This window comes from Elephas maximus, chromosome 12 (assembly GCF_024166365.1).
Source record: "Elephas maximus indicus isolate mEleMax1 chromosome 12, mEleMax1 primary haplotype, whole genome shotgun sequence".
NCBI lineage: Eukaryota > Metazoa > Chordata > Mammalia > Proboscidea > Elephantidae > Elephas > Elephas maximus.
The window spans coordinates 110082203-110225303 of NC_064830.1; the positions used below are offsets into that span (position 1 = coordinate 110082203).

General features: G+C 45.0%; 3 protein-coding genes and 1 long non-coding RNA gene across 6 annotated transcripts in view; 2 read left to right on the top strand and 2 right to left on the bottom strand.

Moving 5' to 3' along the window:
- BCL7B (BAF chromatin remodeling complex subunit BCL7B) overlaps positions 1-11886 on the top strand; it is a 22843-nt gene extending 10957 nt beyond the window's left edge. The window contains exons 3-6 of the mRNA XM_049903689.1: positions 7231-7327; positions 9333-9503; positions 10580-10659; positions 10916-11886. Coding sequence (XP_049759646.1) covers positions 7231-7327; positions 9333-9503; positions 10580-10659; positions 10916-11008 — 441 coding nt within the window. The 3' untranslated portion in view covers positions 11009-11886. The remainder of the gene's footprint in view (positions 1-7230; positions 7328-9332; positions 9504-10579; positions 10660-10915) is intronic.
- Positions 11887-28170: 16284 nt separating this feature from the next.
- On the top strand, positions 28171-110755 carry BAZ1B (bromodomain adjacent to zinc finger domain 1B). 2 transcript variants are annotated; one of them, XM_049902722.1, is made up of 19 exons: positions 28171-28612; positions 44767-44883; positions 46272-46416; positions 55746-55932; positions 64744-64865; positions 68235-68432; positions 78053-79754; positions 83781-83919; positions 84478-84611; positions 87235-87340; positions 88043-88141; positions 91520-91697; positions 94357-94539; positions 102346-102493; positions 103471-103618; positions 105478-105587; positions 107932-108077; positions 109315-109418; positions 110310-110755. In XM_049902722.1, the coding sequence occupies exons 1-19, from the start codon at positions 28506-28508 to the stop codon at positions 110665-110667; spliced, it is 4431 nt and encodes a 1476-aa protein (XP_049758679.1). In that variant the 5' UTR covers positions 28171-28505; the 3' UTR covers positions 110668-110755. The 2 variants fall into 2 exon arrangements, with proteins under 2 accessions (XP_049758679.1, XP_049758680.1); XM_049902723.1 differs by having other exon boundaries at positions 55746-55926.
- Positions 35325-35835, bottom strand: LOC126086484 (uncharacterized). 2 transcript variants are annotated; one of them, XR_007519540.1, is made up of 3 exons: positions 35794-35835; positions 35440-35509; positions 35325-35368 (listed from the first exon to the last, which is right to left on the bottom strand). It is a non-coding gene; the product is annotated as an uncharacterized LOC126086484 (long non-coding RNA). The 2 variants fall into 2 exon arrangements; XR_007519541.1 differs by having other exon boundaries at positions 35475-35544.
- A 3114-nt stretch (positions 110756-113869) lies between the features above and the next one.
- Positions 113870-118458, bottom strand: FZD9 (frizzled class receptor 9). The gene has a single exon (XM_049903276.1). The coding sequence runs from the start codon at positions 118456-118458 to the stop codon at positions 116689-116691; it is 1770 nt and encodes a 589-aa protein (XP_049759233.1). The 3' UTR covers positions 113870-116688.
- Positions 118459-143101: the final 24643 nt, after the last annotated feature.

Here is a 143101-nt window from a genome sequence, read left to right on the forward strand (position 1 = left end):
GTGTCCCCACAAACTCACCAACATTTGTTATTTTCTGGTTTTTTGATTAATGCCAGTAATGACGGGGTAAGATTGTATCTTGTAGTTTTTTTTGATTTACATTTCTAATGACCAAGAGCATCGCTTCATGTGTCTGTTGGCTGCCTGAGTGTCTTCTTTGGTGAAGTATCTGTTCGTATCATTTGCCTGTTTTTTAAATGGATTGTTTGTCTTTTTATTGTTGAGGCGTTGAAGTTTTCTACAAATTTTAGAGAGTAGACCCTTGTTGGGTATGTCGTAGCCAAGAATTTTTCCCCAATCTGTAGGTTCTCTTTTTATTCTTCTGAAGAAGTCTTTTGTTGAGCATAAGTGTTTCATTTTTAAGAGGTCTCATTTACCTAGTTCATCTTCTGTGTGTGCATTTTTAGTTATCTTTGGTAACCTATTCATGCCATGTATTAGGGCCCCTAGCGTCATCCCTATTTTTTCCTCCATGATCTTTGTAGTTTTAGATTTTATATTTAGGTCTTTGATCAATGGATCAAAGTTAGTTTTTGTGTTTTGCTTGAAGTATGGGTCCTATTACATTTTTCTACGGATAAATATGCAGTTTTGCCAGCACTATTTGTTAAAGAGACTTTTCCTTCTCCATTTAATGGACTTTGGCCCTTCGTCAAAGATTAAGTGTTCATAGGTGGATAAGGTTACGTCTGAGTTCTCAATTCTTTTACTAATAACTTTTGTCTGTGCATTCGTGGGGCTGTAGTTTTGATGTGTATGTTTATGATGTATGGAAACCCTGGTGGCGTAGTGGTTAAGTGCTACGGCTGCTAACCAAAAGGTCAGCAGTTCGAGTCCGTCAGGCGCTCCTTGGAAACGCTATGGGGCAGTTCTGCTCCATTCTGTAGGGTCGCTATGAGTTGGAATCGACTCAATGGCACTGGGTTTGGTTTTTTTTGGTATGCTTATGACATAATTATATCACCATGCCTTGTGGTTGCTTTTGAGGCAGTTTGCAGGTGGCTGCCATCATAAAGAGGGTATGATGTCCCTCTTTATCCCTTAGGTCTAGCACTTTCTCACCTCAAATTTGATTTTGTCTCCTGTTACAATTTCTGCTTTCTTTTAATTCATATTTGACTGGTGTGTCTTGTTTTTGTCTGTACTTTCCCCCGTTTCGCATTTTCTGCTTGTTGAGTGTATTAAGATTAGGTTAAGCTGTGGGTGACAGCTAAACTCAGAATAGAAGTGATTTAAGATAGAAGTTTATTTCACTCTTTTTAGAAAAACAGAATATGTAGTCCAGGGCCAGTAGTTCTGCTCCAGGAGTGCCCAGGGACCTAGGTTCCTTTCCGCTTTCTCCTCCATTTTGTGACCGTGTTACAAGATGGAGCTCCAACCATCATGAATTCAGATTCCAGGCAGCAGGGTGAGGAAGGTGGAAGAATCGGCTGATGGTATTTCCATGGATTTAAGGAGCTTTCTAGAAGTTGCCTCAAGACACATGCACTTACTTTGAAGGTTCGGAATAGCTGGTGTCGTATCCGGCAGCTGGGAGCATGTGACCAGCTGAAAGTTCTGTGCGTGTGGATGAGGGTTTCTACTAAAGCACGCTGTCTTCTTTTCTCTCTTCACATCCCAGTGGGCAGGCAAATTTTTTTCTGGTGATTTGAAAGTTGTACGTTGTATTTATACATTGTATTTGTATTTTTCTATCTGCTATCTTAACTTAATAAGACGTGTAAACCTGTCGCCATCAAGTTGATTCCAACTCATAGCAATCCTGTAGGACAAAGGAGAACTGCCGCATGGGGTTACCAAGGCCGTCCGTCTTCACAGAAGCAGACGGCCACGTCTCTCTCCCAGGGAGTGGCTGGTGGGTTCAAACTGCCGACCTTTCAGTTAGCAGCCGAGAAGCAGACGGCCACCTCTCTCTCCCAGGGAGTGGCTGGTGGGTTCAAACTGCCGACCTTTCAGTTAGCAGCCGAGCACATAACCACTGTGCCACCAGGGCTCCTCTTACTAATTATTTTCCCCTATCAGTGTATAAAGGAGCCTGAGTGGTAGAGGCAGTTTGCAGGTGGCTGCCATCCCAAAGGTTGGCAGTTTGAACCCACCCAGCAGCTCCGTAGAAGTAAGGTCTGGCGAACTGCTTCCGTAAAGATTACAGCCAAGAAAACCCTGTGGATCAGTTCTTCTCTCACACACGGGGTGGCCGTGAGCTGGAGGCTGCCTGGACCTCAGCTAACAGCAACAATAATCAGCGTATGAAGCTTATTAAGTTCTGGGTTTTCCCTCTGAGCATGATGAGATCCCTAACCGACTTGATATACCTCAGGTTTCTACCCTCCCCTCCCCTGTCCCGAGTTCTGACTGGATATTTCAGTTCAGAATTTGTACAGCTGTTTCTTGTGTCAGTGATTGCTTATGTAAACAAAGTAAATATTTAATGATTTACTAATCGTTTGCACCTATTTCCTACTGTTTTCTCCTGGACTCATTTTTCTTGCTAGAATATATCCTTCAAGAGTTATATCAAAGAGGGATTTCGTGGGGGAAATTTTATGAAAATATCTTTTCATTCCTGAAAATACTTTTGTTTTACTTTCATGTTCAATTGATAATGTTACCTGTATATAGAATTACAGGTTCTGAATTGTTTTCTCTCAGCACTTTGAAGCTGGTACTCAATTGTTAGGCTTTCCGTTTTGCTGTTTGGAAATCTGTCAGCCTGATTCTTGGCTCTTTGAGGTGTTCTGCTTTTATTCCTCTGGAAGTGTTTAGAATTTCTTCTCTGCCTTGGATCTCCTAGCACTTCTGTTGGGATGTATTACAATGCTTATATCTAGCTTCTTTCTTTTTAACTTTTCCCTTGTTTGTTCCAGCTCTTTATCCGTTCCTGATCCATTCTGAGAAAGTTTCTCAACCCACTTTTTTGGCCAAGTATCTTTTCTCTAGTTGTATCTATTTCTGCGATTAAACTTATTTACCTAATTTTTAACAATTATATTTTTCATACCAAATTTCTTCAATTAGTTCTTCAAAACAACTTTCCAATGTTATCTTTTATCTTTCTGAGGAGATTTTAAATTCTTCTGTTCTTACTCCTCTGGTGTAGGGGTATTCTGTTTGTTGTTTTTCGTGGTGCTTGTTTTCCTCCAACATCTGGTTAGGCTTTTTTGTACACTCACCTTTTATTCCCCTGGGGTCTTAGCTGCCTTGGCCAGTGATATGTAAGCCTAAACCTTATTTTGCTCTCCTGGTATGAGAATTTAGAGAATGAAGGGGGGGAAATGTACCTCAGGGTTTAACCTTTCCCTTTTCCCTCTCCCATCTGCTCCTGCTTCCCAGGGAACTTCCTTCCCAATACCCGTCCCCCAGGCAGCAGCCATCCTTTATCCTTCCTTGTTATTGCCAAGCCCAGGGAGCTGGGAAGTGGGAGGTGAGGGGGCGCTCTGGAAGTACCCTTTATTCCTCACCCTACCCTGGCTCCACTGATGCCGTTACCCATAGGGGCCAAAGGTCAGGCGGTTAAATCTCTTGGCGTATATGTAGGGGAGGGACACTTGTAGGACCCCCCCACCGCCGATCTCTGACACGTAAGCTCCTGCCCTTTCCTGTTAAATAATCTCCCTCTCTAGGGCTCGGCTGCCTTCTTCCCTCCCAAGAAGCTTCTCAAAGTGTTGGTGTCGGCTGCTGAACTGGACCCTGAGGTCCATCCGTCTGTCTACTCTCCAGCGGTCCTTGATAGTGTGCCGTCCTCTGAGGTACTAGTGTAGACCTGTTAGGTCAGGAAACATGGAAAGTGATGATCAAACTGGTTAATAAAAGATGGAAAGGACACAGAGATACGGGACATAGCTGGTGAGTGATGCGAGTTGGGGGCGTGTGTGTATGTATGTACACACACATAGTGTATACACACCTCAGAGCCTACAGAATATTTATGTGTGTACACATACACAGTGTATACACACCTCAGAGCCTTCAGAATATTTATGTGTGTACATATACATAGTGTATACGCACCTCAGAGCCTTCAGAATATTTGTGTGTACGTATACATAGTGTATACACACCTCAGAGCCTTCAGAATATTTATGCCTTTGATCCAGAAGCTTTATCTCTAGGAATTACCCTTACAAGATGATCGGGTTATGTCCAAGGTGTTTCTGCGGTGGCGTATTACAGGTAGTCCCCAAGTCAGACGGGCTTCTGTTCTAAGTCAGTCCTGATGTAAGTCGAATACCTTATTATTTTTTTGTTTTGTTTTCATTATTATTGCCTTTTAGTATCTTTATAAATCCAATTTTGTCTTTGGGGTTAGAAACATTACGTATAAACTCACAGATATATTTTAATACGTACATACAAAAAAATACACAAATCGTAAAAAATTTACTCCAGAAAGGGCTACATGAACCAGAGACTACATCATCCTGAGACCAGAAAAACTAGATGGTGCCCAGCTACAACCGATGGCCGCCCTGACAGGGAACACAACAGAGAACCCCTGAGGGAGCAGGAGAGTAGTGGGATACAGACCCCAAATTCTCATAAAAAGACCGGACTTAATGGTCTGACTGAGACTAGAAGGACCCCGGTGGTCATGGCCCCCAGACCTTCTGTTGGGCCAGGAGAGGAACCATTCCCAAAGCCAACTCTTCAGACAGGGATTGGACTGGACAATGGGTTGGAGAGGGATGCTGGTGAGGAGTGAGCGTCTTGGATCAGGTGGACACTTGAGACAATGTTGGCATCTCCTCCCTGGAGGGGAGATGAGAGGGTGGAGGGGGGTAGAAGCTGATGAAATGGACACGAAAAGAGAGAGTGGAGGGAGAGAGTGGGCTGTCTCTCATTAGAGGGAGAGTAATTGGGAGTGTGTAGCAAGGTGTATATGGGTTTTTGTGTGAGAGACTGACTGGAGTTGTAAACTTTCACTTAAAGCACAATAAAAATTATTAAAAAAAAAAAAATTTTACTCCAACAATGAAGAAGAATTGGACGAGGTTGGCGTTCTGTCAGTTGTGGTAATAACTCCACTTGTGGAAGACTCTGGGTCACGTGGATTATCCCTGGGAATGGGGTTGGTGTTTCTAGTCAGAAAATTAATGAGAGTTGTCTGTGTGTTCCTTTTCTTTTTTTCGTCATATATTTCGTGGTAACATCTCACCGCTTCCCGAATTTGCCTATCGACTTTAGTAAAACGATCACTGTTTGGGTCCATGTTTTCAAGCAAGGGAGGCCCCTGATTTAGTTTAGAAAACTAAATCTGCACAGCTGTGTTTTGAATAGTAAATCATAAAATTGAACATCTGAGAATAATAATAACAAATCACGCTCTACAACATTGTACACAGTACGTATTAGTAACAGTAGATGTACAAAAAAAAAGCTTGTAACTGCGGTTCGTTGTAACTCAGATATGTATTAAGTTGGGGACTACCTGTATAGTATTGTTTGTAATTTTTAAAAATTGCAGTCAGACTGAAGACCCTGTTACAAATTCATTAGTAGGTTATCATGTACCTCTACCTGGCAAAGCTTTGTAACTGTTACAAAAGATGTTGTAGGAGATTGTCCAATAACATGGGAAAATGTTTATAATATGGTGAATGGGGAGATGGGAAGCAGGTTATAACACTGTATTGTGATCCGTCTTTATGCACACACACGTATATAAATTGCCTCTGATTGTGCAGGTGGTTTTCTTTTTCTCTCTTTTCAAGATTGTCTATAATGAATTCATATTTTATGTGAACATAGAATCATGAAAATAAAGATAAATGAGCAATCAGAACAAAGGTAATGTTAAAGCCAAATTTGACATGGGTGGTTTGAAACTAGTACACAGGTGAGGTCCAGTGGATTCAAGAAAAATGATATGTTTGTCGTCTTGGAATGTAGTTTTGCAAATTTATTTGAAAGAAATAATCCAGATAAAAGTGAAAGTTGAGCATTGTGGCATTATTCTTAGTAGCAATAAATAACCGTAATTCTAAATAAGGTAAAGCCCAATGTCTGATAGTTGAGAAGCGATTAAGTGAATTATGGTGTATGGAACATCGTACCAGAAAAACCAAGCTCATTGCTGTTGAGTTGATTCTGACTCACAGCGACCTACAGGACAGAGTAGAACTGCCTCATAGGGTTTCCAAGGCTGTAATCTTAATGGAAGCAAATTGCCACATCTTTCTCCCACAGAGCAGCTGGTGGGTTCAAACTGCTGACCTTTCGCTTTGCAGCTGAACACTTCAACCATTGCACCACCAGGGTTCCCCTGGAATATTTCACAGCCATTAAAAGTCACTTTTATGTAGCATCCATAGTAAAATGGTAAAATATTTGCAATTACATTAAAATTATGTCTGCATATAAAAAATAAGGAAGGCCACCCATAAATACGTACAGTTGATTTATTGCAGAGATAGGATTGAGAGTTATTAACCATAACTAAAATGTATCACTAGTGAATGTATCTACAATAAATAGATTCACATAAAAAATACAAGTAGGTGAACTTGAGATTAGCTAGATTTAAACTTCTGGCTTTTGGATGTTGTTGTTTGCGTTGCTTGCATTGATTATTTCCTTAGCCCTGGCATGTTTGTGGCAAACCAGTGCTTACCTTCCCACTATGATCCCCGTGTGTGTGTAACCTACATCCCGCTTAAAAGAAATGACGTAGTAAGTGAGGGCAGACGTTTGGGGGCGACCCTTTGAGCCTGTGGAGCTAGTTGTCTGATCAGGAGTAGGGCGGGCGGGGGCCCCTTGTGCTGTTGCCGTCTGCATTACATAGACAGTGACTCCTGCCTTTGTCCCATCAGAGGTCTGTTCTTCTTTCTTTTGTTTTTCTTGCTACGCTCCTAAAACAGGAATCTTCTTCAAATGAATATTTTGTGTTTCTCGCTCATCCATGTAGGGAAGTGTCAGATAGAGCATTTTGATCAGGGCAGAAAGCAGAAGAGTGTCACAGGGAGCTCCAGTCGAGGTGCGTAGATCTGCCTCTCACTTCAGGTCATGAGAGGAGCCCTGGCAGGGTTCCCGTTGCACACAGAGACACTGAGACGTGGAGGGAAGCAGCTTGCCCAGGAGTCTGTTTTTCCTTGCATCCTGGGTTCTCGGCTCACTTTCATTACTGCTTGTTCAGTCCTAACGCAGACTCGGTGGTCTCTCAGGCAGCACCGTTCTCCCTTTCTGTGAGTCTCCCCTGCTTGGCTCTGTCATATTCCTCTTTTTTTCCTTTTCTAGAAAGAAAAGTCAAAATCGAACAGTTCAGCAGCCCGGGAACCTAATGGCTTTCCCTCTGATGCCTCAGCCAATTCCTCTCTCCTTCTTGAATTCCAGGGTGAGTTGGATCCATACCATCCTTGCAGAAAAATGGAAACTTAGACAAACGCATTCATGATAAGAGTCCTGTGCATCATCTCAGTGTCCACTGTTCAGTGGTATTTTGCTGGGCACTCTGCCTCATGTCTTTCCATGTAAACCTCACAGTGATCCTACAAGGTAGATGAGAGGATCTTCACTTTCCTGTTAAGGAAATATGGAGCCTCAGAGAGGTGAAGTATCTAAAGTCACATAACCAGCAAGTGACAGACCCACATAAAGTCCTGGATTCTCGGGGTCAAGAGTGCTTTTCTTTAGATTGTATGTTTTCCGACAGGGCCCAGAACAGGCCACCCAGAGCCAGGGCAGCTGCTGTCCACAGTCGGCAGAAATGCTACCTCCTCCCCCAGCCTTCAGGAAACGCGCAGCCTGTGCCCGCGCTGCACGTGCAGGGCCGCCTCGCACGCCTGCAGGGAAGTTACTGCTCGCAGGCGCTTGGATTCCAGGCCTGTTTTTGTCTTTCTGTCACCCTGTGGTGGAAACCGGGCTGTCACTATTGTTCCTCTTTAAGGAAACTGATGCTCGAAGAAGAAGAGTCTTTGCCTAAAGCTCAGAAGGGCCAGAGCTTCATTTATAACAAAATGCTGCTTCCGTTTTGGTGCTTCTCTGCGAGAGTAACGACTGAAGAGGGCTCGTGGCGTTCTCTTTGGAGTTAGACTGGTTGCTACCCCAGCATGCAGTTCTGCCCACCCCATTCCTCTCCCAGCCTCACCAGGGTCAGCGTAGTTCAGGAATGGGAATACAAGGGAAGGGTTCCCTTTGGTAATGTGTGTTGTGTCAGATGACCGTAAAGCCCTGGGAGAAGTAGGAGGCTCTGTTTCCTCAGTCTGGTCACCATCTCATGCTTTTCATTCAGTAAACATTTAATGAACACCTACTGTGTGCCAGGTACTGTGTGTTACACTGGGGATTCAAGGACAAATAAGCCACGGAGCCTGCCTTCCCAGCATGTAACAGAAGGAAACAGGTGTATAAAATAATAATGCAGGTGTACAGGGGATATAGTGGGAACATAAAAGTGAGGTGGCCGTGTCCACCCAAGGGAACCAGGGAGGCAGGGCTGCATGGAGGAAGTGAAGCTCGAGCTGAATGATGGAATGTGTAGGGGCTTTTGATGAAAACTGGAGAGTCATACCAGCAGAAGGAGCAGATGGGCAAAGGCACCTTTTTACTGGGTGAGGGTCCGGATTGATGGAGTCAAGGGTGCGTGTGGAAGGATGGCAGGCAGTGAGGCTGGAAATCAGGATGGGCTTTGTCGGGTTGTGACAGAGCCCTGAGAAGCACTGGCGTTTGAAATGTGTTCTTCAGGCAGCAGGGAGAGCTCGCTCTGACAGTGGTGTGAAGTACAGTTTGGGGCACTGGGAGCCAGCGGGGGGATCAGTTCCGTGGCTGTTGCAGTAGGCCAGGCACCTAATTTAGGTGGTTACTTTAAACCTTCAGACAGAGCTTTCCTGTTGGGGCACCCCGGTGGAGCCTGGGCAGCAGAGGCCCTGAGCTGACCACCTCCGGCCACCACCAGCCTCCTTCAGATACCCAAGAGAGCCAGACAAATTGTGTCGTTCTCTGCACGCCTTGTGACGTGAGACAGTTTGGGAAGTACTGACCTGAGGCCCAGGTACACCCTGTTTTTCCGTTGGGCAGTGAGGAAATACCAGATCCATGATGTAACTGGTAGACCAGAAAGAAGGGATGAATAAGCATATCCTGACCTTCCTGAAGTATAAATATTCCAAAGACTTAAAGATTCTTGATGAATCTGATGTTTAGAATATGTTGTGAAACAGAAAATGTTTAATCAGCTTGGGCCCTACTGGTGATTCGCAGCACATACTGGCTCTCTGAGTGTCAGCCTCTCAAGGTGTGTCTCCACAGTGACCATGGATCTGCTCGTGTCCAGGCTACCTGAGGAGATGCCAGGCCCTACTCTGAGGAGAATAACCACCTTTGTTGCGTTTGGTTTTCAGATGAAAACAGCAACCAGAGTTCTGTGTCTGACGTCTGTCAGCTCAAGGTGGACAGCAGCACCAACTCAAGCCCCAGCCCCCAGCAGAGTGAGTCCCTGAGCCCAGCACACACGTCCGACTTCCGCACGGATGACTCCCAGCCCCCCACTTTGGGGCAGGAGATCCTTGAGGGTGAGTCTTGGTGACACAGGATGAGCATTCTGGAGGGGCCTTGCTTCTTGCTGTTGCCGTTTCTCCTCTTTAGAGTAAGATCTTAGAGAGTGTGCCTCAGAGCCTCTCGTTAGCAGCCTGGGGTACTCTAGGGACTGAGTGTATTTTACCCTTTCACAGAATGAAGGAAGTAAACAAACCAGTTGGTATTGAGTGCCAGGCTCTGTGTAAGGCACTTTTCATGTTTGATGTCTGGTTGTTGTCCCCATTTTACAGATGGGAAGATAGGGACTCGGAAGCATTAAATTGTTCATACAAGGTGACATAGCATAGTGGAACTGGATGTCACTTTAAGAGCCCTGGTGGCACAGTGGTTAAGCGCTCATGTACTAACCAACAGGTTGGTGGTACGAACCCACCACCTGCTCTGTGGGAGAAAGATGTAGTGGTCTGCTACAGCCTTGGAAACCCTGTGGGGAAGTTCTGCTCTGTCCTGTAGGGCTGCCGTGAGTCAGGATCGACTCGACGGCGGGAACAGATAACTTGAGAGTTCATGCTCTTTGCATTATACCCTGCGGATGTCTGGTTGTAACGCACACAAAGATGTGCGTATGTCTTAGATTTCGTTATCTGTCACCTACTGACAGTAAGGCTACAAAATAGAACTTGTTCCCTTATAGATAGTGCTAATAATAGTCTTTATCGGGTGCTTACTGTTTGTCAGACATTGAATCCTCGTAGCAGCTCCAGCACTGAGCAGCTGGGTTAGAATCGTGGTGTTTGGGCTGGAGCTGCTTCGTAGGCTCTTGATGTTGCAGCACAGACCACGCCCCAGCCCAGTGTCACGGCCTCTGTGACCGGCCACATGGACTCACTCCCACGAGGAGTGTGGCTCACCAATGAGACTCTGCCCCAGCCAGGCCCCGGACATTTCCCTCACTCCTTTCAGATGTTCCGTTCCCAGGCCGGTGTTCTTCCCTCTTCACCAGACCGCTTCTTCGTAACTCTCAGAAAAGCCCCCCAGGCTGAGGCAGAGCTTCCACAGGCGTCCGTCTCAGGGAACCCTGTAGTTAACACTGCACTCGCTGCGTTTTCAGAGCCCTCCCTGCCCGCCTCAGAAGTTGCCGACGAACCTCCCACCCTCACGAAGGAAGAACCAGTTCCACTGGAGACACAGGTCAGGAGGCACCTGGGTTTTTCTAGTTTCTGAGGAAAAAGAACAGACTCTGTGAATGTAAAATTGGATTGACAGCACTGAGTGTACCCTAGTGGGGTGGGGAGGTGCCCAGGGGAACTGGTGTCTCTAGGTTGTAAGGGGAAGAAGTTTGGTTTCTGTGAGAAGGGACAGGGTGGGCTTCAGGGTTGTAACCGGGGTGGGTGGGGTTCTGGCTCAGAGGAATGGACCTGTAATTCCATGCTCTGGCTGCTCCTAGGTTGCTGAGGAAGAGGAAGACTCAGGTGCCCCGCCCCTGAAGCGCGTCTGTGTGGACCAGCCTGCGGTGCCGCGGACAGCATCAGAAAGCTAGCACCCTCGGTGGCCTCGCCTCCTGGCCCCCGCCTCTATTTATTGCATTCTGGTTCTGGCCGTGCTGTGTTGCTGGGATAAGGGCAGGCACTGGGGACTGGAGCCTGCACAGACGAGCCCTCTGTACTGGAAAGCGACGTAGGACTTGAGGCCGTAGCGTCATCTTCCTTCCCTGGCGCCTGTGTCTGCCTGCTCCTGACAAGAGCAACACTCATGTCCTTTTTGTGCCCAGAGTAGGCTGGAGCATCAGCCAGCTCGAGGTTCACCTGTCACCTCCAGAACCTCTGGACCGAGCCACTGTCGCTTCTAGAGAGGAGGACGTGGAAGGCACCCTCTAGTGAAGACAGTGCCTTGCATTACTTGAACTTGAATGGAGACTCGATTTCTGCACTTCCCTGTAGTACTAGGGGCCCTACCCTGCAGACTGCTGTTGGAGAAGGACTCGGGTAGACAGGAGGGGAGGGAAGGGCCTCACCAGATGGGGGCAGAAAGCTCATGTAGGTTTCTTGCCGGTGACTGAAGTCGTCCCACTCTGAGGGGCTCTCTAGCTGCTGACAGCCCTCTGTCCCCGGCTGTGACTCTTCTCCCCAGAACACACACGCACTTTCCCTTTGTCACCTGTACTTTGCATTCCCGTGGCTGCTGCCTCTGCCATGGCCACAGCTGCCCCAGCAAGGGTTTGAGGTTCTGACAACAGTACCCATCCCCCACAGTACTCCTTCAGCTGAGACTTTCTAGAAAGTTCCCTTTTCTTTGAAATCTGCATGTTTAATTGAACTTTGTGATTTTTATTTTTTGTTTCAAAAAAAGTTTAAGAAAATGGAAATGGGTAACAGTGAGTGAAGACATATTTTAGCACTGCATAGAATATTTTTAAAATTAAATGATTTGAAATATGTTTTGTTGGTGTCTGAATACTTCATTCCTAAAGGCTGCAGGGGCACGACTGCTCCTGGGGTCCCTGTGGGCCACAGAGTGCGCTTTCTGGCAAGAATGATTTGAAGACTCCCTTTGAAGGTGTCACGTAGTTCAAGTTATATTTCTGTCCCTGTGAACACAAAATGCAACCAATGGCTGTGTCTTTCACAGCCCCAGGTCCTTTTTTTTACTTTACTTTTTTATTGTGGTAAAATACACGGAAGAGTTACCGTTTTCAAGTGTACAGTTCAGTGGTATTAAGTACATTGAGGATGTTGTGTGAGCATCAGCACTGTCCAGTCCCACAGCTTCTTGTCACCCCACAGGGAAACCCTGCGTCCATTACAGTCACTCCCTACGTGCACGCCCCCCCCGCCCCCCCCCCCCCCGCCGCGGCCCAGGCCCCTGGCGACCCCTGAACTGCTTTCTGGCCATGAGTTGCTTTTTGTTCCTGAGTTCTAAGTAAAATAATAGAGTCACGGTTGAAGAGAATTCTACATTCTATGTGGTCAGAAATTTCATTTCAGTATTAAATATTCCCCAAAGTGATTCCTCTTACGTCTCACAGGAGAGCTGGAGGCTCCAGGTGTCATAGATGAGACTAGACTCCCAAGTCCTGCGACCCTGCTGGGTCATCCCTAGTCTGCTTTTTCTTAAAGACCTAACGTATACTAGCAAGATGTCAAATGAATGTCACAGATACTGGGATTACCATATGTGGTACATAAAATAAGCATGTTTAAATAAAGGCAGGTTTTTTTTTTTTTCAAACCAAAACCCTTGCCAATAAGTTGATTCCGACTCAGCGACCCTGTTGGACAGAGAACTGCCCCATAGAGTTTCCGAGGAGCACCTGGTGGATTCGAGCTGCTGACCTTTTGGTTAGAAGCCATAGCTCTTAACCACTACGCCACCAGGGTTTCCATTGAAGGAATAACAGACCATAAAGAATTACCAGGCAGACCTGAAAAAACCACCCGGAATTTCTGTAAGTCGAAAAACAGAATTATAGAAATAAGTGTCAGAAAAGATAAGCAGAAAAGAAAAATCACAAGGGGACTTAGCAGTGTGGGGATAGAGAGAAGGTCAGGAACCCTACCCTTCAGGAGACTAGCAGACTGGCCTCTGAGACTGGACAGAACACAGTGTGGGAAGTGCTGTCGTCGAGGCCGTGAAGGAACAACTGTGATGACAAAAACGGTCCAACAGCGACCATCCTCTTCCTTCACTGACTTCTACTTAACTGCCACTTGATATTCCCCTAAGACATTCAGGTACCAGCCTCCACCATGAACCTGGAGTCTTGATGGGGTAGGAGTTAGGGCAATGAGAAGAAACAGAAGAGGAAGAGTCAGGGACTGACCACAGGTTATAAATCACGTAAATTGCCTCTGGGTAGTAAGCACATTTGACTTATTAAGGAAAATGCTGCTGAACCCACCTAACTAAATACACTGAATATGGGTTAGCACTGAAGGTCAGAGCGTGACAAATTCTGCACAAGAGAACTCTGGAGAATGGAAAAGGTGAGAGCATGGACTAGATTTCCAAGCCTAAGTTATTTATCACCTAGGAAAATGACATTTGTTTTACAGATATCTTTTGAAAGCATATCCTGGGTTCTCTGTGAGGTAAAGCTGGTAGATATGTGTCTCTGCCTTTAAGGAACTTACAAGTAGAGAAGCTAGAAAGGAGGAGGTATCATGCAGGTGGTGAGTTCAGGGTCCAGACAAGAATCTTAGAGGCTTGAGATAATAGGCCTTATAGGAGAGGTGGCCTCTGAACGGGCCTTGAAAAATGTGCAGATGGAAAGATATGGAAGGAAAGAACACTCGGCAGGGTTAGCATGACCGAATGTACAGAGGCAGTGAAGCTGGGCTGTGTGCTGATAGTGGACAGATAATTAAGTTTTTATTTTCTCCTACTTTTTATTTTGCAGAATTTTAAAGCTACAGGAAGTTGCAAGAACAGGGCAGTGAACACTTGTACACTCTTCACTTACCCCATTGGTGTTGAGTTGATTCTGACTCATAGTGACCCCATAGGACAGAGTAGAACTGCCCCATAGGGTTTCCAAGGAGCACCTGGTGGATTCGAACTGCTGACCTTTTGGTTAGCAGTTGTAGCTCTTAACCACTACGCCACCAGGGTTTCCAACATTTCCCACATTTACATTTTAATTTTTTTTGCTGACGTACTTGAAAATAAGCTGTCATCAACATGACACTTTACCCGTAAATACCCGAACTTGTATTTCCTAAGAACAAAGACATTTCCCAACATAACCAGGGTACCATTATCACACCTAAGAAATTTAATATTCATACAATAATATTTTCTAATATAGACACAGGTCCATGGTTAGCACAAATGGTTTGACTCAGCTGGTAACCCAAAGGTTGGCGATTTGAACCCACCCAGTTACACCATGGAAGAAAAGGCCTGGTGATCTGCTTTTATAAAGATTATAGCGAGGAAAACCCTATGAAGCAGTTCTCTCTAACACACGGAGTAGCCATGAGTGGGAATCCACTGGGCACAAGAGGACAACAACAATATAAAAACATTCAAATTTCCTCAGTTATCCCAATGACGTCTGCTGCCTCCTCTCAAATCCAGGATCTAATCTAGGCTCACACATTGCATTGAGCTCTCGTGTTTCTTGTCTCCTGTAATGTGGAATTTTGGGGAGGCAGGTGGGTGAGTCTTTCATGTCACTGAAAGGCCCAAGCAGCTCTTTGTAGAATGTTCCACAATCTGAATTTGTCTGATTGTTTAATTTTAGGAGATTTAAGTAAATGTTTTTGGCAAGAACACTGCAAAGATACCTCACACCAGGAGGCACATATTATTAGTTTGGCCCATTATTGGTGGGGCCAGGTTTGGCTGATTGGCTGAGGTGGTGTCTGCCGGACTACTCCATTTTAGGGCACTTTTACACCTTTCAATAGGTTTCAGCAGAGTTTAGACTCAGACAGACTAGAAAGAAAGGCCTGGCGATCTACCTACAATATGGAAGTGGTCTTGGAACTGGATAATGGGTAGAGGCTGGAAGAATTTTAAGATGCCTAACAGTAAAAGCCTGATTGGTTTAAAGTCAGGAAAAGTGTGCATCAGGGTTGTATCCTTTTACCATTCCTATTCAGTCTGTATGCTGAGCAAATAATCCGAGAAGCTGGACTATATGAAGAAGAACAGGGCATCAGGATTGGAGGAAGACTCATTAACAACCTGTGTTATGCAGATGACACAACCTTGCTTGCTGAAAGTGAAGAGGACTTGAAGCACTTACTAATGAAGATCAAAGATCACAGCCTTCAGTATGGATTGCACCTCAACATAAAGAAAACAAAAATCCTCACAACTGGACCAATGAGCAGCATCATGATAGACGGAGAAAAGATTGAAGTTGTCAAGGATTTCATTTTACTTGGATCCACAATCGACAGCCATGGAAGCAGCAGTCAAGAAATCAAACGATGCATCGCATTGGGTAAATCTGCTGCGAAGGACCTCTTTAAAGTGTTGAAGAACAAAGATGTCGCCTTGAAGACTAAGGTGCTCCTGACCCAAGCCATGGTACTTTCAATCGCATCATATGCATGTGAAAGCTGGACAATGAATAAGGAAGACTGAAGGAGAATTGATGCCTTTGACTTGTGGTGTTGGCGAAGAATATTGAATATACCATGGACTGCCAAAAGAACGAATAAATCTGTCTTGGAAGAAGTGCGGCCAGAATGCTCCTTAGAAGCAAGGATGGTGAGACTGCATCTTGCATACTTTGGACATGTTCTCAGGAGGGATCAGTCCCTGGAGAAGGACATCATGCTTGGCAGAGTACAGGGTCAGCAGAAAAGAGGAAGTCCCTCAACTAGGTGGATTGACAGACACAGTGGCTGCAACAATGAGCTCAAGTATAACAACGATTGTAAGGATGGCTCAGGACGTGGCAGTGTTTCGTTCTGTTGTGAATGGGGTCACTATGTATCGGAACCAACTCAATGGCACCTAACAACAACAACAACAACAATAGTAAAAACCTAGATTGCCTTGAAGAGACTGTTGGTAGAATTATGGATGTCAAAGGCAATTCTGGTGAAGGCTCAGAAGGAAGTGAGGAGAGCTACAGAGAAAGTCTCTATTGTCTTAGAGAATACGTATGGCGCCAGCAACAGAACGGTGCTAGAAATGTTGGATATCTGGCTTTGGCGATCTCTAAGGAAGATCTTATTAAAGAGGTTGCATGGTTTCTCCTTGCCACTTATAGTAAAATGTGAGAGGGAAGAGATGGACTTAAGAATGAATTGTGCAATATGAAAATAAAACAAAGATTTGGAAAAATCTGTTATACAGACTAAAGACACGTGTTCTAGAATTTTCAGGAAAAGGAGGCTGCACAATCTTTTGGTGTGATTGATGGGTCTCACCAACTACCACAGCAGGAAACCCATCAGTTTAGGCTGAAGAGGATAGAGATAGGATGAATGGAAAGGAAGCTGTCTGCCTCTTGGAATTCTATAGGAAGTAAACAGGCCAAAGGAGCCTACATCTGTTGTCCTCCAGGAAAAAAGGACCATCTCTGGAGAGCTTAGAGATCAGCAGAACTGTTGGAAGGAGCACGGGAAACAAGGCTGCCTCAGTTTCAAAAGGTAGAGCCATGCCTCCTAGGTTTCAGAGAGTCAGATCTTCACCAAGTTCTGGGGTTGCCTTAAAGGTGTGCCAAGAGGATGGGGCCACTGCCCAAAGCTGAGGGGGTGGGGCTGCCATGCCCAAGGGGCAAAAGCCAGGGGCTTGCCAGGCCGAGGGGGTGGGGCCACCACTCAGATGGACTAGGAGAATGGGGCCATCTACAGCCATGGGAGCAGAGGAACAGAGATGCCACCCCAGAGGGCTTGGAAGGCAGAGCTGAAACCAAGGCCAGTGGGCCTCTACCCAGACTCCAGAGAGGCTTCTCCTGATTCACGTAGCCACGGGGGCTGGCGAACCCAAGATTGGCAGGTCAGGGAGTAGGGCCCTTGGTCACAGGCTGCGAAGATCGATGAATCCCAAGATCAGCAGGTAAGACTGCAGGTAAGCTGCTAGCTCAAGTCCCAAGAACTGGAGGTCAGACGAACAGGAGCCAGCTGTAGGATCCAGAGTGAGCAAAAGCCCATGAGCCTTGGCAGAATGTCCACTTATATTCAATGCAGGCCACACGCCCAAGGAAGCTCCCTTTCAACTGATTGTCTACTCACAGCAGATTCCATCATGGAGGTGATCACATTATATCAAATCTCATCATGGAGGTGGTCACATCATTACAGGACTGCCAAACTACATCATAACTGCCAAACCACTGAGAATCTTGGCCCAGCCAAGTTGACACACAACCTTAATAATCACAGTCTACTCCTTGTCAACTTGGCACCTGTATAAGATAAAAAAAAAAAAAATTACCTGATCTTTGACAAGGGACCAAAGTCCATCAAATGGGGAAAAGACAGTCCTTTTAACATGTGGTGCTGGCAAAACTGGATGTCTATTTGCAAAACAATGAAACAGGACCCATATCTCACACCATACACAAAAACTAACTCAAAATGGATCAAAGACATAAATATAAAACCCAAAACTATAAAGGTCATAGAAGAAAAAATAGGATCTACGTTAGAGGTCCTAATACACAGCATTAACAGGATACAAACCATAACTAACAACACACAAACTCCAGAGGATAAGCTAAATAACTGGGATCTTCTAAAAATTAAACACTTACGCTCATCAAAAGACTTCACAAAAGAGTAAAAAGAGAACCTACAGACTGGGGAAAAATTTTTGGCTATTATTAATCTGACAAGGGCCTAATCTCTAAAATCTACAGGAAAATTCAACACCTGTACAACAAAAAGACAAATCCAATTAAAAAATGGGCAAAGGAAATGAACAGACACTTACTCAAAGGAGACATTCAAGCAGCCAACAGACACATGAGGAAATGCTCGTGATCACTAGCCATTAAACCAAAACCAAAACCAAACCCAGCGCCGTAGAGTCAATTCCGACTCACAGCAACCCCATAGGACAGAGTAGAACTGCCCCATAGAGTTTCCAAGGAGCGCCTGGTGGATTCGAACTGCCAACCCTTTGGTTAGCAGCCGTGGCACTTAACCACTACGTCACCAGGGTTTCCACTAGCCATTAACCCAAAACTCACTGCCGTCGAGTCGATTCCGACTCCTGGCAACCCTATAGGACAGAGTAGAACTGCCCCATAGAGTTCCCAAGGAGCACCTGGCGGATTTGAACTGCCGACATCTTGGTTAGCAGCCGTAGCATTTAACCACTATGCCAGCAGGGTTTCCTCCACTAGCCATTAGAGAAATGCAAATCAAAAGCACAGTGAGATACCATCTTACCCTAGCATTACTGGCACAAATCAAAAAAACAGAAAACAACAGATATTGGAGAGGCTGTGGGAAGATTGGACCTCTTACACACTGCTGGTGGGAATGCAAAATGGTACAACCATTTTGGAAAATGATACTGCGCTTCCTTAGAAAGCTAGAAATAGAAATACCATATGATCTAGCAATTCCACTCCTAGGAATATATCCTAGACAAATAAGAGCCATTACACAAATAGACATATGCACACCCATGCTCCTTGCAGCATTGTTCATAACAGCAAAAAATGGAAACAACCTAGATACTCATCAACAGATGAATGGATAATCAAACTATGGTACATACACACAATGGAGTACTATATAACAATAAAGAACAACGATGAACCTTTGAAGCATCTCACAGCACGGATGAATCTGGAGGGCATTATGCTGAGTGAAATAAATCAGTTACAAAAGGACAAATATTGTATGACACCACTACTGTAAAAACTCATGAAAAGGTTTACACACAAAAAGAAACAGTCTTTGATGGGTAGGAAGGGAAAAATACTAAATAGACAACAGATACGTGGTAACTTCGGTGAAGGGTAAGACAGTACATAATACTGGGGAAGCCAGCACAACCTGTACTAGGCAAGGTCATGGAAGCTCCAGAGACATATCCAAACTCCCTGAGGGACCAAATTACTGGGCTGTGGGGACCATGGTCTAGAGGAGCATCTAGCTCAATCGGCATAATACAGTTTATAAAGATCATTTTCTACAATCTACTTTGGTGAGTAGCATCTGGGTTCTTTAAAGCCTGTGAGTGGCTATCTAAGATCCTCCACTTGTCTCACCTCCTCGGGAGCAAGGGAGAATGAAGAAAACTAAAGACACAAGGGAAAGATTATTCCAAAGGACTAATGGACCACAACTACCAAGGCTTCCACTAATCTGAGTCCAGTACAAAGAGGTGGTCCTTGGCTACCACCACTGACTGCTCTGACAGGGATCACAATAGAGGGTCTAGGATAGAGTTGGAGAAAAATGTAGAACAAAATTTTAACTCACAAAAAAAGACCAGACTTACTGGCCTGACAGAGACTGAGAATCCCCAAGAGTATGTCCCCCAGGCACCCTTTTAACTCAGTAATAAAGTCATTCCTGAGGTTCACCCTTCAGCCAAAGATTAGATGGGCCCATAAAACAAAACGAGACTAAAGGGGCACAGCAACCCAGAGGCAAGGAATGGAAGCCAGGAGGGGACAGGAAAGCTGGTAATAGGGAACCCAAGCTCGAGAAGGGAGAGTGTTGACATGTCATGGGGCTGTTAGCCAATATCATAAAACAATATATGTACTAACCGTTTAATAAGAAGATAGTTTGTTCTGTAAACCTTCATTTAAAGTACAATAAAAAAATAAAAACCATTGCCATCAGTTGATTCTGACTCATAGTGACCCTATAGGACAGAGCAGAACTACCCCATAGAGCTTCTGAGGAAAAACTGGTGGATCCAAACTGCTGACTTTTTGGTTAGCATCCGTAGCACTTAACCACTACATCACCAGGGTTTTCTCCTTAAATCATACATAATCTCTGAATAAAGCAATTATAAAGTCATACTTGCACTTACCATGATACAACAAACACACATACAACTGAAAATTCAGTAGCCCCATTTAAATCTTATATTTTATAAGTGAAGAAAACAAAAATATTTGATGCACACATACAAAACAGAAATACTCATAACAATTACAGTCCTCATTTCTGCAACTGGTCACATGGCCGTAACTGGTATTTAGACCTACCTTTTTCTTCCAGCACCCGTTCCGTATTCCCTTTGCCTTCAGCAAGCACCTCATCTGGTTGTGGTTCATTGCCTGGTGGGGTGACCCAAACCTTCATTTCTGAAGGGTCTGGGCCATTAGTAGTCATGTTGGAATCGGGTTGCTGTAGTTTTCGATTGACTTTAATGACAGGGCATGGTAGTACTAAGAGATGGCCCAAGGGATCTCCTGCATTCCAGACATACTCTTCTCTACGTCCATTATGTAATACCAATTCGATTTCCTCTTGGTAATCAGGATGAATCACACCGGCCAGTATAGTAACTCCCTTCTTTGCCTTTTGGTCCAGAGGAATAAGGAGCCCTAAGTGGCCAGGTGGCATTCTTAGCTTCCAGTTTAATGGAATTAGTGATGTGTCTCTAGGTGGGAGCATTCCTCCTTTTGGAACTAAGAGCTCTGACCAGCTGAGCACAAGGTCACCCAGCGAAGTTGATGCACAATCTTAACTATCATATTAGGTAAAACTATTTGTGCTAAAAAGTAAGAAGTTTGAGGGAAGTAGTAGAAAGATGAGGACAGATAGTGGGAGGCCTCTATAGTCAAGCCAAAGGATTTGGTTTTCCTCTGTTGACTTTAGGGAGCCAGTCGCTGGAAGCTGTGGAACAGAGAGTGAGACATGTTAGCAGCAATGTGCAAGTTGCCATGGAGAGGAAAGAGAGGGGAAGTAGGGAGACAAATTAGAAGGACATTGCATACCTGATAAATTGAGACGAAATTTCCATTCTGTTAGTCTGGGGATAGATCAATGATTAAAAATAAAATAACAAACCCATTTACATCAAGTGGATTTTGACTCATAACGACCCTATAGGACTGAATAGAACTGCCCCATAAGGTTTCCAAAGCTATAAATCTTTATGGAAGCAGACTGCCACACCTTTCCCCCATGGAGTGGCTGGTGGGTTCAAACTGCTGACCTTTTGGTTAGCAGATGAGTGCTTAACCACTGTGCCACCAGGGCTTCTTCGATCAGTGTTAGGTACACAGAAAACTAAGAAAACAAACAGACGGAAGCAATCCAGGAAAAACAGAAGGTATATAAGAAAACTAATGTGATTAGTTCCCCACACGGATCATCTGTGACTAATGTGTAATCATGAGTTATACATGAATATTGATTTAACCAAACGCAAGGTAATTATTTTGTGAAGATATTTGTATATGGGTATCTGACAGGATGGGCTAAGTCCTTCTCGTCCATTGAAGAAAGTCAACAGCTAATATTTAACATAGAAACTAAAAGCAATATACACACACACACACGTATGCTATTTAGAAATATGGCAGTAAATACCAAAAGAAACAGTTGAAAATGGATGGCTAGGAAGCAGGAAGTGGGAAAACAGTTCAAGATTTTAGGCAGATGTTATCTGGTCGTTCCCCCGGCTGCTGAGCTCAGGAGAGAGGTCAAGGCTGAGCCTGTGTGGTTGAGAGGAAGGTGGGGCCATTAACAGAAATAAAAAAACACCTAGGCAGATCAGATGGTGGAGGGGAGGGAGATAAGAGACTGTGGGTTACAGCATGTTTTGAGTTTGAAGAACCAATAGGATAGGCAAGGGGGAAAGGCCAGCCAAGAGCTGGAACTGTCTAAGTAAGCCATGTGTGTATCGGCATCAGTGAAGGACGGCTGTGTGGCAGAGCCACTTCACAACACAGGCCACAAAAACATGACCTGCTGACAAGCTCACATCCCAAAACCACCCAGTCAGGATCTGCACGGGAAATGGGCTCCACATCTGTTGTTGTTGTCAGCTGCCGTCAAGTCAGTTCCAACTCATAGCGACCCTGTGCACAACAGAATGAAACACTGCTCGGTTCTGCGCCATCCCCACAACTATTGCTATGCTTGAAGCCCTTATTGCAGCCACGGTTGTCAATTTATCTTGTTGAGGGTCTTCCTCCTTCTCGCTGACCTTCTACCACATCTATAGGTAGTGTTGGAAACCCTAGTGGCGTAGTGATTAAGTGCTACAGCTGTTAACCAAAAGATTGGCAGTTTGAATCCGCCAGGTGCTCCTTGGAAACTCTATGGGGCAGTTCTACTCTGTCCTATAGGGTCGCTATGGGTCGGAATCGACTCGACGGCAGCGGGTTTGGTTTCCTGCAGCTAAGCAGCCACAGGTGACCTTGAGCAGACAGACAATAGATTGATGGTCTTGTGAAGATACCCGGAAACTACAAATTTCATCTTTGCCCTTTATTGTTAATTTGCTCATTCAAATGTTGGGAAAGAAAACACATTAAACAACAAATTATGCTAAAATCGTAATTAAAAAAGCTAAACCTTGAGAGTTCAGTGAAAGGGGATGTGGGCTGGAACAATCAAGAAAGACATTAGGAAGAAAATGTAGGATTCAGATGCACAGAGGAGAAAGAGGTGTGTGTCTGGCAGGGGGTAGGAATGAGCACAATCAGATGTCACTTTGATAACTGATCCAACCCATGGTATTTCCAGTTGCCTCATATGCATTTGAAAGCTAGACAATGAAAAAGGAAGACTAAGGAAGAATTGACACATTTGAATTGTGGCATTGGCAAAGAATACTGAATATACCACAGGCTGCCAGAAGATCAAACAAGTCTGCCCTGGAGGAAGTGCAGCCAGAATGCTCCTTAGAAAGGAGGATGGTGAAACTTCGTCTTGCTTACTTTGGACGTGTTGGGGGGCGGGGGGGGGGGGGGAATCAATCCCTGGAGAAGGACATCATGTTTGGTAAAGTATAGGGTCAGTGAAAAATAGGAAGAACCTCAGTGAGATGGGTCACATACTGGCTGCAAAAATGGGCTCGAGCACAGCAATGATTGCGAGGATGGCTCAGGACTGGGCGACATTTCATTCCGTGATACGTGGGGTTGCTATGAATTCAAGCTGATTGGAAGGCACCTAACAACAAAGTCAGCAAAAGGAGTCCCTGGGTGGCGCAAACCGTTAAATGATCAACTACTAGCCAGAAGGCTGGCAGCTCATGGTGGTTCAGACCCACCCAGAGTGTGCCTGGTGATCTGCTTCTGAAAGTTCACAGCCTTGAAAACCCTGTGGAGCAGTTCTCCTCTCTATACGTGGGGTCTCCAAGAGTTGGAACTAACAATAAGACTCAATGAAAGTTTTAGAGCAGGAAACAGTTGTTGTCTTAGTTAACTAATGCTGCTGTAACAGAAATACCACAAGTGGATGGCTTTAACAAAGAGAAATTTCTTCTTCCACAGTCTTGGAGGCTGGAAGCCTGAATTCAGGATGCTGTGACTGGATGAGGGTTCTCGTCTTGTCCTGTCAGTCGATTGAAATAAGACAGATGCTACACCACCAGTTGCAAGGGAAACAGAAATTGGAAATTTATTGTCTGCGTAGACAAGGGGCAACGCGGGGTCTAGTGACTGTAAGGCCACGTGCTCGCTGTCTGAGGGGGTTGGGGAGCTTGTTATTTCCAGTGGGATCTGGGGGTTGGGTTTGGTGCCCAGAATTCTCTGCCTTGAACCCTCCCATGTCCGCATTTGGAGGTCTGGATATTGAATCATGTCCGTGATGTTCAGGTCCAAGGACAGATTGAGGACACAGCTCTTAGGTTCTGCACATGCGCCAAAATCTTGGTTTATGCATGCGCAGGATTCTGGCACCAAATTCAAACTGTGGTTGGGGCCACCCCGTGGTTGGGCCAAACCGCAGTCAGAAGCTGTGGCTTGGTGGGCTGTGAAGGGGGCAGGGAACCGTGGGGGGTAGGGGGGGAGTCGTGGCGGAGGCTTCAATGCCAGCTCTAGGGGAAGGCTTTCTCTCTTTTGGCTCTGGGGGAAGGTCCTTGTCATCAATCTTCCCCTGGTCTAGGAGCTGGTCAGAGCAGGGACCCCAGGTCTAAAGGATGTGCTCCCCTCCTAGTTATTCATTCTTGGTGGCATGAGGTCTCCCATCTCTCTGATAGCTTTCTTTTTTATATCTTATTTTAGGCTGGGTTCTCTGGAGAAGCAAAACCACTAAAGTGTGTAAGTATATATAGTTGTTTTTGTTGTGGGCCATGGAGTCAATTTCAACTCATAGCGACCCTACAGGACAGGGTAGAACTGCCCCATAGGGTTCCCAAGGAGCGGTTGATAGATTTGAACCATCAACCTTTTGGTTAGCAGCCTGAACTCTTAACCATTGTGCTACAGGGCAAGGCTTCCCAGCTCAGGACTGAGCCCTGCTTAGGTTCTTACCTTCTTCTGACCAAGAATGACCAGGTGAGGCTCAGAGGTTCCACACAAACAAAGCTTTATTAGGGACAGAGTAAAAGGCTCGAGAGGAAGAGAGGCTTCCACCTATGCCAGCCTCCAGTCTCTCACTGGACAAAGGATTCCCCAGGCTTATAAAAGTTCTTAGGTGGGAAAAAGGCATTATCTTTATTCATTAGATGGGTGGAGATTTCTAGGAGAAGGTGAGGGATTATGAAAATCAAATGCACGTGCAGTTAGAATTCAAGATGGACTTCCTTGTAGAGGCTGCTGGAACTAAGATGGAGTCTGTCACAAAGGCTGCCCGGGTGTCAAACAGGACTTATTCTGGGATATCATGTATGCGTGACGCCTCTGGATCTTGGTTCCAGCCCTGGCGAGGGGTTCCTCTTCATGTTTGTCTCACGTGGAAGGTCATTCATAGGCCATGTTGATCTTTACTGCGCATGCTCTGAGGCCTTGAAAAACAACTCAGGAGGATTATTGGTAATTGATAGCTGGTCGAGCACACAGGGCCTTGAAATGTAGCCCCTTATCTTGTCTAGGCACCTAGTTTGTTAATTACAAGTAGTTCCGGGTGCCAGCAGTAAAAGTTATACAGTGGTCTGCACTTAGGTTTAGATTTAATTACAGCTGGTCGAGCACACAGGGCCTTGAAATGTACCCCTTATTTAATTCAGCTGGCCCGATCTCTTCCCTGTCTCAACTGCACCACCAGGTCTCTAAGTATATATAACCAAAAAACCAAACCCGTGGCTGTTGAGTCAATTCTGACTCATAGCGACCCTACAGGACAGAGTAGAACTGCCCCATGCGGTTTCCAAGGAGCGCCTGGTGGATTCAAACTCCTGACCTTTTTGGTTAGCAGCTGTAGCTCTTAACCACTATGCTACCAGGGTTTCCCCAAGTATACGTACAAACTTATATCAAGGAAACGACTCACGCAGTTGGAGAGGCTGGAACATTCCAAGTCTGTAGGTCAAGACAGATGCTTCTCCTGACTCATGTACCCACAGCGGCTGGCGAACCCACGACTAGCAGACCAGAGAGCAGAGGTCTTGCTTACAGCCTGCGAAGATCAACAAATTCCAAGATTGGCAGGCAAAACCACAGATAAACTGCTAGCTCAAGTCCCAAGAACCGGAAATCAGATGAACAGGAGCCAGGCACAGGATCCAGAGTGAGCACAAGTCCAGGAGCTTTGTCAGAATGCCAAGTTACATTCAATGCAGGCCACACACCCAAGGAAGCTCCCTTTCAACTGATTGGCTACTCACAGCAGATCCCATCATGGAGGTGATCACATTATATCAAATCTCCTCATGGAAGTAATCACAACATCATACAACTGCCAAACCACTGAGAATCATGGCCCAACCAAGTTCACTTACAACCTTAACCATCACATATCTCAAAAGAGACTGACTCAGGATACAATCTAATCTTGTAGATTGAGTCCTTCCTAATTAACATAAACGCCTCTAATCCTGCCTCATTAACACCATAGACAGACAGGATTTGCAACACATAGGAAAAATCACATCAGATGACAAAATGGTGGACAACCACACAATACTGGGAACTATGGCCTAGCCAAGTTGACACACATTTTTGGTGGACACAACACAGTTGTGTTAACTCAGTCTTCTCCACTTTGGGACAGGATGTTAAAATCTTGTGTTAATCAGCGTCATTTTTATCATTTTCTATTGTAAAACAAATATAAAGTCACTACAGAAAAATATGAAGAAAATAAAATCTACCACAATTCCACGTCTCTAAGATAAGCACTGTTCTTTATTTGGGGAGCCCAAATAACTCCCAGTTGTTGCTCCTGGGACTCCAGCTGTCTCAAAAAGCTCCACTCCAGCTTCCACCTCCCTCCTCAGCCCCTCTAAAGAATTTTTTCGGCTGTGTTCACCACGGCTCTCCATGGTGTCTGGAATTCGATTGTCTGAAACGGAGCCCGTCACTGGTTCTCCCATCTAAGGCCTCTGCTTCACTCTCAGCATCAGGGCTGACTGCTGGAGCCCACAGTTGTCACTTTCAGCACCAGGATGGACTGGAACCCACAGCTGGACTAGATCCTAAGCACTGAAATGATCATGGTACCCAAATTTCATGTGCAATTAGGTACTTTTTTGAAATATCAAAATTAAAAAAAAAAATTTGTTTCTTAATGTGTTTGGAGCCTTCACTCTGCTGGTGTCCTGAGCACATCTGTTGGTAGGTATCCAGCCCTGCTGAAGTCCTAGTCTGTCCCTCTCAGATCTTACCTGTTCACCTACCCCGCTGACCTGGTTCCATTTGAAGCCCTCGGTATCTCTGCCTGGAACTACTGCAAACAATTTCCTTCTAACACGTCACTCCAACGCAACCATCACACACTGTGGCCAGGAGGACCATGTTCTTTGCCACTCTTTCCTCCTGTTACCTTCTGTTTCAAAATTTTAGCCACATTAGCCTGAACTTACCAGCCTTTTGCCCTGCTGCTCCCTTTCCCTAAAATGTTTGTCCCTCATTTCTCTGCTTAGTGAACTCTTAACTTTTCACCATCAACTCAAATGCTACTCCTTTTGTAAGAAATGGTAACTGAAGGAAGATGAGCTCTCTTCTCTGCCAGGTGAGCAGAGGAGAGGTGGGATCTGAGCTAGAACTTACCTTATACTGGGGACAGTATTTTCGTGGGGTGAGAAGAAAAGGAGATAAAGGTCTGGTGCTGGCAGGCTGCATTCCAGGGCACCTAGCAATCTAGCCCTGCTGATGAACAGGCCAGGTCCGTGTGTCTTGGGGCCAAAAAGTGAAGATCTTTGAACCAAGGGCGATAATTCAATAGGAAGGGAATCTGGAGAGCGTGTTTCTGATGGCACTGGAGAGCCAGACAGGTTTCGACGATGGGTGCTGCCTCCCGGAGCGGCGGCGCCCACGCCCCCGCTCACTCGCTGGGCACGGCCGCGGCCACCTCCTGGCGAGGCAGCGTGTGCAGCGGCCGTGACGCAGAGCTGCGATCCTCCGCGCCCGCCGTTTTTCCGGGCAGTCTCGGTGTCTCACCGTTGCCCCGCAGCAGCCGGCTCAGGGCCCGGGCATCGCAGGTGCTTGAGAGAACGCCCCCTGGACGAGCGCCTGCACCTAACAGACGAGCCCGTTAACGCGCTTCCCAAGGAGGCGCCCCTGCGACCCTTTCCCACGCAGCACTGATCCGGACCTCGCCCTGCTCTGGCCCGGGGAAGCTAACTCCGGGCTGCGCAAGGCCCGGGCTCGGGACGTCCGCCCCGGGAGGCGAGGTCCGCCCCGGGGGCCCGGCCGGGAAGGCGCCGCGGCCGCTTCCGCTCGCCCTCTCCTCCCCCCGGCCCACCCCCGGGCGTGGCCCGGCGCGGCGCGGCGCCTTTAAGGAGGGGGCGGAGCTCCGGCGGAAAGACAAAGCCCCTGGCCGCGCGTTCCCCCTCCCCCCCGGCGCAGCACACGGACAGTGGTGCCCGGATGTCGGTGTCGCCGTCGGTGACAGATGGCGCACTGTCTCTCTGTGGGGGCTTCTGTGGCCCGACCTCCTTGAATTCTCGGCCTTTCGGCCCCCCATTGTGCCCCACTTTCAACTCCACCGCTGGAGGCCCGCGCGCCTATCACCGGCGCTTACATAACGTGACCTTTCACCTCCGTAGACTGCCCTCCAGCGCGCTGCAACTCAACTACGCGGCCGGGGAGGGGGTGGGACCCAGGCCCAGAGCGGCAGCTCCTCTCAGCCAATAGACGGCGAGCGCTGGCCGGCTCCCCGCCTATGGGAGCGTCCGCCACCGGCGCCACAGGGGAGCAAGTTCGTGTGCGCGCGGGCCGGGCGGGGGAGGAGGGCAATCTCCCGCCATTTTTCAATAATTTCCTCCGGTGCCACAGCGGAGGAGCCGCGACTGCCGGGCTCGGGGCCCGCGGCGGGGGCTGGCCGGGGGCGTCCAGGCGGCGCCGGGGTGCGCGGGAGTTGCGTGCCTTTGCGTTCCGCCCCGGGGCGTCGCGCGGCCGCGCCAGCCGTGAGGGAGCCGGAGTTCGCGCCGCCCTCTGGCCCGTCCCCTCCCCCAGCCAGCCCGGAGCGCGGCGCTCGTCCGGGGCCGCGGGGCCTAGTGCAGCGCCGCGGGGAGAGCGCGACGAGGGCGCCGCCGCCGCCATGGCGCCGCTGCTGGGCCGCAAGCCGTTCCCGCTGGTGAAGCCGCTTCCCGGAGAGGAGCCGCTCTTCACCATCGCGCACACGCAGGAGGCCTTCCGCACCCGGGAGTATCCTTCCCGCGGGCAGGGCGGGCGGCCTCGGCCGCTGTCAGCGCGGCCTGGGCCGCTGGGCCGGGGGGCGCGGGGCCGCTGGGCCGGGGGGCGCGGGGCCGCTGGGCCGGGGGGCGCGGGGCCGGGTCGGGTCGGGTCAGGGGTCGCCGGGTCGAGGGGCGCGGGGCCGGGTCGGGTCGGGGGGCGCGGGGCCGGGCCGGGTCGGGGGGCGCGAGGCGGCCTTGGGGGGCGCCGGCTGGCTCTCGGTTCCCGGCCTGACGACGGGCGGCCGCCTCGGGGCGTCTTTCTGGGGGGACTTCCTTTCCTTTTCGGCGTTTTCGGACGAAGCCCTCAGCTCCAGCCTGGGGTCCTCCCGCGTGGCCCCCGGACCCCGGCTTGCGGGAGCCCCGGCTGCGCGCGGCCCCGTCTCGGGGGCGTTCTCTCCGCTCCCCCAGGGGCTGGAGGCCGGCTCGGCCGATTCCCGGGCTCGGAGGACCGAGGCCGAGACGGGCGCGACGTTTTCGAGATTGGTGTTTGCTCTTACGTGAAGGTTCCTTTTCTGTAAATAAAATACCAAAACGTGCTCAAGGTTCGTATGGAGGTGTTTTAGGAACATAAAGCCGATGTTTCTAATCTTCTAACCATCGTTTAGGTGTTTTCTAGGAGCGCAGTCTTTTAGCTTGGGTGTTCGACTCCCACTTTTTTAATGGATGGCTGGTGAATCCTTTTTGAAGCTTAAATGAAAAAAAAAAAAGGTAGATTTCTGAGTCACGCTTTGTTTAGTGCGCGCGGAAGAGTGAAAGCTCGTGGATTAGTTTTATCAGCCTCTTTTGGAAGGACTTGATTTCCTAGCGGTTTCCTTCTGTGTAGGGGGAGGTGGCGTCCCTGTGGCCGAGTTCATCTCTCTGCTCACCCATTTAACGTAATACGGGGGGATCCCATTTCTGCGGGTGCAGTTGTGATGGGTGGCTGTTTACACACAAAGGGACTTGGAAACGAGTCCACGCCGTGGGAACGCTGTTGAAATACAGCTTCTGAAATGCAGCTGTAGCGTCTAGGAGCTGAAATGGGCCTGGGAGATGGTTGGGTCCTCCTGCCCGTTTGCCCAGAGGGGCCCAGAGTTTTGCGATTGACTCTGTAAATAATGACAGGACTACAGTGCTTTCTACCGCATCCCTGTAAGGAAACCAAGAGAACTAAAAATGCTCTTTCTTCACTTTTAATTAATTTCAGTGTTAATCCATGCAAGGGTCAGTTCGTGGTGTAAGAAAAATTGCATTTAAAGTGGTTTTCTGGTACTTTTTCTTGTCCTTTTAGAAGTTTTGGAATGGTTTGGAAAAGTTCTCTAGCTATACTAAATACAGTATTATTTAAAGATAGTCCCACTTTTTATAACATTCCGGAACGGCAGTGGAGTAAAGATTTATCACGTCCTTTTCAAATGTCATTAATCTTTTGAGCAGTTAATGGCAGCTCATACACTAATGTTAACATGTTAGTTTTTCAGGTCTGGTTCTAGTGGAGTGTGAGAAACATCTAATAGAGAAGAGACGGGTTCTACATCTGTAATTGGTGCTGAGCCAGATAGCAACACAGATTTTGTAGGATCACTTAGTGCAGTTGCTGAAATAGAAATTCATATATAAGGGGTTTCTCTTAAGGATGGTAGTTGAAACCTGAAACTGTTCAAGTAGTATGTGTGTAACAAAAATGTTTCAGTTTTTATTTCACAAGCCAGTATTTAGTATATATGCTGCTGAAGTTAGCACCTCATATCAATATTTAGAACCCCTTTTAACAAGAGTCCTTAAAATTGTATTACGTATTGGGGGAAAATTGCTCCCTTGGGAATTGCTACAACTGGAAGCACTTCGAGGACGGGTTTTACACAGTTGTACCGTATGGTTGGCAGGTTGGCATATTTCTCTGTTAGGTTATTATGGTTTCATAGAGGAGAATATGTGGTTGGGTAACGCGGCATTTGAAGTATTGTTATTTCCAGTTCTCAGTTTGTATTTATGATTATGTTTTTAATAGAATTGGATACTTTTTCTCCTAACACCCACCTTTTGACTACATACTCTGTGGCAAATTTGTGTGATATTTTATTGACTTAGAGCTGTGGGTTGGTATGGTCTTTATTTTGGTGAAAATACGCAACAACAGAACATGCACCCGTTCAACAGTTCTTACATGTAAGGGCCATTGGTGATGGTTACACACTTCACATTGTGTCATCATTCTGCCTGTCTCTGCCCGTGTTGTTTCACCACCATTAACTTAAGCTCTCTGCCCTTTAAAATTCTGTGTTTTAGAGTTACCGTTGTCCATTTTCTCTCATATGGGTAATCCTTTAAAAGAGCACAATGCTCAAGGTGAATGTTCTTTATTAAATGAGCTGAATTGGTTGTTTAGTTTAAAGATGACTTCATTTGATAGTTTTGGTTCAGGGCTTAAAACTTATTTCCAGGCAATAGATTGGGGAATTCCTTCAGGGGTTGGTATGTTCTTGAAGGTCTTATATTGTGCACATTTATTAACCTTACAGTGGTGGTTGTGAATAATGGAGACGTTTAATGACTGGTGGTGTATACTGATTGTTTGTTGTACTGTGGTCTTTAATCTATGGTACGTAACTTTCTAGGGTAGTACCACAGGCAGGACAGAAGATCTTAGTGGGAAAAAAATTAACTTTCTATCAAAATAAATTACGTGATTCTTTCACAATATGATAAAGATACACTGGACTGTAAATCAAGATGGGTCTTAAGTAGGAACTGAAGGTAAAAGTTGCCTGCTCTAGATTAATATTTTTGTTGTATTACTTCAACTGTCCTAGTTTCTAAAGCTTAGAAACATGTAGTCCATAACCTTTCCATGAGCAGGGGTGTTGGAATATAAGTTAATCTGTGGTTGTTACAGGCGAGAATGACTGGAGCATGCTGCAAGGTTTGGGCAGCTGTGGATGGAGTTCAGAGTTAAGTTGTAGTTGTAGGACAGAATTTTATTGGATAGTTGGAATACTGAGTTTTTATGTAGGTTTTTATTATTTAATTTCTTCAAAGTATCAAGTTATGCCAGATTAGAATAGTTTTTAACTTAATGATAAGGTGGTCCAAAGAGAGAAAATAGGATAAAAAGCAAATCTTGAGTTGGTTGTGTTTCTCATTTTCTCACTTAGAACTCTTCCTTCCGGTTTCAGTTATGCTTTTTTAACCTCCATACTTTTCTGGACCACTTTATTACAGTCTATCAGGTACTTTATTAAAAGAAACAATTCTTACAAGGCTAAAGAGAACAACTGGCATATTGTGGCAAAAAGGTAACTCTTGAACTCATGAAAAAGTAGATGCATATGAGATTAATATTTGAAAATATCTTATTTAAATAGTTTTCAAAACTTTTGGAGAATTGCTTTGACATCGTATCAGGAATCATATGTGCTCTAGTTGCATGAACGTAAAAACCTCAGTTGGGATTTGCTCTGAGTGGTTGTTGGAGTTTGAGTGATTTATTTTGGAAACCTAAAATCTGAAGTAGGATTTAGAGGCAGCCGATTCAATAGCCTTCTAATGGATTTTTTTTTCCCTTTTCATTTTGTTTTGCTGGCCTTATCTTAACATAGTCAAAGTAGTAATCAGAACAGAGTTACATAAACTTGAAAATACTGATTGTTGAGGGAGGGCTTGTAGGCATTTCAGTTTCAGACTTTTGATATTAATCTCGTTTAGAGGACTAGTCTACTAAAATTTTTAAGTTAATATCAGAGGTTATTTGTTGTAAGATGTAAACCTTAGGTTCATAGTGCTGTCCAGTAGAAATAGAACGTAAGCCATATGTAATTTAAAATTTTCTAGTAGCCACATTAAAAAAAAAAAGGAAAAACAAGTGAAATTTAATTATAATATTTTTAAACTCAGTATATCCAAAATACTGTTTCAATATATAGTCAGTATAAAAACCATTGAGATAGTTACATTCCTTTCTTCATACCGTCTTTGAAATCCACTGTGTATTTTATACTTACAGTCCATCTCTGTTTGATCTAGCCACATTTTAAGTGGTTTTAAAATAGCGTAACACTGGAATATCTGGATGTATTTAATTTATTATGGACATGTCATTTACAGATTCATTTAAATTTCTTCTTGAACCTGTTTCTTTTTCATAGATTTGGAAGTAATGTATTTTCAAAGTTATCTTTCTGAAATAACTACCTTTCTATTATGAGAGTGACCCCTTTTGTTCTAGTCCAGTTTGTGGTGAAGAAATACGTGTTCACCCATTCAGTGAATGTGTACCGTCAGGTGTGGTGCTGGAACAACAATGAATAAGATGAAGACCCTGTCAGATTGTGGTCTTTTATGACAGGTGTCGGTCCGCTTTATTCCTAGTTGGGCTTTGCAGACTGAATCTCAGTATTTTTGTTGATACAGAAATACTGTATTTTCCTCCACATTTTTAATTGTTCTCCTTTGCATTTATTTTAGCTTTTTTGAGAACAGCATGTGGTATTTCAGTTGGCATATCATTTTGAAACTGCAAACCTTTCTAATCTCCTTACTGATTTTTATGGCTGTTTTGCTAAATATATTTGCATATTGGGTCTGTTGTCTTCAGGAAATAGTTTTCAAGGATTTTTAGATTCTTCTGGATTGTAACTGATACTGTAGTTTTTATTCTGAAATTGTAGCTTGGATTATTTTTCTCTAAAACTCTTGCTTTAGAAATTATTTCCCTTCCTCTTGGTGACTTCTGTGATCTTGTTTCACTGCCTACAAAATGTTTAATGTGATTTGATCTTATTCTTCGCTTGTTTTAAGAAGGGGTGAACGCAGTTGTGGTTAACATCGTTTGTTTCTTATTCTAGAGATTTGCTCTTTAATATTTAACAATTTATTCCTTCAGTAAACATTCGAGTATCTACTATGCCAATCTTCTTAATGGTTCAAAAAAAAAAAAAAAAAACCAAACCCAGTGCCCTCGGGTCGATTCCGACTCATAGCGACCCCATAGGATAGAGTAGAACTGCTCCATAGAGTTTCCAAGGAGCCGCCTGGTGGATTCGAGCTGCTGACCCCTTGGCTAGCAGCCATAGCACTTAACCACCACACCACCAGGATTTCCTCTTACGCTTAGGATATAATGATGCTTTCCTTTCTTGACGGCAGTAGGTTTGGTTTTGGTTTAGTGGGAGAGCAATGCATGTAATGATAATAAGACAGTGGGATGTATAGAGCGTTGAGGGGGAGCACTTATATCTTGGACGAAAAATCTGTTTTTTTAAAACAAATGTTTATTGAGTCTTAACTGTATGTCGGGTTTGTACTGGTTCCTGAGGCCAAAGTGCTAAATAAAATAGACATGGTCCCTGCTTTCACAGAGGTTAAAGTCTGTTGAAGGAGGGATTGCAGACAACCCCCCAATCTCAGTGGTTTATAACATCTGTGGTTTATTTTTTGCTCATGTTACATGTTGGCATCTATGGTGCTGTACCATGTGTCTTCTCACCCCAGGACTCAGACTGAAGGAGCGGTCCCTATTTGCAACATGTCTTTTTAGTGGCTGAGAGAAAGAGCTGTATGAAACCATAATGATCTTTTAAGACGCTGCGTGGGTGTGGCACATGTCACATCTGCTCACATCTGTTGGTCAAAGAAAGTCTCCTGGCCAAGGCAACGTGAGTGAGGAGGCCCTGCAAGGCATGTTACAGTGGGGGGAGGTGTAGAGTCCTGTTAGTGAAAGAAGGTGAATTGATTGAAAACTGTAATACAAATTACCATATTTGAGGATTCAGGGAATGTTTCTTGGAATAGTTGAGATCTAAAGAATAATTAGAATTTAGTAAGATGAAAAAGAAGACTGTGACCTGGCAGAGGTGTGACGAGTTCAAGAGTTTGTGATTGTGTGAGGTTGAAGTTTTTAAAGGTGAGAGAGAAGTAGGAACGGGGATGGGGTTGTTTAGTGGTGACAGTTACAGGAAAGGACTGCGCTGTGCAGGTCCTGGTGATACAGAATGAGAATTTTGAAATTTGCGTTAAATTTAGTAGAAAAATCTAAACAGGGAAGAAGCATGATAAGCTTTTAGGTCAGGAAGATCACTATGGCTGCAGTTTTGAGAATGGCTCTCAGACCTCAGGACGAGAAGCAGCTAGGTCAGTGAGGCGGCCACTGAAACAGCCTAGGCGGTGGATAACGGTGACCTGACTGAAAGGCCCCGTCCCTGGATAGCGGTGACCTGACTGAAAGGCCCCGTCCCTGGATAACGGTGACCTGACTGAAAGGCCCCCGTCCCTGGATAGCGGTGACCTGACTGAAAGGCCCCCGTCCCTGGATAGCGGTGACCTGACTGAAAGGCCCCCGTCCCTGGATAACGGTGACCTGACTGAAAGGCCCCGTCCCTGGATAACGGTGACCTGACTGAAAGGCCCCGTCCCTGGATAACGGTGACCTGACTGAAAGGCCCCCGTCCCTGGATAGCGGTGACCTGACTGAAAGGCCCCCGTCCCTGGATAGCGGTGACCTGACTGAAAGGCCCCCGTCCCTGGATAGCGGTGACCTGACTGAAAGGCCCCCGTCCCTGGATAGCGGTGACCTGACTGAAAGGCCCCCGTCCCTGGATAGCGGTGACCTGACTGAAAGGCCCCCGTCCCTGGATAGCGGTGACCTGACTGAAAGGCCCCCGTCCCTGGATAGCGGTGACCTGACTGAAAGGCCCCCGTCCCTGGATAGCGGTGACCTGACTGAAAGGCCCCGTCCCTGGATAGCGGTGACCTGACTGAAAGGCCCCCGTCCCTGGATAGCGGTGACCTGACTGAAAGGCCCCGTCCCTGGATAACGGTGACCTGACTGAAAGGCCCCGTCCCTGGATAACGGTGACCTGACTGAAAGGCCCCGTCCCTGGATAACGGTGACCTGACTGAAAGGCCCCGTCCCTGGATAACGGTGACCTGACTGAAAGGCCCCGTCCCTGGATAACGGTGACCTGACTGAAAGGCCCCTGTCCCTGGATAGCGGTGACCTGACTGAAAGGCCCCTGTCCCTGGATAGCGGTGACCTGACTGAAAGGCCCCGTCCCTGGATAACGGTGACCTGACTGAAAGGCCCCGTCCCTGGATAACGGTGACCTGACTGAAAGGCCCCCGTCCCTGGATAACGGTGACCTGACTGAAAGGCCTCCGTCCCTGGATAACGGTGACCTGACTGAAAGGCCCCTGTCCCTGGATAACGGTGACCTGACTGAAAGGCCCCTGTCCCTGGATAGCGGTGACCTGACTGAAAGGCCCCTGTCCCTGGATAGCGGTGACCTGACTGAAAGGCCCCGTCCCTGGATAACGGTGACCTGACTGAAAGGCCCCGTCCCTGGATAACGGTGACCTGACTGAAAGGCCCCCGTCCCTGGATAACGGTGACCTGACTGAAAGGCCTCCGTCCCTGGATAACGGTGACCTGACTGAAAGGCCCCCGTCCCTGCGGGCAGCCCTGGCGGCTCGGTGCTGAAAAGCTTGGCTGCTGACCAAAAGGCAGAATCCACCAGTGGCTCCTTGGAAGCCTCACTGGGCAGTGAGAGACCCACCGTAGGTGGAATTCAGCGATAATACGGCACGTTGGTAAACGATGGGGAAAGAAGGGTTTTGGTTCTCACTTAGACGGTAGTGTCATTCTCAGATGCAGAGAACCTTGGAAGGGGAACGCTCTTGGCTTCTCTGTGTTTTGACTGGGAGCAGGGGGAGGGAGAGTGAAGATTTCAGTTTGGACGTTCTTACGTTGAGTTGCTGTGAGCATCCAGATGGAGATGTCCAGAATGCTCCTTGAGACCTCTGTCTGTCTCAGAGGTTATCAGTGTGTAGAGAGTAATTGAAGTGTTATGGGAATGAGTGAAGTCAGCAGAAGGAGAATGCTATAAGATTTTCAGATGAGAGTGGGAAAGATACTTATTTGAATGAAAGAGACTTTCATAGTTTGAAAAACCATATTCAGTAAATATTTGGAATTCAAATATATTTTGTTTGGAAAAACTCCCCCCCCCTTTTTTTTTCTAAAATAATATAAACCACAGAAAACAAAGTTTAACAAAATGTTGATTGATGGAGAGATTAGATTCTTTGGGGGCCACAGGATTGCTTCTCTGTGGGAACATAGTTGCATCTCAGGGGGACTGAGGGCAAATAAGATTCTTATGTTATCAGAAGGAGTCATGGGTTTAAAAATTAACAAGCAAGATTAAGGAAAAACAGTGTGGTGTGAGAAGCACAAAGGATCAAAGAAGAGGATTACAAGTGAGACCAATAAAATATTTTAAAATGTCATGGCTGGGTGAGAAGTGAGGATGAGGCTGGATTTAGATAAATGACTTACTGAGAAGGGACTGAATTGAGAAATATATAGGTGGCTGCAGTTAGGAGGTGAAGAGATGGAGATGACTCCCTCATTTCTCACTTGGACGACACTAGGGCCGTTCATTGAGATTGGGACTGTTGGGGAGCAGGTTTGGGAGGGAAGTGAGGGATAAGAGAGGTTAAGTTTTAAAAAAGTTATATTTGAGGCACCACAGAAGCATCCAGGTGGTACCAGACATGTGTGCTGTTGGCTGCCTAGAACTGAAGAGAATGAACTGGGCATATTATTCTTACTTTTTAAAATAACAACTGATAATAATGTAACATCTTCTTCCCTGGACATATTTATCTTACTACAGTCTTATGTTCTCTCTGATGGCAGTGAGCCTCTTAAACAAAAAAAGCCCAGTTACCATCGAATGGAATCTGACTTATGGCAACCCTGTGCATGTCAGTGTGGAACTGCGCTCCATAGGGTTTTTTTTTTTTTTTTTATTGTGCTTTAAGTGAAAGTTTACAAATCAAGTCAGTCTCTCTCACAAAAACCCATATACACCTTGCTACACACTCCCAATTACTCTCCCCCTTTTAATGAGATAGCCCGCCCTCTCCCTCCGCTCTCTTATTTTCGTGTCCATTTCGCCAGCTTCTAACCCCCTCCATCCTCTCATCTCCCCTGCAGGCAGGAGATGCCAACATTGTCCCAAGTGTCCACCTGATCCAAGAAGCTCACTCCTCACCAGAATCTCTCTCCAACCCATTGTCCAGTCTGATCCATGTCTGAAGAGTTGACTTTGGGAATGGTTCCTGTCCTGGGCCAACAGAAGGTCTGGGGCCTTGACCACCGGGGTCTTGCCAGCCTCAGTCAGACCATTAAGTCTGGTCTTACGAGAATTTGGGGTCTGCATGCCACTGCTCTCCTGCTCCCTCAGGGGTTCCCTGTGTGTTCCCTGTCAGGGCAGTCATTGGTTGTATCCGGGCACCATCTAGTTCTTCTGGTCTCAGGGTGATGTAGTCTCTGGTTCATGTGGCCCTTTCTGTCTCTTGGGCTCATAATCACCTTGTGTCCTTGATGTTCTTCATTCTCCTTTGATCCAGATGGATTGAGACCAATTGGTGCACCTTAGATAGCTGCTTGCTAGTGTTTAAGACCCCAGATGCCACTCTTCAAAGTGGGATGCAGAATGTTTTCTTAATAGATTTTATTAGGCCAGTTGACTTAGATGTCCCCTGAAACCATGGTCCCCAGATCCCTGCCCCTGCTACACTGGCCTTCGAAGCATTCAGTTTATTCAGGAAACTTCTTTGCTTTTGGTTTAGTCCAGTTGTGCTGACCTCCCCTGTATTGTGTGTTGTCTTTCCCTTCACCTAATGTAGTTCTTATCTACTATCTAATTAGCGAATACCGGTCTCTCACCCTCCCTCCCTCCCCACTCTCATAACCACAAAAGAATGTTTTCTTCTCAGTTTAAACTATTTTTCAAGTTCGTATAATAGTGGTCTTATACAATATCTGTCCTTTTGGAACTGACAAATTTCACTGCACCATAGGGTTTTCAGTGGCAGATTTTTTGGAGGTAGATTGCCACGTGTTTCTTCCAAGGTGCCTCTGGGTGCCCAGAACTTCCAAACTTTGAGTTAGCACCTGAGCACTTTAACCCTTTGCATCACCCAGTAACCCAGTGAATTTCTTAAATGTAGCTAAATAATGTGTTAGAATGCTGTCAAGCCTTTTGAATGTTTAAATTCACTCACTGTTTCTCTGCCCTTATTTTACCCTGGTGGCGCAGTAGTTAAGAGCTCAGCTGCTCACCAAAAGGTCGGCAGTTCAGATTCACCAGCTGCTCCTTGGAAACCGTGTGGGTCGGTTCGACTCTGTCCTATAGGGTCTCTATGAGTTGAAATTGACTCGACGGCAATAGGTTTGGGTTTTGGTTGCCCAGTGCAAACAGACAAACAAAAAACAAACCTGTTGTCTGTCTTCTTACTGGTCATAACCCTGGAAAATCAAGAATTTCTATATATTAAACATGAATATTTGTTAAATTTTGAGGTAGTATTACAGAGGGATCGTCTTAATTTTATTTCAACCACTATAAAAAGTGCTTGGAAAGTACAGGGTTTGGCACCTAACCTGCTAGTTGTGACGTCAGTGTGTTTTCTTGCATAGCATCTGTTGCTGTGTGTGAAAGTAAATTAGTAGCTTGCCATTTGGATTTGAATATGGCTGGCTGCTATTGAATTCCCCCTGGGATGGTGTGGAACAAGTTACCATGGTTATGACACTAACTTCCCTGATGATATCCTCCCCATGTTGCCACGAAGAAGACTGAGCAATGACTGATGAGTAATCTTGTGAATGGAGTATTACTGGAGACAACATAAAGACTGGGTAACTATTATCAAAGGTATATTTAGGATTTCATAGAATTAAGAGATTTTATTGTGGTAAAATATGCACAACAGAGATTTGCCATTTTAACCATTTTTAAGTGTACAATTCCTTGACATTAATTACATTCACCATGTTGTATAACCATTATCACTATTCCCAAAAGTTTTTCATCACCCCAAAAAGAAACTCAGTACCCCTTAAACACTAACTTCCCACTTCCTCCTCTCCCATCTCCTTTGACCACTAATAAACTTTGGTCTATACATTTGCATATTCTAGATAGTTTATGTAAGTGGGATCAGACAATATTTATCCTTTTGCATCTGACTTGTTTCGCTTAGCATAGTGTTTCCAGGGTTCATCCATGTTATTATATGTATCAAATTGTCATTTATGTTGCGGAATAAATATTCCGTTGTTTGTATATACCACGTTTTGTTTAAAAAAAAAAATTTTTTTTTTTTTTAATTCATCTGTCGATGAACACTTGAGTTGTTTCCACTTTTTGGCTATTGGTGAATAATGCTGCCATGAACATTTGCGTACACATATCTGTTTTGAGACCCTGTTTTCAGTTCTTAACGAGCCCTGGTCATGCGATTGTTAAAGTGCTTTGTCGTTAACCAGGAGGTCAGCAGTTTGAACCCACCAGCTACTCCCCCAGAGGAAGATGTGTCCGTCTGCTTCTGTAAAGATTTACAGTCTTGGAAACCCTACGGGGCAGTTCTGCTCTGTCCTGTAGGGTCACTTTGGGTTGGAATCAACTCGATGGCAGTGGTTTTGTTGTTTTTTTGGTTTCCAGTTCTTTTGGGTACAGACCTAGGGGCAGAATTGCTGGATCATGTGTTAACTCTCTGTTTAACATTTTTAGGAACTGCCCCACTGTTTTTCACAGCAGCTGTACTGTTTGACATTCCTACCAGCAATACATGAGGGTTCCAGTTTCTCCATCTCCTTACCAGAACTTATTTTCCATTTTACTGATAATTGCCATGGTAGTGGCTGGTTCAGTGGCTCACAGTCCACGTGGGAGACCCAGTGTCCCTCTTGCACAGCCACCACCTGTCTGTCAGTAGAGGGTTACATGTTACTATGCTGCTGAACAGGTTTTTAGTGGAGCTTTCAGGCTAAGATTAGGAAGAAAGGCCTGGCCTAAAATCAGGCAGTGAAAACCCTATGGATCAAGATGGGCCATTTGCAAGTGATTACGGGGATGTCATAGTGGCTAACAACAAAATGGGGTTGAAGTATCTCATTGTGGTTTTGATTTACATTTCCATTGAGCATCTTTTCATGTGGTTATTGGCAAGTTGTGTATCTTCTTTGGAGAAATGCCTATTCAAGTCCTTTGCCAAATTTTTTTTTTTCTTAATCCTTTCAATATATATGTGTGTGTGTGTTTTGTTATGCCTTAGATGAAAGCTTACAGCTCACATTTCTCATTCAAAAATTTATGCACATGTTGTTTTGTGACATTGGTTACAATTCCCACAATGTGACAGCGTGCTGCCACTTCCCACCCCGCGTTCATTCTTCAGTTCCTGGCCTTCCTGCCTTCTCATCCTGCTCTTGGACAGCAGCTGCCCATTTGGTTTTGTTTATTTGATCAAACTAAGAACATGTTCCTTATGTGTGTTATTTTTTGTTTTATAGGCCTGTCTGATCTTTGAAAAGTGGGCTCAGGAATGCTTTCAGTTCTGGGTTAGCTGAGCATCTGGGGGCCGTAGTTCTGGGGGTTCCTCCAGCCTCTGTCAGACCAGTAAGTCTGGTCTTTTTGTGTGAATTTGATTTCTGTTCTACATTTTTCTCCTGCCCTGTCTGGGACTCTCTGTTATGATCCATGTTAGGGCAGTTCGTGGTAGCTGGGCACCAGTTCTTCTGGTTTCAGGCTGGTGGAGTCTCTGGTTCATGTGTTCCTTTAGTCCTTTGGGCTAATGTTTTCCTTGTGTCTTTGGTTTTCTTCATTTTCCTTTGTTCCAGGTGGGATGGGACCAATAGATATATCTTAGATGGCTGCTCCCGAGCTTTTAGGACCCCAGATGCTACTCAGCAAGATGGGATATAGAACACATTTTTTTTTTTTTTAGTGAACTGTGTTATGCCGGTTCACCTAGATGTCCCCTGAGGCTATGGTCCCAGGCTCCAGCCCCAGCTGCTCAGTCCCTCAAAAGTGGATGTGTCTAGGAAACCTCTGTGCTTTTGCTTTGGTCCAGTTGTGCTGACGTTCTCTATGCTGTGTGGTGGTCTTCCCTTCACTGAAGTTGACACTTGTCTGCTATCTGGTTAGTGATTTCCCCTCTCTTTCCTTTCCTGCCCTCGTAACCATCACAGAATGCTTTTTTTTCTGTGTGTAAACCTTTTCTTGAGTTCTTGTAACAGTGGTCTCATACGATATTTGTCCTTTTGTGACCGACTTATTTCACTCAGCATAATGCCCTCCAGATTCACCCATGTTGTGAGATGTTCCACAGATTCATCGTTGTTCTTTAGCATTTAGTATTCCGTTGTGTGCGTGCACCATAATTTGTTTATCTGTTCATCTGTTGGTGGGCATTTGTGTTGATTCCATCTTTTTGCTGTTGTGATTATACTGCAGTGAACGTAAGTGTGCATGTCTATTCGTGTGATGGCCCTTATTTCTCTAGTGTATGTTCCTAGGAGTGGGATTGCTGGATTATATAGTGTTTCTATTTCTAGCTTTTTAAGGAAGTGCCATATCGTTTTCCAAAGTGATTGTAGCCAGGCACCTTCTAGTTCTTTTGGTCTCAGGCTGATGAAGTCTCTGGTTTATGTGGCCCCCCCTTTTTTTAAAAATTATTTTTATTGTGCTTTGAGTGAAAGTTTACAAATCAAGTCAGTCTCTCACATGTAAACTTATATACACCTTACTACATACTCCCATTTACTCTCCCCCTAATGAGTCAGCCTGCTCCCTCCTTCCAGTCTCTCCTTTCGTGACCGTTTTGTCAGTTTCTAACCCTCTCTATCCTCCCATCTCCCTTCCAGACAGGAGATACCAACACAGTCTCAAGTGTCCACCTGATACAAGTAGCTCACTCCTCATCAGCATCTCTCTCCAACCCATTGTCCAGTCCCTTCCATGTCTGATGAGTTGTCTTCGGGAATGGTTCCTGTCCTGGACCAACAGAAGGTTTGGGGACCATGACCGCTGGGATTCTTCTAGTCTCCGTCAGACCGTTAAGTCTGGTCTTTTTATGAGAATTTGGCGTCTGCATCCCACTGATCTCCTGCCTCCCTCAGGGGTTCTCTGTTTTGCCCCCTGTCAGGGCATTCATTGGTTATGGCCGGGCAACATCTAGTTCTTCTGGTCTCAGAATGATGTTAAGTCTCTAGTTCATGTGGCCCTTTCTGTCTCTTGGGCTCATAATTATCTTGTGACCTTGGTGTTCTTCATTCTCCTTTGATCCAGGTGGGTTGAGACTCATTGATGCATCTTAGATGGCCGCTTGTTAGCGTTTAAGACCCCAGACGTTATGTGGCCCTTTTGTCTCTTGGGCTCACATTTTTCTCTAGGATATATTCCAAGGAGTGGGATCGCTGGATCGTATGGTAGTTCTACTTCTAGCTTTTTAAGGAAGCGCCAAATCGATTTCCAAAGTGGTTGTACCATTTTACATTCCCACCAACAGTGTATAAGTGTTCCAATCTCTCCACAGCCTCTCCAACATTTATAATTTTGTGTTTTTTGGATTAATGCCAGCCTTGTTGGAGTGAGATGAAATCTCATTGTAGTTTTGATCTGCATTTCTCTAACGGCTAATGATCGTGAACATTTTGGGCTCATATTTTCCTTATGTCTGGTGTTCTTCATGCTCCTTTGCTACAGGCGGTTTGGGATTAATTGATGCATCTTAGATGGCCGCTTGCTAGCCCAGACGAGTACCAGGCTGTTTTGAGTACCATGGTGGTAAAATAGGTTCTAAAATCAGGTAGTGTGAAGCCTCCCACTTTGTTCTTCAGTAATGTTTTACTTATCTAGAGCCTCTTCCATTTCCATGTAAAGTTGGTGATTTGTTTCTCCATCTTGTTAAAAAATGCTGTTGGAATTTGGATTGAGATTGCATTGTATCTGTAGATCGCTTTGGGTAGAATTGGCGTTTTCACGATGTCGAGTCTTCGTATCCATGAGCAAGGTATGTTTTTCTAGCTACATAGGTCTCCTTTCGTTTCTTGCAGTAGTGTTTTTTTTTTTGTGTGTGTGTATGTGTGTAGGTCTTTTATGTCCCTGGTTAGATTTATTCCTAAGTAGTCTGCCTTCTTGGGCTTTGCCCAGTTTTTACTAAGTGGTTTACCTTTTTTGTTGTTGAGTTTAGAATTTATTTTTTAAATCTGAAGAAGCAGCAAGTGTTTCCAAAATTCAGAGGCCATCTGCAAACGGGCCTTTAGCACACGCACAGATGATTCCCGCGTGTTCGGAATCGGTCGTGATGACGTACTCGTGAGCGGTTACCTCCTGCTACTGTGCTGACCGTTTGAGTTGTGTAACAGTTCCATATACTTTAAATTCTTATTTTTATGATTTGTGTTTTATTTTGCCTTTATTCTTATAAATTTTTAATATGGTGTGAGTCCTGAAATGAAGCTTGGGTGAATTGAGGAAACGACATTTGTATTACAATATTGATATTCTATTTGTAAAACATGGCAAATCATATGAATCATACTTTAAGTAGAAACCAGGAATGATAGAACAGAACTCTTGGGGATTTGGAATAGAAACCTTTTCTGTGGACTTCTCATTGACTTTTTTTCTTGGTGACAAGCAGAAACAGCATAAAGTCAAACCCATTGCTTTCGAGTCTATTCTGACTCATAGCGACCCTGTAGGACAGTGTAGAACTGCCCCATAGGGTTTCTAAGGAGCTGCTGGTGTATTCGAACAGCTGGCCTTTGGTTAGCTGCTAGGCTCTTTTTTTTTTTTCAATTTGTTGTGCTTTAAGTGAAAGTTTACAAATCAAGTCAGTCTCTCATACAGAAACTTACACACACTTTGCTATGTAACCCTAGCTACTATCCGCCAATGAGACAACACTCTCCTCCTCTCCATCTTGTATTCCCTGTGTCCATTCAACCAGCTCCTGTCCCCCCTCTGCCTTCTCATTGCACCTCCAGACAGGATCTGCCCACATAGTCTCACGTGTCTCCTTGAGCCAAGAAGCTCACTTCTCATCAGTATCATTTTCTTATAGTCCAGTTCAACCCCTGTTGCAGCCAGGCTCTTAACCACTGTGCCACAAGTTAGTAATCTAATCATCTCATTTTGGATTTGCTAATTGAAAACCCTGATTCTAATTTTATTATGCCATACATAATAGGATATTGTAGGTTTTTTTTTATATATGTAGATAAGTATCTTATGGGTGTGGGTTAGGTGTCTTTGTTGCTTGAGTATTGTTTTCCTGAGCTACTGCCAACAGAGAGTATGAAGCCCGCTTGGAAAGGTACAGTGAGCGCATTTGGACGTGTAAGAGCACCGGAAGCAGCCAGCTAACACACAAGGAGGCCTGGGAGGAGGAACAGGAAGTTGCTGAACTGTGAGTAATAGAAGCGTTGTCTTCCCCACACCATCTTCCTGTTGTCAGGAAAGGGGGAGTGTTGGCTCTAAAGCAGCTTCTGTATTTAAATTTATGGGGTGTAAATTGGTATGTATTACCTCAGTGTAAATGGGTGTTGGGTGCCTTTGCCTGGTGGCAGGTTGCTAGTAGCAAAGTGTGGAATGTGTATTTAGTAATGTGTGTACTTATTTTAGGTATTCATAAGGCTTTGGAGTGTTCTTGCTCTATACCGTTACTTTGTAAATTCTCTGGAAATGTGGTTCTAAGCAAAATAATCTGATGTAATCTAGTAATATGGAGGCAGCAAATAAGTAGAAAGCCTTCTTTATCTTTTGGTCACTTGAAATTTCTAACAGTATTTACAGCAGCTGTCAAAAAAATAAAACGCAATTTGATGACAGTTTATTTAAATGAGGAGGTGTCTTTAAAACCTGTGTATATTCAAAGTACCTGCTTGTCTGGTTGTTCCTTAAAGTACAGCACTCAGAACTTGGGCAGCAGGAGCATGCAAAAGATAGGTAGAAACCAGGGCTGGTAGAACAGAACTCCCTGGGAGTTTGGAGTAGAAGCCTTTTCTGTGGACTTCCCATTGACTCTTCCGCTTGGTAACAGATAAGTTGAAAGAACATACAAGTTAGTACTCTAATCCTTTTTTTACTCTTTTGCTGATATAAAAGTACTGGGTTCGCTTGAGACCTGGGTTCTATTAATGGCACCAAAAAAAAAAAAGTTGCCAAATTGTTTCTCAGAATGATTGAAACATAGTCTGTCAACAGTATATGAGTGCCACTTTGTACCATTCACTTGCTCAAATTGGGTATAATAATTAAAACAACTTTTTATCCTAGTTTAATAAGTGAAAAAGGGTACCTTGTTGCTTTACTTGGCAAGGACTTGGGAGTTCGAGCCGTGGTTCCAACATGTTAACCCTTTCTGATTTGTTTTCTTCATCTGTAAAATGAAAATTCTAGATACCTCACAAGGTATTGTGAGATCTAAATGAATGAATGTGTATGAAAGCATTTTATTGACTGCGACATTATTCAAATATAATCAAGCTGCGGTCTCGTAACCAATAAAAGGACATGAATAAATAATTCACACCTAAAAAGAGAAACACAGTGTGAACAGAAAGTGATGGGAAAAAGTCCAATTTTTCTGTTTTCATTTTAGGAATAAGAAAAGTAACCTGCCTAGTTCAGTCGGACAAAACTCTTGGCTTTTTCCTATATGCTACCTCGTCTTTAATCTTTGTATTCCCTAGTGCCTTGCATATATTTGTTAAATAAGTGTTTGAATTGACCTGAATTAGATCTCTGGATAGATTTTTTCCTGCTTTTTCTTGGTAACTGATAACATTTATTTAGGCTGAAGGAGGAGTTCCCTGCCTGGTATGAGAAGCTTGTTCTGGAAATGGTTCACCATAATACAGCCTCCTTAGAGAAGCTAGTAGACAGTGCTTGGTTGGAGATCATGACCAAATACGCTGTGGGAGAAGAGTGTGACTTTGAGGTAAGCACCTTTTTTTTTTTTTTTTTTTTTAATGTGATTTGACTTGTTAGGGTTGGAGCTTCTAACAGATTACAGAACGTATTTGTGTGTGTGTAAAACTGTGTTGTATTTGAAGTCTGCTTTATTTAATATCAAGTATTATAAAGATTAAATTTTAGAACTATATTGATTATCGGGAATTTTTAATGTTGTGATAATTGCTGTACTGGGTACCATTGTCCCGTTGTTTCCTCTGCTTAGCCCTTTTAGATAATTGTTATCTTGACATCTTTTTGTTTTGTAATTTTTTTCATACTTTGTTTAAAAGGCTTTTGGATGTGTTTAATCCAAGGCTGTGGTACCAATAAGTAAAGGAATTCATTTTACTACAATAGTGAGACAGTTGACTTTTTTTCCGTTTAATTTGACTCATAACGACCCCCACAATAGAGTGGAACTGCCACATAGGGCCTTCTAGGCTGTAAACTTTCGGGGAGCAGATTTCCAGGTCTTTCTCCTGTGGAGCCACTGGGTGGGTTTGAATCCCCAACCTTTCAGTTAGCAGCTTAGCAAAGCGTTCCACCACCAGGGTTCCCTATGTAATTCCTTGAAAGCTTAGAGTAAGATTCAGGAGGAAGGGAACGAACATTTGTTAAATATCTGTATATATCGGATATAGTGCTAGTTGCTTTACATAATATCTTGAAGAATATACACAGAAATCTTGAGGTGGTAAACAGACTCAGATATTCAATTAGCTTGTTCAGCTTTATATAATGTATCTAGTTAAGAGTGCTCTCAGCTGTAAGTAATGAAATATCTGACTGTGGCCAATACTTCGAAAACTTTAACCTAAATGAAAATCACTAAAGCTTGTGAAAATACATCCTTGGATACTGTCCCCTGAGAGTTTGGCTCAGAAGTTCTAGGGTAGGTCCTAGGGTGATAACGCTGTCGTACTGGGACAACACGTGGAGTAGCACTGCCTTAAGCAATAAGGGGACACTTGATTATCTCACATAGTAAGTAATGGAGGTAGGCAATCCCAAGTTCGGTATAGCAGCTGAATGATATCGTCGAGGAACCTAGACTCTGCAGTTCTCAGTGTGTTGTTTTGATCCTTAGGTTTGTCACCTTATGGTTGTGAGGTTTTGAAGTGCTCATGTAAGTAGGCCTCTGCACATCTGTCATTTGTCGTACTGTGGTAGCTGGCTTGTTGCTGTGATCCTGGGAGCTGTGCCAGTGGTATTTCAAATACCAGCAGGATCACCCATGGTAGATAGGTTTCAGGGAGCTTCCAGACTAAGACAGACTAGGTAGAGGACCTTGTAGTCTTCTGCTGAAAAAACTGGCCAGTGAAAACATTATGAGTAGCAGCAGAACATTATCTGATACAGTGCCAGAAGATGAGCCCCTCAGGTTGGAAGGCATGCAAAATGTGACTGGGGAAGAGCTGCCTCCTCAAAGGAGAGTTGACCCTAATGACGTGGATGGAGTCAAGCTTTCAGGACCTCCATTTGCTGATGTAGAATGACTGAAGATGAGAAGAAACAGCTGTAAACATACGTTGATAATCAGAACGTGGAATGTAAAATTTATGAATCTGGAAAATGTCAAAAATGAAATGAACTGGATAAAGGTAAAGATAGCAATATTCTAGGCATTAGTGAGCTGAAATGGACTGGTATTGGCTGTTTTGAATCGGACAGTCATATGTTCTACTCTGCTGGGAATGACAAATTGAAGAAGGATGACGTCACATTCATCTTCAAAAAGAACATTTCGAGATCTACACTGTCGGTGATAGGATAATATCCATATGCCTACAAGGAGGACTAGTTAATATGACTATTAAATTTATGCATCAACCACTAGTGCCAAAGATGAGGAAGTTGAAGATTTTTACTGTCTTCTGCAGTCTGAAATCGATGGAACATGCTCTCAGGATACATTGATAATTATAGGTGATTGGAATGTGAAAGTTGGAAACAAGAAGGATCAGTAGTTGGAAAATATGGCCTTGGTGATAGAAATGATGCCGGAGATCCCATAGTAGAATTCTGCAAGACCAACGATGTCTTCATTGCAGATACCTTTTTTCAAAACATAAACAGCGACTATACATGTGGACCTCACCAAACAGAAAACATAGGAATCAAATTGACTACATCTGTGGAAAGAGACAGTGGAAAAGCTCAGTGTCATTGGTCAGAACAAGGTCAGGGGCTGACTGTGAAATAGACCATCAGTACTCATATGCAAGTTAAGTGAAGCTGAAGAAAATTAAAACAAGTCCACAAGAGCCAAAGTATGACCTTAAGCATATCCGCCTGAATTTACAGACCATCTCAAGAAGAGATTTGATGCATTTAGTAATAGAAGACCAGACGAGTTGTGGATGACATCAACGACATCATATATGAAGAAAGCAAAAGGTCATAAAAAGACAGGAAAGAAAAAAAAAGACTAAAATAGATGTCAGAAGAGACTCTGAATGTTGCTCTTGAACGCAGAGTAGCTGAAGAGTTTGGAAGAAATGATGAATAGCTGAACAGAAGATTTCCAAGGCAGCCGGAAGACAGAGTATTATAATGAAACGTGCAAAGACCTGGAGATAGAAAACCAAAAGGGAAGAACATGTTTGGCATTTCCAAAGCTGAAAGAACTGAAGGAAAAATTCAAGCCTCGAGTTGCAATTTTGAAGGATTCTATGGGCAAATATTCATCTATGTAGGAAGCATCAAAAGAAGATGGAAGGAATACACAGAGTCACTGTACCAAAAAGAATTGGTTGATATTCAGCCATTTCAGGAGGTAGCTTATAGACAAGAACCAATGATATTGGAAGAATTCCAAGTTGTGCTGATGGTATTGGCAAAAAACAAGGCTCCAGGAAGTGACGGAACACCAATTGAGATGTTTCAACAAATGGAGGTAGCACTGGAGGTGCTCACTCGTCTATGCCTAGAAATTTGAGAGGCAGCTACCTGGCCAGCCGACTGGAAGAGATCCGTATTTGTGCCCATTCCAAAGAAAGGTGATCTGACATTGAGGAAATTAGTGAACAATATCATTAATATTACATGTAAGCAAAATTTTCTGAAGAAAATTAAAAAATGGTTGCAGCATTACACCGACAGGGAACTGCCAGAAATTCAAGCTGGATTCCGATGAGGACGTGGAATGAGGACTATCATTGCCGATGTCAGCTGAATCTTGGCTGAAACCAGAGACTACCAGGAGGATGTTTACCTGTGTTTTATTGACTACACAAAGCCATTTGACTGTGTGGATCATAAAAAATCATGGATAACATTGCAAAGAATGGGAATTCCAGAACATTTAATTGTGCTCGTGTGGAACCTGTACACAGACCAAGAGGCAGTTGTTTGAACAAAACGAGGGGATACTGTGTGGTTTAAAATCAGGAAGGGTTATGTCCTTTTACCATACTTAGTCTGTATGCTGAGCAAATAATCTGAGAAGCTAGACTATATGAAGAAGAATGCAGCACCAGGATTGAAGGAAGGCTCATTAATAACTTCGATATGCAGATGACATAACGTTGCTTGCTTAAAGCAAAGAGGGCTTGAAGTGCTTACTGATAAAGATGAAAGACCACAGCCTTCAGTATGGATTACACCTCAGTGTGAAGAAAACAGAAATCATCACAACTGGACCAGTAAGCAACATCCTGCTAAACGGAGAAAATTTACTGAAGTTGTTAAAGATTTCATTTTCTTGAATTTACAGTCAACGCCCACGGAAGCAGCAGTCAAAAAATCACATGACATATTGCATTGGGCATATCTGCTTGACCCAAGCCGTGATGTTTTCAGTTACCTCATATACATGTAAAAACTGCACAGTGAGTGAGGAAGACCAGAGGAGAATTAGTGCCTTTCAATTATGTTGTTGGCCAAGAATATTGAATATGCCATGGACTGCCAGAATGAATAAGTCTCTCATGGAAGAAGTACAGCAGAGTGGTCCTTAGAAGAGAAAATGGTGAGACTTCTTATGTATTTTGGACATGTTATCAGGAGGGACCAGTCTCTGTAAAAGAACATCTTGTTTGGTAAGGCGAGAGTCAGTGAAAAAGAAGACCCTTGATGAGATGGTTTGACATAGTGGCTGCAACTGTGGGCTCAAACATAGCAACTATTGTGAGAATGGTGCAGGACTGAACAGTGTTTCATTCTGTTGTACATAGGGTTGCTGTGAGTTGGAACCGACTCATTGGCACTTAAGAACAATCTAAGCAGGGCAGGAAAATCTAACAGAAGCACCTCCCTCCCCCCTACACACACCACAGACCTTGACCCCCATGAGTTAACGGCTAGACCTTGATTTACATGGCCAGCCGCCCTTAGCTGCAGGGTGGCTAAGAACGTGAGTATCTGATGTTTAAGCCCCAAAAAAGGCAAGCTGGCAAGGAAGAAGAGGGAGGGGAATGGCTTAGATAGTCCACCAACAGTATGTGCTAGTCATATATAGCCAGTAAATGATGGGACCAGGATTCAAACTCTTGTTCCAGAGTCCCTGTTCTTGCACTAATTCACTCTGACTCCCGTATCTCCCAGATACTTCTTTGTTATTTGTAAATCTGTAGAATATATCCGTGGGTTTTAATCACACACTTTATAACAGTCAGTATCCTGGCAAGAAAACAGATGGCACACTCATGGTGTAATTGAATTGAGTTTAATAAAAAGAGTGTTGACAACTGACAACAATCTGATCAAGGTCAAGGAAAACTTAACAGGAAAGGCTAAGTTCCCCAGGGGCATCAGCACTAGAGAGGTATTACCACTTGTAAACCCCAAGGGAACTAGAGTAGGGAGTGGATACTGGAACCATGACAAAGTAGCCACAGTTATGGAAAAGTACTTTGATAGCGAGATATAACCAGTCTGTTAGGCAGGCAGCCAGGGGAATAAATACCCAAGCCTCACTCTTCTTCCACCTTCTGATTTTCTGCTGATGCTTCCTGTGGGTTGAACCCAACCAAAATCTAGAGCACAAGGGAGCACTTTGCTGTAGGTCATAAAGGTCTTCATGCTTAAGCACAGAGCCAGGAAGAGGAGACAGGAGAGGGATTTGGAGTGGCAGAAGGAAGATACTCTGCACACGTCTGTAACAATGTGTACACCACAGTTTGTTTATTCCTTCACCAGTTGGTGGACACGGGGATTGCTTTGACTTCTAGAAATAGAGCTGTTATGAGTATTCATGTACAGCCTCTGGATGTACACATGCCTCTTTTTTGAGTAATGACATGGGTGTAACTTCTGAAGGAACTGCCAGACTGTTCTCTGATATGATTTTGCTATTTCATGTTCCCACCGTCACTGTCTGAAAATTCCAGTTCCTTTGTATCTGTGCCAACACATCTTAGCTGTTCTGAGAGGTGAATTGTGGTGTCTCATGTGGTTTTAGTTGGCATTTCCCTAACGACTAACAATATTGAGCATCTTCTCATGTGCTTGTTGCTGTCCGTACACAGTTATGCACCACATAACGTCTGTCCAGGCAATATCGAACCACATGGAAGTCCCTGGTCTGGTGTGTGCCCTCGGGGGGATGCCCACAGCCCAACTTGGCAGTGAGCCTGTCCCACTGCTCCCCACCCGTGGGAAGAGGTGCCTCTGCCGTTGAGAGGAGTGGGCGCCAGATCCTGCTCCCAAGTGCCCAAGGTCAGCAGGCATTGCCGGCCTGTTCAGGGCGGGGGCACCGGGTCGCTGAGACCGTTTCTCTGCCGCCCTGGCCTGTGGTGGAGCCTCCCCGCTATGATCTTCACGGGCTGCACCTGCATGCTCCCCTGAGGAGCCCACAGTGGGAGCTGCCTCAGCCCATGCGCTTGGGAGTCTTGCAGACCCAGGTGTTTGTATAACGTCCAGATCACATAAGGTTCTATCTCACGGAACGTGTGGTGGAAGTTAAGCAATGTGTGACTGTATTTATGTGTTCTTTGTAAGTGTCTATTCAAGTCTTTGCCCGTTATAAAAATTGTTTTTTTTATTTTTAAGCTTTGAGAGTTTTTGATATATTCTGGATATAAGTCCCTCATCAGATACGTGCTTGGCAGATATTCTCTCTCAGACTATAGCTTGACTTTTATTCTCTTAACTGTTTTTTGAAGAGCAGAAGTGTTTAGTTTTAATGAAGCCAAATGGAAAATAAATAACCTCACCATATCAGCAATCATATTAAACATAAATGGTCTAAACATTTCAGTTGGAAGATAAAGATTGTCAGACTGAATAAAAATACAAGACCTCACTACCGTATTTTTAGGCAAATAATGCTCTCCTCTTAGGTTTGCTTGTCAACTGTATCCGTCCCCGGCAAGGTATTTTTATAAGCATTGCTATGCAAAATTTTTTTTTAATGTGTTCCTGTTTAAAAAAAAAAAAAATAGCATACTGTCCATATGAAAATACCTACCTCGTAGTGGGTAACCATAGCTGGCAAACAAACGTAGGAGGCATGCGTTATTTGTGTGAAAATATGGTACAGGCCTCTTACAAGAAAGATAAAACCAAACCACTTGCCATTGAATCAGTTTTGACCCTTGTCAACCCCATGTGTTGCAGAGTAGAACTGTGCCCTGTGTGGTCTTCAAGGAAGCAGATTTCAGGCTTTTCTTCCAGGGCCCCTCTGGGTGGGTTTGAGCTGCCAGTCTTTTGGTTAGTAGTGAAACCCTTAACTGTTCGCACTACCCAGGAACTCACAAGAAAGATAAAGTAGGATAAAATTTATAAGGATCAAAAAAAAGTCATTACCAAAGCTTACTCAAGAAACAGAAAATTTAGTCGCCCTGTTTATCTACGAAGGAGTTGAATTTGTAGTTAAAAATATTCCTACAAAAAACCCTCCAGTCCCAGATAATCTTTACTTGTGAAGTCGACCAAACATTTAAGGAAGAAATAATACCAGTTCTGTATAAACTCTTCCAGAAAATAGAATAGGAAGGAATACTTAGTAACTCATTTTATGAGGCTGAACAGAACCAAACCTGTTGTCATGGAGTTGATTGCAAGTCATAGTGACCCTACACAACAAAGTAGAACAGCCGTATAGGATTTTCAAGGAGCAGTTGGTGGATTCAAACTGCCGACCTTTTGGTTAGCAGCCAAGCTCTTAACCACTGTGCCACCAGGGCTCCTTTATAAGATTGGGATTACCCTAATACCAAAACCATATATGAAAAAAACTACAGACCAATATCTCTCATGAAAATAGATGTAAAAGTTCTAAAATTTTAGCAGACGAAATCCCATACTGTATTAACAGGATAATACATCTTGACTAAGTGGAGTTTATCCCAGGAGTACAAGGTTGGTTTAACATTTGTAAGTCAATATAATTTTCCATACTAATAAAAGGGAAAGCTATACGATCATTTCAGTGAAAGCAATTCTGAATAAATCTCAGCAAACTACAAATAGAAACCTCCTGAACTTGGTAAAGGGCACCTACAAAATAACCTCCAGCTAACATCAGACCTAATGTAAAAGAGTAAATGCCTGCTCTCTTCACTCTATTTAACATTGTACTGGAGATTCTGGCCAGTGCATTTTGGCAAGAGAAGGAAATAAAAAGCATCCACGTTGGAAAGGAAGAATGTCTATGTAAAGAATCTCACGGAATCTATAAAACAAAGCTCCTAGAACTAATTGAGTTAAGCAGGGTGGCTCAGTATACAAAAATCGGTTGTATTTCTGTGTGCTTGCAGTTGGTGCAGTGGTTAAAAAATGCGGCTGCCAGCCGTAAGGCTGGCAGTTTGAATTGACCAGCCACTTTTGGAAACCCTATGGGGCAGTTCTACTCTGTCCTTTAGGGTCGCTGTGAGTCGGAATCAACTTGACAGCAGTGGGTTTGGTTTTGGTTTTACGAGTCTCAGGCTACTCCTCAACGATGGGGTAAATGGGTAGCAGCAAACAAATTAAAATGAAAAAAGTCAGTACCATTTACAATAGCATAAAAAATATAAAATATTTAGAGATAAATCTGACAAAAGATGTGCAATACTTGTACATTAAATTATAAAACATTGCTGAGAAAAATTAAAGGCCTAAATTACTGTTGTGTGTGCCGTCGAGCTGATTGCGACTCGATAGTGACCCCATGTAACGGAGCAGAACTGCCCCGTAGGGTCTCCTAGGCTGTAACCTTACGGGAGTAGATCCCCAGGTATTTCCTCCTGCAGAGCGGTTGGTGGGCTCAAACTGCCAACCTTTCAGTTAGCGGCTAAGTGCTTAGCCACTGCACCACCAGGGCTCCTTAAGGCCTAAATAAATGGAGAGTTATACCTTGTTCATGGGTCAGATGATTCATTATTGTTAAGATATCATTTCTCCCAAACTAATCCCTAGATTCAACACAATTCCATTAAAATCGCAGCAGTGTTTTTTGTAGGAATCATCAAGCTGATTGGAGCCCCTGGGTCGTGCAGATGGTTATGGGCTTGGCTGCTAACCAAGAGGTTGGAAGTTTGAGTCTACCCAGAGGCACCTCAGAAGAAAGGCCTAGGCAGTCTGCTTCGGAAAATCAGCCATTGAAAATCCCATGGAGCATAGTTCTACTCTTGACAAACGTAGGATTGTCATGAGTTGGGATCCACTTGATGGCAACTGGTTTTGCCAAGCTGATGTAAAATTAATTTAGAAATGCAAAGAACCTGAAATATCCAAAACAATTTTGAAAAAGAACAAAGTTAGAGATTTAATATTGTCTGATTTCAAAACTTATTTTAAAGTTTCAGAAAATCAAGGTAGGTAAAGATAATCGAACACAACAAACAAACAGACCAAAAAGACAGATCAGTGGAACAGGATAGCATCATAAACAGACCCGCTCACACCTACACACACACACACACACACACACACTTATGATTTTTTTGTAGAGATGTGTGAAGGATAGTCTTCAGATGGTGCTGGAACGATGGGCTATCCATGTGTATAGTTAACTTTTCTTTAAATTGAATATTCTTGAACTGTATTTATGCATATTTCAGTCTCATTGCTAGTGTACTGGTTAGCATTTGGCCTTCTACGTTAGTACATAAATTAGTATATAAATTGGTACAGCAATGAATTTTGAACCAGACTGATTATTTGACTTTTTAAGATACCAGATTTCAACCTAGGAGTCTGAGAGATAAAGTTGGAAAAATCACTGTACTTGGCTGTGTTAGAGTTTTAGTGAAGTTTTTTCATGTTAGGTGGAATGTGTATTAGCTCATATAGACCTACATTGTAACCTGTAGTCTGTTCTTTGTAAACCTCATCTTTAGGTCTTCAGTTCTTATTTATTGTCTCTGATTTCTCCTATCGTCCTAACAGGTTAGGAAGGAAAAAATGCTCAAGGTGAAGGTCGTGAAGATTCACCCTTTGGAGGCCGCTGAGGGGAAGTCTGCTGGTGCCTGTGATTCTCCATCGAGTGACAAAGAGAATTCCAGTCAAATTGCTCACGACCATCAGAAGAAGGAAGCAGCTCTAAAAGAGGATGAAGGAAGGAGAGAAAGTATGAGTATGTATGATGCTAGCTTTCCTTACTGAGTTAGGAGACCCTGTTCATTGTATGTGAATCTGTTAAAGTTCTCTAACAACTGAATTTGTAATCGAGTTTTGTCATCTTTTTGTACTGTGATGGTTGGCATGTTGCTGTGATACTAGAAGCTGTGTCATTGGTGTTTCAGATATCAGCAGGGTCACCTGTGTTAATCAGATCTCGTCTGTCTTAGTTATCTAGTGCTACTGTAACAGAAATACCACAAGTGGGTGGCTTTAACAAACATTTTCTCACAGTTTTAGAGGCTAGAAGTCTGAAATCAAGGCTCCATTTCTAGAGGAAGCCTTTCTCTCTGTTGGCTCTGGGGGAAGGTCCTTGTCTCTTCAGCTTCTATTCCTTGACTTCTTGGCGATCTTCATGTGATGTGGTGTTTGTCTTCCCCTGTCTCTGCTACTCACTTGCTTGTTTAATCTCTTTTATTTCTCAAAAAAGATGGATGTCACATCTGCACTGTATTAATACTGTCTTATTAGCATAACAAAGAAAACTTATTCCCAAATGGGATTGTACCCACAGGTATGGGGGTTAGGATGTACAACGCTTTTTTGGGGAACACAGTTTAATCCGTAACACATTGGATCTTCCAGACTAAGACAAACTAGGAAGAAAAGTCTGGTGATCTACTTCCAAAATTAGCCAGCATAAACCTTATAGATCACAGAATATCGTCCGATACAGTACTGGCAGATGGTGCAGGCCTGGGCAACTTTTCTTTATGTACATATAAGGTTGCCATGAGTCTGAAACAAACTAGAAGGCAACTAACAACAAGCAACTAAATTTATAATTGTGTTTTGCAGCTAGTCATGGTTTTGTTCATTAGTGATTCAGAAAACTACCAGAAGTTCCACAAAGTGAACTACGACTTAAATCTTCCTAAACGAGACAATCATAAAGTCATTATAGGTAGTCCCTGACTTATGACATTCAAGTTACACAAACCACACTTAATGACCGTCTCTTGTTTTGTAAATCTTATTGTTAGTAATATGTATTACAGACGATATTGCAGCCTGTAATTTGCTGATGTTATTCTCAGATGTTCACTCGCTGTTGTTCAATGTTATGATTTATAAAGATACTGATAATAAAAGGCAATAATAATAAAAACTAAAAAAAAACAAAAAACAAGATATTCAACTTCCGTCAGAACCAACTTATGATGGAGTCGTCGGAATAGACTACCTGTACCTCTAGTTGCTTAGAAATCTATGTGAACACTCCTAGCTACTCAAGAGGGCATAGGAAGCCTGTTATTCCTTTTTCTTAAAGTAAAACATACGGTCACGCATCGCTTAATGTCCACGATACGTTCTGTGGGACAGGACGTTATGTGATTTGTACTTAGTGCGAACACCATACTATATACCTTATAGGGTTCACCTCAAGTCATGGCAGGTGGGAGCCATCTTCTATCTGAGCAGAGAGTACGTCCTGCACGTCGAGTGCACATAGACCATTCTCTACGTGTGTTCGTTGGACCCCAAAGGCAAGGCCGAGATCTTGATATTTGGGCGGCCTTATTCCCAGAGGGATGTAGCCAAGGTGATCATGAAATTGGTTGATTATCATCTCAAGCGCCGGGTGCAAAGTTCAGAGCAGGCTGTGGATGCTGTCCTGGAGGCCAGCACCCATAAGGTTCCAGACACTGCAAAGGCCTGGGTTACCAAGCTTTGAAGGTAGTTTGTGCCCCGGGGCGGGAGCCATGCAGAGGTTAAAGTGGAAGCCATATTTTGTACTCTGTTCTTATAGGGCCTGCTTCTACCTGCGGGGTTAAGAATGATTTCCTATGTTAAATGTTAGCAAACAAGAATTTAAAGTGTTCTAATAATCTAGTTTTAAAAAAAAAAAAAGCCATGGAGATATACACGGTTGGATGTTGCTAGAATGGATGTTATACGGTGCATGACTCTTGGTACACGTGCGTGGAGGGGGGACAATCAGGCATGTTGTAGTTAGGTCCCTACGTCAATTCTTCTTCAGTCTTCCTTATTCATTGTACAGCTTTTGCACGCATATGAGGTGATTGAAAACACCATGGCTTGGGTCAGGTACACCTTGGTACTCAGGGTGGCATCTTTGATTTTTAACACTTTAAAGAAATTTCTAGCGGCCAATTTGCCCAATGCAGTGCATCTTGATTTCTTGTCTGCTGCTTCCATGGGTTTTGACTGTGGGTCCAAGTAAAATGAAATCCTTGACAGTGTCAGTCTTTTTTCCGTTTATCATGATGTTGCTTATTGGTCCAGTTGTGACAATTTTTGTTTTCTTTATGTTGAGGTGTAATCCATACTGAAGGCTGTGGTCTTTGGTCTTTATCAGTAAATGCTTCAAGTCCTCTTCACTTTGAGCAAGCAAGGTTGCGTGACCTTCTTTTAAGATCTACCTTGTGTGGGGTTTGATGAGCTTCTTGGATAGATATTTTCTCATCTTTCAGGATATCAGGGAAGTTTTCTGCCAACAAATCTTCAACAATTCTCCCTGTATTTTCTGTTACCCCCCACCCCCCATTCTGGTACTCCAGTCACTCATAGGTTATTCCTCTTGATAGAGCCCCACATAATTCTTAGGTTTCTTCGATTTTCAAAAAAAAATTTTTATCTCATTTTTCCTCAAATAAGTTGGTGTCAAATGCTTTATCTTTAATCTCACTAATTCTGACTTCCATTGTTTCAATTCTGCTTCTGTGACTTGAGTTGTCTAATTCTTAAATTTTATTGCTAATCTTTTGGATTTCTGTTTGCTGTCTCTCTGTGGATTCTTGCAGCCTGTTAAATTTGTCGTTATGCTCTCGTATTACCTATTTAAGTTTCTCTGTTGCTTTGTCTGTGTGTTCCTTGGTTTGTTCTGCATTTTGCCTGATCTCCGTCCTGATCTCTTGAAGAGCTTTGCGTATTAATCTTTTGAATTCTACCTCCAGTAATTCCAAGAAGTTCTCTTCCTCAGGAAGATTTCTTGATTCTTTGTTTTGGGTGCTTGCTGAAGCCATCATGGTCTGCCTCTTTATATGATTTGATGTTGACTGTTATCTCCAGGCCATCAAGAACTATTGTATTTATTTATTTTATGTTTGCTTACTGGGTCCTAGCCTCTTGTTTTGATATGCCCGAATAGGCTGCTTGTGTGAGCTGGTTTAATTATTGGCACCGTTGAAACTCTCACATCCTGTCACCAGGTGGTTTGAGTTGTTGCTGGGTATATGAACCCAGGAGTCTTTATTTTTCTTGTATGGATTCAGCTCAGGTCTCCAGGTAGTTGGTCACCAAGTGCGTGATGTGGGCTCTCACCTACAGTTCTAGAACAGCAGGGGCGATTGGAGTAGGCACAGGTATCTAGCTGCAGTAGGGGGTCATGCACTGAGCAATTCAGGGAGCTGACGGCTGCCCCTGAGTGTCTGGGAGGAAAGCATGTCCCTGTTCCCTAGAGTGTGTAGGTGGGTGGGCTTTGGAGCTGGACTGTGGGCACTTAGTGCTGTTGGCTGTAAGAATTGGGAGGCACGACTTTCTCTTGGATCTCTGTTGTGGGTGGCGAGGTGGTGTGGGTGGAGCCACCAGTCCTCTGGCCCCTGATACGGGTACGTGAGGACCCTGCTTAATGGGCAGAGCGGTGTCAAATGTCACAAATCTGCCACTCCCCCTTATAGCTGATACAGTTGAAAATAGGCTTCAGGTATATACCCTGTTGTACTGTGCTAATGAGGGCCTACGCTGTTGAAATGGGCCCACACAGGTCTATGCAGGAGTGAAAGGCGTTCAGAGTCAGTGGACCACTTAATGCCTGTGTGTAGGCAGAGGGGCTGCGCCTCCCCTGAGTTTCCGGCTTAGGGGAGCTGGCAGATTGTTTTTTCCCTGTTTGTTAATTTGTTCCCTCTCCAAAGCTGGGAGGATGGCTCAGGGCACACGACAGGTCCTACTTCAAGCCCAGGGGATGCGGTAGTCACTGAAGCCAACCCAGGCCTGATGCAGAGTGGGGAGGGGGTAGGTAAAGGAGAGAGGTCCTTTCCAAAGGGGTGCTTTTTTTTTTTTGCTCCATGCGATAGGTTAGATGCATGTACTTTTGCTGATTGAGAGCCGCTTCTCGCTGGTTCTGGAGGGTTGAACAGACCCTCCGCCGCTTGGTCTCTCCCAGTGTGGGAAGTGCCTCCCGAGCACCACTGCTTGCCTCGCTGTGCACCCCAGCTGATCCAGCCTGCAGGGTGCCGGTTCCCTCCGGGTCGGGCCTGGCAACGCCTTGCGGCTTCTGAACCGTCTCTCCCTCCCCCTGCCGCTCAGTCCAATTCCTCAACTTTGCCTTTGATGTTCAGGGCTCCTAGATTGTCTATATATAATCGATTCACTTGTTTTTTCGGGTCTTCATTGTAAGAGGGACCACAGGAAGCATCTGACTATTCTACCATCCTGGCCCCACCTCCCGAGTAGGCTCCTAGAGCATTTTTTTAAATGATGACTTAATCTTTGGTCATTTTATTTCTCTGTACGGTGTTGGTTAGAACATTTTGATTAGGAGTTGGCTGAAGATGTCATTTAGCACTTCACTTCTTACAGAATCAGACCTTTGGAATACCCGTGACGTATTATGGTTGTTTGTTTTATGCTTCAAGCACTGCACACCAAGCACCCCAACTTTTAGACTTTAGCTTCTATTTTAGAACATTCTGTGCCTTAATATAAGTTTTAATTACTGGGGTATGATGTTGCTAATACTACTTTCTCACTAGATGACCTTGCCTTCCGCTTCATAGAAAATAATATATCAAGCAGGAACTTTGCAGCTTTGTGCTCTTACTTTGTATTCCAACTTGGAAGTCATATTGAATGTTCCTCGTGATGAGTCGTGTACTCTTCTCCGTCTTAGAAGGAGCTGTTCCTCCTCTTGGCTGAGATATTTGTGCTTTCGGTTCCATTCCCTCAAAGCTTCTCAAGGACTTGGGTTACTTTATTATTTTACCTTACAGTATTTTCAACCCTCTCTCTAATGGTTGTTCTTAGCTTATAGGCAAGTTCCATGTGCCAAAAACAACACATCTTCTCTCGATCCTGTGATTCTGCTTCTGCCTCATTCATTCACAGCCAAGATTGCTGAGAATGTGAACCTGTTATCTCTACTTCCTGACCCTAAGTTTATTCCTTGTGCCATTACAGCCTAACTTCTGGCCCTGTTTTACTCTCGAAACTATTCCTAGTAAGATTATCGGTGACCTTCTGATTGCCAAATCCAGTGATTTCTTCTTGGTCCACGTATCACTTTTCAGTTACATTTAACGCTGTTGATCTCCCTCATATCTTTTAACTTATTTGACACCACTGTCTCCTAGTTATCCAGCTACTTTTCTGTTTCTTTTTATTTTTTATTGTGCCTTAAGGTGAAAGTTTATAGCTCAGGTTAGTTTCTCATACAAAAATTTATACACATTGTTATGTGACCCTAGTTATTCTCCCTGTAATGTGACCGCACTTTCCTCCTCTCTGCCCCGGGTTCGTCCAGCTCCTGTCCCGTTCTGCCTTCTCATCTCACCTCCTGACAGTAGCTGCCCATTTAGTCTCATGTATCCACTTGAACTAAGAAGCACGCTCTTCAGGAGTATTATTTTATGTCTTATAGTCTGGTCTATTCTTTGTCCGAAAGTAGTTCTGAGTTAACAGAGAGCCCAGGGGCCAAGTCTTCTGGGGTTCCTCCAGTCTTAGACCATTAAGTCTGATTTTTTTTCTTTAAACCAGAATTTGAGTTTGCACCCCACTTTTCTCCTGCTTAGCCAGAGACTCTCTGTTGTGTTCCCTGTCAGGGCAGTCATTGGTGGTAGCCAGGCACCATCTAGTTCTTCTGGTCTCAGGCTGATAGAATCTCTGGTTTATGTGGCCCCTTCTGTCTCTTGGGCTAATACTTTCCTTGTGTCCTTGTTGTTCTTCATTTTCCTTTGCTCCAGGTGGGTTGGGACCAATTGATGCATCTTAGGTGGCCTCTTGCTGGCTTTTAAGACCCCAGATGCCACTCACCAAAGTGGGATGCAGAACATTTTCTTAGTAAACATTGTTATGCCAGTTGACTTAGATGTCACCTGAAACCATGGTCCCCAGGCCCCCATCCCTGGTACACTGTCCCTTGAAGTGTTTGGTTGTGTTCAGGAAACTTCTTAGCTTTTGGTTTAGTTCAGTTGTGCTGACTTGCCCTGTATTGTGTGTTGTCCTTAGCTTCACCTAAGATAATTCTTGTTACTTTTCTGTTTTTTAATCTATATTGTCTCTCTTTTCTTTTATCTGCCATTCCTTTGATTTTTTTTTCATAGGGTTCTGTTCTTTGCCTTTTCATTTTTTGGTCTACATTTATTGCTTCTCTTTCATGCCTAAGAGTTTAAACTCTTAACTCTGTAGACTGATTGCCAAGCCTAGGTTAGACTTACATAAACTCTAGGTCTGTGGATGCTAGACTTGGGTGCCCCCTAGGCAGCCTCTGCAAGGCAGATAAACAAGAAGTCTGTTATTCTTTCTCAGTTCTCTTACTGGGTTAATGATACCACTGTCTACTTAGTCCCTAAGGCAGAAAACTGGGAAACCTTTCAACATTCCCACATCTAGTTTTTCACCAAATCTATCTCCTAAATACTTCGTGACTCTCTTTCCTTCTACATTTTAGTTACATTAATTCAGAAATTTAGAGTTTAGAGTTGCATCTTCAGTCTCCTGATGAAAGCGTTTTCTTTTTAATTTTTCATACTAGTGAAATTTCCAAGATAAACGTCTAGTTAATTAGCTCAAAAATCCCTCTTATTCAGTGCCAAGATCAATTTTAGTCTTTTTTTTTTTATAGTATGCTAACTTTTTTTTTATTAACTTTTATTGAGCTTCAAGTGAACGTTTACAAATCAGGTCAAACTGTCACATATAAGTTTATATACACCTTACTCCATACTCCCACTTGCTCTCCCCCTAATGAGTCAGTCCTTCCAGTCTCTCCTTTCGTGACAATTTTGCCAGCTTCCAACTCTCTCTACCCTCCCATCCCCGCTCCAGACAGGAGATGCCAACACAGTCTCAAGTGTCCACCTGATATAATTAGCTCACTCTTCATCAGCATCTCTCTCCTACCCACTGTCCAGTCCCTTCCATGTCTGATGAGTTGTCTTCGGGAATGGTTCCTGTCCTGGGCCAACAGGTTTGGGGACCATGACCGCCGGGATTCCTCTAGTCTCAGTCAGACCATTAAGTACGGTCTTTTTATGAGAATTTGGGGTCTGCATCCCACTGATCGCCTGCTCCCTCGGGGGTTCTCTGTTGTGCTCCCTGTCAGGGCAGTCCTCGAGTGTGGCCGGGCACCATCTAGTTCTTCTGGTCTCAGGATGATGTAGGTCTCTGGTTCATGTGGCCCTTTCTGTCTCTTGGGCTCTTAGTTATCATGTGACCTTGGTGTTCTTCATTCTCCTTTGCTCCAGGTGGGTTGAGACCAATTGATGCATCTTAGATGGCCGCTTGTTAGCATTTAAGACCCCAGACGCCACATTTCAAAATGGGATGCAGAATGTTTTCATAATAGAATTATTTTGCCAATTGACTTAGAAGTCCCCTTAAACCATGGTCCCCAAACCCCCGCCCTTGCTCCGCTGACCTTTGAAGCGTTCATTTTATCCCGGAAACTTCTTTGCTTTTGGTCCAGTCCAGTTGAGCTGACCTTCCATGTATTAAGTATTGTCCTTCCGTTCACCTAAAGCAGTTCTTATCTACTAACTAATCAGTAAAAAACCCTCTCCCTCCCTCCCTCCCTCCCCGCCTCGTAACCACAAAAGTATGTGTTCTTCTCAGTTTATACTATTTCTCAAGATCTTATAATAGTGGTCTTATACAATATTTGTCCTTTTGCCTCTGACTAATTTCGCTCAGCATAATGCCTTCCAGGTTCCTCCATGTTATGAAATGTTTCAGAGATTCGTCACTGTTGTTTATTGATGCGTAGTATTCCATTGTGTGAATATACCACAATTTATTTAACCATTCATCCATTGATGGAAACCTTGGTTGCTTCCAGCTTTTTGCTGTTGTAAACAGAGCTGCAGTAAACATGGGTGTGCATATATCTGTTTGTGTGAAGGCTCTTATTTCTCTAGGGTATATTCCGAGGAGTGGGATTTCTGGGTTGTATGGTAGTTCTATTTCTAACTGTTTAAGATAACGCCAGATAGATTTCCAAAGTGGTTGTACCATTTTACATTCCCACCAGCAGTGTATAAGAGTTCCAGTCTCTCCGCAGCCTCTCCAACATTTATTATTTTGTGTTTTTTGGATTAATGCCAGCCTTGTTGGAGTGAGATGGAATCTCATCGTAGTTTTAATTTGAATTTTAGTCTTTTAAAGTGTTATCCAAGGGCCTTTGTAACCTGGCCTCCGCTTAAATCTGATCATTCTGATTTCTTAATATATTATACATCAGGTCCATTCATGCTTTATTACTTGCAATCTCTGAACAAGTCATACCCTTTCTAGGCCTTTCCTGCCTGTCTTCCAGGCAAAGTTAAGTATTTCTTCTCTCTGTTCATAGTGTTTTCTGTACCAACTTCTGTAGCATTTTCTACGTTGTATTGTAATTTACTTGTTGATTGCCCCCAGGCTTTAGCTCCTTGAGATTAAGGATTTTATGATTCATCTTTGTACCCCATCACCCAGTATGTGGTGCAGAGTAGTAGTTCAGTAAAATTATCGTTCATGAATGAATGAATAGAATGAAAATAATAATAATAATAATTTTTTTTTTACTAATTTTCTTTTCTGTTGATTTGACTAGATGACAGGGCACGTAGATCTCCACGAAAACTCCCTACTTCACTAAAAAAAGGAGAGAAAAAGTGGGCTCCTCCAAAATTTCTTCCTCACAAATATGATGTGAAACTACAAAATGAAGATAAGGTTAGTTGGCACTTTACATTACACCTTATACATGGTAGGTATTGTTTTAGAGAATAATAGGCTTGGTTTTCTGGGCGGTAATGTGCCATAGAAGAATGTTCATGCCGTCTTTCTGCAACAAACTCAGTGTTTTTCTAGGTTTAGTAATTATGACTTTAAGTTAAATTGTATTTTCTTTCCTCAGATATAGCATGTTTTTTTCAATTTTATAGAAATTACTAGGGTGGAGCCCTGGTGGCAGTACGGTTAAGTGCTCAACTGCTACTGGTCGGTGATTTGAACAGACCAACACTATTTGTGGAGAAATATGTGGCAGTGTGTTTCCACTGAAGAAGACTACAGCCTTGGAAATCCTGTGTCCTGTCCTGTAGAGGCAGAATTGACTTGATGGCAACAGGTTTTCGTTTTAAGAGTAATTTACATTTGAGCTTGAAACTCAGTTTGTTTGCAGAATAAGAATCTATTCTCAGTAGTTATAGACTTCTTGGGAAAATATTTCTTTCCATTAAAAAGTAGAACCCTTTGTAATACAGTTATACTCAAAAGTTGAGTCAACTCTAATCTACAACAATAAGTATCCTTTTAGACTAACTTAGTGCTATGTTTTATTGATTCTAAAATGTTTAGTTTTCACATTTTAACATGTCTAAAATCAGGATATATATTTTTTTCCCCATCAAAAATAAGCTTGTGTGTGGCCAGTTTTCCTTTCTTTTTTTTTAATTTAAAAAAAAAAAAAAATATTATGGTGAAAGTATACATAACAAAGCATATCATCTCAACAATTTGTACATGTATAATTCAGTAATATTGATGACATTTTTTCAAGTTCTGCATTCTTGCCATCCTTCCCAAATCATCCCACCACCATTAACATAAACTCAGAGCCTCCTAAGCAATAGCTCACCCTCTCCCCCTCCCACCCCGGATGACCACTAATAATCTTTGGTTTCTATATAATTGCTTATTTTATAAAAGTGACATCATACAATATTTGTCCTTTTGCAACTGCATTATTTGTCCCAGCGTGGTGTCTTCAAGGTCCGTCCACGCGGTGGCACATGTCACGGCCGAGCGGCGCATTGTGTGTATGTACCTCATCTTGTTTACCCGTTCCTCTCCTGAGGGACATTGCAGTCGTGTCCACCTTTGGCTGTTGTGAGAAGTGCTGCAGTGCACATGGGTGTGTAGGTCCCTGTTTGCATTCTTTCCTTCACTTCTTCAAGCAGAATGTGTCTTAAAATCAGTTGGCAAGAAGTTTTTCTTGGTGACACATAAAATGTATGTTTTTTATTGGTGGCATCTTAGCATCTGAGAATTACTGCACGTTATTTTCAGGTACTTAAGTACCATATGTTTAGAATCCTAGTTTTAACAAAAGGGCAGAGTGGAGGGCTTGTTATGGAATTCAGCTGCACCTTTGTCTTCATACATAACTTTTATAGATTAAATAGCTAAAGCCTGAGAAGTTTAATAACCCTACCAAATTTCCTAATCTAGTGATTGGGATTGGAAGGGTTATAGCCCAGATCTTTTTTGCGGGGGGCGGGGAGTGGGGTGGGATTTAAAGAACAGGAATTTACTGTCTTACTGTTCTGGAGGCTAGAAGTCCAAATTCAGGGCATCAGAGCTCTGCTCCTGCTCTGTGAGCGACACAGGCAGGTCCTTTGCTGTCCTTTCAGATTCGGACCGATCCAGGCATTTCTTGGCTTGTAGACAGATCCCCAGATGCTGTCTTCACCTGTATGTGATTGTTTCTGCGTCTGTCCTTCTCTTTTATAAGCTGGCACTCAGAGGGGGTTAGGGTTAGTAGCGTAGATCTTTTGCCTTTTAGAATATTGTTTTCTCGTACTTCAGAATGTTGACATCGTACTCCATTCTGAGTAATTTACTTTAATAGTCCATGATCTGAAAACATGGCTGGATCCTTCGAATTCTTTGTATTGGAATATTGGGTGCGGTAAACACAATTTTTCTCTAAGTTTCTTATTTCCAATTCATTAAGGTAGCTAGTTAAAGCATATTGCTAGGGAGTCTCAACCACTTCCCTAATTATTGTTCATATTATTCTTATTGATAAGTGTAAATCGTTTTGTTCACAGATAGTAGATATTGGTTATAGGAAGACAGAAAATATAAATAAGAAAAAAGTAATGATCTCATATTTCACATTCAGAGACAATAATTGATGAATATAGATGTGGTTAATGGCAGTTAGCTCTTAACATGACTTAAATTACTGTTTAGTGAATAAATTTTCTTCTAAACCACTGTCTCAGATTGTAGCGTGTATTATAGTCACCAGGGGAATTTATTAAAAATGTAGATTCCCTGTAACAAAAAAGAACTGCAGGGACACACTGTTGACCAAAAGAAGCCAGACACACAGGAGCGCATTATGTATGATTCTATTCATATTGAGAACATGAACATGCAAAATGAATTTATGCTATTAGAAGTCGGGATAATTAAAAAAACAAAACAAAACAACAACTCGTTGCCATCGAGTTGATTCTGGCTCATAGTGACCCTGTAGGACAGAGGAGAACTGCCCCACAGGGTTTCTAAGGCTGCAAACCGTAACAGAAGCAGACTGCCACATCTTTCTGCCCTGGAGCAGCTGGTGAGTTTGAGCCACCAACCTTTTGGTTAGCAGCTGAGCGCTTTAACTGCTGTGCTATCTGAGGTTACTTTTGGGGGATTAGAGACTGAAAGTGGGTACAGAGGTTTCTGGAGTCCTGGTCATGTTTCTTTCTTGATCTGAGTTTGGTTACATGGATGTATTTAGTTCCAGAAAATTCATTGAACTTATATGGGCACTTTCCTGTATATGTATTATATTTTAGTAAAAAAGTTTGAAAATCTTATTCCATAACTTAAAAAAAAAAAAAAAAGTGGATTCACAGACTCAGAGATTCTTCTGATTCAGTAAATTTGGGATGAGGCCCAGCACCTTAGATAATTCTGATGAATTTGATTGATTGAAAAACTTTTTTTTTTTTTTATGGCTGCATAGTGTTCCATATTTGGATGTATTTTAATTTTAAAATCAGTCTTTTACTGTTGTACCTTTAGGTAATTCCCCCCCCCCATTTTTTTCCATTATAAGCCGTTGATGATGTCTTTATCCATTTACCTAAGATGAAGTGTTACAGTGGGAACTGCTGGCTAAAGGGTGAAAGGGTGTATGCGTTTAGAACTTCAGGTACATATGGACAAACTGCCTAGGTGTATCTTTAAATTTACATTCTATCTCTGAACATTATTCTTCTGTTTTATGGCTCTGTTTATAGATGGTGTTGTAATTTTTCTGGGAAAAACATGCATTTTTGTTCTTAATGATTGAGTTTTTTATACTTGTTTGTACAGATCGTCAGCAATGTGCCAGCAGACAGCTTGATTCGTACAGAGCGTCCACCAAATAAGGAGATACTGCGATACTTCATACGGCATAACGCCTTGCGGGCTGGTACTGGTGAAAATGCACCTTGGGTGGTGGAAGACGACTTGGTGAAGAAATATTCCCTGCCTAGCAAGTTCAGTGACTTTTTACTGGATCCCTACAAGGTAAGCTCACTGTTAATTTTTACACAGCAGGATGGTGCGTTTCTGATGAGTTTATTTTCTCCATTGGCTCTAGAAGAATCAGATTGGTAGCAGATTTTGAACTCTACGTCATATAATGAATTTAAGATTTTCCAGACATTTCTATTTTATGTAGGTTGTCATAGGGGAGGGAGACATGTATATCTCCCCTAGTTCAGTTTCAGTATTTTTTTTACTATGTTTGCATAATTAAAAAAAAAAAAAGAATTATATACATGTGCTTTTCTGCCGTAAGACCTTTTTGGAATGAGATATGGTATAAATAAAAAAACACTCTGCGTATCAGTTCTTAAAAATGAAAACTGATTTTGAATGTCAGATAAAATGATCAAAATACTGGCAGCCTTTTTTTTTTGATAGATTTATTTTTTGTTTGTTTTTAGGTGAAAGTTTACAGCTTAAGTTCATTTCTCATTCAAAAATTCATGCACATATTGTTTTGTGACATTACTTGCGATTCCCACAGTGTGACAGCCCATTCCCCCTTTCCACCCTAGGTTCCCTTTGTCCGTTTGACCAGTTCCTGTTACTGGCAGCCTTTAAAGAGCCTGGAATGAACGTTACTTTGTGTGACAGATTAGTAAAAAATCTAACATTTTCCTCTTGAGAATGGTGAAGTGCTTTTTTTTTCTTTAGTCCTCTCATTTGATCTTCAAAACATTCTTATGAAGCTGTATGGTGTGTTATTTTCCAGATGGGGAAACTGAGGCCTAGTCTTAGTTAGAACCAACAGAAAGTGAATGATAGAAACCAAGACATTGACCTAGAATTTCTCATTTTCGTTCCCATCCCTGGGTCTTTCCAATAATTTTTTTTTAAATGTAGGTTTTGAGAATGTTTATCCTTCTTTGGTTGGTAAGTTAACTAATTAGCCTCCTGGCTGATATTTGCATCTTAGTAGCTGCGCCAGAATGGAATTAGGGAAGGGCTGTGGGTGCCTGAAAACTAAGTCCAACTTCCGGAATTTCTTTTTTTTTTTCCTTTTTTAATTGTGAAAAAATGAGGGAACCTTAAGTGGTAACATCTAAGTTACCCCAATTATCTTAGGTTAATTATGCTGCCAAAAGTATATTGAAAAGTAATTTTATTTCTCCAAACATTGGTCACAACCTCTAACCGTAGTTTAGCATTTAGCAGGTTTTTTTCTATTCTAGACTAGCAACATCAAGCATTATCTTCATAATGTCCTTTACATTTTTACTAGTTGCTTAAAAGAAAAATTTAGGAATTAATTGGCTTTTTCTAGAGCAGGATCAGATTTTTCATGGAACTGTAGTAAACCTGGAGCCCTGGTGTTGCTCAGCTGCTAACCAAAAGGTCAGCAGTTAAAATCCACTAGCTGTATGAAGCAGTTCTTTGTCCCATAGGGTCGCTATGAGTTGGAATTGACTTGATGGCAATGGGTTTGGGTTCATAGTAAACCCAGGAGCAGTAGTGGCTCAGTGGTTAAAGTGCTTGGCTGCTAACCTAAAGGTTAGCAGTTTGAAACCACCAGTGGCTCCTTGGAAGAAAGATTTGGCAGTCTGCTTCCCTAAAGATTTATATCCTTGGAAACCCTATAGGGCGGTTCTACTTTGTCCTGTAGGGTCGCTATGAGTCAGAATCGACTCAGTGACAGTGGGTATGTATATTAAATCTAAGTTTTTTCAAATATTTTTATTAACTGGGGGGAAATTTTTAATTTTTTTTTATTGTACCTTAGATGAAGTTTACAGAACAAACTAGCTTCTCATTAAACAATTAGTATATACATTGTTTTGTGACATTGGTTACCAACCCCATGACATGTCAACATTCTCCCTTCTTGACCGTGGGTTCCCTGTTATCAGCTTTCCTGTTCCCTCCTTCCCTTCCAGTCCCTGCCTCAGGGCTGGTGTGCCCGTACAGTCTTCTTTTGTTTCATGGGCCTGTTCAGTCTTTCGCTGAAGGGTGACCCTCAGGAGTGACTTCGTTACTGAGCTGAAAGGGTGTCCAGGGGCCATACTCTGAGGGTTTCTCCAGTTTCTGTCAGGCCAGCAAGCCTGGTCTTTCTTTTTGAGTTAGAATTTTGTTCTGCATTTTTCTTCAGCTCTTTCCAGACCCTCTTTTGTGGTCCCTGTCAGAGCATTTGGTGGTGGTAGCCCGGCACCGTCTAGTTGTGCTGGACTCAGTCTGGTGGAGGCAGTGGTAGATGTGGTTCATTAGTCCTTTGGACTAATCATTCTCTTATGTCTTTAGTTTTCTTCATTCTTCGTGCTCCCGAAGGGGTGAGACCAGCGGAGCGTCTTAGATGGCCGCTCACAAGCTTTTAAGACCCCAGACGATACTCACCAAAGTTGAATGTAGAACATTTTCTCTATAAACCATGTTATGCCAGTTGAGCTAGATGTCAGGAGAAGTTTTAATTTACTGCCGTTTTGTTACTGTAGAGTTTTGGAACCGTGATACAGTTTTCTTTGGTTATCACGTGATATTACTATTGTCTTAAACTGTATGAGAGACCGTTTATTTAAAAGTATCCCTGAATGGGTTTTATACTCTTAGATCACTTGAGTCCTTGCATATTTTCCTCTCTGAAAATCTTTCTATATTTTAGTAATTCAAATATGTGAATAACATGAAAGACTGAGTATTATTAATTGGGTAAAAGGTCTTTGGAGTTTATGGGCATATAAAAGCTAATCTACACTTTCTGTGAGAATCAGATACTAGAATTTCAGGAACATATATCTGTAAAGGCAACTTTTGAAGAAACCTACTCCCCAGATTTCTGACAAGAGCTTAAAAAATTTAACTTAATAAAATTTGGCTTTGTTTCGGATTGAGAATAGGAAATGTTAGTCTGCTTAGACTAGTTGCTATAAGAAGAAAGTGACTGTACTCAGTAAGAGAAATTGAGATTCATGTAAAATACCAGTCTACAGAATTAAGGGCGTATACTCATCTTTATTATACATTTTTCTTACCTTAAACAGTGGTTTTCTTGTTCCCCAATATTATTGGACATAGTGTCTCCTTTGTTTTGCCTGTAAGTTGTTTTTTCCTTTTTGTGAAAGGACTTAAAGAACTGTTGGCATCTCAGCCAGCGTAGAATGCAGTAAAAGAGCGTGGATAAACAGTCTCTCCAGCAGTGCTTTGGATTCTTTCCTCATCTAAAGGAAATTTTAGACAATGCGTGAAGGCTAAAGTTGATCACATACCTGCCCGTCCTAAAGGCAATGGATTTCTAAAAAAGTATCTTCCCTTTTTGCCTCCTCTTTGGTTTCAGTAGAATTTCATGTGTGACAAGGGCACTGAATGTGTTTACTGTGGAGAGGTCCGAGGCCTGGTGAGAGGAAGCAGATGCTGAGCAGTAGCTTTAGGAAGGGAGTGATGGGTTCAGCTTAGGTGGGAGAGAGAAAGATTATTTAGGGCCTAGGGTGATATTGAGGGTGTGTTTGTGATCTTGTTTCACCTCTTTCTAGAATATAAATTACTGGAGAACAAGGACCGTCTTACTCATTTTATATCGTGATGTTTAGCATAGTACTTTGTATGTAATAGGTACATGACTGCTGAATTAATTTCCTTAAGAAGTTCCATTAGAAGACAGTTTGTTGAGAAGAAAAATGCCACTGGCAGTTGGACTTTAGGGATAGTATAATTTTTTGTAGGCCCCATGGCTTGGAGAAACAACGTACAAGGCAATTAATTGTCAACTGAGATGAAGTCGGAAACCCTGGTGGCGTAGTGGCCAAGTGCTGTGGCAGCTAGCCAAAGGGCTGGCAGTTCAAATCCACCAGGCGCTCCTTGGAAACTCTATGGGGCAGTTCTACTCTGTCCTATAGGGTCGCTGTGAGTCAGAATCGATCGACGGCCCTGGGTTTGGTTGGTTTTGAAGATGAATTCAGCCATCTTAGCCCATTCTCCTCTTGTAGTACATTACAGCCTCAGTGCTTTGCAGTGTGTCCATAGGATTGGGACTCCTTACCTTGGACTTGTATGTCCTAGTAGGGAAGCCTTTGGATAGAGACAAGAAAATAACACTTTTTTTTTTTTTTTAAACTTTTATTGAACTTCAAGTGAACGTTTACAAATCTAGTCAGTCTGACACATATAAGTTTATATACATCTTACTCCGTACTCCCACCTGCTCTCCCCCTAATGAGTCAGCCCTTCCAGTCTCTCCTTTCGTGACAATTTTGCCAGCTTCCAACTCTCTCTACCCTCCCATCCCCCCTCCAGACAGGAGATGCCAACACAGTCTCAAGTGTCCACCTGATACAAATAGCTGACTCTTCATCAGCATCTCTCTCCTACCCACTGTCCAGTCCCTTTCATGTCTGATGAGTTGTCTTCGGGAATGGTTCCTGTCCTGGGCCAACAGGTTTGGGGACCATGACCGCCGGGATTCCTCTAGTCTCAGTCAGACCATTAAGTATGGTCTTTTTATGAGAATTTGGGGTCTGCATCCCACTGATCGCCTGCTCCCTCGGGGGTTCTCTGTTGTGCTCCCTGTCAGGGCAGTGATCGAGTGTGGCCGGGCATCATCTAGTTCTTCTGATCTCAGGATGATGTAGGTCTCTGGTTCATGTGGCCCTTTCTGTCTCTTGGGCTCTTAGTTATCATGTGACCTTGGTGTTCTTCATTCTCCTTTGCTCCAGGTGGGTTGAGACCAATTGATGCATCTTAGATGGCCGCTTGTTAGCATTTAAGACCCCAGACGCCACATTTCAAAATGGGATGCAGAATGTTTTCATAATAGAATTATTTTGCCAATTGACTTAGAAGTCCCCTTAAACCATGGTCCCCAAACCCCCGCCCTTGCTCCGCTGACCTTTGAAGCGTTCATTTTATCCCGGAAACTTCTTTGCTTTTGGTCCAGTCCAGTTGAGCTGACCTTCCATGTATTGAGTATTGTCCTTCCCTTCACCTAAAGCAGTTCTAATCTACTAATTAATCAGTAAAAAACCCTCTCCCTCCCTCCCTCCCTCTCCCCCTTGTAACCACAAAAGTATGTGTTCTTCTCAGTTTATACTATTTCTCAAGATCTTATAATAGTGGTCTTATACAATATTTGTCCTTTTGCCTCTGACTAATTTCGCTCAGCATAATGCCTTCCAGGTTCCTCCATGTTATGAAATGTTTCACAGATTCGTCACTGTTCTTTATGAATGCGTAGTATTCCATTGTGTGAATATACCACAATTTATTTACCCATTCATCCGTTGATGGACACCTTGGTTGCTTCCAGCTTTTTGCTATTGTAAACAGAGCTGCAATAAACATGGGTGTGCATGTATCTGTTTGTGTGAAGGCTCTTGTTTCTCTAGGGTATATTCCAAGGAGTGGGATTTCTGGGTTGTATGGTAGTTCTATTTCTAACTGTTTAAGATAACGCCAGATAGATTTCCAAAGTGGTTGTACCATTTTACATTCCCACCAGCAGTGTGTAAGAGTTCCAGTCTCTCCGCAGCCTCTCCAACGTTTATTATTCTGTGTTTGAAAATAACACTTTTTAAGACATTTGGAATCCTAAAACCATCTGGGTTAATTTAATATGGTTCTTAATGTATTTTAATAATTTTACTTTGAAATATTTCATGTTTACAGAAGAGTTGACAAAATGATATAATTTCCACATACCCTTCAACTAGATTCCTCAAATGTTGATGTTTTACCACATTCCTTTTATCATTTTCTCTCTGTGCACACACATACACATACACACACACACACACATTTTTTTCTGAACCATTTCAGAGTAAGTTGCAAGACAGGATAGCTTTTGCAAATTACTTTTTCCTGTAAACAATGGTATTTTCTAACTTAAGGACATTGCAGTTATCAAAATGAAGAAATTAACATTGAGATAATACTATTATCTAATCTACAGTTCTTACTCAGATTTCGCTGATTGTCCAGATAATGTCCTTTTAGCAAAAAAAAAAAAAAATTTTTTTTGTCGTCTAGGATTTCATGTGGTATCACTTGTTGCATTTATTTCTCAGGTCTCTTTGGTCTCCTTTTATCTGGAACGGCTTCTCAGCTTTTCTTCGTCTTTTAGAACCTTGACATTTTTAAGAGCACAAGCCATTCATTTTGCAGACTGCACCTTGTTTTGGGCTTGTTTCTTCATGATTAGGTTCAGGTTATGAATTTTTGGTAGACATACCACAGAATTGATGTTGTATTTTTCTCGGTGGATCCTATCTGGAGGCACGTGATCTAATTTTGTATCATTACTGGTGATATTAATTACACATTTTTAAAAGATGTCCTACGTGTCCTCATAGCTGATGTTCCAAGTGAGTGTTCATAACCTTAAAATTTTTTTTAAAGTAAATTTTGGCTCTTGAAATTTGGTTATGAATTAGAGACTACAGCAAAGTACTTTTAAAAACAAATTATGTTAATTTTCAAGCACTTAAAAATATTGTAACATATTTTGCAGATTTGCTGGTAAAGGTGTGTAGAACTTCAGACAAACCCATTATATGAGTGTCTCCCTCAAACCCTAACGTGGTGCTTCAGGGGAATGAGTAGAGTGAAATAAGAAGCAGAATATAGATCGCCAAGGTTTTCCGTTTTGGGTTCTTGTTGCTTAGACTATACTTCTCACTATTCAGTTAAATTCAGCATCGGAATGGGCTGCCACAAGTAGAATTTCTTCATTTTTATTTCATTTATTAACAAACACGACTTAGACAAATATTTATGGTGGTGGTATATTCCAGGTGGCAGAGAACAAATGTAGAATTATATACCCTGTATTTTCCTCTCAGCCTCCCTTCTTGTTGAGACATTCGTAAGTATTTTTTTCCTGTTTAGCAGTTAGGAAGGGCCTTTGGCCCCAAACTGTAATATTGCTAATCTAGGTGTCCGTTCTTCTCTTCTCTCTCCCATACTCTGATCACTTGTGATAAGTTGGGGATAGGGGACACCCTTAGCACATAAGTGGTTTTGTACTTTTTCAGATCCCCCTGAGTCCAGCCTTGCCGGCTCCCATTTGGCTGAGACTGCCCAGCATGGCCCATGCTGAGATGATCCAGTTACTGAAGGACTGCCCAAGCGGGGAGCCGGCCTGTTGGGAGGGGGTTGGGTGAGTTCATTTCTTTAATTTTTAAGAAAAAAATTACATGGTGTGCCTTGGCAGAAAACACACCTTAAAAATAAAAATAGGTTGCTGGACCTCTCTCATGGCTAAACCACCCCAGCTCTTTCTTGCAGTATTTCTGCATAATACAGTGCTTCTAAGTGGAATAAATTTGAAGAAACTTACTCTGAATTTGAGAGACTTTTTAAATAGATAGAAATACAATCACTAAGTTAAGAAGTGGCCCAAGTATAATTGATGCTATTAAAAGATAACTGTTTGAGACTTAGTCTCACATGAGTCTCCTTTTTAGTGATTCATTTCATTTTAGGATGACTTTAAATATACTGTTTTCTCAGCGTCAGAAAAAATATCAATCTGTTATGTCTATACTCCCAAGGTTTCTAAGGCTTGCTAGAGAGGATAGTTCGCCTTTTGAAGGCCCACATTTATCTTTAATTCCTGCCGGCGTGGTGACGGGTCTTGCTCTTGATTCGTAGCATGGTCTCCGAAGTACTCTTCTCTTTGGAGTATCTATAACTATTACTGTCCACAAGGACAATAAAGTCTTAAATAAGTTATCTTTGTGTATTCTTTTTAACATTTTGAAATCTAATGCTACTGCTTCTGGGGAAAGTATCCCCTGAATCATAGATAGAGTTTATATTCTGTAAAGTTATTAAAATCTCTTTGTCATCCCATCCTGAGGATGATGATTGGTTTAATCAGGCAGCAGAAACTGTCAGCCGAAGGAATGGTAACTTGGTCTTGCCTGTAATTCTGAAAAGGGAGACTGGCCTCTAAAGTTACAGAACTCAGCCGGGACAGGATTCGCTACGTGTAGCTCTCTCCTTGTAGACTCTGCTTCTGCCTCTTGTGCTGCCTTGGCCCTTGTCATTTCTCTGAGTATGTCTTTAGTGTTTAGGTCTTATGGAGCGTTGTCTCACTCATGGTGTAGCTCAGTGGATGTTGTTAAAGCCGCTGTTTCGCTCCCGGCAAGAGCGCGGACGTCCTTCTGCACCACCTCTGGGATGTATTTCAGGGTAGCCGTCTCCCTGTAGTTTTTTTCTTTTTTAAGGGGCCTGTGGTTTCACACCCACTAGCCGGTTTCCTTGCCTCCGATCTCCTCTCCCACTAGTCTGCCCTACCCACTGCCTCCAGACTGGTTCTTTATGTGTTGCTCTTATCAAGGTGTGGCCCCTTCTTCTGAAAAACTTGAAGTTCAACATGTCCCTGAGTCCCACCTGGCTGCTGCTTAGCTGCTTGTGGTAGTAGAAACCAGGTACTCTAGAGATGATTTAGTCTTTCTCCTGCTCACTTAAAACAAGAAAATTTTCTAAAATTGGCTGTACGTTTGTATTGGTCGGTTTGAGTTTTAGCTGCCACCTTTTTTCTTCATAATTGTATTCTTTAAAGCATTAGAATCACAGCTTTGTTTTGCAATACACATTTAAATGGGAAGCAGTGGCTATGAGTAGTGAGAGATTTGAGGAGGCAGACGTTGTGAAAGAGCTGTGTGAAAGAACGGGAAAGTGAATGGATCGAGAGAATATCGTGATTGTTGAGCATTGTCCAGGACTCGTTTGAGGTGCTTGGTGATGAATTTAAAATGAGATCTTTCACTGTCTTTATGTCTTTTAGTCTAGCCATATTTAAGCTGAATGTGTGCAGACCAGGAGTAAGTAGAGAGTTTCAGTGAATCAGGGTTATGGTTTCGCCGAGAAGATACAATAAAGCAAGAGAGACAAGCGAACTGTAGGTTTATGCAAGAGATCGATTATAATGATTGACTATGGAATTTAATCTGGATAAAGAAGGACGAGGAGGTATGGGTGGTGAAAATGTGATAGAATTAATGGATTTTAGGGCTGGGTGAGAACGAAGGATTGTAGAATGAATTTGAGGGAGTGAATTTGAAAGTCAGGGAATGAATTTGAAAGATAGGAATGATGTCAAAGAGAGAATTGCATGCAGATAGAGCATTTAGAGGGCTTACAGTTGTTAATGTGTTTATGAGAATGAGTTCTTCAGATACAGGGGGAATAAAAAGGACTTTGGCAAGCCCAGAGGCTAGTGTTAGGAAGTGTCCTTATCTGTGAGCAGTGTTTTGTTGTTGTTGTTGTACTGCCATTACCAAGTACTCTTCCGGGGTTCATGGATGGACTCTGAACTTGGATGCACGAGTTTTGTGTGTTGTTTCTGGGGAAAAGGTTCATAGATTTGATTAAAGTATTTAAAAGTTTTTTTAGTCAGTATATAAACAGAAAACCAGTTGCATAGCAAAAAATGTTTAATATCGGAGTGTAGATTTTTAAAGCCTGGATATCAACAGAATTTTTTATTGATATGGCAAAACCATAAGCTAACATTCGTACCTTTGTTTTTTCAGGGTTACAGTGTTTATGGAAGAGAAATGAATATACAGCTGTACCTGAGTAGCTGGGGAAGAGGGCCTTTAGGATGGTTAAATATTGCTTCTTAAAATTCGTTTATTTAAATTAATTTTGCTCCTGTTCTTAAATTCCAGTACATGACTCTCAACCCTTCTACTAAGAGGAAGAATACTGGATCTCCAGACAGGAAGCCCTCAAAGAAACCCAAGATTGACAGCACTTCTCTCAGTTCACCACTAAATCCTAAGTTATGGTGCCACGTGCACTTGAAGAAACCCTTGAGTGGCTCCCCACTCAAAGTGAAGAACTCAAAGAATTCCAGATCTCCGGAAGAGCATCTGGAGGAGATGATGAAGATGATGTCACCCAACAAACTACATACTAACTTCCACATTCCTAAGAAAGGCCCAACTGCCAAGAAACCAGGGAAGCACAATGACAAACCTTTGAAGGCCAAGGGCAGGAGCAAAGGTATCCTGAATGGACAGAAATCCACAGGGAATTCTAAATCTCCCAAAAAGGGCTTGAAGACTCCTAAAACCAAAATGAAGCAAATGACTTTGTTGGACATGGCCAAAGGCACTCAGAAGATGACACGAGCCCCGCGGAATTCTGCGGGTACACCCAGGTCTTCTAGTAAACCTCATAAACATCTGCCTCCGGCTGCCCTACACCTCATTGCCTACTACAAAGAAAACAAAGACAGGGAGGACAAGAAGAGTGCCCTGTCTTGTGTTATCTCCAAAACAGCTCGTCTTCTCTCCAATGAAGATAGAGCTCGTCTCCCAGAAGAATTGCGAAGTATCGTTCAAAAACGCTATGAACTTCTAGAACACAAAAAGAAGTGGGCCTCTATGTCTGAAGAGCAACGCAAAGAATATTTGAAAAAGAAACGAGAGGAGCTGAAAGAAAAGCTGAAGGAGAAAGCCAAGGAGCGAAGAGAGAAAGAAATGCTTGAGAGGCTAGAAAAGCAGAAGCGGTTTGAGGACCAAGAGTTGACTGGCAAAAACCTTCCAGCATTCAGACTGGTGGATACCCCTGAAGGGCTGCCCAACACACTCTTTGGGGATGTCGCCATGGTGGTGGAATTCTTGAGCTGCTATTCTGGGCTACTCTTACCAGATGCCCAGTACCCTATTACTGCTGTGTCCCTGATGGAGGCCCTGAGTGCAGATAAGGGTGGCTTTTTATATTTGAATAGAGTGTTGGTCATCCTCTTACAGACCTTATTGCAAGATGAAATAGCAGAAGACTATGGTGAACTGGGAATGAAGCTGTCAGAAATCCCTCTGACTCTGCACTCTGTTTCAGAGCTGGTGCGACTTTGCTTGCGCAAATCTGACGTTCAGGAGGAAAGTGAGGGCTCAGACACAGACGACAATAAAGACTCGGCGTCGTTTGAGGACAATGAGGTACAAGACGAGTTCCTAGAGAAGCTGGAGACTTCCGAATTTTTTGAGCTAACGTCAGAGGAAAAGCTGCAGATCTTGACAGCACTCTGCCACCGGATTCTCATGACGTATTCAGTGCAAGACCACATGGAAACCAGACAGCAGATGTCTGCAGAGCTGTGGAAGGAACGGCTTGCCGTGTTGAAGGAAGAAAATGATAAGAAGAGAGCAGAGAAACAGAAACGGAAAGAACTGGAAGCCAGAAATAAAGAAAATGGAAAAGAGGAGAATGGGTTAGGCAAAACCGATAGGAAAAAAGAAATTGTCAAATTTGAACCCCAAGTAGATATGGAAGCCGAAGACATGATTAGTGCTGTGAAGAGCAGACGGCTGCTTGCCATTCAGGCTAAGAAGGAACGGGAAATCCAGGAAAGAGAAATGAAAGGTAAAATCTTGTGTGGAGAGAAAAGGGAAAACCTGGGAGATCATAAAAACGAAGGGAGTTATAGTTTTGTCATAGTTGTTCAGTTATTTCTGTAGGTCATAGAAGTAATCTACGATGTATATAACATTGTGGCTGGAGAGTCAGCTCGGCGTTCTTTAGTAAATGATAGTGTGAATTAGTCTTATATGATATTGCCATCTTTTCTGGGTTTAGTAAAGGACCAGAGCCACAAATAGGCATAGTGGAAACAACACTTAACTTGGAAATTGTTGGCCTGGGTTTAAATCCTAGCTCTGTCTTAGCTATAGGCCTTTGAGCAAGTTATTTATCCACACCTTAGTATTTCATGTGCCTGGTTAAGATTGTTGTAACAATTAAATGACAGTATTTGAAGTCCCTAGATTCCAGAATTTAAAAACTTTGGGCTCTGATGGCACCATCAGTCTGAATTTTTTTTTTTTTAACAGCTTTATTGAGGTGTAATTCACATACGGTGAGTTCCTAGAGAAGTTGGAGACCATTTGTAGTGAACAGTTCAGTGGTTTTTAGAATATTTGCAGGTAAATGTGCTGCCGCCCGTCACCACAATCAGCTTTAGAACATCCTCACCACCTCAGAAAGAAGCCCCTTCACCAGCCGTTGCTGGCCAGTCTCCCCATCTTACCCGGCCCTGAGCAACCACTGATCCACTTTCTGCCCCATAGATCGCCTCTCCTGGACATCCCATATAAATGGAATCATATCATGTGTGGTCTTTTGTGACTGACTTAATGTACTGTAACTTAATCTTTAATGTTTTCAAGGTTCATTGGTATCGTGTGTATCAGTACTTCGTTCCTTTTTATGGCTGAATAATACTCCCTTGTATGGATAATACCACGTTTTGTTTATCCAATTTATCACTTGATAAGCATTTGGGTGGTTTCTACTTTTTTGGTTATGAATGCTGCTGGGAACATTGTCTACAAATCTTTTTTTTTTTTTTGAGTAATTTTTATTGTGCTTTAAGTGAAAGTTTACAAATCAAGTCAGTCTGTCACATATAAACTTATATACACCTTACTACATACTCCCACTTACTCTCCCCCGAATGAGTCAGCCCGCTCCCTCCTTCCAGTCTTTCCTTTCATGACCATTTAGCCAGTTTCTAACCCTCTCTACCTTCCCATCTCCCCTCTAGACAGGAGATGGCCAACATAGTCTCAAGTGTCCACCTGATGCAAGTAGCTCAGTCCTCATCAGCATTTCTCTCCAACCCATTGTCCAGTCCAATCCGTGTCTGATGAGTTGGCTTCAGGAATGGTTCCTGTCCTGGGCCAACAGAAGGTTTGGGGACTGTGACTGCCGGGATTCTTCCAGTCTTAGATCATTAAGTCTGGTCTTTTTATGAGAATTTGGGGTCTGCATCCCACTGTTCTCCTGCTCCCTCAGGGGTTCTCTGTTGTGCTCCCTGTCAGGGCAGTCATTGGTTGTGGCCGGGCACCATCTAGTTCTTCTGGTCTCAGGATGATGTAAGTCTCTGGTTCATGTGGCCCTTTCTGTCTCTTGGGCTCTTAGTTATCGCATGACCTTGGTGTTCTTCATTCTCCTTTGATCCAGGTGGGTTGAGACTCATTGATGCATCTTAGATGGCCGCTTGTTAGCGTTTAAGACCCCAGACGCCACACTTCAAAGTGGGATTACAAATCTTTTTTTAAAAAATGTATTTTGTTGTGTTTTCGGTGAAAATTTTCAAATTAGTTTCTACACAAGTTGTTCAGTGACAATTACATTTTTCAAATGTGTCAGGATTCTCTCTTTTTTTAATTTTGCTGTTGAGGATAGACACAGTAAAACATACACCAGTTCAGCAGTTTTCACATGTACAATTTAGTGACATTGGTTACGTTCAATTTCAGACTGCAGTCAGTCATCAAAATATTCAGTTTCTTAGTCTTTGGCATAAATTTGAATAATAGTTGTATTAACTGGTTTTCCTTTTAGGCATATGGATGCTGTCCTGTCATTGACCGCATTGTACTTCAGGACAGACCTTGAGATGTTCTTTTGAGTGTGAATGCAGCACCATTCCTTTTCAAGCTGTCATGCCTGGCGTAGTAGACTATATGATTGTCTGATTCAGAGTGGCCAATACCAGTCCATTTCAGCTCAGTAATGCCTAGAATATCGGTGTTTATGTGTTCCATCTCATTTTTGACGACTTCCAGTTTTCCTAGTTTCATACTTTGTACGTTCCATGTTCCGATTGTTAATGGATGTTTTCAGCTATTTCTTCTCATTTTGAGTTTTGCCACATCAGCACATGAAAGACTCGAAAGCTTCACTCTATCCACGTCCTTAAGGTCGACTCTCCTTTGTCAGGAGGCAGCTCTTCCCCAGTCGTCTTCTGAGTGCCTCCCGACCTGCGGGGCTCATCTTCTGGCACTGTATCAGCCAGTGTTCTGCTGCTGTTCATAAGGTTTTCATTGGCCAACTGTTTTCAAAAGTAGGCTGCCAGGTCCTTCTTCCTTGTCTTAATCTGGAAACTTTGCTGAAAATGGGCTACCAAGGGAGACCCTGTTGGTATTTGAAATATCAGTGACAAAACTTCCAGTATCACAGCAACACTCACCACAGCAGGACAGACTGACAGACGTGGTGGTGTGATCCTTAGCTGTGGTTTTTTTTTGTAACCTTAGAAGGAGCAGCTTTTCTTTGGTTGTGATTAGGCCATCAGTTGGGTCTCTCCTATTGTTTGCCTTTGTGCTGATTGGGATCATTGTCGTAAACATACAGCTCCATTCATTCTAGAAAACTCTTTATTAAAGGTAACAAATTCCATGTTGGATTTAAATAAATGAAATTTGTCTTTGTTTTTTTTTTTGGAGTAACATTTCTAGACAGATACATTGTCCAAGTTCTTACCATATTGTAGCTGTTATCTTCAGTAGGTGATCAGGGTTAAAAATTCGGGTGTTGTAAATAGCAGTGCTTTGTACCTTGCAGTTGTGACAGTTTTGGAAAACGTAAAAGGCAAGATGGTGGGCTTTTGTTGTTGAGAGAAATTTCTGTCTGGATAGAATATCCCATATAATGAGTGATCAAAAGAAATTAAAACTTTTTTCCGTCAGTAGAAATTGGGAAACTGGTGTTTAACATGGAAACCCTGGTGGCGTAGTGCTGAAGTGCTATAACTGCTAACCAAGAGGTCGGCAGTTCATATCCGCCAGGTGCTCCTTGGAAACTGTATGGGGCAGTTCTGCTCTGTCCTATAGGGTCGCTATGAGTCGGAACTGACTCGATAGCAGTGGGTTTGGTTTTTTTTTTTTTTTTTTGGTTTAACATGTGAAAATTGTTACTATCCAGAAGTTATGTTCTTGCTCTTGCTTTCTCAGTTCTTCTATTGCCAAGGCTGAATTACCGCCAGATTTCCTCCGCACTGAAAAAACTTTTATTTTGGAATAACTGAAGGTGCAGTGGTTAAGTGCTTGGCTGGTAATTCAAAGGTTGGCTGTCTGAGCCCACTAGCCACTCCCCGGGAGAAAGATGTGGCAGTCAGCTTCTGTAAAGATTACAGCTTTGGAAGCCTGTCGGGGCAGCTCTCCTCTGCCCTGTACAGGACTGCGTGGAGATAGAATTGACTTGACAGCAGTGGGTCTGGTTTGGTTTTAGTTTATGTATCTATCCTGATCTTTTTGAGGACCCTGTGACTACTCCTATCAGAAAATGTTCCAGTTAATATATTTGAAGGACTGTTACAAACATTTCTTCAGGATTGTTTAAAATATCTTAGTAGGAAGTTAATTTTTAGAGATTTTTACATTGAGTTGATGGCTGAGACTTCACCAAAATTAAAGATAGGTAGCAGAACCGGATAGAAATAGCTGCTTTTTTATGTCATTTTTTAAATAACGGATTACAATTAGGAGGAGACAGAAGTTTGGCCAATAGTTTATATCGGGCACTTTTTAATTAGAATCTCATTTAATTTGTATGTGTAGAATTTACTTGAGAAAAATTGGTTGAGGTTATTTTTAACATTAACAGTGAAGTTAGAACGTGAAGCTGAAGAAGAACGAATACGGAAGCACAAAGCAGCTGCTGAGAAGGCTTTCCAGGAAGGAATCGCCAAAGCAAAACTGGTCATGCGTCGGACTCCCATCGGAACAGATCGGAACCATAATAGGTCAGTTACGAAATTTCATTTCTGTCATCTTCTAGGACCATCGTGTTGTTACGTTGTTAGCTGCAGAACTGTCTAAAGTACTAAGAAGGACAAGCCTCCCTGTTCATGGAGTTTAGACACAGATTGCTCATCACACGTGAATTGAATGTTTACCAAGTGCTGGGATTTTGAGGTTGAACTAGACATGTCCCTTCCCTTGAAGATCTCGAGCATGAGACTTAAGTTATGATGATAGGTGGAATCCAAATAGAGGTCTTTAAAAATGGTAACGTGTCTTAAATATTTGCATACATTTGTGAAACCTAGAGATAGGGAAATATTAAAAGTTATAAAAAATTACAGGTGTTAAGTGGGTCTCAGATTGTAAATGTTTTGGCATACTTGTCTTCACCTTATGTTGTGATTCGTGACAGTCTGGAGTTCTGCGCAGAGGAGGAATTCTGTCCGCTGTGGGTGTGAAAGCTCGTCGACGCTCTGTGACTGCCTTCCCCAAAAGTGACATCCTCCCGCCTTCCTGGTTCGTCATTGTCTTACTGAGCACCTGGTTGTGGTTTGTAGGTACTGGCTGTTCTCGGATGAAGTTCCAGGATTGTTCGTTGAAAAGGGCTGGGTCCATGACAGCATCGACTACCGATTCAGCTGCCGCCGCAGAGACCGCGCGGATTCTCCTGAAGAGGACTCCTGTCCCCGCAGTGAGTGTAGCCAGCGGTCACTTCCCTCTGCTCAGGCAGGGCCAGTGTCACGGGTGGCCTCTCCTGTGTCGGCTTTCTTTGTTTGCACAATTTCTTTATTGCCCTCTTAGGTAGATGTGTTTGGGTGGGATGGGAGAGTGTGAAACGAATAGTGAGAAGGAAGGAAGCTGACATTTGATCACCAGCTTCGTCCAGGCATAGCGTGAGAAGATAAAAGAGCTTGGATGTTAGGATTTATAGGAGTGGTCTTCAAGCTTTGCTCCTCGAAAACTCCCTTTGTGGGTACCTTAAGGGCTGAGATTGAGGTAAGGAGACCAAGAAGAGGTAGAGTTATATTTCCCCTTCTCCATTTTTGTAATTCTTCTGTTTAGTATTTATGGTGCCAAGCATTTTCTATCTGCTGGGGTTATAGCAGCAAGCAAGATGTGTAAGGTCCCAGATGTCATCTAAAATTCGCACGAGGAAAAGCACAACAAATATTAAACAGAATAAATCAGTGACTGGGAAGGAGCCATGAAGGGTGCTGATGATGTCCTTTTTCTCAATCTGGGTGCTGGTTACGTGGGTGTGTTCAGTTTACAGAACAACTCTGAAAGTGTGCTTTGTTGAATATTATGTATGTTCCAAGAAAGAAATTAATCAAAAAAAAATTTAATTAAAAAAAAAAAGGTAATATGGTTGGGCTAGATCAGGGTTTCTAACCCTCTGCATTGTTGACGTTTTGACCAGCTAATTCTTTGTAGTGAGGGGCTGTCTTGGAGATTGGAGGATGTTTTGCAACATCCTTGGCTTCTGCCAGCTAGATAAAAAGTGACAACCAAAAATGTCTACAGACATTCCCAGATGCCACCTGGGAGGCAGAGCCACTCCAGACATTCCCAGATGCCACCTGGGAGGCAGAGCCGCTCCAGACACTCCCAGATGCCACCTGGGAGGCAGGGCCGCTCCAGACACTCCCAGATGCCACCTGGGAGGCAGAGCCGCTCCAGACGTTCCCAGATGCCACCTGGGAGGCAGAGCCGCTCCAGACGTTCCCAGGTGCCACCTGGGAGGCAGGGCCGCTCCAGACACTCCCAGGTGCCACCTGGGAGGCAGGGCCGCTCCAGACGTTCCCAGGTGCCGCCTGGGAGGCAGGGCCGCTCCAGACACTCCCAGGTGCCACCTGGGAGGCAGGGCCGCTCCAGACGTTCCCAGGTGCCAACTGGGAGGCAGGGCCGCTCCAGACGTTCCCAGGTGCCAGCTGGGAGGCAGGGCCGCTCCAGACGTTCCCAGGTGCCAACTGGGAGGCAGGGCCGCTCCAGACGTTCCCAGGTGCCGCCTGGGAGGCAGAGAAGCTGGGTTGGGTGAGCCACAGGCTTCTTTCTCTAAGCAAAATTGCTCCCCAGGTATTGGATAATATTTCTTTAAGACATCTTTATTTTTTAAAGTAGTTCTCCTTCATTTTAGAGAAACTCATAACCCAAACCTCAAACTCAAAAAATTAGTAAGGAAACTACTAAATTTTTTATATACTCAAAAGCTTCAAATTCAAGACGTTTTAATGTTAAATTATGTTGTGTTAGATTTTGGCACTTAGAAAAATCTAGTTTTGGTAGACATAGGTGAGGCAGTTATGTTTCAGAGCAGTAAAAGTGAAATCACAGTCCTTAGACTGGGGAGAGATTCCGATTGGATGAGGGACTGTGATCTTATCATGTATTTCGGTGGCTCCCTTTAGAAATCAGGTTGATAGAGTTATAACCACCTGAAAGAAGGCCATCCAAGTCTCTTCACTTTTGGGCCATCTTAGTGGACGTTGTTTCTTTGCCTTTTCTAAGTCTGGCAGGGCCGGGTCTCTTTAAAATTGTTTGACTTAAAAGATTCAACAAAGTAACATGTTAGTATTGCAGGGAAGAAGTTTCAAGCTCAGGGGAGAGAATGGGGCAGAAGAGAATACCAGTGTTAAGTAAGACCTCAAATACGGTGATGTCCTAAAATGGGCTTTGACAAATTAGCTTAAAATATATCAGTGCCATGTATATAGGAACTGATTTACAAAAGCTTAATTGTATTATTTGACATTTGAAGCCTCCAGGGATAAGTTTGTAGTATTTATATATTTTAGTTGCCTCTGCTTCACCACAGGCTCTTTTGCTCTTAAAATTATATTCAAGGAGTAAATTACTACTTTGCTTTGATCTAAAGAGTTATTTAGTCATCCCTCTTCATTCTAAGTTGTGATACTCTTAAACTTTGAACTGTATTAACTACTCAACTTTAAAAACCAAAACCCATTGCCATTGAGTTGATTCCAACTCATAGCGACCCTATAGGACAGTAGAACTGCCCTGTAGAGTTTCCAGGGAGCACCTGGTGGATTTGAACTGCCCGACCTTTTGGTGAGCAGCCATAGCTCTTAACCACCGTGCCGCCAGAGTTTCCTGTTCACCTGCAGGGAGAGCAGATATCTCAAGTAGCATGCTCTAAGATACTCAAGAAAAATTGAGATCTGTTGTTCGTGTGGGTATATTTAATAAGCGGCATCTGTGTCATTGGTTGTTGGGGTTGGCATTGTGTACTGTTTAGGTTTGAAAGCAGGAATGGGATATTTACTACATTCAGCCTAATGTATAAATCTTCTTAGGTAAGAAAGCAAACATAGGCAAAAATACAAGTATGAACACACAACATGGACCAGCGTCAGAAGTTGCCGTGGAGACCACTGTACCCAAACAAGGACAGAATCTATGGTAATGTGAGGATTCCTCTGGTTGCTCTTTTTTCTTTTAAATGTTAAGGAAGAAAATGTTTAATGTGGTGACCTCAGTGAGTTAAGTAATCATCTATTAAGATCATTTTGTGTGACTGATTTCCTAGATGCCTAAACTCATTAGATTTGATTTTTTGATAAGAAAATATTTGTTTTTCCTAGGGTTTAGAATTGATTTTTTTTTTTTAGATCTTACATAGCATTAGAAATGCTCTTCAATCTGGGAATAGTTGTGTTTAGGATTTTCCTCTTTATTAATTACAAAGAAAGGAGTTGTATACTTAGTCTTCCTTTGTGTGCAATTCTGCCTTTAGGCAGGGAACTAGGTTTTGGGGGTCTCATCCACTTAGTTATTGTGTTAACTGCTTTAGCTATGATCACTTTTTGGTCTAATGACCTTTTACCTTTTAGTTTTTGATACAGATTTACTCGTTGAAGGCTCATGGACAAATGTGGGTGTTAACTTGAAGTTATCAAATTTGTCTCAGAGAAAATTGGCTCCAGTATCCTAGGATAAACGTAACATAGGCCAAATAGATACAGAGAATCCTTTGTTATACTTCTGGATATTATACTGTGAACGCGTATGGAATTTTGCTCTCAGAGCTCCTACCACTAACCCTAGATTATATTCTTAAGTGCTTGATTTGTAAGAGTTATTAGGTCTCTTTTGCTCTTACAGGTTTTTATGTGATAGTCAGAAGGAACTGGATGAGTTGCTAAACTGCCTCCACCCTCAGGGAATAAGAGAAAGTCAGCTCAAAGAGAGATTAGAGAAAAGGTAAGGATTTTCATCTTGCTTCTCATATCTGCCTACTTGTTTTCAGCATTAGCTATTATGAGTATCTTAGGTTTTCTTGCTTCTCCATAAAAGCTATTAAAGTAGAAAAAAGAATTTATGTCTGTAACACTTTTATGTATCACTTGGTATTCTCTTGGCACATCATGCTTATTTGAGAAAATGCATTAGTTAAACCACGTATATCCAGGTAACAGGGTTAGTCATTGACTGATGCATGCCAGGCACCAAGCTGTAAGCATCATTGTAATTATTTAGGTAGCCTTGCACATGTGCAGTTGGTCTTCAAAAGCTGTTCTGTCAATATTCATAATAGCTAAAAAAGTGGAAACAACCCAGATGTCAAGAGCTGGTGAACGGATAAACAAAATGTGATACGTCTATACAGTGGACTATTCAGCCATAAAGAGGGGATGAAGTACTGATACATGCAACAGCACAGGTCAGCCTAGAAAACATTGTGCTAAGTGAAAAAAGCCCGTACAAAGGACTGTATGTTGTATGATTCTTTTTATATGAAATGTTTAGAATAGGCAGATCCATAGAGACAAATAGATTAGTAGTTGTCAAGGGATAAGGAGGGGCAAGTGGGGAGTGACTGCCAACAAGTATGGGATTTCTACTTAGGGTCATGGAAGTGTTCTGGAATTAGATTGTGGTACTGATTCCACAAAGTAAAAACCACTGACGTGTACACTTTAAAATGGTGACTTTTATGCTGTGTGGAATTAAATCTCAGAATCCCCCCCAAACTGTTATTTCCGCAAAATCAGCATTGACTCCATCTAGATTTGCTGGTGCTGTTTCCCGTTGTAGCCATCGCATCCTCTTTCTCTTCTTTACATTGTAGGTATGAGAGAACAGTCCTGTCTTGTACCATACCAAGGTTTCTGTCAAATCCAGAATAAGGTTTTGGCTTAAGGCCACCTTTAATTTCTGACTGTATGCTTATTTTCATGGTTGAATTAAGGTTTGATTGAAGAGAGAAGGGAAGTACCATTGAGTGCATATTCTGAGACAGAGTCAGACTTTTGTGAGTGATCGTGAGTACCTCGTTTTGGTGGCGTACTGGTTAAGAGTTCAGCTGCTAACCAAAAGATCAGCAGTTCGAATCCACCAGGCACTCCTTGGAAACCCCATGGGGCAGTTCTACCCTTTCCCTATAGGGTCGCTATGAGTCGGAATCGATCTGACGGCAGTGGGCTTGGTTGATGGGTAAGTTAATTACGATTGCATCGGACTGTCTTAATACAGATGTGTCTGTACAATTTAAGGGAGACAAGGGAAGATGTCACCAAACAGGGCCCCAAAGGAGTCCAGTTCTGCAGTCTTCTTTCTCTTTGGGTTGGACCGAGAGGACTTCTGGAAGAAATAAAATCAAGCACACTAAATATGAACAGATTGACTCTATTAAAAAAATTAGATTGTCAGATTAAAAACAAAGCTTACGCTTTTCTTTAATTTTTGTTGAACACTAAAAAAATGCCTTGTTTTGCTTGGTTTTGAACTTTTCAAAAAATATCAAACAGTATGTAGACTTTTGGAACGTGCTTTCAGGATACATTCTCTGATCATGTTGCAATAAAATCAGAAATAAATTATATGAAGATGACGAAAAAGATCTCAACTGCTAGTAAGTTAAATACATTTCTAGATAACTCTTAGATCAAGGGGAAATTATGTAGTATCTAGAAAGCAGTGAAAGAAGACTCATTCATGGGAAAACCAGTGTGACACAGTGATGTTATTAATACTAAATATCTATGATATTAAGAAAGAGAAAAGGGACTTAGTATTCAATTTAGGCGACCTTGATCTTTAGTTTTCCTCTTGGCGTGGGAAGCCAGCCATAAAACTTTAGGGCCCACTCAGAGTTGAGAGACATTGTTGATTGAACTTCAGAGGGTTAATCTTTAGTATAAGGGTGAAAGGGAATGTCATTGTAACAGTTTACTGCTCACATTCATGTTTCTTTTGTGCTGCAAAGAATTCCAAGCAGGTGATTTAAAGCTGTCACAGATTGGTAGCCATTCCGGGCAGCTGACAAAGTAAATTCACATTCTCTTTGGAAGAACGTAGTTTCAACCCAGGCTTTCAAGAATTCCCACAGAGAAAATTCTAAGATGCTCACAGTTAAAAAAAAAAAAACACAAAGAATCAAGGTACCGTGAATAAGAATTAGAAAAGCAACGGACTTCAGATATTGGAATGATCAAAAACAGAATAAAATAAATATATTTAGAATGAATCAAGAAATGAGAAAAATTTAAAAGTCTGTACAAGACAACTGGACTAAACCAAAAGCTGAGAAGTTTCACGAACACAACCAAACACTTTGAGGGACAGAGTAGCAGGGGCGGGGTCTAGGGACCATGGTTTTAGGGGGACATCTAGGTTGATTGGCATAACAGTTTATTGAGAAAATGTTCTGCATCCCATTTTGGTGAGTGGTGTCTGGAGTCTTAAACGCTAGCAAGCTAGCCATCTAAGATGCATCAATTGGTCCCAACCCATCTGGAGCAAAGGGGAATGAAGAACACTAAAGACACAAGGAAAATATTAGCTCAGGAGACAGAAAGGGCCACGTAAACCAGAGACTCCATCAGCCTGAGGCCAGAAGAGCTACCTGGTGCCCGGCTACTACTCATAACCGCCCTGACAGAGAACACAACAGAGTCCCTGCTGGAGCAGGAGAAAAGTGGGGCGCAGAACTCACATTCTAATAAAAAGACCAGACTTAATAGTCTAAGGCTAAAGGAACCCCAGAAGACATGGCGCCTGGACTCTTCGTTAACCTAGAGCTAAAACCATTCCTGCAGCCAGCTCTTCAGACAAGGATGAGACTGGACTGTAAGGCGTAAAATGATACCTGTGAGGCGTGTGCTTCTTAGTTCAAGTAGGTACATGAGACTAAACGGGCAGGTCCTGTCCAGAGGCGGAATGAGGCGGCAGAAAGGGACAGGAGCTGGTTGAATGGACATGGGAAACCTGGGGGATTGTGTGGTTACGTTATAGGGAGAGCAACTAGGGTCACATAATAATATGTGTATAAATTTTTGTACGGGAAATTGAGCTGTAAACTTTAACCTAAAGCACAATAAATTAAAAAAAAAATGTGCAGAAGACAATAGACTTTAAAAAACACTAAGGAAAAACAACAAAGAGCCAAATCTTCTAGAAATAAAGCATGTCATTCAACAGTGTCAGTGAATTGTATACTTAAAAGTGTGTAAAGTGGCAAATTTGTTACATATAGTTTACCACAATAAAATTAAACAAAAAACGCATATCGTTCAAATTGAAATTTAAAGAATATTTTCAAAATCTCCTTTACGCCCAAACCCTTCCCAACTCTTCTAGGTACCAGGACATTATCCACTCTATTCATCTGGCCCGGAAGCCAAATTTGGGTCTGAAATCCTGCGATGGCAATCAGGAGCTCTTAAACTTTCTTAGAAGTGATCTCATTGAAGTTGCTACAAGGTTACAAAAGGGGGGACTTGGATATGTGGAAGAAACATCAGAATTTGAAGCTCGGGTAAGAACATGTGGAAACACCCTTGTGTGTGTGTGTGTGTTTAATACTGTGTTTTCAGTGAGGGTTTACACAGCAGTTCCGGTTCCCATTCAGCCGTTTCTGCACAAGTTGTTGAGTGACATTGTTAACGTTCTTCACAGTGCGTGAACATTCTCATTATTTCCTTTCTGGTTGCTCCGTTTCCATTAATCTAGTTTCCCTGCTCCCTTACGTTCTCATCTTTGTTTTAATTGTCGATTGTTGGTCTCATATAGGTGATTTTTTAAAGGAAAGGTATACTTTGAGTGATATTCATTATTTTTTCAGCCACAAGGGGAGCTCAGGTTAGTTTCATTTCAAGGTATCTCGGCAGTAGTCGTGGGGAGTCCTCAGTTTGAACCAGTCCATGTTTTTCTGCCATCCTGTCAGGGTCCATCTGTTGTGGCGCTGATGAGAATGGTCAGTAGTGGTAACTGGACATGTTTAGTTCTTCTGGTCTTGGGGTAGATGAGCCCGTGGTTCATGTAGGCTAGGTTCTTCTTTGGTTTCTTTCTTTCTCTTTTGCTTCGGATGAGTAGAGACCAGTAGTGGTATCATGTATGGCTGCTCATGAGCTTTTAAGACCCCAGACACTGCTTACCACACTAGGATGTAGAACATAATATTATGTCGTCCTACAAGACCGTGGTCCTGATCCTTCAAACCCAGGAATCTAGGCCCGCAAGGTATTTGGTTATGTCTAAGGAGTATCTGTAACTGTGTCGTTTATTATATGTATAAATGTATGTGCTTAGAGTCATAGTTATACGTATGCATGGACCTGTGTACACACACGTATACACACGTGTACACGTGTGCCTACATACATGCATACATATATACCCACACGTGTTTTGGTTGTTTAAAAATTACATCTGCCATAGCAGTTACCAACAGGTCCTTTTTTCTTGCGTACTTTTTAGTGGTGTCGTTCACCTTTGTCAAGCTGTGCACACTTTACCCTCTCTGAGTATTTCCTTTCCCATCACCAGGGTAACAAGTGTCTGCTGTCTAGGGAGTGGTTGCTGCTTCCCCCCGTCCTTGGTAACCACTAATGAACGGTAGTTTCTGTATGGAAACACCCTTTTGAAAGTTGTTACTCATGGAAACTCAATTTGGAATTGTTCCCTGATACTTTTCTTGATTTCCCAAGATTACCCTGGAAATCATATATTTGAGTTTGTCTTGAAAGATGTGTGGAACGAAAAATTCTCTTTGTACATGTGATATTTTTCCTTTGTTGTCTTCTGCTGATGTCTGGAAAAACCTAATCATTGGCTCAGAAATTTTATTCAAAAAGAGCTTTGTATTAAGCTGAATGAAAACTGATTGTCAAGCTGTAGTTATATGACATCACTTAATATTTACCATATGATGCTGGTATTTTCAAGTATGAAACATGTGTGTCCTGCTTTTGTCCATCCTCTACACCTGGTCAGCTCAGCAGAGTTACGGGCATGGCTTATATTTCAAGAACTATTTACTGCTCAGAAGAGCCTTAAGCAGTTTAGGTAAAGACAGTTTAAGACACCTGATACCCCACATTCAACAGGTAAAGACAGTTCATGAGACCCCATACCCCACATTTGATGGGTTTAGGTATCAAAGCTGGAGAGAACATTGCTAAATAAAAAAATACTAGCCATCAATTACTGTGTTTTTTTTTTTTTTTTAGTGATTTTACATAACAAAATGTACGTATATATGGTTCTTTTTAAATTACATGCATATAGTATATATATTCTTGTAGCTATGTGATTTTTATGAGCAGTTGCATATTTTTGCCCATTTTTCCCATTTTATAAATGCTTTTTATTTTAGTCTATTTTTTTTTCCAAATAATTTAATTTTGTTGTTGATTTTACTTAGTCTTTTATATTACCTTTGCGTTATATAATAATCCGTAGGGTTGATACGATAATGTGCTACTGTCAGACTTCTGACACAAAGAATTTAAACATTTTTATGGCTCTTAATGATTTTTTGAAGAATTACTCAACCTGAAGAATTTTGCCAGTTTGAAATATTGCACATTTACTTCTTTTTATTTAACAAATATTTATCAACTGCCTACTATGTGTCAAACCCAGGCCTTGGTCATTATTGGGTTAGCATCATTTTCCTTTGTTTCTGTTGTAGGTATAAAATGACATCCTTTGTTTAGCATGTGTTGTGGGACTGGCAAGTTAGTGTGCAGTGTTAGAGAGCATGATTTCGATCAAGTGATTTACCTTGTTTCCTTGTCCATAAAATGTTTGTGAGCTTTAGATGAAAGATGAAATGCATAAATCATTTTACCTGGCATATAAATAATAAGCACTCAGTAAGTTTTGACACTTCTAGGCTTGTCTTTGCCTTGGAACTATAGCTTGCACATAGTAGGCACTTGGTAATTGGTGAATGAATATGTTATGCACCCTCCTTAAGTTGAGGAAGTTGTAGCATATGGTTTTACCCTTCACTTGGGAAATGGAAGTAGTCACCTACTTTCAAATGCCTAAGCCATCCAGCGAACTGAGGGAACAGCTCTGTTAATGCCACTTAGCCCATTTGATAGTTGGGGCTAGGTTCGTTTGAATTTAGTCTAGAGTGATTTGTTTCTACCTTTCTCTCATTCTGGTTTTTAAACAATTTCCTTTAGGTGATTTCATTAGAAAAACTGAAGGATTTTGGTGAGTGTGTGATTGCCCTTCAGGCCAGTGTCATAAAGAAATTTCTCCAAGGCTTCATGGCTCCGAAGCAAAAGAGAAGAAAACTCCAAAACGAAGATTCAGCCAAGACCGAGGAGGTGGATGAAGAGAGAAAAATGGCAGAGGAAGCAAAGGTACTTGGTTTTTGACGACGTGGTTTTATGGTTGTGTCAGAAGACCGATTTGACCTTGCCTAACCCGATGCTTTTGCCAGTGTTCCATTTTTATCACTTTTCACCGTGTTTGTGGTTTTTAGTGTCATCTTTGGAGCACAGCCATGGCATAGCCTCAGGGCTGTTTTGACGGTGGTCAGAGTGAGGGCTTTCCCCCTTTTACCAGAGCTGATGCTCCTATTTTCAAAGGTGGTGGCAGGGTTTATTTATTTATTTTATTGTTACTATTGTTGAGAATACACAGTAAACATACACCAGTTCCACAGTTTCTACGTGTAAAATTCAGTGACATCGATTACAGCCTTCGAGGCGTGCAGCCATTCTTAGCCGACTTCTCCAAGTTGTTCCTCCTCCGTTAACATCAACTTGCTGCTGCCTAAATTTCCTGTTGTCAGTCTGATCCCATATAGATAGTTCTTAAAAGAGCGTAATGCTCAAGGCAGACTGTTTTTCCTAGTTAAGCTAAATTATTGTTTGGTTTTAGGAAGACTTCAGGGGATATTTTTGGTTTAAGGTTTAAAGATTCTCTCAGTGCAGTAGTTCCAGGGCTTCATCCAGCCTCCATGGCTCCAGAAAGTCTGGAGTCCATGAGAATTTGAAATTCTGTTCTGCATTTCCCCCTTGTTGATCAGGATTCTTCTAAGAAATCTTTGATCAAAATGTTCAGTAATAGTAACCGGGCACTGTCCAATTCTTCTGGTCTCATGGCAGAGGAGGCAGTTGGTCCTGGAGGCAGTTCACGACACGTTCCATCTCTCCCTCCTATTCCTGAGACTCTCAGAAGGCTGTTGGAATTTCGTTGGAGATGGTGTTGAATCTGCAGATCGCCTTGGGTAGTCCAGCTATCTCAACAGTATCCAGTCTGAACGTGGAACATCTTTTTATTTATTTAAGCCTTCTTTAATCTCTCATGAAGCCCTGGTGGTGCAGTGGTTAAGAGCTCGGCTGCTAACCAAAAGGCCAGCAGCTTGAATCCACCAGCAGTGTTTCATAATTTTCATTTTATAAATCTTTCACACGCCTTGGTTAAATTTATTCCCAGGTATTTTATCCTCTTAGATGCTTTTGCTAATGAAATCATTTCTATAATTTTCCGATTGCTGGTGTATGCATATCCAGCTGATTTTTGTTTGTTGGCCTTGCATCCTCAACTTTGCTAAATTCCTCTGTTAGCTCTAGAATTTTTCTTGTGGACTCCTGGGTTTTCTGCACATAGGATGGTGTCATCCACGAACAGAGATAATTTTACTACTATTTTCCCAATCTGGACACCTTTCATTTCTTTTTCTTGTCTTACTGCTCTGGCTAGGACTTCTAATACAGCGTTGAATAGAAGTGGTGAGAGCAGAGTACCCTTGCCTAGTTTCTGATTTCAAGGGGAAAGCTCCCAGTCCTCCATTAAGTATGATGTTGGCTCTTGACTTTTCATATATGCCCTGAAACTTGCTGAGGAACTTCTCTTCCTTTCCCCTTGAGGGTTTTCATCAGGAAAGAATGTTGGGTTTAATCATGCTTTTTCCCGCATCCATAGAGATGATCATGTGGTCCTGTTCTTTTGTTCTGTTGATGTGGTGTATTATGTTGATGGATTGTCTAGTGTTGAACCCTGCCTGCATCCCTGGAATAAATCCCACTTGGTCAGGGTGTATGACTCTTAAGCCGTTGGATTCTGTTTGCTAGTATTTTGTTCAGGATTTTGCATCTACATTCGTAAAGGATATTGGCCTATAGTTTTCTTCTCTTGTAGTGTCTTTGTCTGGTTTTGGTATCAGAGTTATGTTCTGTGTTCCTTTTAAATGGTTACATTGCACCTGGCAATCTTCTATATAAGGTTTAAGATGTTAGATAGTCTATTTTGCTGTAGCTCTTCTCAGGTGTAATTTCTAGCCTTGCTGTATATTACATAGGTTTTGTTTTTAACTCAGTTCTTTACAAAAGAGCCTCTTTCTTTTCTTTTTTTTTAATTTTTATTGTGCTTTAAGTGAAAGTTTACAAATCAGGTCAGTCTCTCATACAGAAATTTATATGTGCCTTGCTATACTTCTAGTTGCTCTCCCCCTAATGAGACAGCACACTCCTCCTCTATTTTCACGTCCATTCAGCCAGCTTCTGACCCCCTCTGCCTTCTCATCTCCCCTTCAGACAGGAGTTACCCACATAGTCTCATGTGTCTACTTGATCCAAGAAGCTCCCTCCTCACCAGTATCATTTTCTGTCCTATAGTCCTGCCCAATCCCTGTTTGAAGAGTTGGCTTTGGGAATGGTTCCTGTCTTGGGCTAACACAAGGTCTGGGGAACTTGACCTCTGGGGTCCTTCTAGTCTCAGTCAGACCATTAAGCCTGGTCTTTTTAGGAGAATTTGGGGTCAGCATCCCACTGCTCTCCTGCTCCCTCAGAGTTCTCTGCTGTGCTCCCTGTCAGGACAGTCACCGGCTGTGGCTGGGCACCATCTAGTTCTTCTGGTCTCAGGATGATGTAGTCTCTGGTTTATGGGGCCGTTTCTGTCAGAAGAGCCTCTTTCTTGACGTGATCGGTCCAAGAGCCACAATCTCCACTTGCAGTTTCTTTCCCCCAACAATGTGTCCTGCTTCCTGAGAACCAGTAGTTGTCGAATTCTCGTTGAGTTCTTCCTGAGCGCTCAAGTCTGCAGTGAAGTAACCTTGCTGAGTTCTTCCTGAGCGCTCAAGTCTGCAGTGAAGTAACCTCGTTGAGTTCTTCCTGAGTGCTCAAGTCTGCAGTGAAGTAACCTCTTTTTAACTTGTCAGGTGAGGCTTGATCCTCAGATCGATTGGGGAGGAAAACATGAGTACTTTGCAGGCTTAACCTTGGGGCCCAGATGCTAATGGAAGGCATGGAAAACTTTCTTGGAAAATCAATTAGATTGCCTACTAAGTAGTTCTACAGTGTTCTGCATTAAAATGGCATTATGCCCTGCAAGCTCCCCGCCAAAGGTCAGCTCTGCCATAGTTCTGAAACTTTCCACTATGCTTTGCTTTGAAAGTTTCCACTTAGCAAGGGCCAGGGCTTTTCACCTGGCATGTGTCAGTCTCTGATCTGGGCTTCAGCTTCCTTGTTTGTAAAAGTAGATTGCTTCTCACACCCCTCTTTTGTAGGGGTTGATGATTCTAAATAGTTAATGCTTATTTCGTTTCTTTGAATTAAATGGGAAAGATGATGTATAATTTGGCAAAATCTGGGTTTTGTTTGGTTTTCTGTGTACTTTGGTTGTGTTTGGCCTGACAACCTGTTTTTCCATTTGAAACTTTCTTTTGTGGAGGAATGTGACCTGAACCCTCATTGTGGCCCTGCTAAGATATCATACCACCTTTCTGTTGTTAAACTAAGGAATTAATAAGCCACTGCCGTGGAGCTGATTCTGACTCATAGCGACCCCACAGGACAGAGTAGAACTGCCCTATAGAGTTTCCAAGGGGCGCCTGGTAGATTCGGACAGCCGACCTCTTGGCTAGCAGCCATAGCACTTAATCACTACGCCACCAGGGTTTATGGAATTAAGCTGGCTCTCCCTTGTTCTGTAGTACACTTCTCTAACTAGGGACTAACTTTATTTAAATATGTGCTAGAAGGTTTTAATTTTACACCAGAATAGTGTGTCTGAACCTCCCAGCAGCACTGCAGGACAGTGGATGTCTCCACTGTTGGGTGTCAGAACTTTTATCTTGTAGCTGTTGCTTTGTTTTTACAAATTACTTAAATATGGTAGAGTGCAATCGATGAACAGTGATGAATCCATGAAACACTTCATAACATGGTGGAGTCTGGAAGGCATTATGAGCAATGAAATTAGTTGCACAAGGGCAAATTTTGTATGAGACCACTATTATAAGAACTTGAGAAATAGTTTAAACAAAGAAGTAAATATTCTTTGATGGTTACGAGAAGGGGGAGGGAGAGGGGTTTTTACTAGATAGTAGATAAGAACTATTTTAGATGAAGGGAAAAACAACACAGTACGGGAGAGGTCAGCACAACAGAACTATACCAAAAGCAGTTTCCTGAATAAACTGAATGCTTTGAAGGCCAGCGTAGCAGAGGCAGGGGTTTGGGGACCATGGTTTCAGGGGACATCTGAGTCAATTGGCATAATAAAATCTATTAAGAAAACATTCAGCATCCCACTTCAAAGAGTGACATCTGGGATCTTAAATGCTAGGAAGCGGCCATCTAAGATGCATCAATTGGTCTCAACCCATGTGGAGCAAAGGAGAATGAAGAACACCAAAGACACAAGGTAATTATGAGCCCAGGACACAGAAAGGGCCACATAAACCAGAGACTACATCAGCCTGAGACCAGAAGAACTAGATGGTGCCCAGCTACAACTGATGACTGTCCTGACAGGGAACAGAACAGAGAACCCCTGAGGGAGCAGGAGAGCAGTGGGATGCAGACCCCAAATTCTCATAAGACCAGACTTAATGGTCTGACTGAGACTAGAGGGACCCCGGTGGGTCATGGTCGCCAGACCTTCTGTTAGCCCAAGACAGGAGCCATTCTTAAAGCCAACTCTTCAGACCAGGGATTGGACTGGACAATGGGATAGAAAATGATACTGGTGAAGAGTCTGCTTCTTGGATCAAGTAGACACGTGAGACAATGTAGGCAGCTCCTGTCTGGAGGGGAGAAGAGAGAGCACGAGGGGTCAGAAGCTGGCTGAATGGACATGGAAAAAGAGAGAGTGGAGGGAAGGCGTGTGTTGTGTCATTGGGGGAGAGCAGTTAGGAGTATATAGCAAGGTGTATATAAATTTTTGTAGGAGAGACTGACTTGATTTGTAAACTTTCACTTAAAGCGCAATAAAAATTAAAAATATATGATAGTGCTAGTGTGTGTGTGTGTATATGTGAATGTGTTTATGAATGAACGTGCTGGACTGTGTGGAATTCTGTGTGGTGGGAGGAGACCAGGGTGTTCTTTCCAAATCTTGAATGCCTGCCGTTTTTGTCCTCACAGGTAGAAGTCAGGTGAAGTCGAGTCTGGTCTAGGTTGATAACTCTGGGTACAGCAGGATGCTCAGGATGACCCAGTGTGTGTGTAATAAAAAAGAACTGGATTGGGAATCTGGAGTCCTGGATTTGTGCTGTCCCTGAACTGCTGTGAGACCTTAGGCAAACTTTCTTTCCATGTAAAATAGTAATAATGAATATTTATAGACTGTTCATAATAGGCAGAGTAGGAACAGCCCACATTTCCATCAGCTGATGGATTAACAAAATTTATCTGTACAATGGAATATTATTCAGGAGTGAAAAGGGAATGAAGTACTAAAGCCTGCTACAATATGAATAAGCCTCAAAATCATTACACCAAGTGAGAGAAGCCAGTAACACAAGGCCTCATGTTGTATGACATGATTTATAGGATATGTCTAGAAACCCTGGTGTCGTAGTGGTTAAGTGCTATGGTTGCTAACCAAAGGGTTGGCAGTTCTAATCCGCCAGGCGCTCCTTGGAAACTCTCTGGGGCAGTTCTACTCTGTCCTATAGGGTCGCTATGAGTCGGAACCGACTCGACGGCGCTGGGTTTGGTTTTTTGGTTTTGGTCTAGAACAGGCAAATCTAGAGGCGGAAACAGAATTAGTATTTGCCTAGAATTGGGGTAGGTGTTGGGTGGGGAACGGGGAATGGGTGCTGATGGCTTCCAGATTGCATTTTGGGGTGACGTTGTAAAATTAAATCATAGGAATGACTGCATAACCCTGCAAATATAAGAAAAACCACTAAACTGTGCACTTCACAGGGTGAATTTTATAATATATGAATTATATCTCAGTAAGGGGGTTAAATAAATTTATTTCCAGGATCCCTCCTGTTTTTTTTTTTTAATTTTAATGAAGTCATACGAGCTACTGAGTGCTCAAATTTTATAATTTATAGGAAATAATTTATACAGTGAAAAGCAGTACTGTGTGTAGGTGACTTTTCCTGAATAGCTAATGCAGTATACCTGGTTTTCCACTAGAGGACAGCAAAGCCCGCTTCCAGCTATTCCCTACCTATTTTTGATAAACACTCTTTCAGAACTGAACCTAAAATTCTCATTTTCCATTGGGAAAATTTGGGTTATTCTTGCGATAGAGACTCTGTGGTACTGTATGCTAATGTTGTATTTCATCAGGGGAGGTGGCCAATGAGGCAGCTGTAATTTGGACCCCAGATCTTACTGAAGAGGGAAGGAAATTATGTTGTATTTCGAAGGCAGATGTTGAAATGTCTGCAGTGTAGGTTAGAGAAAGGAATGAGTCAGTTTCTGGTAGACCTTTAGCAGTCTTAAATACAGATTTCTTTTGGTTGTTTGTATTACTTACCCAGAGCATCTCTGTGATTCTCTTGTTTCTGTAGAAAGAGAAAGGATAGCCTTTATTCCCTTTTCTCTCCACCACAGTTAGTGTGTAGTGTCCAGCTTCAGAGCTACCAACACTATCTTTGCCCCATTGCAGCTCTATTTTAAAGTCTGTGGCTTCCAGAATAACTAGCTTTTCCTTTAGGAGGAAGACACTATTACTTAAAATAGGCCTCTTTGCCTAGAGTAAAAACCAAACTTGTTGCCGTTGAGTTGATTCCGATAGCAGCCCTATTGGACAGAGTAGAACTGTTCCATAGGGTTTCCAGGAGTGGCTGGTGGATTCAAACTGCAGACCTTTTGGTTAGCAGCAGAGCTCTTAACCACTGTGGCACTAGGGCTTCAGGGTAGGGAAGTAAAATTTAGCTGTGATGTTGTCCGTGAGTAGAACCAGCTGAGTCGTAAAAGTATCCAGGCTGGGCCTTGTTGGTTGTGACTGAGCTCAGCAGTGTGACCTCCACAGGGTAGATGATACTCTGTTCATGTGTTCCTCCAGCTTTTGATGTATTGCCTAAGCTTTGCCTTGTCTATCGTTGATGTGTTTTCTCACTGTGAATGACACCCCTAAGTTGGCATTTGTTTACCTGGATGCTCCCCTAATCCGTAGGCTAGAAATGCCTTGAAAACATCAAAGAGTTGCTGTTTGACTAACAAAATGGTAATAGAAGTGACTTCACCCAAAATGTCATTTCTGAGGAGGAGAACTCCTTAGAAAGTGTGTTTTTAAGGGCGAGGGTTACGTTTATCACTGGAAATTCCTAATTATATTTTTCCCTGAACCTAGGTGTGTTTTAAAACTTCGGGCTAATTCTTAATTAACTTGTATTTTCTGATGGTAGAAAGGCTTGCAGCCAAAATGAAGTCAGACTAACCTGACTTTAAAATTTCTCTTTAGTTAGAAGTTGGTGATATAGTCAAGAGGAATATTTTGTATCAAATACTTGGTTCTCTTACGAGCTGTAGAATGTTTTATAGATATTGTTTACTATTTCTAGGCCGTGTGTCCTGGGATCGTGGCACCTGTTAGCCCAGAAGACGATAGTCTGTGAACCAGGGTTCTATTAGCTATGTGGCGTTGCGAACAAGCATTTACAGCACACACATGTTCCTGCCTTTAAATGAGTCCGAATCGTCCAAGTCAATTTCATTAGAAGAGACCTGTTCCCACTCTGCCCTTTTAGTTTTTTTGCATGGCCTTTTTTTGGCATATTTTTTCACCCTTAGAGCCTTGTTTTTCTCTGTAAAATAAATAGACTGGAGGAGCTCTAGAAGATCACGTGCTTGGGAATCTTCTGTATCTCCTGCCAGTTTTAGTCCTCTCTCGGTCATCATGACATGAAGAACCTGCACCTCGTGTCTTCAAGGTCACTGTAGTAACTCTTGCCTGGTTTGTTCTCTGTTTAGGTGGCATCTGCACTAGAAAAATGGAAGACAGCAATCCGTGAAGCTCAGACTTTTTCCAGAATGCATGTTCTGCTCGGGATGCTTGATGCCTGTATCAAGTGGGACATGTCAGCAGAAAATGCTAGATGCAAAGTTTGTCGAAAGAAAGGTATATTTAGACTCAAGTTGCTAATCTGAGTGTTTTAGGGCTTTCCCAAAAGGATTCTGTGTATACAACTTGTCAGTGTGGAGGGGCAGATTTTACCTTCTCCTGGAGCTCTGTGCTGTGCTAGTCTCTGAAGTCATATGCCAGTGAATCGAAGCAGAGGCCCTTCATTGCTCAGTTTAGTACAAAATAAGACCAGTTGCTCTCTCCAATCTTTAATTTTCTGCAAGGAGCAAAATTAGTTTATCTAAAATTTTAAATCTTTTTATGTTCTCAGAACTTCAGTCATCTGTGAAGTAAGACAGGTGCTACCAGCAGGGGGCAGTCCTTATACATTGTGGAGACTGCTGGGGCTTAGCCTCAGTCCTCCCAGCACCAAGGCCTGTAGCAAGGTGTTTGAGACCGTGTAATGCTGAGGTCTTTCAGAGCCCATGTGTGCAAAAGGAACTTTGTGGCTGAAAGCTCCCCAGTGATTGACTTCTCAGGGGCTAACGTTGTTTTGTGAATTGGGTAAAGACCTCTAAAATCATTCAGTTGCTATAAAGTTGGCTTAATGTATTTTCACAGATAAGGAAACAGAAGGACTTGAGAGAACCGTGTCAGGTAGCAGTTGGGAAACGTTTGAGGGGTTGAGGAGAAGGAAGGGCGGAAACTGTAATACTTCCTAGCGGATTCATCTCTCGGGGAAGAGGAGAGCAAACAAAATTTCATGCTGTCACTTGGTTTTTCTGCGTCCTAGTAAATGCTGACTGTCTTGGTCTAGCCCTGGGTAGATTGTGGGATGTAAGTCAGGAGACCTGAGCCCTAAATTTCCTGTGGTCCAGATATGTTACATTCTTTCCAGAAAATGATTGCATTTTTTAAAAAACGGGGTCAGATTTTTCTTCCGTGATATTAATTGAAGGCGAGCAGCTCTTCCCTCCAGCTTGTTGGCTGTTGCCGTGCTCCAGACAGTGCTCTGCAAGTTTCTCTCCTTGCAGGTGAGGATGACAAACTGATCTTGTGTGATGAGTGTAATAAAGCCTTCCACCTGTTTTGTCTGAGGCCGGCCCTGTACGAAGTACCAGATGGTGAGTGGCAGTGCCCAGCTTGCCAGCCTGCTACCGCCAGGCGCAACTCCCGTGGCAGGTGAGAATCTTTTCTTTCAAAAATAAATAGGTAGCTATTTTTTTTATTATAATTAAGCTTCAGTTGTTCAGACTGGAGGATCCCGAGGAGCTTTAAGTTCATCTTTTGGCTACAAAGATGGTCATTTAAAGTATCACAACATCGCAGTAGAAGCTCCAGGGCCCCTTGTGTAATTGTAGCTTAGTGTTGACGTTTCTAGTTTTCACTGCCGTTCGGTCTTAAGGACAGTGGACCTCCCTCTGCCTTTTGTTCCCACGTCACCCACTTCTTGCTTCTTGGTGACTGTTTCTGCCACCACCCTCTGCTGAAAACCTTCCGTCAAACTCATTGCTGTCTCTGCCCAGGTCTGTTGTACTTCCTTATAAAACTGTGGTGCCAGCTGGGACATCTTCTTCTCTCTCATTCTCCATTTCTTTGCCACATGCTGTCAATTCACTGTCCAGATGTCTTATGAATCCGTCTCCTGCTCTTCTCCATGGTCCCTGCTGTCATTTGACTCTCCTGCAGCTCTCACCTGGATTCCTTCAGTGACTTTTCAGCTCTTCTTTCTCCTCTCATATCTTTTTCACGCTTAGCCATCCAGCCATTGTGATATCAGAATAATTGACATAAGATCAAGATCTGCTCGTGTCACTTTCCTGTTCAGAAACTTTCAGTTTTTCCATTGCCACTAGAATAAAATCCACACTCCTTAGCCTGACTTCTGAGGCTCCTATTATGCAACGCTAGCCTGTGTTTTTATGAGCCCTGTTTCCCATATTTGTGTGACTATTGCAGGCTGTTTATTACTAGTCCTTGTCTCTTTTGCTCTCTTCCCAGCTAGAATACTTCCTCTCCCTAGAACTCCCAATTGGGCGAACTGCCTAGAGCCCAGCTAAAATTGCACTGTCTTTTGAAACACCCTTACATCCTTAGAATTAGTTGTTCCTCCTCTGTGTTCCAGCTGAGCTTTAGATCTCTAAAACAGTACTTAGTGCACCTTGCCTTGAGGGTTGGTTTTGTACACGACTGTCTTCACTATGAGTCGGAATTGACTTGATGACAATGGGTTTGGTTTTTTTTTTTTTTTGGTCTTCCCAGTGAGGTTGTTAGTGCCCTGAGAGTAGAAATGGTGCTTTGTTTAACATCCGAATGCCATTAAGGCTAAACACGGCCTTGTAGAGGACACACCTAATATTCGCTAAGTTAATACCGTGTTTTCCACATTGAGATTTGAGGTAGGGAAAGGGCAGTATACAGGCACTCTGGCTTGGCCTTTCTTTTCAAGAGCAGAGCTGTTTGATCCTGACTCCGCCAAACAGTATTACTTGGGTATTTCTCACCCCATTCCAGCTACACTTAGAGCCATGAGGCTACTCTGCAAGGGTGGGGCTTTGGACCAGCTGTTCGGAGCTGGTATTACCATTGCTTTGATGTTGCAGTCATCTGCAAGCTGTTTTAGCTCCTGGAAGGGTTCCGTCAAGGTGGAGTAGCACCTGTCTGAGCTCTGTTTACCCTTTCAGTCCACTCCAGAATCCGGGACAGGTTTTAATATCTGAACTGTTACATTATCTGGCTGTTTTTCAGGGACAAAAGGAATAGTGTATTGTTTTGTTGGGGTGGGGGTGAATTTTGGTCTTGATCTCTGTTGCCATTGGTGTCTTATCTAAGTCATTTGGGGCTTGGTGGAGAGATCTGGGCTGTTGAAGCTTAGGTTTTCATTTTATTTCTTGCATCTTGGCCTGGATTCAGACCCTCCCGCCCCCATCATCACATGTATGTAGTCTGTGAAGGGAAAAAGGTTGCCTAGATCCCTGTAGAACATTCTCAGAGCCACTTTGGGTAGAACTATGTTCCTTATGTGCTTTTCCTCCTCACAGGAATTACACTGAAGAGTCTGCCTCTGAGGACAGTGAAGACGATGGGAGTGATTCAGAGGAAGAAGAGGAGGAGGAAGAGGAAGAAGATTATGAGGTCGCGGGGTTGCGATGTAAGGGTTCAGTTTCCTTCAGAGTAGTTAGCTTCAGTCTTTGAAGCTGACTTGGAAGGACTGGGCTGGCGGTAGCTTAGTCAGTGTCACCATCTTGCCGTCTTCCTGGTTTCTTGCGTGTTGTGGCTGTAGGGAACTCAGCCGCCATGTTTTCTTTCAAGATACCATTTAATCACCTTCCAAGTAGGACGTTGGCTTAGTCTCAAGAGTATCAACCTCCGGTAGGTTTACTCCTCTGAGACTTACGGGAATTCAAAGCCCAAAGCATAACCACTGCACGACCAGGGCTCCTTGTGGTCGTGGGAAGCCTGCTGGTTCTGAACCCCTTAGCATGTGGGTAAGAAATGGGTAACAGTTCTTTTGGCCTCTGTTGTAGTGCTGCTTTCAGGGAAGTTATTTTTTCTTTCTGGTTACAGAGATGTTCTTTTCTCTGTAGTGTGCAAAGGTTAGAGCTTTGCTAGTTTGAAAAGAGAAGACTTCTTTTTCCATGACTTAGGCATAAGGTTTTTAGGCGGGCCAGATCCGTTCTTAATAGATGCCAGTAGGACAAAAAAGACCTCATCATTTATACTCACTTCATTGACTCTTACTCTCTTGTGTTCATTTTTCATAAATCTTTGAGAGCCTTGTCATCTTAATGGTTAAACATAAAGTGCTGTAATCTAGCCTTTTAACAACCTTACTCTGTACAGAATATATCCTTCTTTATAGGTCAGTAGAAAAGAGAACACACATCAAGGTTTGATGAACCTTTGAAGAAATGGTACAATTTCCAAGATCATCGCACTCTGGACAACTGTGCTTGGTTTAAGGAGAGAAAGGTTATTTAGCATGACCTGTCTCTTAGGCAGTGGTGCTGCCCCTGAGCCTTCCCAAAGGCCTGGGCTCTAATTTGGGACACCTTTAATTCCCTTCCTACAAGGCCTCCTTATATTTGTTCACCAGGCATGATTTTTCAGGTGTCCCAGTGTAAGTGGACAGATAGTTCTTCAGTCCTGCATTACAAGGAAACCCTCAGCTACTGGCCAGAGTCGTGGTTTAGATGCACATTTGTCTGGGAACAGGTTTTGAATATAGCAGTGCATGGGTTCCTTTTATTGATCACTTTCCACCTCCAGGTTGTTGCTCTCTTGCCAAGGAATTGTTTCCCCTCCAGGTTTTTAGAGCCTCTCTTGGCCGAGAGAATCTGGGAAATATTGGACACTTCAGAACCCTTCGTCTACTCTGCCTTTTAGGCCACCAGGGATATGGTTCCCTAGGGCAATGCAAGGCCCTAGGTAGGTGGCTGTCGCTAGTATCCCAAGTTCATCATTGGTTTTGGCTTCTCATTCTCCTACTAGTCTTGAGCTAGGGACCGTAAAATAGCGCAAAAAAAAAAAAAAAAGCATTAGCATGGTTCAGAAGTAGGATGTGAAACATTGTGTATTGATTCTCTGTGTCATTGCACCTTTATACCTGTATCTTTGTCCAGGTATCGTCTTCCCACTTACCAGGGTATTAGCAAGGAAAAGCTATGGAGAACGTTTTAGTGGAGAACTACAGTTAATTCTTCGGGAGTATTGCTCCCTGAGGACACACTGAGGCATGTTGGCTTGTCAGACGTTGAGCACCTGTTGTAAACCTGAGACACAGGAGGCTCCATGGCCTTTCGTATTCTCCATTCTCTTTGGGACTCCTGTGCAGGGCTGCTGTGGAAGTGGCCTAACCCACTGACTACTGTTTTCAGAAAGGCAAGAAAGCGAGACTGGGCCAGCCCTAAGTTGGACTCAATGAGAGGGACTTTGGGACTTCACATCAGTATCAGCTTTTCTCTGAAAAGATTGGGGTTGGTGAGTGCAGGATACGTCAGGGATTATGAAACAGGGTCCAGTCTACAGTCTTGATTCCATCTCACATGTACACACACACACTCTCAGGGTGAGCATGTGCTGCAGGAATCACAGCCAGTCTTCTTAGCATGTGGTTTGTCCACCTGAGTGAGTACACAGTTGCCCACTTCAAGGGCCACATTTCTGGGAGTAACTGAACAGGGTGGAGGCAGGAGGGGAGTACTGAAGGAATTGGGCATCTGAATAGCTTCTTAAAAGGTCCTTGGCAGTTGGTGAAAAGTACCTACCCCATCCTCATCTGCTGTTGGTGTGTTTGAAAGGAGGAGCTTCAGTGTCCTGTGAGGTAGGCCCGAGAGGAGCAGCAGGAGCAGCTCATTTTCTGGAGGTAACCAAAGGAAACTGTTGCTCTGCTTGTCCAGATTATCCCTGCTCCTTTCCCCCACATAGGCACGTGCCCTTCATCCTCAGCTGTTCTGCTCTAAATCCATATATATATATATTTTTTTTTTTTCCAGTGAGACCTAGAAGGACTGTTCGGGGCAAGCAGGGTGTCATCCCCTCTGTGGCAAGGCCTGGTCGAAGACCAGGGAAGAAGCCACATCTTACCAGGAGCTCTCAGCCAAAGGCACCACCAGTGGATGACACCGAGGTCGATGAGCTGGTAAGAATTATTCATCGCTCTTCTTCTAACCTTTGTTTCTTACTCACCCAGGCATTAGGAAGTCATCAGGCAACAGGTGGAAGCCTTCCCCTCTTTTCCCTCCTCCCCACTTACGGAGGCTAATGAGGCAGATGGCTGGGCCTGTAGGCAGACAGAGGCAGCAGGCCCTCCAGGAACAGCTATGTCCGGTATTCCCCGGGTATAGCCTGCAAATACTGTCTCCTTTAGTTAGCAGGCAGCCTGCAGCTTGTTAAGGGTTTTAAAATAGTACCCATTTGTCTCCAGTGGGCTCACATGGGCTGGGTCTCCCTTGTGGGAATGTCAGCAATGTTGGAGCGTCCCCGACCCTTGGGTCTCCTGCTGACAGTTGTTGCGGGAGGGACACCGCCCTCCCCTCTGCTCCTTAACCAGGGTAAATTGAGTGGTTTTGCCTTAGATTTCACTTGCACTTCAAAGAACAAACAGAGGCTCTTAAAAACTGGATTGTTTTGATAGACCAAATTGAGGCCGAGAGTAGGTCGGGGCTATAAAGCAAGCCATTAGGGAGACCAGAGGGCATTAAAAGAGCCTCCCACTTGCTCACCCTAGCTCCTTCAGCCCCGGCTCTTACTGATGGGAGCCACAACTTTGTGATGGCTTCCTGGAAGGGAGGCCCACCCCTTTTCTTCTTGGCTCTTTAGCTCCCACATGCTTATAGCGTAAGAGCCCAGGTCCAGGAAGGGAACTGCACCTCTTGGTGTTCTCTCCCGAGACACCCCGCCGCCACAGAACTGGCTGCTGGTAGTCCAGATAACCTGTCTGGCTTTCTGCAGTTGCTTGTTTATACCCATCCACGGTATCACCATAATCCTAGGTCCACGTCCCCTCAGAGGGCTAGCGTCCTGTTTACGATGGTCCTCTCTACTCTGCTACTAGTATGCCAACTGTTCTTGTCCTCGGCTTCTTTGATCATCTCTCCACCAGGAAAGAGACAAGTGGGCTGATGGGAAGATGCCTGCCTCTGGGGCTAAGAGTGCTCCTGACTTGAATGCCATGGGATTTTGACCATCTCTGTTCCCAGAAAATGACTGAACTCTTTCTCTTTTTCTCCCTTTCTCCCTTCTTGTCCCCTCTTCACCGTGCTCTTCCATTTTCTCCCTCCCCCTCCTTTCTTTCACAGATATACACATTTTCTGCTCCATATTCTCTTCTTCCTCTCTTGTATCTGTGATAACGTGTCTTTTTTCTTTGGCACCAGGTGCTTCAAACCAAGCGGAGCTCCCGGAGGCAAAGCCTGGAGCTACAGAAATGTGAAGAGATCCTCCAAAAGATTGTGAAGTACCGCTTCAGCTGGCCTTTCAGGTGAGTCCTCTGTCCCCAAGCACAAGGAGCATGTTCAGAATGGCAGCTGGCTAAGCTGAAGACTTAGAAACTACCCTGATAACCTTCCTCTCAGGACATATCTCATTGGCAGGGTAAAGTAGCTTTCCAGACTGAGAGGAACAGTTTTTTTTTTTTTTAATTGTGCTTTAGATGGTTTACAGAGCATGTTAGTTTCTCACTGAACAATTGACACACATACTCTTCTGTGATACTGGTTGCCCCCCCATGACATATCAACACTCCCTTTCTTGACCTTGGGTTTCCCATTACCAGCTTTCCTGTCCCCTCCTCCCTTTCTCATCCTTGTCCCTGGGCTGCTGTGCCCATGTAGTCTCATTTTGTTTTATGGGTCTGTCTAATCTTTGGCTGAAGGGTAAACCTCAGGAGTGACCTCAGTAGTGAGTTAAGAGGGTGTCCGGAGGACATATTCTCAGGTATCCTCCAGTCTCTGTTACACCAGTAAGTCTGGTCTTTTTTGTGAGTTAAATTTTTGTTCTTCGTTTATCTCCAGCTCTGTCCAGGACCTTCTGTTGCGATCCCTGGCAGAGCAGTTTGTGGTGGTAGCCGGGTTCCATCTAGTTGTGCTGGACGAAGTCTGGTGGAGGCTGTCGTACTTGTGGTCCGTTAATCATTTGGACTAATCTTTCCCTTGTGTCTTTGGTTTTCTTCACTTTACCTTGCTCCAGATGGGGTGGGATCAGTGGAGGGGACACTTCTTAGTACAAGATGAACACACCTTCTCTACCCGCCCCCGCCGTTGGCTGATCCCAGCAGGTCTGGGCAGTCTGGAAGCTGGTGATTGGTCAACAAGGTTTCTCTCAGCTGGATTCAAACACTGTGCTCATATCTCCATGTGGCTTTTCTCTGTAGGGAGCCTGTGACTAGAGATGAGGCTGAAGACTACTACGATGTGATCACCCACCCCATGGACTTTCAGACGATGCAAAACAAATGTTCCTGTGCGAGCTACCGCTCTGTGCAGGAGTTTCTCACCGACATGAAGCAAGTGTTTACCAATGCTGAGCTTTACAACTGCCGTGGCAGCCATGTGCTAACCTGCATGGTGAAGACGGAACAGTGTCTGGTGGCTCTGTTGCATAAACACCTTCCTGGCCACCCATATGTCCGCAGGAAACGCAAGAAGTTTCCCGACCAGCTTCCTGAAGATGAAGGGGACAGCGAGCCAGAACCTGTTGGACAGTCCAGGGGACGAAGACAGAAGAAATAGGCAGACCCTGGTAAGGGAGCCGAGGCTGAGGGACTGGAGCGGGAGAAGGGCAAGGGAGAGTCAGAGAGGCGAGAGACGAAGATTGCAAACAACTTAAACAGGAGGAGATCCCAGGGAGCCCAGAAATGCCTGTCATCTCAGCGTGTGCTGCTTCTCTAGAACCCGCTCAGGGCTTTCCTCAAGTAAAGTTCTTTGGGGCACTGGTTGGTGGTCTCTGCCAGGAAAGACTGGGCGTAAGAGGGGCTGTAGCTCTCTCAGAGTTTCCAGGAAAATACTAGGCTTTTCCTGGGAGCCCAGTTCCTTTTCCTTTCTTCTTTCCGAAGGCCCTCCCACTTTGGCTACCAGGACAAGCCCCTCTGGCCTCCAGGGGCAGGATTACTGTGTTACATAGAAGGATCAAGGGTAATCAGGCCAATTGATGATGGTGATTTTTTTCTTTAAATCTGTATTTATGTACAATCTTGTCTCTTTAAGCCCATACTGTCTCTTCCTCCTCTCCCTCTCAGGTGACGGTATCAGTGAGTGCCATACAGAGTTCTGTATTCACCAGCATCATGAAACAGTTGTAGTCTTTTGAGCTGATCTTGGCAGAGTGAAGGGTTGTTTTCCGGAGCCATTCCTGAACACCCCTCCCCTTCTTTGTGACAACCTTCTCTCCACCCCTACTTCACCCCACCCCCTCCAAAAAAACGACGGCACTTCACTTAGAGACTGGAGTCCTGCTTATAATCATGCCTATAACCTTTACCTTGGATGGATCTGGCCAGAGGGGTGTTGGAGCCCAGCCTGCCCACATACCAGACATGTTCTGGGGGGGGAGAAGAAAAGCAGGAAGCATTGAAATGTTTAATTTTTTTAAATCGAGTTTTCTAGTTGTTGCGAGTTGCTTGTTTGAGCAGTGACGTTGTATAAAGAACATCTTGTAAAATACTTGTCCGCTTGCTTCGGCACATGTACAGTACAGTTTATATGACAATGTGTTTGCTTTACTTTTCCCCGTCTCCTCCCTCAGTCCACCCTCTTGCCTTTGAAGAAGTTGGCTTGGAGGCTCACGAAGGCGGAGTAGGGTCTGGTTGGGGGAGAGGAAGTCCCCTTTTCCTGCCGTGGTGGCTGTTTCAGCCTCTCCCCTCCACAGCCTCCTCCCATACCCATTCTGGCTTCAGACTTGGAACTCTGTGAGAACCTGAACATTTCAGTGGTCACTGTCAGTGGGGTGGTGGAGGGAGCAAAGGAGAAGCTCACGGAGCCCCTTCCCACAACAAGTCTAGCCACTAGTTGTTACGTTTAGGTAAAACTTTGTAGTTTTCTTTCCCTTTTATGGCAGATTTTGATAAAAACACAAAACAGGGTTTAATCTTCTTTTCTATCAACTTTGAATTCAGAATATCTGAGCACCCAAGCTCTTCTGTAACTATTTAAATTAAAGGAAAAGAAGTCCACCAAGGGATTGTAACTCATAGAATTTGAAAATAAAGCCTCTAATGTTAAAGTTCAAGTTGTGGTCCCTGTCTCTTCCCCATCCTCCTCACCCAAGGACTTGCTCCAGTGGCTGGTGGGTAAGTTTACTGTCCTTTCCCCTACAGGCTTGGAGTTAGCACTGATGTCGTTACCATCCATAACGCCAGCCACCCACACCTTCCCCAGCTCTTATCCTATATCTGGTCTGTTCTTGTTAATGGTGAGAATCTTACGTTCCCACTTAAGTTACGTTCGAATTGTTTTTTTTTTTTTTTTTGTCTTTAAGGAGGAAGGGCCCCATTAAAGGGTGAACTTGTAATAAATTGGAATTTCAAATAAACTTATGTACTTGTGTTTATAAAGAAGAAAATTTTGATGGATCTTTCTTTGTGCTCTTGGGATGTAAGTGGGTAGTGCAGCCATTGACTCTTGAAGGCAATTCTTCTGTGAAGGCTTGGCTTCAGGATTGGGAGTAACTCTTAATCTTTCACCAGAGGTCATATTCATCTCCTGCATTTTCTGACCTTCCAAGAGGCATTTCCAGTGCCCTGGGTAATTCATGTATGGCTTTGAAGCCTCTCCTGACCTTTTTCTCTATCTAAATCCCAGAAAAAATTTAAAAACATTGTTTGAAACCTCTAAGAATTAGGGGAGAACTATTTATTTAAGGCTTCAAAGGGGATTTATGTGCTCTTTAAGGGCTTAAGAGTTTTGGGGGAATCTCCTGATATTTTAAAAGAAATTTTATTTCAAGGAAAATTTAGAACATACACAGCCAGAATGAGTCCCCATGTACTCGCCTCAGGGCCAGTCTTCCTTTTTATGTCATTTACTTTTTATGCTGGGATTTTTAAAGTCAGGGTGTTGGTTGCTAGGTAGCAGCTAAGTCGTTGCTGTGATCCCTCTTACGAGAAATGAAATGGCCAGTTCCTGATACCTGAACTGGGGATAGCGTAAGGTCAACCGGAAGAACTTTTCAGGAGAACCTGGAGCCCGGGGAGGTTCTGTCACTGACTGACTCACTTTGTGACCTTGGTGAGCCTGTGCTGACCAAGGTCAGGTGGCATTTGACTAGCTCATCTGCTCCAGACCTCAGACTCTGGAGAAGGGAGCCCTCTTCCCTCTTGGCATTTTGTACACAATGATGGTTGGATCAGAGGCCCTAACCTGTATCTGAAGTCCCAGGTCTCCTAGGCACACTGTAGGGTGCCCTCGGGGCCATGTCACCTCACCTAGGGTCTGTGTCCTAATCCTCTGCAGGTCTTCCTCCAGTTGGGACTCCCTGGGAATTAGAGTTGATACTGACCCCCTACTGGGTCGTCTCTACTCCGCCCTAGCCAAGATAATCCCTGTTGACCTCTGTGAACTTTGAATTGTGTCCATGGAACAAATACACTGACTGTGAGGTCAGGCCCCCACCACGCACAAGCTGAGACCCAGAAGTAAGGCTCACAAGCCACGGCATGTGAGTACGCGTACATGGTGCACTCGGAGGACCCAGACGCTTGGGCATGGAGGCCACCGAGAGAAGAGGCCTGAGGCACATAATGCACGTGCCAGCCGAGGTTGGTTTCTGAGGTGTTTTTGTTTGGCTTTAAAGAATTTTCTTTCCTGGGGGGAGATTCAGCTGTGGTGGGGGACTTTGTCACCTCCCCCACCCACCCTGCCCACTTTCTCTAGATGTTCAAACACCCCGCCGCCCCCCCCCGCCCGCCAAAGTTATAACAACCTGGACTTAACACCTTGCTGTTCCTCACAGCTCAAATGAAACCAGGAGAGGGAGGGAAGACTGAACCCACTGGTGGGGTAGAAATCACAAAAGCTCTGACTTTAGACTTGGGTTCAGTTTCCAGCTCTGCCTCAAACTGGGCCGTGTGGTCTTGAGCCAGCTAAGCCCCGTCCAAACGCTTTCCCTATCTATAAAACAGGGATACCAAAAAAAAAAAAAAATCAAATTCTGCCGTTGATTCCGACTCATAGGGACCCAATAGGTCAGAGTAGAACTTTCGCATCGGGTTTCCAAGGAGTGGCTGGTGGATTCCAACCGCTGACCTTTTGGTTTGCAGCCGAGCTCTTAACCATTGCACCACCAGGGCTGCTAAAATGGGGTTGGGAGGATCAGATAGTCCTGTAAAAGTCCTTAATGTGTTTCTTATCCTCCAAGGTCTCGGGCTTTTCCCTGATGTCTTCCAGGCCTGGCAAGGTCCTGCCCTTCCTCCCAAGGCCTGGCCAGGATAAGCCATCCCAGCCTCAAAGCAGAGCCCCCTTGGGGTCAGTCCTGACTGCACTTCTCTACCCTCCCATCCCAGCTGCCCTGGAAGCCAGCCACCAGACTTAGTGTTTGCTGAGCCTGATACAGCCCGGCACCCCCCATCCACTGACAGGCAAGGAAGGAGGGTGAACTGGTGCCCCTCTTGATGCATTCCTCTCTACCCGTTACCCATACGCAATCCCAGGTCTCTGGGCTCCCCCTTCGCCCCTTACTCCAGCTGCCCTTGCCCTAGCACAGGCCCTTGTCACCGTCCTTCTGCTCCCTGTAACCTTAGCCAGTAAGCCCAGCTCACAGCATCCACGGCTTCCTCACACTCCCAACTTGGGGTCCTTGTTACCTTCAGTAATCTCATTCTGTTTCTCACTCAGGGACCCTCATATGGGGAGTTTCAAGATATTAGGGTCACTTGACATCACTGGTCACAGACAACACTGGGACTTTGTGCTGTATGACCAGAGAATTTAGATGGAGAGGGCCCACTCTGTCAGAAATGGCGTAAACAAAGGTGCAGGTGCGGGGATTGTAAAACTCCCCTGGCCGTTGCTATGAGCCTTGCGGAGAGGTAGCCCTTAAATATGTTTGCTGGAGTCGATTCTGACGATAGGGACCCTTCAGGGCATTTAGAACTGCTCCATCGGGTCCCCGAGGCTGCAAACATTTACGGAAGCAGACTGCCACATCTCTTCTCCCGTGGAGCCGCCGGTGCATTCGAACCACTGATGTTTTAGTTGGCAGCTGAGCACTTAACCCACTGTGCCACCGGCTTTCCTTGGAGAGCCTTTAAACCTCCTCAATCCATGACGGATCTGTGGGAATGTGCCCTGACCTGTGACTCCATCCTGTTTCTTTCTTGTCCCTGTGGGACTGGCGTTTGTGCAGGGCAGAGCTATGGCCCGAGGGGCCCAAGAGGACGCTCAGCCCTACCACTGACAGGAAGCAGTTGATCTTGGGCAGGTGAGCTCCTCCCTTCTTCCCCTTTAGGGCCTTTAGCTCTAAAGTGAGGCTGGCAGGGGCTGGGCCCTTGGAGCCTCCTAGCATTGACACTGAAAGCTGGGTGTGTGTATTATGCACCCAGGGATGGAAACCAAGACCGTCACTGGGCTGGGGCACAGCAGCTAAGATGGGACCCAGGAGCCTGACCCCACACTGGTGGAGGGCTCCAGGACACACATGCATAACTTACAGTGGACACAGATGGGAGCAGGTCCCAGCAGCCCTGGGCTGCCGTGGCACACGAATGTGCAAGCCACCCCAGTAAGGAGCTATGAGGAGTCTCTGCCCGCCCCATCTCACTGCTGCTGTCAGCACCTCCAGTCTTTCAACAACCCTGAAGGAGCTGGGGTTCCAGTTCCTACCACACTCAAGGGCTCCCATCTTCAAGCCTCTGTGCCAGCAAGATGCCCACATTCCAGTCCAGCCCCACCCTGAAGTATGAGATAGTGGGGTGAGGGGCCCCAACTGTGGCCACACTAGCTATCCTGGAGAGAAGGCAGTGAGGACATCGGCCTCAGCCCCCAAGGCCCCATGTGGGGACAGCAAGATGGGCCTGTAGAGAACAGTGGGAGCAGGTACCAACTTTGAGACCTGCCAGCACCCTCATTTTATACACAAATGAGGAGAGCAAAGTCTGGAGAAGGGAAAGCTTGCCCACAGGCTGCAAATAAGTTAGACTTCCTAGAGCCAGAGGTGGGGGCCCTGCAGGCATCCCAGACCCACTTCGGAGCACAAAGCTCAGGCCTCAGAGACAAGCAGAGGCTTCCAAAAGGGGCACAGACAGGAAAGGGGAGCACTCACACTCACACACACACAGAGTCTGGGACACTCACAGAACGCAGCTGTCCCACAAGAGGATTTCCTCTCGATTGGTGAGAAGCCAGAGGAAGGGGGGGGCCCGGCGATGAGCCCAGCAACCACCCCAGGTTCTGTTCACAAGGGAGATTCCTCTGGAGCCTTCACCCTCCTACCTTCCCCCTTTCCAACCCAGAGAGGACTCAGCAGTGCCACACGGGGGTTTATTCCAGCCACAGCTTCCAGAGAAGCTCAACAATAAATTACATCATTAAATAAACTCCCTGCTGGACTGTGCCCCCTGTCCCTCCCCGCTCCAGCACCCTGTAGGACTCAGTGGGAGGTGAGGGGTGAACCTCGATGGACCCTGACAAGCAAGGGGCTTAGAAGTCTCCTCGCCCTGGTCCTTGGCCCCCTTGCACTCGCTTGCCTGACCTTGATAGCTGGGCAGCTGCTAGTCAGCTGTTGCTTCAGGAGGGGGAGGGCTAGAAGCCAGGCCTGTCCTAGAGGTGTGTGGGGTTCTCCAGAGAGGGGTCCGTTTTAGTCATGTGCAAGACCACAGTGGGGGTCTTGTAGTGGCAGTGGGTGCCCCGGCCATAGCTCCCGGGGGCCCGACAGGCCTTTGCCCGGGCCCGGCCTGCGGCAATCTTACGGTGGCACAGGCTTTGCCAGGTCTGGAAAGTCTTGGAGCTCCACACCCAGACTCCGCTGGTGATGCCTACCACTAGCGACATGAAGATTTTGAGCATAAAGACAGCCACGGTGGGCACCGAGCCCTCTTGCAGTGAGCAGTCCCTCCGGCCTCCAGGCACTGGAGCCGCTGTGCAGGGCTGCTCCATGGCCCGCAGGCGCCAGAAGTCCATGTTCAGGCGCTCATAGACGTAGCAAACAATGACGCAAGTGGCGGGCACTGTGTAGAGAATGGAGAAGACCCCAATCTTGACCATGAGCTTCTCCAGCTTCTCAGTGTTGGTGCCGCCTGTCTTCATGATCTTGCGGATGTGGAAGAGAGCCACGAAGCCCGTCAGGAGGAAGCTGGTGCCGAGCACCAGGTAGCAGGACAGGGGCACCAGCACGAAGCCGGTGAGCGCAGCTGCGTCCATGCTGGCCACGTAGCACAGCCCGGTCAGTTCGTCCCCGGCCACCTTGCGCAGGGTCAGGATGACGATGGTCTTGAGGGCCGGCAGGCCCCAGGCTGCCATGTGGAAGTAGCTGCCGTGGGCCTCAATGGCCTCGTGGCCCCATTTCTTGCCGGCCGCCAGGAACCAGGTGAGCGTCAGGACCACCCACCACAGTGAGCTGGCCATGCCAAAGTAGTAGAGAAGCAGGAAGACGAGTGTGCAGCCCGTGTTCTCCAGGCCCTCCTGAATCACGTACAGCGCGCCCGCCTCCTGGTCACAGGCCACGCTCTGGGCCCCGGCCACGGCGCGGATAAGGAAGGCCAGCGAGTAGACGTTGTAGCACATGGAGAGGAAGATGATGGGGCGCTCGGGGTACTGGAAACGGTGAGGCTCCAGCAGGAAGGTGAGCACGGTGAAGGCGGTGGAGAAGAAGCACAGAGCCGACCACACGGCCATCCAGACGAGCGCGAAGTCCTTGTCCCGCCGCGACCAGAACACCTCGACGCCCGGCCCGCAGCGCGGGGCGCACGAGCGACTCTTCTCCACGTACTGAAACTTCTCGGGGTTCTCGCAGGCGCCGCTGGGCCCCGGGGCGCCGTCGCCGGGGGGCCGTGCGGGCCGCGGCGCCACGGGCAGCATGCCGCGGCCTTTGTGGGACTCGGCGGGGCCGGCCGTGGCGTTCTCCGGGGCCTCCATGCAGAGCGCGTGCGGGTCGTTGCGCGTGGGCAGCTGCGCGCAGTCCAGCGAGTCCGGCCAGCCGAAGTTGAACTGCTCCATGATGGGCGCGCAGCGCAGGCGGGCCTGCTCGCACATGGGCCGGCAGGCGGGGATGGGCGTCGAGACCTGGTCGGTGCACATGGGCGCGTAGAGCGAGCACAGGAAGAAGCGCAGGTGACTGTGGCAGCCGTACTGCACGAGCGGCGCGAACTCGTCCAGCTTGGCGGCCGCCTCGCGCTGCGACTCGTGGCCCAGCAGGTTGGGCATGCGGGTCAGGTTGTAGCCGATGCCGCGGCACATAGGGATCTCCACCGCCTGGCAGGGCGCCGGCCCGCGCCCGCGCTCCGGGTCGAAGCGGCCGATCTCCAGCGCCGCGCCGCCCGCCGCCAACAGCTGCCACAGGAGCAGCGCCCGGCGCAGCGGCGGCGCGCCCATCCCGGGCGGCCCCGGCCCAGGGCGGCCCGCTCGGCGGCCCGGCTCACTCGGGCCGCGCCCCCCGGCGCCCGCGCGCCTGCCCACGGCGGCGCGGGGCGCGGGCCATCTTCGTGCGGCCCGGGGGTGTCCGGGCGCGCGGGCAGCGCGTGGGGCGGCCGCTCGGGAAGAGGACGCGCCGCGCCGGCCCAGCCGCCGCCACTAGCGAGGCCGCCGAGCAGGAGCGGGGCCGCCTCCCGGGGCCGCAGCTACCAGCCCGGGCGGCGGGGCGCGGCGGACACGCCCGGGGGCCAGGTCTCCCGGCGCCGGGCACGCCCCTGGCCGGGCCTTAAAGGCGCCGCGCCACCTAGACCCGCTCGGGCGCCCCCAGGGACGGTCCGGCGGGGCGGGCAGCGAGGCGGCGGCGGCCGCTCACCTCCCGTTTCCACTCGGTCCTGGCTTGACGTGCCCCCGGCCGGGCCGTCTGCGGTGAGACCCGTTATCAGCTCCCTACCCCACAAGGAGGGTAAACCGTTTCTGAGGCCTCCATCCGTGGAAGCCTTGACCTTGTTCATTTCCAGATTCTGCGTCTTCACTAGTTCTATGTGACTTCAGGCTCTTCTCTCTGAGCCTCAGTTTCGTTTTCTGTAAAACGGGAAGATACCCTACTGTTTAGACAAGCAACTCTCAATCCTTAGCCTTTGCTGGTGCGGATGCTAAATGTGGAAAACACTGTGGTGGTGCCGCAAAAAACTAAAAATAGAACTACCAGGTGACCCAGCAATCCCCCCCCCCCCAGGTATACACCCAAAAGACTTGAAATCAGACTCAAACGACTTGTACCCCAATGCTCATTGTAGCAGTAGCCAAAAGGGGGAAACAACCTCACTGCCCATCAGCAGATTAATGGATAAACAAAATGTGGCTCAGTGGAGCAGTGCTCAGCCCCGCAGTGTGGATGGAGCTGGAAGACATCATGGTGAGCGAAATAAGCCAATTACAAAAGGACAAATATTGTATGACCTCACTTATGTAAAAAGACAAGAAAGGGCAAATGTATAGAGACCAAAGTTGATTAGTGGTTACCAGGGACAGGAGACAGGGGGGCGGGGGGCTATTGCTTATGGAGTACTGAGTTTTGGTTAATGGTGAGGGAAAAATTGCAGTGATTTAAGGGTGGGGTTGCACGGGTGGTTATGTAACTGCTGTCAATCAGTTGTACACCTTTAAAAAGCCGAAATGGCAAAAGTTGTGTGATAGATATGTCTGTCACCTAGGGCTGCTGTAACAAGTGCCACAAGTGAATGGCTTTAACAAAGAGAAATTTCTTCTCTTGCAGTCTAAAAGTCTGATTTCAGGGCACCAGCTGCAGGGGAAGGCTTTCTGTCTCCGTTGGCTCTGGGGGAAGGTCCTTGTCATCGATCTTCCCCTGGTCAAGGAACTTCTCAGTGCAGGGACCCTGGGTCCAAAGGATGTACCCCCCTCCTGGTTCTTTGTTCTTGGTGGTAGGAGCAAGCAGGTCCCCCTTCTCTCTTTTATAACCCAAAAGAGATTGACTCAAGATACAACCTAATCTTGAACCATTCCCAAAGCAAACTCTTCAAACAGGGATTGGACTGGACTATGGGATGAAAAATGATACTGGTGAAGAGTGAACTTCTTGGATCAAGTAGCCACATGAGACTATGTGAGCAGCTCCTGTCTGGAGAGGAGATGAGAGGGCAGAGGGGGTCAGAAGCTGGCTGAATGGACACAGAAATAGAGGGTGGAGAGAAGGAGTGTGCTGTCTCATTAGGGGGAGAGCAACTAGGAGTGTACAGCAAGGTGTATATAAATTTTTGTATGAGAGACTGACTTGATATGTAAACTTTCACTTAAAAGCACAATAAAAATTAAAAAAGAAAATACGGCAAGACCACTGTAAAACCAGCGGGCCAAATCCAGCCCAGAACCTGTTTTTGTAAATAAAGTTTTATTGAAACACACACCATCACATAATACTGGGAATCATGGCCTAGCCAAGTTGACACACAGAATGACAAAAAAAAAAAAAAAAAGAATAGCTACTGAGGCTGCTTAGGTACAACCAAACACCTCACGGGGTTTGGTTCCTCAGTTTGGTGGTTTAGGGTCAAGGTTTCATGAGACATCCCAGTTAATTGCCCTAATAACGTGTTTAGTGCTTCTGTCCTGCCTCCTAGTTTGCTGCGTAGTGTCTGGGGTCTTAAAAGCTTACAAGCGGCCATCCAAGGCACAACAATTGGTCTCTATTTGCCTGGAACGACAGATGAAAAAGGAGAGTCAGGAATAGGAGGAGGAAATGGGATGTGGGGCTAATCGCCTCCATGAACAGCTGACTCCTTTGCCATGACACCAGAAGAACTGGATGGTGCCTGGCTACCATTGCTGAACATTTTGATCAAAGATTCCTTAGAAGAGTCCTGATCAAAAGGGGGAAAATGCAGAACAGAATTTCAAATTCTCATGGATTGCAGACTTCCTGGAGCAATGAGGGTAGATGAAGCCCTGAAATTATTGCCCTGAGATAATCTTTAAACCTTAAACCAAAAATATCCCCTGAAGTCTTCTTAAAACCAAACAGTAGTTTAGCTTAACTAGTAAAAAATGTCTGCCTTGAGTATTATACTCTTTTAAGAACTATCTATGTGGGATCAAAGTGACAACAGCAACTCGAAAGGTTAGATAGGAACCTTAGGGGGCAGTGAGTTTATATTAATGGGGGGGGAACAGCTCAGAAAAGGAAGGTGAGAATGGCTGCACAACTCCAAGAATGTCGTCAGTGTCACCGAGTTGTACATGTGGAAGCAGTTGAATTGGTGTAAGTTTTGCTGTGTAACCTCAACACCAACAACAACAGCAAAAGCAGAACTCTCATTTGTTGTGCACCTGCTGTTTATAGAGCACTCAGCAAACCAGCAAGAATGGTATGCAAGCCCCATTTCCCAGGTGGGGAAACTGAGGCTCAGAGAGAAGGTCATAGAACTACTTATGACTGTTTGATCCCAGACCCCATGCTCATTCCACAAGGCTGCTGTGCTCTCACAGCTGGGAGGCTGGGCTCTCTTGGGTCCCTCTCAGGGCCTCATCCCTGCTGCCGCCTTCCTGCAGAGATGGAGGGGTCCTCTGTAACGTCCCCATCTGCTTTGCCCTTTTCGCGTCCTGGAGCTCCCTTGGCAGGACTCCGCTTTTCCTGTGAACTCCTTTCTGTTTGAGGACCCTGCAGCACTCCTGGCACTGTCCCCGACCCCCACCATCCCCACCCTTGTCCCGAAGTGTCCAGGCGCAAGACAGATTGACAGGCCGTGGACTAGTGTAAATGCTCGGCTTTACCCTCTTCACCAGGCTGTCAGGATGAGCGCCCATGCCCCTCACCCACCCAACTCACACACAGCCAGTCCGTCAGGGCGGTTCTGGGGGGTGGCTGGGGGCTACCCAGAGTCTCAAAGCACCTCAGCCTTCCCGCCTCTGCCCAGTCAGGGTTCCCACCATGAGTAGTGCTGACCTCTGCAGGTGAAATGCCAAGTGTCACCTGCCAAGCCACTGAAGGAATGCTGCTCTGGGACTCACTTAGGGACTGCCAGCTCACCACCCTGGTTTCATAGAGGAAAAAACAGGTAACGGGGCACAGGTCATGCAACAGTTTGCCCTGTGTCCTCCCCAACCACCGCCCGGCCTAGGTTGCCTGGAGGATCCAGACTCAGATTCCATGTGGACACTCAGCACAGGGCCAGCTTTCAGGGTGTTTAGAGGATGAATGGTGAGCTGAGTGAATGACCCAGCAGACAGTGCTGGGAACAGGAAGCTGACCCCTGAGGACCTACTGTGAGCCAAGCAGGCCTGGGCCAGACACTTTCCGGCAGGATAGACTGTGCCCATTGTACAGATGATGAATTGGGCTCAGGAAACTCCAGGTTCTTGCCCAGGATCCCACAGCTCAGAGAGTCAGGGTTGGCCTCCAGGCTCTTCCATTTCAGGGGGTTACCTGTCACCACCAGAGGAAGGGCAGCTGCCCACCTGGCCCAGTTTGGCCCACCTCTACATCTCTGTAGAGCCTGGCATGTGGTAGGGGCTCGGACAGGAGTCGGGGCAGTGGAGGTGGTGATGGTGAGCACAGTGGTGATGATGCTGAGTGTGATGGGGCCCTCATTTCTCTGTAATTAGTGCTCAGCTAACTCCCCTTAGAGCCATGCTGGGGCAAGAAAGGGAGGCAGGAAGGGGGCCACTGTCGCAGGCATGCACATAGTTGCTTACCCCAAGAGTCCTGGGAGAGTGGGCTCCAGTGGGGATAACCCCCGCCCTATGCCAGCACCCACGCTGGCCGAGAGCAGACCGAGACACTGCAACTTCCTGAGGAGGTACAGCATGAGTACCCCACCTTTGTAAAGGGGACCCTGTTTGGTCAAAGAGCACGGGTCCCGCAAGGTGTCCGTGGCAGTCCATTGCCCAGGGTGCGCTCAGCTCCTCGGGGTGGCAGCAAAAGCCGCTCCAGGCCTGGCCCCCCCACCTCTTCATTTTCTGCCACACCCCACACCCCACAGGCCACTCTCCTCCTCACAAAGGCCCTGCCTCCAGCCTCTGGCTGGGCTCTCCCAGCTGACCAGATTCATTGTCACCGTCACTGCTGAGGGGCAGCCCTGTCTGTCTGGGACAGGCTGGAGGCTCTGCTCTATGGGCCCAGGGTCCCCCCTGCCCACCCACTGTCCCAGCACTTGTGTGCTTGCCCCCTCCCCCCAATACTGGCAGCTGCTCAAGAACCACGGGAGCGTTTTATTCTCTGTGTCAGGCCTCCAGGAGGCCTAGGTGCAGGGAAGAAGTGAAGTTTGCCCCTGCCCCCATGCCCCCACGCCCCCACATCAGGGGTTGTCAGAGGTGGGGGCTCAGGCAGCCCCTTCTGCTGGCCAGCCGGTCCCCGGTTGGGAGGCTCAGACTCGTGGAGGCTCCCACCCCTAGGAAGCAGACTTTTTGTGCCCACCAAAAGGTGGAGAGGAGTCTGGGCCCCTTCCTCTGGCAGCCATGGGGGGAGAGGGGAAGGTGCCCCCAGAATTGTGGGATGCCAGGCCTGTCACCATGGCAACAGCTGCTTCTGGAAAGCCAGAGGTGGTGGGTGGGGGTGGGAGAGCCCTTCCCCCATACAGAAGCTGCCTAGGAGAGAAGAGCCCTCTCAGCTGCCTGCCCACCCACCCGTCTTTGTCGGCTTTGTCACTGGATCCCTGTCTTTACAATGGCAGGACAATACCCGAGGCAGTCCCTGAAAGAGAGACTGTGAGCAGGGCCGAGGGGACAGGCCAGTCAGGGAGACAGAGGTCGCCATCAATGCCCGTCTGCACTCTTGCTCTGATGGGCAGAGGGGCCTCCCTCCCACTCCTCCTGTTCCCTGGCTGGGGCACATGCCTCCCTTCCTGGGGGCCTTGGCTGTGGGCCACCAAGCGGCCCTGCACATGTGGGAAGGGACACACTCCTGACCTGCCCCACTGTGCTCCCGCAGACCCGTCCTCCACGCCCACCTCCCCACCGACACAGGCTGCTGCTTCGGAAAGCTCTTCCCTCACTCCCTCCCTCCCCTGACTCAGCTCTGGTGTCACCCCCCACGCCCCTGGTGCCCACTTCTGTGCCTTGCAGTCACCACACTGCACCTGTACCTGTCTCCCTACAAGCCTGGGAGCTTCTGGGGCCAGGGACTGGGTCAAGCTTCTCGGCGGCTTCTTCACCCCTGGCCTGGAGTGGACTCCTGTGTTTGTCGAATGAAAAGAAGGACTCAACGAGGAGGACGCATTCGATCCTCTGGAAGAGGCTGAATGCAAGTGAGGCCTGAGATTGGGGGAGGGGGCCTTTGTGGGCTGAGGTCCCTCTAGGGCATGAGTAAACAGGAGTCAGGAGAGGACCATCCCGCACTTCCCCAGGTTCCCAGGACACCCTTAGGAAAGGCTGCTGGTGGCCCTGGAGGAGCCAATGGTACCCTGTATTGGCTCCCTTCCTGACACACACCTGGCTCCCTGGGTCACGGCAGGGCAGGCAGGAACCCGAGTGTGTGGAATGGCCATGGGTGCTGGTTCATGTGAGCGTGCGTACTACATGGTGTGTGGCCGTGTGTATGTGCACACCCAGACAACAGGCAGATGCCCCACTCTTCATGTGTTTGCACGCGTGTGCTGGGACACCAGTGCTGTGCAGGGGCTAGGGCTGCGGAAGACACTCAGGTGGGTCTCAGGGGCTCCTTTATGGGGATGGAAGGGCTGTGCTGAATGGTTTCATTCTTACTAAAGAAACTTTTTAAAAATCCTTATTGGATTAAAAAAAGATTTTCACAGGTAATTCAGCATTAGAGGTGAGCATAGAGATAAAATTTAACGGTCTCTCCCTTCTCCTAGAATCCTAGTCCCCAGGAACCAGTGTTAAGACTTCAGGCATCTCATCTGATAATTTTTTCTAGACTTAACATACACAGGTAGTGTACTCTTACCCATCTTTCTTTTACTAAAATGGAATTAAACTGTACGTATTACAACTTGTTTCTCTCACCTAAAAATCTGTCGTAGGCAGATAAAAACAAATAAAACAATATGTTAATGGTAGAATCTAAGTGGTAAGCATTCAAGTGCTCACTATTTCTTTCAATTTTTCTGTATATTTAAAAATTTTCATAATAACATGTTTGGGGAAAAATCTATTATGAGTGTCTTTCCAAGTCAATACACAAGGATCCAACTTTGATTTCCACAATGTGGATTTACCAGAAATGATTCAGCTAATCTCTATGGCTGTTTTTGTCATAAACTGTATTACCCACTCAGATATATGGGGATACCTCTGCATTCAGGCGTGGAAACTACAGCCCACGAGTCAAATCCGGCCTGTTTTTCTAAATAAAGTTCTGCTGGAACACAGCCATTGGTTCAGGTGTTGTCGACGGCTGCTTTTGAGCTGCAATGGTTTAAGAGTTGAGCAGTTGTCATAGAGACCATATGGTCCACAAAGTCAAAAACATTTACTGTCTGGCTCTTACGAAAAAGTTTGCCAGCACCTGAATGTACTTGTGGTCATATTTCTGTAGCATGCCCGTTGCTGTTGAGTGGATTTCAACGCGTAGTGACCCCACAGGACAGAGTAGAACTGCCCTATAGGGTCTCCAAGGAGTGGCTGGTGGATTTGAACTGCCAGCCTTTTGGTTAGGAGCTGGGCTCTTCACTACTGCATCACCAGGGCTCAACAGCATAGAGTCTGAGAATTGGGATTGCGGGGTCAACGGATAAGTGAATTTTTTTGGTAAAGTATCACTGAGGTATAACTGATAGTAACAATAAACCGCACATATTTAGAGTTTATAATTTGATGAGTTTTGAACTACGTGCGTATACCTGAGAGCATCATATGATCTAGGTCAGGGATAATTCCAGTTGAAATACAAATGTCTTACTGGGAAGTAGCACATTAAAATGTTAATACCAGTATCTACTACAATATGGTGTGAGATGAGCTTAACAATAAAAACCAAAACCAAACCCAGTGCCGTCGAGTCGATTCCGACTCATAGCGACCCTGTAACAATAAAAAAAAACACAACCATTTATTAAGTACTAGTTTATCAGGAAATCCTGGTGGCATAGTGGTTAAGAGCTACAGCTGCTAACCAAAAGGTCAGCAGTTCACATCCACCAGGCGCTCCTTGGAAAAGCCATGGGGCAGTTCTGCTCTGTTTGGGGGGTTGCTATGAGTCGGAAACGACCTGACGGCACCAGGACCAACTGCTGTTGAGTCGACCCCAGTGTGTGTTAGGGTAGAACTGTGTTCCATAGGGTTTTTGTGACGTGGTGTTGTGAATCACCTAAATTCACGAGGGATAAGAATCGGGATTAGCGCAAAGCTGGTTCCATGAGGTGGAGGTCAAACATACCTCTGCTTTCCAGGGTCTTCGCAATTTCTGATACCAGCTGTTCTCCCCACAGCACTCTGCTCTGCGGGGTTTGGTAATTCATTGCAGTGGCCACACAGAACTCACAGGCCATACTCGTAGTTATGTGGTTTATTAGGGAAGTAAAGGGCGACAACTCGAGGTCAGGACCAACTTGGAACAACAGGAACAATTTGGGATCAGGATTAGGAAGCACATAGGCAAGGTCTGCAAGGCTCCACCAAAGTGGAGTGCACACCCTTCCCTTCTTCAGTGCTGGACAGCTTCCCTAGGACAGTTCTCTCTGCTGCTCTCTGCTGTCGGGTCTCTCTGTGGTCAGGTCTCCCCTTCATCAGCCTCTCTGCTGCTAATTGGTCCAGCTCACAGCTGGTGTAGAAGCCCTCTCTCAACCTTGCAGGTCCTCTCTCAGCCGTATAGATGCTCTCTCAGCTGTGTAGGTCCTCTCTCAGCCGTGCAGGCCCTCTCTCGGCCGTGCAGGCCCTCTCTCGGCCGTGCAGGCCCTCTCTCGGCCGTGCAGGCCCTCTCTCGGCCGTGCAGGCCCTCTCTCGGCCGTGCAGGCCCTCTCTCGGCCGTGCAGGCCCTCTCTCGGCCGTGCAGGCCCTCTCTCGGCCGTGCAGGCCCTCTCTCGGCCGTGCAGGCCCTCTCTCGGCCGTGCAGGCCCTCTCTCGGCCGTGTAGGCCCTTTCTCTGCTGTGCAGGCCCTCTTCATCTGTACGGGCCTGTTTGCTCCTAACTGACTCAGCTCACAGCCAGTGTAGCAGCCTTCTCAGCTGTGCAGGCCCTCTCGGCCTTCTGGCTCTGCTGCCAGGCCCCTCCCAGTCCTTTTGCCTTCTTTAGGGTTACAGTATTACAGCCCTTAACCAGTACTATAGCTCTTGAAGGAGGTTCCCTACACAGCAACCCTGGGTCCAAACTGCTCTCAAAACCTCTGTGGGGTTGGTTGCTTACATAAGCAAAACTCCTTGTCAATTTCAAGGCATGGCCCTCCCAGCAGGACCATGAAGTCACCAACCCCTTGGGTGGACTGCAAGTCATTTAATCCTATTGGGTGGTTTACATACCACCTTTCTGAATAGTAAACTGACCAGTCCTTGCAAGGTCAGTGAAATAGACCAATCACAGGGCAGTCTGTGACCCAACAATTTTTTGGCAGAATTACAAAACCCAGGCCAGTAAGGCCACGTAGAAGAGAAACACACTGTGCCGCGGCTTCAACGGCTGACTTTCCCAAGTCGACCACCTGCCAAGGCTTTTTTCTGAGATGCCTCTGGGTAGACTCAAACCACCAACCTTTCAGTTAGCAGCTGAGCGTGCTGACTGTTTGCACCAAGCTGGAAATGATTTACATCCTGTTTAATCCCCATTCCGCTGTGTCTGGTCATTATTTATTCTGATTTTCAGATGAGAAAACAGGCTTGGAGTTGAAGCAACTTGCCTAAGGGTAAGTGATATCACCAGGATTTAAAAGAAAAGATAATAAATATATCCATAAACCCCAAAGTTTCTTGTGTCCTCCCTCTCCAGCCCATCCCCACCCCCAGGCAACCCTGGAATTGCTCCTTGTCATTTAGTTTGCATGTGTTCTATATAAATGGCATGTTAATGTGATTTGCTGTGAATCTGCAATAACAAACATTAATTAGCCTCTCTGAGCCAGGCAAGCCTCCTTTGTGCCCTCGCAGCATCGGCACAGGCTGGGCTGGGTGCTGGGGACACAGGGTGGGCAAGATGCTGTGTCCGCCCTCTGGGAGCTTGTGGTCAGCTGGAGTCCCTGATGGTGATTATTACCGCGTCAGCTGGTGAACGAGGGGAGCTGGGGGAAGAGAGGCAGAGAAGGTAATATGTGGCCTGAGTCTCACCGTCAGGTAGGAGCCAGGTAGAAAGAGGGAAGGGTGTTCTGTCCAAGGGAACATCCATGGCAAACGCATTGGAGAGAGAAAGGAAGCCATGAGCAGGGGCCCATCACAGGGAGTTACCCTCTGGCAATGGGGAGCCAAGGAGAGGAGTTAAAGGAGGGAGCGCCTTATTCTAATCAATGCAGCTGTACCTGTGGGCTCTGCCAGGGCAGCGGGATCACGAGAGAGACGACCAGTGTGTGAGTCCCGGGGAGGGAGGTGCTGTCGCTCTGAGGTGGAGGCGGGACACGAGGAAGAGCAAACTGGGAGGCAGCAGCACGACCCTGGTGGGCAGGGAGAAGCAGGCTGGGCCTGTGGGGCGGTGGTGTGGGGTGTGTGCCAGGCTGGACCTTACCAGGCAGGGGCGTGGGGCGTGTGCCAGGCTGGGCCTGTGGGGCAGGGGCGTGGGGTGTGTGCGAGCTTGGCCTTACTGGGCAGGGGCGCGGGGTTGTGTGCCAGGCTGAGCCTTACTGGGCAGAGGCTTGGGGTTGTGTACCAGGCTGGGCCTTACTGGGCAGGGGAGTTAGGTTGTGTACCAGGCTGGGCCTTACTGGGCAGGGGAGTTAGGTTGTGTGCCAGGCTGGGCCTTACTGGGCAGGGATATGGGGTTGTGTGTCAGGCTGAGCCTTACTGGACAGGGGTGTGGGGTTGTGTGCCAGGCTGAGCCTTACTGGGGAGGGGCATGGGGTTGTGTGCCAGACTGGGCCTTAGTGGGCAGGGGTGTGGGGTTGTGTGCCAGGCTGGGCCTTACTGGGCAGGGGTGTGGGGTTGTGTGCCAGGCTGGGCCTTACTGGGCAGGGGTGTGGGGTTGTGTGCCAGGCTGGGCCTTACTGGGCAGGGGTGTGGGGTTGTGTGCCAGACTGGGCCTTAGTGGGCAGGGGTGTGGGGTTGTGTGCCAGACTGGGCCTTAGTGGGCAGGGGTGTGGGGTTGTGTGCCAGACTGGGCCTTAGTGGGCAGGGGTGTGGGGTTGTGTGCCAGACTGGGCCTTAGTGGGCAGGGGTGTGGGGTTGTGTGCCAGACTGGGCCTTACCGGGCAGGGGTGTGGGGTTGTGTGCCAGGCTGGGCCTTACTGGGCAGGGGTGTGGGGTGTGTGCCAGGCTGGCTCTGCATGCCTGCATGGGTCCCTGACAAAGGAGCATCCACCTTGTGGAGCCTGGCTCCATGTCCAGCCTGACGCTGCTGTGGACGCTGGGCCCCAGCAGCCCGGGACGGCCAGGAGGCGCCCACTGTGCCTGAAAGCCGCTTTTGTGCGGCAGCCGTGAGCTCCTGTTTCGTTGATGTTGGAACCTGCTCCTTATTTATCCAACTTGAAGGAAATTCAGCAGTGGTCCAGAGGAAAAAAATAACCTTAGCTGCCGAACAAGCAGAGGAAAGAGGCCCAGCCTGGCCCCTGCCGCCCTCCTACACCCCACCCAGCTCAGAGAGCCAGGCAAGAGGCCTGGCCCTGAATGAGGCCCAAGCCCTCCCAGCAGCTTTGGGCCTCATAATACCCGGGAGAGAAGGCCTGGCTGGCCTTCCTCAGCCCCAGGACCTGGGGTTCCCAGTCCATCTGAGGCTGTTGGCTGGGTCCGGGGCCCCTCTGGGGCCCATGGCTTCCTCTAGGGAAAGCATAGCAGGCCTCACTCTCAGTGGGCCCCACCCTGCCCTGAGGTATTCTCCTGACCTGCTTGGCTGGCCTGGTCCCGGCTTGGTCACTTTAATCAGTGCCTCTCAAGGTGAGAGGGCAGAACCCCAACAAGGCCTGAATCGGATCTGGCCATCAGATGCAAAGATGTGACCTTCGGCCGCTTCAGACCATATGTCCACATCAAGGGTGGATGTGTGGAGGCAAAGGTGTGGACATGGGCGCCAGGCCTCACCCCATCCCAGGGGAAGCCTCCCAGCTCTCTGTCAGCACAGGCCACCTCTCCTTCCCTGCCGAGGCATCCTTTGTGTATGGAGGACTTGGTCCTGGAAAGACCCAGAAGGCCAGAGTGGAGGGTCAGCCCCTGGTCTGAGGGGAGAGAAAGCCCTTTGCCATACCCCTCACCTTGTCCCAAGGATATTGGCCAGAGAGGGACTGGGCTGGACTGCAGGTCCTGGACGAGGGCACCTCCCTTCATCACCCTTGCTCTGCCCTCTTGGCTGGCAGAAAGAAGACATCTCCAGGATGTGTGGCCCCAGATGACCCAACCTGGTCTGAGTGGTCAGAGGCCCACCAGGCCACAGTGTGAGCACAAAAATAGCCACATGCCTTTCTGTAAGACTCTGCGCAGCCTCCGAGGAGCCAGCTGCCCAAGCCTTTCACTCTCCTTTTACCAGCAGGGCGTCTTTTCAAATTGCAGCTTTGCCTCCCCAGTGGCTCCTGGATGTCCTCTGGTCTTCCTCCTTGACCCAACTGCATGGCCAGCATTTATCCTCCGATCACACTGACATGATGCGTTGGGGGGGGAGGGTGTGTGTGAAGCACCTGTGCACACCCAGGCTTCCTCCCCTAAATTGGGAAATTTGCTCTTTAGGACCCAACTTCCGAAAGACCCACTGCCATGGAGTCAATGCTGACTCATAGCGACTCTATACAGCTTAGCCAGCAGCTCTTCTAAGGTTCTAGCTGCACCTCCAGCTTAGTTTGGTGTCCCAACCTCTGTCCCCCACCTGATCTATCACCCCATCTCAGGATTCCCTGTTAACCCACCACCTGCCCCCCACCCCCAAGAGCAGGGGCTGGGTCCATTCTTAATCGTCCCCCAGCAGTGTCTGGTTCAAGGCAAGTGCTCAATAAATGTTTGTCCAGTGATGACCTCTGGAAGTGAGAGACACCCCAAGAGAAAAGGAGGCTCGTCTCGGCCCTGGATCTGGAAACTTCTAGGCTGCTTGGGGTTCTGCCGCCCAGCTCCACCTGTCCCTGCTCCTGGGCCCCTCCTCTTGGACGGCTCTTCTTTGACCCGTTCTCCTGCCTGCTCTTCCTCCCTCTGCCTCCCAGTAACAGCTGTGAGGGAAGCCCTTGGACCCTGAGCTGTGGATCCAGAGTGGCTCAGCGTACCATCTGTGCAGTTCGTCTATGTTGTATGTATCCTAGTTTGTCCGTTTTATTGCTGAGTAGCATTCTATGGACATACCAGTTTGTGTACTCCTTCTCCTGTTGATGACCATTTAGGTTGTTTCTGGTTTGGGGCTATTATGAACAAGGTTACTATTAATATTCTTGAATATGTCTTTTGGCAGACATTTCTGTTTGGTATTTATTTTTTTTATGACCCTAGAGTAGAATTGAAGAGTCATCAGACATGCCTATGTTCACACATTACTCATTGACATCAAGTTGATTCCAACTCACAGCAACCCTATAGGACAGGGTAGAACTGCCCCATAGGGTTTCCAAGGAGTGCCTCGTGGATTCAAGCTGCCGATCTTTTGGTTAGCAGCCGAGATCTTAACCACTGCGCCATCAGGGCTCCATGTTCATATGTAGAGTTTTTAAAAAATATGAATAGTCCTATGAAGCTTTTAATGAAAAGAGAGCAGTCCCTTGATTTCCTCCCCACCTCAGAGGTAGCCACACACAACTTTTCAGTCCTTCTGTTATCTACCTTGATATTTCTAAATAATACGGCTCTATTGCTATTCATCAATTTTGAGCATTGCCTATTGATTTACGATTAGGGTGGAAGATAAAGGTTTGGCTTTTTCCTGACGCCATCCCTTCTACTTCCGTTTCCCAAACTTCCTAATATAATTATATTGCAATCTTTGATTAAATCAATGTTTAGTGCTTTACAATGTCACAGCTGGGGTGGCCCTGCTGAGTCAAACATGTGTTATGGAATGTTTTTTCTTATATAACCTTTGTTTATTCTGAACTTAATAATTGTGATGTTTTTTCCCTCATTGGCTTAATTTTTATGATTTTTTATTGCTAATTCTTCTCAAATACTCCAAGAAGTCAGTAGAGCCCCTCTTAGAAGCATCTAATAATCAATCAGATTTTTTTTCTTTGGACTCTTCTACCAAGCTCTCTCTCCTGGTCCCTCTAGGCCTGGGTATCCCTCTGGTCCTGGCCTTCTCTTGCTCACTTCTTAGGCTGGATTCTCCAGAGGAACAAAACCAATGAAGTGTATATATATAAATATACAGATTTTTTAATTGTACTTTAGATGGAGGTTTACAGAACTAGTTTCTCATTAAACAGTTAGTACATATATTGTTTTATGACATTGGTTAACAACCCCACAACATGTCAACATTCCCATCTTGATTTTGGTTTCCCTATTATCAGCTTTCCTGTCCCCTCCTACCTTCTAGTCCTTGCCCCTAGACTGTTGTGCCCCTTTAGTCTTGTTTTGTTTTATGGGCTTGTCTAATCTTTGGCTGAAGGGTGAACCTTGGGAGTGACTTCATTACTGAGCTAAAAGGGTGTATGGGGGCCATACTCTTGGGGTTTCTCCAGCCTCTGTCAGGCCAGTAAGTCTGGTCTTTTTTTTTGTTGAGTTAGAATTTTGTTCTACTTTTTTTCTCCAGCTCTTTCCGGGACCTTCTATCGTGATCCCTGTCAGAGCAGTCAGTGGTGGTCCCAGGCACCATCTAGTTGTACTGGACTCAGTCTGGTGGAGGCTGTGGTAGATGTGGTCCATTAGTCCTTTGGACTAATCTTTCCCTTGTATCTTTAGTTTTCTTCACTCTTCCTTGGTCCTGAAAGAGTGAGACCAGTGGAATATCTTAGATGGCCACTCACAGACTTTTAAGACCCCAGATGCTACTCACTAAAGTAGAATGTAGAACTTTTTTCTTTATAAACCGTGTTATGCCAGTTGAGCTAGATGGTCCCCGAGACCATGGTCTCCGCAGCCCTCAGCCTAGCAATTCAGTCCTTCAGGGAGATTGGATGTGTCTATGGAGCTTCCAGGACCTTGCCTTGTATAAGTTGTGCTGGCTTCCCCAGTATTGTGTACTGTCTCACCCTTCACCAGAGTTTCCACTTGTCTATTTAGTGTTTTTCTGTTTCCACCCCTCCCCCACCCCATAATCATCAAAGATTGTTTCTTTTTGTATATAAACCTTTTCATGAGTTTTTATAGTAGTGGTCTCATACAATATTTGTCCTTTTGTGATTGACTTACTTCACTCAGCATAATGGCCTCCAGATTTATCCATGTTATGAGATGTTTCACAGATTCATCATTTTTCTTTATTGTTGCATATTACTCCATTGTGTGTATGTACCATAGCTTGTTTACCCATTCATGGGCATCTTGGTTGTTTCCATCTTTTTGCTATTGTGAACAATGCTACAGTGAACATGGGTGTACATATGTCTATTCATGTGACGACTCATTTCTCTAGGATATATTGCTAGGACTGGGATTGCTGGATCATATGGTATTTCTATTTCTAGCTTTCTAAGGAAACGCCATATTGTTTTCCAAAGTGGTCATATCATTTTGCATTCCCACTAGCCTCTCCAACATTTGTTACTTCCTGTTTTTTTTTTTTTTTGATTCATGCCAGTAATGCTGGGGTGAGATGGTATCTTGTTGTGGTTTTGATTTGCATTTCTATAGAGAGATTTTTTTTTTCAAGGAAATGGCTCACACAGTTGTGGAGGCTGGCAAGTCTGTGAGTCAGGTGGCAGGCTGCAGGGGCTGATGAACCCAAGATCAGCAGGTCATACAGCAGGCTGCTGGCTTGTTTCCCAAGAACTGGAGGTCAGAGGATGACATGTTGGAAGCAGGATTGAGAGAGGGTGAGTTTTGCCAGAACATCCGTATATATTAGGTACAAGCCACACCCCCAAGGAAACTCCCCTTTCAGTTGAATGGCTGCTCAAGTCGGATCACAAAATGGAGGATGATTACATAATATCTGCCAAACCACTGAGAATCATGGCCTAGCCAAATTGACACATCACCATGACCATGACACTTACCCTCCTCGTGGTTCCCTCCACTTCTCTCATGTACTGGGTCTCACAACTTCCTCTTTTTTGGTTACTGACTCACATTGGAGAAGCATGTCCTTCAGTAGTTTCCTGAGAAAGTGCATGGGAGGTAAAATTTTTGAGACCTCAAATACCTGAAAATAATCTTTATTCTATACTCACATGTGATTGATAGCTTCACTGGATATACAGTTATAGATTGGAAATCTTTTTCTCTCAGAATTTGAAGGCTTTTCTTCACTGTCTTCTAACTTCCAATGCTGTCATTCTGTTCCTTCGTATGTGACCTTTCCTTCCTACCCTTTCCATCTTTGAACTTTTATTTTCTCATCTTTGGTCCCGGTGTTCTGAACTTCCAGGTCTCTTTGCCTCTAAAGTGGTAGGCACTCATGTCCTTCAATTCCAAGAAATTTTCTTGTATTATATTTTTGATAATTTTCTCCCCTCTGTGTTCTCTACTTTCTCTTTCTGGAATCCTATTACTATTAGGTGGATGTTGGACCTCCTGGATTGATCTCTGATTTTTCTCTTCTTTCTAATGTCTGCATCTTTTAAATTACTTTCTGGGAAATGTCCTCATCTTTATCTTCCAATCTTGCATTTATTTATTTATTTTTACTTTAGGTACCATATTTTTAATTTGAAAGAGTTCTTTCTTGTTCTCTAATATTTTCTTTTTTATAGTATACAGTTCTTGTTTCATTGTAAAAATTCTTTTTAAAGTACACTGAGTAAGAATCTATAGAGGAATGAAAATTCGTGAGTGACAGCTATGTGTCCAAATATTTAAATCATAGTGAATATTTAAATCATAATGCTGAGTAACAGAGGGCAGGCCCAACAGGGTACATACTGTGTGAGTTCATTTATATAAAGTCTGAAAACAGGCAAAGCTGAACTATATTGATATTTATGGTAAACATTGGGAAGGGTAGGCAGGGGCTTCCAGGAACTGGCAATGCCCTGCCTCTTGATGGGTGGTTCCTTCTTTACAGCGGTTGCACAGCGTGTCACGCAGTAGTAGCCAAAAACAAACAAACACCAAACCCCTTGCTGTCGAGTCAATTCCAATTCCTAGTGACCTTATAGGACAGAGTAGAACTGCTGCATAGGGTTTCCAAGGAGTGGCTGGTGGATTCAAACTGTGGACCCTTTGTTTAACAGCCGAGCTCTTAACCACTGTGCCACCAGGGCTCCCACAGTAGTAACATATTCTAAAAATACAAACAAACCAGCTGCCATGGAGTCAGCTCTGACTCGTGGCGACCCTACGTGTGTCAGAGCAGAACTGCTCCGTAGGGTTTTCTGGGCTGAGATCTTTACGGGAGATGGCCACACCTTTCTACTGCAGAGCTGCCAGGTGGGTTTGAACCACCAACCTTTTGGTTAGAAGCCGAGCACTTAACTGTTCTCAGGGCAATAGTTTTGGGGCCTTAGGGTTTTTTGGAAGTAAATTGCCAGGACTTTCTTCTGAGGTGCCTCTGGGTGAACTCTGGAGAATGGCTGGGCAGGGAGCCCAGTCCTTTTGGTTAGCAGCCAAGCACGCAACTACTTGTACCACCCAGGGACTCTTAACATATTGTAACTCTACAGAATTAATAATAGTAACTACAGCATGGTGTTGTTGTACAGATTAAATGAAGTCACAGGTGCAATGTGCTTAGGACAGAACCTGGTACACGCCAGGCTTTCCTCTGTCTTGAGCAAGTTACTTGATCTTTTTGTGCCTCAGTTTCCTTATCTGGAAATAATAGTCCCTATAAAATGTGATTCACGTGAGGATCAAATGGTTCGACACAGGAAAAGGAGTGTCCTCACACGTGGTTACCGCGCAGCAGCGTTCACTGTCACAGCAGTAGATGTTTCAGTGATCACTGACGTATAGTTTGTCTTAACACCTGGAAAGGCAAGTCCTTGGCTTCGTTATTTATAAACTCTCTTTGCTCTTCTTCCTCATTTTCTCTGGTAGATGACTATATTAGCAACCGTATTTCTTGGTCAGTTTGTTGTGTTCCATAAATAAGCCTGTTGGATTTAGAGATTGACTGAAGTTGCAGGTTCGCTTGGGGAAAACGGACATTTTACAGTATCGAGCCCACCCAGCAGAAGCAGAGCATTTCCGTTTATTCCTGTCATTTTTCCCTCCTTCCCTTCTTTTCTCCTTCCTTCCGTCCTCCCTCCCTTCACGCAGCCCACGTTCACTGAGCACCTACGATGGCCCCGTCTGGGGAACAGTGAGGGAGACAGACCCGGTCCCTGCTGGTGGAGCGGGTTTATCCCAGATAAATGCATATCCAGGGTTCTGTGGGGTGTGAGGAAAGCTCTGAGGAACAGGAAAGCAGGGCAGGGGTAGAGCTGGGGAGGAAAGTAGTATTTCAGTTGGCAGAACTTGTTGTGGAAGGAAGTAGAACCCTGAACTGTGGTGGTTTTCTTCATCCACGTAGCACACACTTCTGGTACTGAGTCTTCATCCCAATTCTGAGGTCTATCAGAGTCTGTCTTCTAGCTGGAGGGACATGCCCATCCAGAAGCCTCCTTGGGAGCTCCCCCGCCCCACACCAGTGACTGAGGAACCCAAAGCAGGTGGTGTCTGTGGTCTAAGGTGCAGGGTGGGAGGCAGAGGGAGCTGGGGCCTGAGAGGCAGGTGGGCCGGAGCCCACAGGGCCTTGTGAGCGTCTTTACTCCAAAATAGTAGGAAGTCTCTGAAGAGCTTTAGGGACAAGACTGACATAATGAGACCTACGTTTTGCAAATGACTCTGTGTATTCCTTCCATCTTCTTCTGATGCTTCCTGCATTGTTTAATATTTTCCCCACGGAATCCTTCACTATTCCAACTCGAGGCTTGAAATTTTTCTTCATTTCTTTCAGCTTGAGAAACGCTGAGCGTTTTCTGTCTCCAGCTCTTTTCTGAGCGTTTTCTGTCTCCAGCTCTTTGCACATGTCATTATAATACTTTTCTTGAGAGGCCCTTTGAAATCTTCTGTTCAGTTCTTTTACTTCATCAATTCTTCCTTTCGCTTTAGCTGCTCAGCGCTCAAGAGCGAGTTTCAGAGTCTCCTCCGACATCCACCATGGTCTTTTCTTTCTTTCCTGTCTTTTCAGTGACCTCTTGCTTTCTTCATGGATGATATCCTTGATGTGGTTCCACAACTCATCTGGTCTGCGGTCACCAGTGTTCAATGCGTCAAATCTATTCTTGAGATGGTCTCTAAATTCAGGTGGGATATACTCAAGGTCATATTTTGGCTCTTGTGGACTTGCTCTGATTTTCTTCAGTTTCAGCTTGAACTTGCATATGAGCAATTGATGGTCTGTTCCACAGTCGGCCCCTGGCCTTGTTCTGACTGATGATATTGAGCTTTTCCATCATCTCTTTCCACAGATGTAGTCAATTTGATTTCTGTGTGTTCCAACTGCTGAGATCCATGTGTATAGTCGCCGTTTATGTTGGTGAAAGAAGGTATTTGCAATGAAGAAGTCGTTCGTCTTGCAAAATTCTATCATTCGGTCTCTGGCATTGTTTCTATAACCAAGGCCATATTTTCCAACTACTGATCCTTCTTCTTTGTTTCCAACTTTTGCATTCCAATCACCAGTAATTATCAATGCATCTTGATTGCATGTTCGATCAATTTCAGACTGTAGCAGCTGATAAAAATTTTCTATTTCTTCATCTTTGGCCCTAGTGGTTGGTGCGTAAATTTGAATAATATTCATATTAACTGGTCTTCCTTGTAGGCGTATGGATATTATCCTATCACTGACAGCATTGTACTTCAGGATAGATCTTGAAACGTTCTTTTTGACGATGAACGCAACACCATTCCTCTTCAAGTTGTCATTCCCAGCATAGTAGACTATATGATTGTCTGATTCAAAATGGCCAATACCAGTCCATTTCAGCTCACTAATGCCTAGGATATCGATGTTTATGCATTCCGTTTCATTTTTGATGATTTCCAATTTTCCTAGATTCATACCTCATACATTCCAGGTTCCGATTATTAATGGATGTTTGCAGCTGTTTCTTCTCATTTTGAGTTGTGCCACATCAGCAAATGGAGGTCCCGGAAGCTTTACTCCATCCACGTCATTAAGGTTGACTCTGCTTTGAGGAGGCAGCTCTTCCTCAGTCATCATTTGAGTGCCTTCCAACCTGGGGGGCTCATCTTCCAGCACTATATCAGACAATGTTCCACTGCTATTCATAAGGTTTTCACTGGCTAATGCTTTTCAGAAGTAGACTGCCGGGTTCTTCTTCCTAGGCTGTCTTAGTCTGGAAGCTCAGCTGAAAACTGTCCTCCGTGGGTGACCCTGCTGGTATCTGAATACTGGTGGTATAGCTTCCAGCATCACAGCTACACACAAGCCCCCACAGTATGACAAACTTCCATCAAAAGAAGATGGAAGGAATACACAGAGTCATTATACCAAAAAGAATTAGTCAATATTCAACCATTTCAAGAGGTGGCATATGATCAGGAACTGAAGGAAGAAGTCCAAGCTGCTCTAAAGGCATTGGTGAAAAACAAGGCTCCAGGAATTGATGGAATATCAATTGAGACGTTTCAACAAACAGATGCAACGCTGGAGGTGCTCACTGGTCTATGCCAAGAAATATGGAAGACAGCTTCCTGGCCAATTGGAAGACATCTATATTTACGCCTATTCCTAAGAAAGGTGATCCAACTGAATGTGGAAATTATAGAACAATATCATTAATATCACATGCACTCAAAATTTTGCTGAAGATCATTCAAAAACGCCTGCAGCAGTATATCGTCAGGGAACTGCCAGAAATTCAGGCTGGTTTCAGAAGAGGACGTAGAACCAGGGATATCATCGCTGATGTCACGTGGATCCTGGTTGAAAGCAGAGAATACCAGAAGGATGTTTACCTGTGTTTTATTGACAGTGCAAAGGCATTCGGCTGTGTGGATCATAACAAACTATGGATAACACTGCAAAGAATTCCAGAACACTTAATTGTGCTCATGAGGAACCTTTACATAGATCAAGAGGCAATTGTTAGGACAGAACAAGGGGCTACTAATTGGTTTAAAGTCAGGAAAGGTGTGCGTCAGGGTTGTATTCTTTCACCATACCTATTTAATCTGTATGCTGAACAAATAATCCGAGAAGCTGGACTATAAGAAGAACAGGGCATCAGGATTGGATGAAGACTCATTAACAACCTGCGTTATGCAGATGACACAACCTTGCTTGCTGAAAGTGAAGAGGACTTGAAGCACTTACTAATGAAGATCGAAGACGACAGCCTTCAGTATGGATTACACCTCAACATAAAGAAAACAAAAATCCTCACAACTGGACCAATGAGCAACATCATGATAAACAGAGAAAAGATTAAAGTTGTCAAGGATTTCATTTTACTTGGATCCACAATCAACAGCCATGGAAGCAGTAGTCAAGAAATCAAAAGACGCATTGCATTGGGCAAATCTGCCGCAAAGGACCTCTTCAAAGTGTTGAAGAGCAAAGATGTCACCCTGAAGACTAAGGTGCACCTGACTCAAGCCATGGTATTTTAAATCGCATCATATGCATGTGAAAGCTGGACAATGAATAAGGAAGGCCAAAGAAGGGTTGACGCCTTTGAATTGTGGTGTTGGCGAAGAATATTGAATATACCACGGACTGCCAAAAGAACGAACAAATCTGTCTTGGAAGAAGTGCGGCCAGAATGCTCCTTAGAGGCAAGGATGGCAAGACTGGGTCTTACATACTTTGGACATGTTGTCAGGAGGGATCAGTCCCTGGAGAAGGACATCAAGCTTGGCAGAGTACAGGGTCAGCGGAAAAGAGGAAGACCCTCAACAAGGTGGATTGACACAGTGGCTGCAACAATGAGCTCAAGCGTAACAACGATTGTAAGGATAGCACAGGACCAGGCAGTATTTTGTTCTGTTGTGCATAGGGGTTGCTATGAGTCGGAAGCGACTTGACAGTACCTGAGAACAACAACAACAATGCGTTTTGCAAACAGAACTCTGAGAGGACTGGAGGGGCTGGGGAGAGGAGGGTGTCGCTGTAAGCCAGGTGCCCAGGCAGAGAGGTGAGCATGCCTGACTAACAGACAAGGAGCTGATGTGTTGACTGACCGAATGACCAGGCCATGTGGACCCTAGCTTGTCGGAAAGGAAAAGTCCAGGACTGGGGAGGGGTTAGCCTCAGCCTAGGGGACTGGCTCCTTCTTCCAAGTCACCACTGTGATGATATAGAGCTCCAACGGCAGCCTAGGCCTTACCAACTAGAGCAGGGCTCTGACCAGGTACAGTCCAGCCTCCAGGCCAGGAGAGGGCCGGGCGGCCTGAGGTCAGGCAAGCTCTCCTGGCAGGAGCTGGGACCAAGTGGGGGTACTGAGGGCAGGGCTGAGGAGCCAGGGCCAGGCAACTTCCAGGTCTCTCCCTCCACCCTAGGCTCGGCAGGTCAGTGCCACACAGAGCCCGCCAGGTGGGTCCTGGGCCACAACGAGGGGTCGTCCCCAGCTGGGAGTCCTGTCTCGCCCCTCGCGTGGCTGCTACTCACTCCCAGGTGGGGACAGGGTGCAGCAGCCCCCCATCCCTGCTTCGGCACAGAAGCCTTTTCATGGGCGTGCTGGCTTGGATTGCTGGCAGCCCCTCGGTCCCACGCCTCCTTCCTGCCTGGCCCCCATGCAGATCCCCCTCTCCGGGCTCCCCGGCAGGCAGGCCCAGGCTGAGGAGCAGCCGGGCAGGGAGCACAATGCCGCTCCTTGTTCCCCAGCTAGTCCGGAGCCTCCTGGAATTGGCCCGTTTCCTGCCTGGGCCTTGGGGCCTCTTCCAAGGTAAATAAACAAATACAGAGAAGTTGGGGACTGAGGTGGAAAGGGGGGTGTTGGGGTTTTCTTCCCGCCTCACTCCAAACCCCATAACCATGGCTGCTGTGTGGCCACAGGGGCGAGGAGGGGAAGACTGGGCCCCTTGCCTCCTGCCAGCCTGCAGTTCTAGTGACCCCTCAGGGAACAGGACCCACTGGAGGGTTGGGGTCATTCTGCCCAGGGGCTGTGGCAGGGCACACTACCTTCCAGGGGCTGCCCCCCGAGAGGAAGCCCAGGAGGCCCCGACCCCAGCAGGAATTCCCTGGGCAGAGGAGACAGCTGCTGACGGTGGGCGGAAAGGCTCTGGGGCAATGGAGTTCCCTGGGCTCTTGTCCCAGCTGTGCCACTTTGGAGGGCTGTGGCCTCGCGGCAGGAAAGGAGCCTCCATGGGCAGCTGCTCCGTCTGCAGCAATGGGCTCAGGAGGGGCTGTCGGTGGGGCTGAGCGCCCTTCACTACCCCTGCCCCTGCTGCCTGACCTTGGACCAGTTGCTTAGTCTCTCCAGGTCGTAGTTTCCACGGCTTTGACAGGACATCAGCACCCAGCAGGCTGCCTGAATTTGGGTGGGGGGAGGGTCTTGCAGCTGGCACAGCAAGTTCTTCTCCAGGTTCCCATGGCCTGGGGAGGCTCACTTCCTCTGCCTGGACCTCAGTTTTCTCATCTATAAAATTAGGGAAGTGAGCAGACAGGCCCATGGGCCCCCTCCAGAGCTGAGGCTTTGGACTGAGCCCCACCACCTGCCCTGCCCTGGGCTGTGGGTGTGAGAAGGGCCTGGAAAAGGGAACATGGGACTGGCCTCGAAGTGGCTGCTGGCAGGCAAAACCTTCCTCACACCTGTCCACCTCCCTCTCTTGCCTTTTCCGGGAAGCACTGGCGCCACACCTCCACCATCCACCTGTTCAAACCCAGCTGCGTCCACTTCACAGCCTTCAGCAAGGGTCACTTCCTGAACTGCAACTTTGCATTCATCTCCATTCTACACCCCACTTCTCCACCCCCTCCCCCAAATCTTTCACATAGTCAACAACACTTGCTAAGTGCTTGCTCTGTAAGCCCCGTGACAGAATGGTCCCTGCCATGGGAACTTACAGTGTGTGTGTGTCCCAGAAATGTCTCTCAAATGGGGTCTGAGGATGTGTTTGAGGAGACTCTCAAATTCCTTGAGAATTAAAATTGAAGATGTTCATTTTAATAACTTAAAAAAATTATCTTTTAAGTTATAAGGAAAAATCTCTTTTGTAGTAATCATTTACAATTAAAATGCATTTTCACCAAGGCTTTAGTTTCTTAAGTCAGTGTTTTCCAAAGGTTGGTCCCATGGGAGTTTTGAGCGTATTTTTTATGGTGTCTCATAATCGTTTTCCTTTGAAAGATGTACACACTACAGCAAATCATGTCTGATGCCGGTGGGAGCGTATTAGGGGCAAGGGGTGCTCAGCTCTACTTGAGGGGTCTGGGAAGGCTTCTCAGAGGACGTTGCTCTTGCCCTGAGTCATTCCAGTGCTGGGCAGAGAGGGATGAGGTGGGCGTTTTAGTCTGGGCTCTCTAGAGAAGCAAAACCAGTGAAGCATATAGTGGTTAAAGTGATCAACTGATAACTGAAAGGTTGGTGGTTTGAAACCACCACCAGCTCCAAAGGAGAAAGACGTGGCAGTCTGCTTCTGTAGAGATTTACAGCCTTGGAAACCCTACGGGGTCGCTATGAGTCATAATTGACTTGATGGCGGTGGGTTTGGGTTTCATACATGCATATATATATATATATAGACAGAGAGAGATTTATCTGCCCTGGTGGTGCAGTGGTTAAGAACTATGGCTGCTAAACAAAAGGTTGGCAGTTCGAATCCACCAGCCACTCCTTGGAAATCCTATGGGGCAGTTCTACTATGTCCTACAGGGTCTCTATGAGTTGGAATCGACTTGAGGGCAATGGGTTTTGGTATATATATATATATGGAAACCCTGATGGCGTAGTGGGTAAGTGCTACAGCTGTTAACCAAGAGGTTGGCAGTTCAAATCTGCCAGGCGCTTCTTGGAAACTATGGGGCAGTTCTACTCTGTCCTACA

Bases quoted from the DNA above. Each gene is read 5' to 3' on its own strand.
- BAZ1B (XM_049902722.1), top strand. From the start codon at position 28,506: ATGGCGCCGCTGCTGGGCCGCAAGCCGTTCCCGCTGGTGAAGCCGCTT. The intron at 64,866-68,234 runs GTTAGTTGGCAC...TTGTTTGTACAG, and splicing joins AACTACAAAATGAAGATAAG to ATCGTCAGCAATGTGCCAGC. The intron at 94,540-102,345 runs GTACTTGGTTTT...TTCTCTGTTTAG, and splicing joins AAATGGCAGAGGAAGCAAAG to GTGGCATCTGCACTAGAAAA.
- FZD9 (XM_049903276.1), bottom strand. From the start codon at position 118,458: ATGGGCGCGCCGCCGCTGCGCCGGGCGCTGCTCCTGTGGCAGCTGTTG.